At 40.1% G+C, this 121,896-nt stretch overlaps 7 protein-coding genes and 2 long non-coding RNA genes across 16 annotated transcripts; 3 read left to right on the forward strand and 6 right to left on the reverse strand.

Annotated features, from left to right (window-relative positions):
- Positions 1–38,640: 38,640 nt before the first annotated feature.
- Positions 38,641–42,669, reverse strand: LOC121964064 (transmembrane protein 275-like). Its single transcript, XM_088077832.1, has 2 exons — positions 42,532–42,669; positions 38,641–41,635 (listed from the first exon to the last, which is right to left on the reverse strand). Exon 2 carries the CDS (start codon positions 41,618–41,620, stop codon positions 41,021–41,023), a length of 600 nt encoding a protein of 199 aa, XP_087933958.1. The 5' UTR covers positions 41,621–41,635; positions 42,532–42,669; the 3' UTR covers positions 38,641–41,020.
- A 741-nt stretch (positions 42,670–43,410) lies between these two features.
- mknk1 (MAPK interacting serine/threonine kinase 1) lies at positions 43,411–53,405 on the reverse strand. 2 transcript variants are annotated; one of them, XM_042481675.2, is made up of 14 exons: positions 53,267–53,405; positions 52,553–52,615; positions 51,913–52,015; positions 51,695–51,793; positions 51,509–51,606; positions 51,044–51,123; positions 50,874–50,947; positions 50,659–50,763; positions 50,511–50,566; positions 50,316–50,411; positions 50,019–50,213; positions 47,543–47,707; positions 46,441–46,484; positions 43,411–46,277 (listed from the first exon to the last, which is right to left on the reverse strand). In XM_042481675.2, the coding sequence occupies exons 2-14, from the start codon at positions 52,604–52,606 to the stop codon at positions 46,058–46,060; spliced, it is 1,389 nt and encodes a 462-aa protein (XP_042337609.2). In that variant the 5' UTR covers positions 52,607–52,615; positions 53,267–53,405; the 3' UTR covers positions 43,411–46,057. The 2 variants fall into 2 exon arrangements, with proteins under 2 accessions (XP_042337609.2, XP_087933959.1); XM_088077833.1 differs by having other exon boundaries at positions 52,553–52,656; positions 53,267–53,363.
- A 1,626-nt stretch (positions 53,406–55,031) lies between these two features.
- mob3c (MOB kinase activator 3C) lies at positions 55,032–67,232 on the reverse strand. Of its 3 annotated transcripts, none has more exons than XM_088077836.1 (5): positions 67,082–67,232; positions 61,798–61,976; positions 58,014–58,625; positions 56,372–56,574; positions 55,032–55,539 (listed from the first exon to the last, which is right to left on the reverse strand). In XM_088077836.1, exons 3-5 carry the CDS (start codon positions 58,429–58,431, stop codon positions 55,510–55,512), a joined length of 651 nt encoding a protein of 216 aa, XP_087933962.1. In that variant the 5' UTR covers positions 58,432–58,625; positions 61,798–61,976; positions 67,082–67,232; the 3' UTR covers positions 55,032–55,509. The 3 variants fall into 3 exon arrangements, with proteins under 3 accessions (XP_087933962.1, XP_087933963.1, XP_042337631.1); XM_088077837.1 differs by having other exon boundaries at positions 66,994–67,127; XM_042481697.2 differs by lacking the exon at positions 67,082–67,232 and having other exon boundaries at positions 61,798–62,093.
- Positions 66,556–87,243, forward strand: elovl1b (ELOVL fatty acid elongase 1b). 3 transcript variants are annotated; one of them, XM_042481690.2, is made up of 9 exons: positions 66,558–66,713; positions 78,593–78,702; positions 83,103–83,205; positions 83,287–83,477; positions 84,703–84,783; positions 84,870–84,926; positions 85,010–85,115; positions 85,446–85,582; positions 86,397–87,243. In XM_042481690.2, exons 3-9 carry the CDS (start codon positions 83,136–83,138, stop codon positions 86,721–86,723), a joined length of 969 nt encoding a protein of 322 aa, XP_042337624.1. In that variant the 5' UTR covers positions 66,558–66,713; positions 78,593–78,702; positions 83,103–83,135; the 3' UTR covers positions 86,724–87,243. The 3 variants fall into 3 exon arrangements, with proteins under 3 accessions (XP_042337617.1, XP_042337624.1, XP_087933961.1); XM_042481683.2 differs by lacking the exon at positions 78,593–78,702 and having other exon boundaries at positions 66,556–66,713; XM_088077835.1 differs by lacking the exon at positions 66,558–66,713 and having other exon boundaries at positions 78,457–78,702.
- Positions 83,484–84,116, forward strand: LOC148189582 (uncharacterized). Its single transcript, XR_015776647.1, has 2 exons — positions 83,484–84,005; positions 84,072–84,116. It is a non-coding gene; the product is annotated as an uncharacterized LOC148189582 (long non-coding RNA).
- Positions 87,244–88,726: 1,483 nt separating the features above from the next.
- Positions 88,727–102,154, reverse strand: zfyve9b (zinc finger, FYVE domain containing 9b). 2 transcript variants are annotated; one of them, XM_042514017.2, is made up of 16 exons: positions 101,869–102,111; positions 97,793–98,610; positions 97,566–97,665; positions 96,428–96,624; positions 96,189–96,300; positions 95,354–95,476; positions 95,002–95,157; positions 93,648–93,872; positions 93,478–93,560; positions 93,288–93,392; positions 93,043–93,193; positions 91,592–91,672; positions 91,172–91,334; positions 90,792–90,897; positions 90,526–90,705; positions 88,727–89,430 (listed from the first exon to the last, which is right to left on the reverse strand). In XM_042514017.2, exons 1-16 carry the CDS (start codon positions 101,930–101,932, stop codon positions 89,269–89,271), a joined length of 2,826 nt encoding a protein of 941 aa, XP_042369951.2. In that variant the 5' UTR covers positions 101,933–102,111; the 3' UTR covers positions 88,727–89,268. The 2 variants fall into 2 exon arrangements, with proteins under 2 accessions (XP_042369951.2, XP_087933960.1); XM_088077834.1 differs by lacking the exons at positions 88,727–89,430; positions 90,526–90,705; positions 90,792–90,897 and having other exon boundaries at positions 91,192–91,423; positions 101,869–102,154.
- Positions 93,862–98,047, forward strand: LOC148189583 (uncharacterized). 2 transcript variants are annotated; one of them, XR_015776646.1, is made up of 4 exons: positions 93,862–94,283; positions 95,024–95,196; positions 96,484–96,697; positions 97,803–98,047. It is a non-coding gene; the product is annotated as an uncharacterized LOC148189583 (long non-coding RNA). The 2 variants fall into 2 exon arrangements; XR_015776645.1 differs by having other exon boundaries at positions 95,058–95,196; positions 97,803–98,030.
- A 124-nt stretch (positions 102,155–102,278) lies between the features above and the next one.
- Positions 102,279–105,802, reverse strand: btf3l4 (basic transcription factor 3 like 4). The gene is made up of 7 exons (XM_088077838.1): positions 105,696–105,802; positions 105,203–105,251; positions 104,278–104,339; positions 103,631–103,744; positions 103,208–103,409; positions 102,842–102,901; positions 102,279–102,623 (listed from the first exon to the last, which is right to left on the reverse strand). The coding sequence occupies exons 3-7, from the start codon at positions 104,329–104,331 to the stop codon at positions 102,577–102,579; spliced, it is 477 nt and encodes a 158-aa protein (XP_087933964.1). The 5' UTR covers positions 104,332–104,339; positions 105,203–105,251; positions 105,696–105,802; the 3' UTR covers positions 102,279–102,576.
- Positions 105,803–110,281: 4,479 nt separating this feature from the next.
- On the reverse strand, positions 110,282–113,948 carry ptgfr (prostaglandin F receptor (FP)). Its single transcript, XM_042512421.2, has 2 exons — positions 112,888–113,948; positions 110,282–111,460 (listed from the first exon to the last, which is right to left on the reverse strand). The coding sequence occupies exons 1-2, from the start codon at positions 113,680–113,682 to the stop codon at positions 111,146–111,148; spliced, it is 1,110 nt and encodes a 369-aa protein (XP_042368355.1). The 5' UTR covers positions 113,683–113,948; the 3' UTR covers positions 110,282–111,145.
- Positions 113,949–121,896: the final 7,948 nt, after the last annotated feature.

Raw genomic sequence — 121,896 nt, forward strand, 5'->3', positions numbered from 1 at the left:
ATTCAGCTCATATAAATATTATCAGAACAATTTCACTTTATAAAAAATATGATGTGAAGGATTTGTAAAAATGTAATGTATCAGTGGCATCTATCAGATACAAAAAGCTTTCTCCATTTTTCAGATTTGCCGCTGTCCTCCCAAAGATCTGTGAATAGGGTTCGACTTCTTCTTTCAGAATTCATCTTCTTTTGGTAGAAATTGGTGTTTTTATGTAAGAATATAACACTTGGGACAGAGACACAGTAATTCTCGTAATGTGAGACTGACCAAGTTGTTCACTTTCACTATTGTTTCTCCTTGTATGATCCCGTAGACACAGCACACCATGCTGCAGCCAGGGCCGCTCCTCTGAACGGTTTCTCTGGCAGACTTGACATATCGAGGTTGGCAGGTTTGTTTCCTCCCTCTTTCTCAGAGCCGGTCTTTGGTTGTGCCCCTCAGGCTGCGGCCCAGCACAAGGGTTCCTATTGTCAAGGCCTAATCCAGGGGCTACACAGCTTTAGCAACATGGTGGGATAAAAGCCCATCAAACCACTACTTTATGGGGGCAAATCTTTCCTAATCCCTCGCTTTATCTAAACAAAAGGAGAGAAACAAGAGGATAGAAAGAAATTGTGCAGACACAGGGCAAGACCGGGAGCTAAGATGCAAAGAAGTAGTTTCACTGGAGAAGCTAACCATTTTTGACAGGCTTTCACTAAAGGATTGACAAAAAACGGACACCGGGATTCCAAAAAGGGCCGTACAGGGCCTTTTTTCTTTTCTAAAGTTAAGCTTAAATATCCGTAGAGGGATATGTCGAAATTAGTGAGATTAAATTCAAAAACCTTAACTATTAAGAGGACTTGGCAGGGGGCACCTGTCAGTTTTAGATGCTATAAAAAATTCCTCTTAGTTTACTCGGTTGATGTAAACAAGCGACAACTGTGATCTTGAACCTATTCTTTGCGCTTTTCTCAGACAGGCAAAAGGGAGTATGGGAATTTCTCTAGCGACTCACACACTGCTTAGAAAACCTGCTCCACCACGCAGACTGTGTGACCCCAACCTCTGTGCAAACCATACTTCCAAGAAGAGGAATCTGTTTAATTTCAAATGTGGGAATTGTTCAAAAGACACTGAATGGCAGCTACAAATTAGGCTTTTTATTCTAAGACTGTTTCCGAGAATCTGAGAGCTATAGTTCATCTGCGACACAATCGTTTGAACAGACCCCCCTTGTAAATTAGCAGACCCTGTAACTCACACGTTTTGTGTGTGAGTGTGTGTGTGTGTGTGTGTGTTTCAGGGACAAATCCCCTGACCCCATTTCATGTCTGCTGCCAATTCCAATTTCTATCTTTACTCTGTGGCAACTCGCTTTCGAATCCCAAGTGTCGCATCTGAAAATGACTCTGTGAGTTAGAGGCTTCATTTTCTGCCACAGCCCAAATGCTCCACAAGAGGACCATTTGGAGCCCGCCGGTCAGAGAGTCGAGCAGAGATTGAGAACAAGCCAGTTCGTTCTGGCTCTATGTACATAAACCACCACAGCCGGGGGGCTCTCGGTGTCTCGCTTGCCCTCTCAGGTATATGAACAGAAACATGGTGACATACATAATTCACCACCTGACATTAAATACACTGTCCTCATCCACACACAACATCGTTCACTCTTTTTTAAATTGAATATACATCCTGAAGCGCAAACTGATTTGATTGGCTATTTATATTTGTTGACAGCGCGCCCCCTGCTGGCCTGTGTGGATGCCTCCTGAATGGGGTAATTAAGAGATAATAGGCTGGGAATGCTCGTCGGGGACCGAGTGATTAGTGATTCATTACATGAGCTTAGAACGAGGAAGAGGAGAGGAGGGAAGTGGTTGGGTTCCTGTGGGGGGGCATACATGAAGAGCCTGACAAATTGCCATTGGATTTATCCAGGGTAATTAACTATCACCCAGGGAAAGTGCTGGGCCGCCGACTATCAGTAACCTACAGCAGAGTCACACAGTCATCATCACACAGACGGGCTGTGTTTTTTTTAACTTCTGTTAATGGCTGTTAGGCTTTTTAGTGCTGCTTTGTGTGCTAAAAAAACACATTGATTATGAGACTGTGGATGTAAATATTGATTTTATTTAAAAGTTCTAAGTCAGGCATGTCCAAAGTCTGCCCAGCAGCAAAATGTGGCCATCAGACCAATTTTAAACAGCCCTTTGCTTGATTTTCAAAATACGCTATATGTAGCCTGAACATAATATTGGTTAATGAAACAAGTTCACTTTGCATTTTTTCCCCTTCACCTCATGATGGCCGCACTATCACACAGTTTGTAGATATGCGGGACTATGCAGGCGAAACTGTGTTTTCATAAACAGACAGTAAACAAACATTTAACCAACAGCAGACATTTCCTGTTAATAGCAGACATGGCCACTGCAAAAAAAGTCGACAGTGAGGGGCGTTGCTTTCAGGATAATTTTCACATTATCCCATCTGGCCCCCATTCAAAAAATAAAATTGGACACCCCTATTTTAGGTGGTGGCGCTACATGCTAACGAGGAATATAACATCTGTCTAACACTGTGGTGCTAAGTGCACTCTATTATTTAATTTAGACTTAATTTCAAAACTTTTCGAAGACTGTTCAAAGACCCATACTAATGCAAAGAAATGTCTTGTCTACTTGTCCAGCTATTGTCTAACATATCAGAATAAAACTGTGTTCAAACATAATTTCAGTTAGCTGATAAATAGAGAGAGAGACAATATGTGAGGAGAAAACAAAGAAAAATACGTGATGGTATGCAAAACTTCAAATCTCGATGCATATTAGAGCTATGTTATGTCAACCGCTTCAGAAAATAATTTGCTATTATTTTACATTACACTGCACACAACAAAATTCCATGACTTTTCCAGAACTTTCAATGATTTTTAACTAATTCCATGACTTTTCCCAGTTTTTCCAGTTTTTCAACATGTTGAAACAGCTGAAAAATAATGCCAACAAGGGCCAGCAAGAGCCAAAGAGGGTCAACGGTGCAGGACACAACACAGAGACTAAGGCAGCAGATGCTCACTATTCTATTGGCTACACCGACATGTAAACAGTAGTAAAGAAACAACAAAAAACAGTTGCCACCAGTGTAAAATATTTACTAAAACTCTAATGAAAGTCAAAGAAATGAAGTATCAGAAAGTATTAAAAGTATTCAGCTGTATTCCCCTTTAAGAATCTGTGCATGGCACACACGAATGGCGTCCATCCACTACTTGACTGCCATGATCCTATAAAGTAGGAAAGTCTATATTCCCATCTTCATAGTCCTTCCAAAGCCAGCCTCCCATCCAGGAGTAATCCTCTCTGGTCCATATCAGCCTCACAAAGCAGCGCACACTTACATGGAGAAGTTGATTTTCTCTGTCTATTTTATCTGATTTGGAAGCACTTAGAAACAGCTCTAAGTCTTCCCTCGATTAAAAGGATGGGAAAAAACTCAGCCGGTGTGCTAACCGCCCCCTCCTACATGAGCTACCTCTCAACATCCAACATCTGGCTATTGTTGTTAAATCTGCTTTAAAGCATCTGTGGGTCATCTGGATTCAAACATTTAGAGAATGGAGGCTCATCTGTTGAGCTTAAGTCACTGAGGAGTTGCACTCCGCTCCTCTTAAGTCTCTCATCAGGATAAATGCTGCTGAACTGAAGCTCTGTTTCAAACACCTCTGAAAGTGCTGCCTTTTCTGCCTAATATATCATAGACGAGCAGCAATGAAGTCAAACACAACTATGTCTGCAAGTTTGTGCACAAGCTAACTATGATTCTGGTTTCTTACAATAACATATCTATTATCATCGCCTCACTCAGACGATGTGGCCGTGCATCTCAGTAAGAGTAAAGCTCACTGGAGTCAAGCTCTTCTCCCATAAGCTCTATTAAGAAGTATTTTATGAAATGAGCATAAGAAGTTGATTTATTGTTGTTTTGTAATCTGGATTTTTGCCTTGTTCTGCAAAAAGCCTTTTTTAAAAAGGCTTTGGCTGGCAGTCAGGACAGAGGCACATTCAGCAATAACCAACTAACTGGCCCCTGCTTAGAGGGACATCCCTGCATGACCAATTAAAACGGGGCCAAAGACTACTTGGCAAGAAGGGCCACCGGTCAAAATTGTGACTCCTGGATGAGAAATAATTAAATTGATAATAATTTCAAATATTAAAATAACAATAACAGAGAAATAAAATTGCATTTTTGCATTTAAAATAGTCAAAGCCTTAACATTATGAAGTTACTGCACCCGACCATGAAAAAGCACCCCCATAAAATCACAACTTGTCCTTTTTATGTTTATACTTTTGTACAGATTAAATGATTGTCTTCATGCTAAGCTATGCTAACTGCCTCCTCGCTCTAGCATCTTCTGCAGCAGTGATGATGCTTATAGCAGAACGCAGCTCAATAGCCACACAGTATAATTTCATGACTCAGGTAGCCGCGATGCTAAATGCCAGACGCAAGCATAGAGAGGCAACAGCCAGGGAGGCGAGAAGGACAGCACATCGGACCCAGTGTGCATGGTTTTTGTACATAACCATTTCATCAGATAATGGATTACGTAATGCAACAAAAAATACAGAATTGGTATGACAAGGCTTAATATTTGGCAAGAAAACAAGCAATTTCAAAAATGTAGCAGTATTCCTTTAACATTTCTTGCAATCAGCAACATAACAACTTTTTAATTTTTAAAAAAAATTAACTTCAAATGGAAGATTCCCGTCCTAGATTCCTCTTATGCTTAATTTTCCAGTGTGTACTTTTCATGCCTCCATAATAAAAATGGTACATGTGTAGAGTCTCTGCAACATTTTTACTTTAGACAAATTACACTTCCTTTAATTACTGCTTGATAACAATGGAAAGCGAAGTTGATAGTGTATTTTTACGGGTTACACCCGCAGATCAGCAGGTCTTCTCCCAGCAAATTGGCTCTAATTACAGTGAGGTGGGAGCCTCTGCAGAGAATGCATGCCAGTGTGGAAATAAGTGCTTAAGAAATGACTGTGTGAGATGGCCTGAAGGCATCGAGCTCTCTGCAGGGACGCTGCGGTTGGGCACTTAACCTGGATACCTGCTCACATGAATCCCACCAATCAGAGGCAAATGAAGAATGCTTATTTCAATGTTTGATTAAAAGCAGTTTGACTGGTATTTATATCACTCTTGACACTAAAATGAGAGAAAAATAAAACTCTTTACGCCCACAAATGAGCATCTTCTTAACCATCAGAGGCAGCGAACAAGGGAGGGAAAATTGTAAGAGGGAGGCCTTAAGAATGAAAAGGAGTCTTGCTGGGCCCAACTGGCCATGTAAAGTGTTGGGCCGTCCTGCCTGTCAGATGGCGGCTGGCTGGAGAAACCCGGGAGTGAGAGCTGCTGTCTTCTTGTTAGATAATCCCTCCAGCACACAGCAGCGGCAGGGGGGCTAGAAAGAGCCTGTTAAAAAGAGCCAGCGCTGATGGATATCTGTATGTATTTATCTGTTCCTAATGAGCGCTGCTTAGCTGCTCACTGAGCTGGAACATGGGCATGAGAAAAGTAAATACTGGAGAAGAAGACTTAAATGTGAGCCTGATTCTGCAGAAAACGGTTAATTCTGTTGTTTTTTTCTGTATTTATGTGTTTGCAATTTAAATAAAGCTCCTAAAAATCACACATTTATCATGTTTTCCCAATAGGAAATGACTACAGTATGCTTCATGCTGGGATTGACTGTGATGGTTTATTTGTGTGTGTGTGTGTGTGTGTGTTTCGAGTGTGTTTTCTTGCCTCGGGTCCTGCCGCACACCCCCCCACCCTGCAGAGGAGCCCTTTGGCAGAGATCTGACTCTACATGAATATGAATGAGGAGGCAGCACACAGGGGAGAGCCGGGGAATCTGATGACAGTGCAGGAAAAGACCAGAGCATCTACGGGGATGTATGACTTCTCAGCCCTGCCGCTGATATGATAAAGTGGCTGAATTTGAATATGTGCGTGTGTGTGTGCGTGTGTGTGCGTGTGCCTTGCCTCAGAGTGTGTCCCGTCAGATGGATATGAATAATGTATTGATAGCCAGCCCCCTGTGGTAGTCCATACAATCTAGCCTGTGTGTGTTGTGTTTAGCCTGCCCAGCTGGCAGGGTCACAGGGGATGCACACACATTATGTCACAGTCCCAGGAGAGGTGTGGGTGCATGTTCCCTTTTCACCATCAATCAACAGAGCAAACTGTTTAACAACAACAATGAGGCAGTTAAGAGGCCCCTCAGTTCATGCCAGAAGTGGTGATAATTACCTAAACATGAAGTTGTCACTCGTCTCCCTCCTCAGCCTCTCCCTGCATCTGCCCCTTTTGATTGTGTGCCGAGTCGAGTGTGACTCACTCACAAGTGAGATGGACAGTAATTGGTGAGATTGATTTTTAAAAGCGTATTCATTTGACCTGCACCTTGTCCATATGGAGGCTTTTCATTAAGCTTGATAAATGCCTCAATACGTTTCCTGATGCTCTCATTCCTTTTCTGAAGTGTCTTCTTCCTCTTTGTGAAATCGCTCTCAACTCCCCCAGTTTTTCGGGAGCGTTCACCCCATCTGCTAAAAGGGATGGTCAAACACACCTCCTGTCAATTTGTCTGCAGGTCTGGTTAAGAAGCCAAATGCCTCACACTGCCTGTGCTGCATTTACTATGCTTTACATACAGCATGTGAGAATTAAAGGAGTCTCTGAAGCAGATAGCACCGCTCCGTCTTGCGCACCAGTTGGCAAACATGGCAGCATCTCGTCTCTTTCCGTAACAGTCCTCCGATGTCTAAATAACGTCATGATTAACGGACACCTACTGTATGTTTCAACAACATTAATGCCATCTTAAGCATGTTAGCAAATCAAACACCTCCAGCAACCACGAAGACACATACGTATTTATATGGAGTCTTGTTATTGGCCATCTCCTTTTAGCTTTTTGTCTCCACCAGCATCTCCACTATGTTCACCAGCTTGTTGCTCAGTACGTTTACACGCACAGTTCAGTCAAGCTACGGTTGAACTACTGTCTTCATCCCTGTATACAAGCACCAGGGGAGAATCGATTTATTGACAGAAGTATGTCCAACTCCACCAAGGCAGGTGGAGATATGCCCCCGTTCAGAGTTGCAATAAACCTATATTATTTATACAGTCTATGATAAAGACCAAATCACAATCACAACTGTTTATTTACAGCAACTTTGGGGTAGAAAACCGCCGTGTTACATACATATAATCAAATGGCGCTGAGTAAACTCTTTCTTTATTGACTAGTGTTAAAAGCCACCTAAAAAAAGTCAATATTAGTTAAGTTGTCGCCTACACTTTATTTAGAGTATTTTCACCGGTTTACCCTGCTGTAAAACAGCCTTTACCGACAGGGATTTGTCGCTGTTATATCAAAAACATCAGACTCCGCAGACGGCGGAGTTGCTGGTCTACCACTGCCTCAAGTCAAGTTTTAGTTTTGCTTCTGTCTATCTTGAGCTGTATGAGCACTGGAAGCCCATTTTTTTAATAAAGCACTGGGATAAAGTGCTCCCAGCCACCACAAAAGAAAAAGACTATATGGACACAGGACCTAAATGAGAGGAACTTCAGAGTCGGGTGATAATTATCTGTGGATTTGTCACTATGAGTGAGCCGGTTTACATTGTTATTTGTTCATAGAAAAGTATTGCTCACTGCAACTTTAACTTATAGGAGAAGCCAGTTTTGTTACACAATGTATGTTTGGAAAAAGACCTTTATTCTTAAAATGCTGTGAAGTTTGGGGAAACCTAATTCAATATGTGGGAGCACTAAAATCAGAGTGTTCTGTATTTTGTTACTCCTGAAATAAATTCCCAAAAAGCCTCTCTGATCAAAATATGGAGATCACTGCAGGGGCAGGTGAGACGTGAGGCCCGTTGGCACCTTGTTTCTATAGCCCTCATGACCTCTGTGCTAGGAACAGTTATCCCTCTATTGATTTTGGCTTTCTCCTGAGTCTAAGTGCCAGCTACAATAGACAGTCTGATAGTGTACGTGATCCGCTGAGAAGACTGAGGACGATACGGGAAAAGAACAATCACTGCAGCAAAAATGGATATTTCTAGGTACACAACAAAGTTGCAGGATCCAACTGAAACTTCATGAATGAGCTCTGATGTAAATAAAGACAGCAATGCCAAAAGGGCACACCTGATTTTTCCTTTATATCTACACTGTAGAGATGTGTATTTTGTGGTACTACACAGTACAGCTGAGTTGAAAGCAGCCACAAAGTTAAATTGTGGCAGAGTTGAACAGCCTTGCAAAAGCAGACTTGCTCCCACGGAGTCGCATAGCCTTGAAACACAGAAACTAATCCATGATATTGATCAGTGTGTTTCATATCAGCCCCTGTAATCCATCAAGCTAACAGTGTGGGATAGGCCTAATTTATATCATCTGAAAGGTGTAATCAAAGATGAATGAACCCCAGCGTGATAGAAATGTGCACTGGGTCATAATTTCTACCACTGTGAGTAATGGTGGGAGGGGATAAACACAACAGCCGATGCGAAAATAGGTAGAACTAAACTCAAGGTTTGTGCAGCTCAGCAGAGCGTGCATGTGTGGCACCAGCATGGTATGGATATAAACTTTTTTTTATTAGATGCACAATGTGGTTCAAAGTAAAATAAGGGTGAACAACTTAAAAATGGATTAAAAGCATAACATTTAGGGGAAAAAGATCCAGTAATACATGTTATGAGAAACTATCTTTAAATAATCACTTATGATATGTATCTCAAAACAATGACCTTATATATTTAAATAGAGAGAAACCTTTCAAATTTTGAAAAAACTCTCTCACAAATAATAACCTGTTAATACTTTGCTTAACTTTACTCTAGATTTTCAAAATAATAGGTTATTGTTTCTCATTACATTGAGATATTAAGTCAGTACTGTGGTTATCATTATTTTTTAAAAACTCTGTCATTATTATCATTATTATTATTATTATTATTATTATTATTATTATAAGAAGGTCATCATGTAAGATACTAATTCGTTATTTTAAGACACTGGCTTATTATTTTTAAATATTAACTAAAAAATTGGGGATTGGGATAAATTATTATTTTGAGACACTAATTTATGAATTAAGAAAGGTTTTTTTTATCATTTTAATGTGCTATGTCATTTTGAGAATAAAAGGTTTCTTATTATTTTGAGATCAAGTCATGTATAAAAAGTTTATTGTTTTGAGATACTAAGTCATTATTTCAAGATACTAGGTTATATTTTGATGCACTAAGTCATCATTTTAAGATAGTAAGTAATTATTTCGAGATATTTAGTCATTATTTTGTGGTATTAAGTCTTTTCTCAAGATACTACGTCATTATTTTGAGATGCAAAGCCAGTCTTTCGGGAAAGTTTCTCATTCTAATGCCTTGAAGGATCTATTTTTTATCATCACACTGGCAGAAATTGAATTCCACATAAAACAATCTGACTTCACATTAAACTTGAGTCAACAGCAGCAGTTTCATATACCTGAGTGATCCTATAAAACGCAGTCACCTCTGCCAAACCTATTAAATCACAAGATACAATAACATCACAAGGCAAAAAGGTATGTAATAGCTGTATATCTACAGTCATTCATAGTGTTGATGAATTAGTAATGAGTGTTGCTATGAGCTAAAACTTTAACAACAGCTTTATCCATTGTGCAGCAGCGAAGCTCATGTACATGCGACAACCGAAGGCTGACCCAGAGGGTGAAAGATGGCGGTGAGGAGCTTCAAGAGAAGCTGTGAAGAGGGAGAGAGAGTAGCTGTAAATATATGTGTAAATATATATAAATGTTTCCTCTTAAAAAGCCACTTAAGAACTCCAACCCTTTAAATAAGGCCAGGAATAATCTGTTTCCTTCGTTGCGGTAGATCCAGCAGGGATTTGCAGAAACATTCGGCAGTGACACAGATCTACATAATCATTTTAAGTTTCTACCCGCTCCTTCCAATGATTCTCCTGCTGTCACTTTAGATACCGCTAAAACTGATTTGGGCTCCCTAATCTCCCAGTATTTCTTAGACTTTAAAAATCTCTAATATTATAAGGAGATTATTTCATTTATAATTGATTGAGTGCATTTGCCGGAGTGCCACTTCAAAGTTGCTGAATTAAAGATGCATTTAAGAAGCCTGGTGCCGGGCGCTGTGAGTCGCAGGGTGGGGTGGGAGGTTGCGTTGGGGGAAGAGGATGGTGGAGGGGGTTTGGGAATGGTGGTGGGGGGAGGCTTGTGTCTTCTCGGTGGAGCGAGCGGGGCTGATCCATGGAGATTTCTTAAAATGGGCTCTCGCAAAGTGCCTCGCTCGGAGGAGGCATCGGAGGACACTAGCCAATGGCAGCGGACCAGCAGTGGTGGGAATCTGTGTCTGTGTTGGTAAGACTCCTCAGTAAAGAGGTGGCTCTCGTTAGAGATACAGCGTCAAGTCCTGTCCATCCTCAGAGTTCCTCTAAGAACACATCAAGAGGATGATTCCCAGGTGAAGTCCGATCTACCTGGAAGAGACTTTACCCAAATATCTTCCTTTCCACTAAAGTGAAACCGCGCTGGCCTGCCAAAAAGTGTAAGTTTTTCAAAAGCCTTTTTTCCTTAAGCTCTATCTTTGGATTCCCAGCACTGCAGGACCCTAAAATCTCCACAGACCAGGGCTCAAATATGAAGCTTCCCTTTTCCAAACTGAAGCCCATCCAAGAGCTTCACCTCCTCGTTGGCTTACCAATACCTGCAACTCCCATTGGATCACTCTGAGGGTCTTCATTAACGCAGAGAGAGAGATAGAGTCTTTAAATAAAATCCCCCCCAGCCCGAAAGAACAGGAAGAAGATATGGCCTATTGGAGAGCTCAGACCTATTGGAGTGCTTAGTTCTGACTAAATGAATCTTGACAGTGAGGAGGATGCTCTCCTCCTGCCCAGTATTGTACCAGTTGACGATACCCCCCACACACACACACAACTCGCTGCCTTAGATGCTCTGACTCCCCCTCCCCCCCATCCACCAACACCACCACCAACAGCCCGACCAGATCATAATCCTCTTAACGCTCTGCCTTATTAACCACTCATCTAAATGACATGAAAGCAACCGGCTGGAGAGAGGGGAGAAAAAAAAAGTAAATTATTTCCCCTGGAATAAAGTCCTGGCCCTTTCACCATACAGTACTTTGTATTTCACATTTGATTATGTGACAAGTGTATCTAAGTCTGCTCGAGGCTCAAGAGAAATGTATTTCAGAGCCCATCAGGCACAGCAAATTTAAAAAACGGTCCAATTCGCCCTGTGATGCACATACACACTGTGTTACATCAGCGCGCGCACACACACACACACATACACACAGCTAAATTGAATTCCAATTAAGACGATTCCACAGATGATGAATAAATGGATGATCCATTTGGCTCATTTTTTCAATTGAAGAAACTGTGATCCCTCTTACCCCCGGAGGAATCCACTCATTAGGGTCCAATTTTTGAATTAAGGATTCAGTTTCCATTTGCCCTCACGCCCTTCATCCCCGCCCTGCCTGTACAACCTGGTGAACTTTTGTAATACTCGATACCACCACCTGTAAATTAATTCTAAGTTCAACCATTTGACCCAGTTTTTTGCTCCAGAGGTAATAGAGGTTTGTCCCTCTGTGCATTCCCAGGCCGAGGCTTATACAGGACTAACAGAGGGAAAATTACTTGTACTCAGGGAGTTGGTTTTGCACACACACACACACACACACACACATACACACTGTAAGGTCTCTGGCCAAGTGTTAAACAAGTGTGAAGGAGTTATGTTTAAGATTGACATGGCTGCATGAGGCAGGAGCCAGAGTTTCATTACACCACCTCTACTTTGAGGAATATCACAATCAGTATCCAAAAAGTGCAGATTCAGTGTTAACGAAAACCTACTCCCTGCATCAGCACATGTTGCCATACGTGTATTTATCCAGATAAAAAACAGTCCAAGACATTTAAGCTCCTATTATTTTTATGTTAAAAATCGATAAAATGTAATGTGAAAAGGGTTGCTCAAAGTGATGAACCTGCAAAGAATTACCACCCAACTCTTCAAATGCCTTCAGAGTTGTGCCAATCAAATTAGTTTTGGCAGTTCAGTACGAATCTTTGACAATTAATTTTCTCCTCTCTCCTCCTTTGTGCCGCTGCCTGCATGTCCGGAGCTCCAAGTAACAAAAGAGTATTGCAAAAGTCAAGAGCACTCACTCCGAAGCAAAATCTAGGGAACAAAACGTCCCCAGAAATACACTTCCCAGAGAAAAGATGACTTTTTGACTTGAAGCATTCTCAGTCAACTGAGGGTCTCTAACTGATGATTCGATTCTCCAACTTTCAAGGTGCAACCCTACATGGATAATACGTAAGTACACTTTGATTTCTAATCACCTGAAAATAAAAATCGTGTTTTTGTTACCTCAGAGTGAGACATTTATACTCCTCCAAGAAGACACCATGTTGCCTCTAAAGTAGCCCTGAACAGACAAAACCAAAAACTGTTTCTAGATAGGGCCAGCGTTTTGATGTTGGTAACCATAGTTCTCCTACACGCTTGGCAAATGTTACACCCCAGCCTTGGGTGGCCCTATGAGGCAAAAAACACCAAATCCATGAGATTTATTAACATGAGATGTTGAAACAAGACAATAAAATCCCAGGCTAAGAGGCAGCAAGACCAGCACCCCCAAACCAGAGGCCTCTTTCCTGTGCTGCTGTCACAGTTACTTTTAAGCAGCTCTTTCCCAAAGCCAGGTGCAATGGCCCCGTTAGGCAATGCAGCACACCTGGGCAGACAAACAACAGCACAGAAGATATGCAGCTGTTACAGCACACAGGAGACGTTTCAGTTCAGCAACCTCATGGTTAAGCCACTAAATCCTTCACATTAAGACCTTTAACACAACACCCTGTTATATTTCAGTAAACTTTGTTTATTTCGACTGTTGTAAGATCAGGTATGAATTCTTAGTTTTTGACGCACAAGAATCTAAACAATTTTCTCAATTTGTGTGTTATTATTAACCCACAAACTACACAAAATAAAATTGCAAATAAAATTCATAAAATTCCCATGTATTGCGAAATGTTTCACCCTCGCATGAGGTGGTATTTCAGGTGATTCAAAAAAGCCATATTTCACAAAACTGCAATAAAAAAACGTTTCACTTTTATAGGTCACGTGATGATATGGCTATGCACTTGTCTGTAGGAACTGGCTCCCTGCTGCATGATGCAGCACGTGCTACAAGAGGTTTTATTGCAAGTTGAATGGATCATCTGGAAGTTTTAAATCCACAATTCCTCTGTGAAACCGTGGACTATCACCTCCAAGAAATCACTTATACGTGGCTGCTCCCATGTATAAGGGGCTTGCCTTTCCATTATCGCTCACATACCATGGCTAAATCGCCTTTGATTGGAAATAATGACGGCTATTGTGGTGTCTGCAATAGAAATTAACCTGCTAATGTTTTGAACATCCATTGCCATGCTTTTTGGAATGTTATAGCAAGGGAAGAAATATCTCATAACATCACTCAATGGAAACAGACATTTTGCAGTTGTGTTTTATCGACATTTCATAAATACCACTTCATTTTTGCACAAATCTGTTATGGAAATCCACCTAGTGATGCCAAGGAGCCACAGAACAGGTTTAGCTGACTTCACAGCTTGGACAAAAACAGTTTAGTTCCAGTGCAGCTGTTGAATGCATCTGTTGCTTTAGTGGGAGAGGCTTGCTGTCCTAAGACAACTTACACGGGTCAGAGGAGGCAGTTGAAATTTCACTCATGATTAATAAAAAAAAGAAATACATCTCTAAAATCTGAAAAAATTACTGCTTGTGTTAACAGAAACACACACCCTCTTTATGCTCCAACAGTTGTCAAGGTTTTAAATTCCTCATATACTTCCTGTCTCTCTTAAGCCAGTGTGTGGACTGTATTATCATGGCTGTGACAGAATCTCACACCATGACCATAAATGACTCTTCTGGGTCCGAGTCTTGATCGCAGAGTTGCTCTCAAGTCATGAGCAGCACATCACCAACAATCAATACGCGATAGCTTTGACTCTCATAAAGTGCAACAAACTCCATCCTTGTATTAAAGGATTAAAGTTTTGCAGAGTACGCAGAATCAGAGGGAATAAACACATTTTTAAATAAATATTGTAGATCGGACAGAAAACTGGTTTAACAGGCTGTTCTTGGTTTTGGTTTTTGGTATCACTTGGACACTTTTCAGCATGAAATACAGCACTGGTCTGTGTTTGGACCTGCTGAGATAAAACAGAGCTGAAATTTGCCTTTCCTTTCACTCCCCTAAGTGAACACCATACTCCTGTTAGGTTGACTAAAGACACCATGTCCAGGGCTTTGTAAGGTCTGTTTGGTTTCCCCACATCTTGTTTTCTTGTGGCTCCTCAGCACTCTAAGTCCTTTTCAGGGAGTTTATGAGGGCCCGCCTTGTGGAGAGAAAGCCTTGGCTGTGTTTGCTTTGGGAATAGTCTCCTGACAGGGTGCTAAAGGAGCATGTCAGAGCACGGGTCCCAAAGTGTTTGGGTAAAGAGAGCCGCTACCTCTTGCCACTGAGGAATCCGCCCTTCTTCGGTAATCTGTCACACCTCCTTCCAAATAAAATGGCTCAGAGATTTTCACACAAGTCTGTCAGGGTTAATATTTGCCCCTGCCCTCTGGTCAAGATGGAGAGAGAGAGAGAAAGAGAGAGAGGCAGACAGAGGGAGGGAGAAAGTGGGCGAGTTTTTGAAGCAGGGAGTCATCTGCGTGTCTTTACAGACGGGCCTGACAAGGTGATAAAATACTGACAGACTACACATATTATCACATTTTCTCTAGTTGATTATGGGCAATATATCATTTATTAACATGATCCAATTTTGTTTACAGAATGAATATTATTACAACCCTTTAAAATCGAACCTCACATGGACAGCTTGTTGTTTGCATAATTGTTTTTAAATCAATCTGAAATAAGGACATTTACTGCACTTAAGTACCAATTTAGATCCTTGTATTTAACTTGAGTCTATTCTTTTCATGCCACTTTATGCTTCTACCCCACTACATATCAGAGGGAAATATTGTACTTTTTTACCTTACTGCATTTATCTGACAGCTTTAGTTACCATTAACTTTACAAGTTAAGATTTAGCATAAAAAACATACAAAGAGTTTATAAAATATATTAAACTACCCAAAAAATTATAGTACATTAAAAAAGAATTAGTCAATTAATCAATTTGCTGTTTGACTGATAATAACTTGAAAACTATTTTTTATCAAACTGAAGTCATTTTCTAATTAATTTGATATTTAAAATATATATATTTCTCTACAATACAGTGCAATACAATACTTTTAATACTTTAAGTGCATGTTACAGATACTAATAACTTTTATTTAAGTAATACTTTCAATGCAGGAGTTTTAATTGTACCAGAGTATTTTTACAGTTTGTATTAGTACTTTTATTTAAGTAAAGGATGTGAATACTTCCATCAGCACTGCATAATAGCTAGAGCCTTTATTCTTTTTTCTGCAGAAAACCAAGCTTCTGTCTTCCCCCTCATCACGTCATGATCTTACCTCACCTTAACTTACATGCCATGCAAATGTGGTTTTCAGCTTAAATTACACCAAGGAAATTAAACTACACCAAATTTTACCCAAAAATGCCCTTTAATGGCTGCAGGAGAACGTAGTTTGCATGATCCTGTATTTATGGATCTAAAATAAAAACTATAACAGCTAGAACATCATTCTGTTTGCAGCAGAAAGCTAAGGCTTCTATCTTCTGCGTTGTTACATTTTGCACTCATAATTATGTCATTGCACTGTTACATTAGGTGCAAAACCACACAGGGACGTGCAGTGGCAAAAGAAGAATAGTTGATGAACACCTTTGCACGATACTCATAAAAATGAGCAAAACTCAAATTCTAAATAACATATATAGTGCAAATATCTTAAGGAGTGTTACAAAATATTCTGTTGATGTTTTTGTATTTTTGAAATCTATTGAATAAATGTTTTATTTTGTTTTGGTAAAATCTGATGAAAAAAAAAACCCTCTGTGTTTTTGACAGAATTTCAATAATTTTATCAATTGTTATGATTGATTTCCTTTTAAATTAGGTCTAAAGGATCTAATGCATTTGAACCACTTGAAGAAATGACATCCCATGAGCAAAAATGCCAACACAGACACTATAGCAGGGTTCAAAGGGTTAATGTAACAGTTTGTAATTTGGAGAAAAATGCTTGCCAAGATATCAATGAGAAGATTAATGTGACTTACATGTCTGAAACTAGAGACGACCAATCATTTGCTTAGCTGATCACAGAGCTTTAAAGGAGGGCTAAACAGCTAGCCTTGCTCTCCCCACAGGTAACAAAATAGCACCTTTAAAACTCAATGATTAACACATTGCGAAAAATCTGTTCAATAGTAAACACGACATGTTGTGTCTTGGCTGAGAGCTGTGACTCTCCACTGGTTGCATGCCAATTAGTGATCTTTAGAGATGCAGGTACGCAGATTTTGTTACCTTTGGGCAGACCCAGGCTTGCTGTTTGTCCCTGATTTCAGCCTCTTTGCTTAGCTAAGTTAACAACTTCCTGGGTTCATATTTAACAGACATATATGGTATCAGTTTTCTCATCATCTGTCTGCAAGAGAGCCACTCAACCATTTCCCAGAATTTAAAACTATTAATTTAAAGGTTCCAGCTAAATCATTGGCAGCCTATTATTCTTTTCAAGTGAATATCTTTTTCATAAAGATGAGCATAAAATTCTCGTCTATCAGTTCCTGTGTCTGTCACAGCCTGTCAAACACGTGTGGTGGTGGGTGAATTGGGGGAGTCGCTGCAGGAGAGTACGGGAGGAAGGAGCAAGTGGGGCGGAGGGGAGGAGGCAAGGGGATTTAGCGTGGCCTGTCGGAGGGCTAATTCCTGTGCTGGCGTTGGAGCTCCTCAGCTCCGCCGTGGCTCAGATATTCAGATTTGGGCTGGGCTGCCATGTGGGCTCGAAGATACTCCGCAGCCGGCTCCTCCCCCGCTCTATTCAGGGCCCGCGAGGAGCCTTGGGATGGCGTTAAAAAAGGAGATTAAGTTTCCTCCAGAGAGCAAAGCTCCTTAAGGGGGTATCTGTGTGCCTCTCAGCCGCCTGGTCAGTGAGGGATGCGTGAGGGGGGCCTCGCCATGAACTCCGCTGAGACAGTGGGAGGGGATGGGTGACACATAGGAGGTGGGGGCGCGAAACGCAGGGAGGCTGACCCGACTCCCACCCCATGACTGGCTCCACCCTGACCCTGGTTACCGGCTCAAATGTTGATATCAAATCAGATTCACTGCTTTGAGTACGAGCAGAAAGAATCCCCTGATAAATGACGGAAACGGATGGTACCACCTTAGACAGTTTTGCTTTTGTTTGTCTGTGTTATACAATCATATGATGTCATTTTAGAGTATATCTCCAGGAGTTTTGTGAGCATGACCATGCATATGTGCCTCTGAGTGTGTGAGGGAGGTCCAGTGTGTCTGTATACGAGGACAAGTCTCATTCACAAAGCTTAAAAGTGGTCTGTAAATGTAGCAGATGGCTGTTTAACATGTGCGAAGAAGTGGGAAGAAGTAATGCTCAAACACACGTCTCTGTGTGTGGTAATATAAACACATAAACGCAGACTAAAAAAAATGAACACATATATATCAGAAACTGTCTTTTGTGGTGAATTTGATTTCTGAAGAAATGGTCTGCATAGCGCCAATCAGTGGTTTGGATTAGATCACCCAGGTGTCTATTACACTTTTGATATTAGATGATTAAGTGGCCATTCAAAAGACAGACTTATATGTATTGTACATTCGGCCCTATGAAGTGTAGTTAAAATCTACCCTTCAAAAGGCTTTGATTCATTCCTTTGAGTCCAAAAAGCGCCAAAGCAGGAAGGAAAAACCCTTACACATTCCTTTATTTGATTAGCAATACTGATGACGGGGTTGAATGAGAGGGGGGAGAAAAAAATCTAATGACTTCTTTAGCTTTGTAGCGGGGCTGAAAAAGCCTTATCTGCTCTATTCAGCAGTGGTCTCTCCTGGGAAGCGAGGATCACTGTGCTGAGGGACTGTCAGGTCCTGCCAATAGCCGTAATGGGCCCTAATTCCACATTAATGCAGTCTAAATGAAGTGTCACAGGAAGATTGATCTGTTGAGGGCGTTGCCTTGATGAAGGTTGTTCTAGTGAGTGGGCGCCTCAATGGACACCTGGTCACCCTCTGCAATGCCCCGGGGGCCTCATTTGAAGCCTGCAGAGCAACCTGTCACACTGCACATGCACATGTCTAAGTGCACATCCAAAAAAGTCTTAAATATATTTCAAAAAGTCAAAATGAGTGTAATTTTCTCTGATTCCTGTGAATAAATGCGAGCTGCATGGAGCCGTCTCGTCTCTAATGTTTTGAAGATTGTCTAATATTTGCTAGGCTCCTTTTGATGAAGGTACATTTTTCGTCATGTTCTGTTGTCTGACAGGTGCATAGGCCGGATAATGCTGCCAGTGGGAGACTTTGCAGGGAGCTTAAATACAACCAGTCCTCCTACTGTACATATCTAAAACCCCATTTTACTCCTTTCCATTAGTAATTCTTGTCCACAGAAATGGATTTTTACTCACTGTCAAGTTAAAACTGCTACTTTCCCTGTATGTAGAGTATTAGGCTAATCGCACAGTAATTCTAGTTTCTGTATGCTTGTCAAAAATATATATATAGCCGGGCAGCCATTTTTGACAAGATCGTTCAAGTTAAGATCCAAGTCAGGCCAAATGATGGAGCAAGTTTTAGTCTCATCTTATTTGCAGATTTTGTCATTTTGCCAATGTGAAAATATGGCATATTAATTTCTAACATAATTTATATTGGAGAATTGAGCAAGGGTGTAGTGCTACCGGAGCACACAGAAATTATGTTCTGAGTGAGAAAATAAAATATTTGCAGTTTACATAAGCACTTTAACATCCAATCATTGCATAAGTCATACAAGAGATAAAAAAAAAAAAATGAAATGGTCAGAGTTTTCATATTGACATTTAAGGTGTTGACTTACACATTGTATAACATACAAGAACATGTTCTACCTTAAAAGCTGCCGATGGCTTTTTAGTGGCACAGGGAATGGAATTATTTTTCTCAGCTAGTTAGCTCTTAGTGAAGATTAAAAGGCAACAAAACATCATTTAATTTAGTTGACTAAGGTGTGCTAACTTGTCATCGTATAACAGTGGTTACATAACTGTCATAATGGGCCACAACATGACCACAGGTACACTGTGTTTACTTACACAAAAAGCACTACACCCCTGCTATTGAGTAAAAACGAGTGAAGTTATGGCGATATATTAAGTAGGTTTGGAAGGTGTATTCTACAAAAGTGTTATCACGGTGTGTAAAATATCACAAGCTTATAACTTAAAACAAAGTAACATTTTCTATTATTTTACTTGAGTGCATTTATTTTTACATTAACTTAAATTTGCATAATGTTGTATAAAGATTTTGTCTTTTTCTGTTAAGGTTTTACAGCTCTGTTTCCTAGAAAGTCTGTTTATATACAACTGATTTAAAAAAAATGTGTGGGAAATGTAACGCCGAGCAATTTACATTTTCTATTAACATAACCTAATGAAGAAGGTATTGTGAATTCACATATCTGGCAAGTTGCAACAGCTTAATATATCAGCAAAATGTTCACTGACAATGTAATTCAACTGTTTTCAAACAAAATAGGCAATCTTGCAATACAGTATTCAGCCGTAGTGACTACCGCACTCATTTTTTATTATCTTTTTTAATAATAATATAACATTTAACAACAATAATAACTGCATTACTGACCTTAACTTAACCAAACCTAAGACAAGAGTCTTTGTTATTACATGTTGTATGAAAATGTAACCAAAATTACGATCTTTCCCTGACCGTAACCAAAGTTTTCTTTTTTCTTCTTAAACCCAAGACATGAGTCTGGACCCAAATCTGGGATTCTGGTGTCAGGGTACTGCACTTTGTACGCCTGTCATTCCCCTTACAAAGCCCACATGGAAACGTTGTGTTTATAACCTGAAAGAAACATCTTCAGATTATCTCTGAACATAATCTTGGCGGCAATTACATTGCCACAAAAACTGAATAATGAAGCAGTTTAGTAACATATAACTGGAAGTTCTAGGATACAGGGTCAGGTTTTAGGGTGTGTTATTTTGGGGAGGGGATCAAAGGTTGTTTGAGCTGAATTAGTGATTTGGGGATGTATAAATTGAACAAACTTGATAAAAATCACTTTTTGTTTAAAAACAAACAAAAAGTGCATTGGTGCGCAAAACACTCTGGTGGTGTGAGAGTGCAAATTACATTTCACAAAATTTATTTCACTTAATTTATTTTTTGTCACGTGTGGGAGATTCAATTTTTCTCTTGACTCTAATGATTTAAAGTGTGACTCTAAATAAGGCCTGTGGTCCCTTCAAGGTTTCATTTGATGTTTAAATCACATTCATGCAATCGTGACATTTAGCCATGAGGCTCACAGCGCCGGACACACTTCCTTCACATCAAACGGCCTTCCACACTTAATTGGAACTCCATAAATGATATTTCATTTAGTTATGGTCGCGGAGGGGCGTCGCAATGACTGTGGCAGCTGCCAACTGCACATGAGCAAACATATGCATACTTTATGTGTGCGCCCTCGACATTAGAAGCAGCGGGGCCCTGGATGAGCCTCCCAGGTGACCCAGAAGACTGCAGCAAGTGTGTCAATGTCAGTTTGATTAACTCTAATACCGGGGCTTTTGGCACATGTGGTCAGGTTAATGAAACTCAGTGAGAAGGCACTTTTTCCTGGTTCCCTCCCCGCCAGGAAGCTGCGGGTGATGGGATGAGGTTCAGCGACTCGCTCCCTCTCTCCCTCAGCGGCCCCCCTCTCCACCAACGGGACAGTCTGATACCCTCTTTAGGCTCCGAAGCTGTTGAGATGTATTACTCGTCTACCTCCACATCCCTCCTTTTCTATCACAACCCAGTCAATTTATATTCTAGTGATGAGATAATCAGTTTGTTTTTGTTTACGAATGAAAAGTACAAATTTAAAGTTTAGGATAAGCTCTTCCTATAAGGATTTAATGACATTTCCTGCAATCTTCTCATTACGTGACTGTACCTCCGAATGGGGTTTGAATCCTGGAAACTTCCATCAATAGAAATCCAACCAATAAAAAGCTTTCTTTCAACAGAATTTATTTAAGGTTTTTCCAAGGATTGCCAAGGTTATCATGACACCAGCTCTTCAAAACCCCAAAGTGTTTCTCCTTGCTCTCTCTTTCTTCGCTGACACAGAAGTAGGGCACACCGGAGAATGAGCAGCACAATTGGGCGGCATCCTGTCGCTTTAAGAGGGGGACCCATCTAATCTCTCCCTATCCACTCAGGCCCTGGATTTATAAATTTCCTGCAATCTCGATTTTCAAAGCCGTCTTGATTTTGAGTGTGTGTGTGTGTGTGTGTGTGTGTGTGTGTGTGTGTGTCTGCTTGTGAGAGAGGAAGTGTAGGACTGGCAAGAGGTACTATTGGGGGGTTGTGGTTTGTTTGTGCTGTCCTTTAGAAAAAGAGCTTACGAGTTCAGCAGAAGAAACGCGGGGAGCTAATGTGAAGATTTAGGACTTTCTCCGAGGCTTGGCCTCGTCTAAGCTCTGTTTGCTTGAGCCGTTTGTGGGGTCCTGCTCACACTAAACCCAGATTAATATTCCCCCCATATCCAACCAGCCCAGACACCGGCTCCCGGCCTCGCTGTCCTCCACCCCCCCCTCTCTCTTCCCTGCCTTTTCTGGCCGTGATCGTCTCCCTTCCCTAATCCAAGTCCGCTGCCTCTCATCTCGCTCTTTATCTCGTCTAAGTAAGCACCTTTCTCATGGCTTCTTTCCATGAGGGGGAAGCAGCAGGAGGAGCGTAAATATGTTTTCCCCAAGCCCTCCTCATTGCTCACTGACCTCTGTGAGGTGTTATTATCAGAGTGACTGCTAAGCTCCGAGATTGCTTTTAGCCAGGTTCACCAGGGGAGAGTAAGGCTGGCTTTAAATGGTTCTGTATTGGTTTACATGCCACCCAATGAACACATAAAGGATGGGCACTTATTGTATTAGGCAAACACTTCAACCATTAACAAACTAATACGCTCCAATAAACAGAGACAGACTTTCTGTTTACCACCTGAAAAGATGTAAATGCTTAAGAAATGTATTTGTCTTGTCATTAATTTGGACTTTTGTTTGGAGCAAGAAGCAACCTCTGGGGATGAAACAGGAAGCCAATGCAGAATTGCCAAAAACTGCAGTTCTGTGAACGGCCACTTGACTTCTGTTCCCCACAAAAAACAAGATGACAAACTCAAGGCTTTAAAACAGCAATCCACAAACCAAACGTTCCTACATCTATAATCTTATACAGTCTGCAGTTTGGATCCAATTAATATCTTTGCATAGGCCTAAGTCACATGTACCAACCAGGAAGAGACTAAAGTGACTACAAAGGGATAGAAAGCGACCAAAAAAAGACACAAAATTACTTCAAAGAGACACAAAATGACTACAAAGAGACACAAAATTACCCCAAAGAGGCACAAAATGACTACAAAGAGACACAAAACTACAACAGAAAAAGAGGCAAAATCACCACAAACTCTGTGTCTCACTCCTGTGTAGGAGAGGTTGTGCCCAGGGATCTATTGTCTCATAATCTGCCAATGTACTGTTTTGACATTCCTGTTATTTCGTCTGCACAGTACATCTGTCACCCATCCACCTCTTTAATGACCAAACAAAAAGGCATTTAAAAATGGGTAAGGATTGGTTTTTAACAACATATTTTTTTACTTAAAAACACTATATTATTTCATATTGATTAACTGTGACGACCGCAGAATTAGTACTACTCAGAAATGCATCACAAAACAGCAGGCCAATAGCAAAAGTAAGACCATTACTGCTTCCTTCTGCACTTCCCTGCTGCTGGTTTCCCAGACTCGCTCACAAGATTGTCACCAAAAGCCTCTTCTTCACTCTTTTTTTGTTGTTTTTCCTCCCTTTCTTGTTCCCTTTCTCCCATCTGGATCAAGGCTGAGAGAAGAATAACAAATGCATTTTGAGCCGAGAGAAAAGGGGGATGAATTTGGCGTGCTAAACAGGCAGGCTAAACCCATTACCTAAGTGTTCTTTATCTTCCCATATGCTTTTGTTGTTTAATCAGCTTTGTATCTCTCCAAATCCTGGATTGAGATAACAAACAAATGGATGAGCTCAACGTGCAGAGTAAGAAAGCCTTTTTGCTGGCACCTTAAATGCCAAAAGACTATCCCGGTGCTGCACAGGCAGTGGTCAGAGCAGGAAACACAAGTGGGTCAGATTCTCTGATGTTTGGACCCGGCCAGCATCCAGCTCTCCCTAAAATTACCTCCTCTGCCTCCTCCCTGTTGTAAGGGAATGGACCCAAAGAGAGAGGGAGCGAGAGGGGAAGGGGGAGTAAAGCTGGAGCTCACAGATTTGCAATCTTCAGCCACGATTTCTCTCTGCTTCTTCTACATAAGAAAAGGAGGATTCTAGATTATCTCTGGCACTCAAAGCCAGAGAGTTGAAGACTCACTGAATACAGACTTTACTGCCAATGTGGTTGTACAATAGCCACAATCGTTATCAGATTTGCTTTTTGGGTTTCTAAAAATATAGTTTGTGTCTGCTATAAACTGACCACAAAAACCTAAAGATGACAGTAAACTAAAGGGAAAATCAAATTGCCAAAATGTTTAACTCTTAAGTGGTTTCTGTATCCTGGGAGATACAGTCATGTGACAGGCTGTGGTCACTCACAGATATGTTTGTGTTTTCAAGCCTGTTCTCTATAGATAATCAATAATATAAATGTGTGAAACATTGAATGCTTTTTTTGTCATTATTGTTTTTTTCTACCTGATGGTTAATCAGATTTAAAGGTTGTTACTCAAATTTGTTCCAGGATCTTTATCCATCACGTCTCTTTGTCCTTTTGCTGGAATAATATTTAATTCTACTGTTTTCGAATCAGAGACACACTTGATTTCAGAATTTGACTTTGTTTCATTATTATTAGGGAATGAGTAATATGTTGCACTGTATCCACTTTTCATAATGTCTGTTGTGACTTTTAGCATTTGTTGTTTGATGTTCTTGTTTGGTTAAATGTTTGTATTTAATTTTAATTCATTTAGAAAGGAGGGAATTTTGTAACATTGACATTGATTTGGGATGAATATATCTTGCTATTACATGTTTTTCTGTTAAATGTTTTTTGTTAGTGTTTTGGGATATTATTATTCATTAGTTTCATGATAATTGGGAGAGTTGGGTGACATGGATGTGGGCGGTGACATTCAGAATCTATATGAGTATCTGCCACTCACCTGTGTCAGGTTAATAGGTGAGAGGGGAAAGGGTCGCTGAATTTTTTGATTTTGTTTTTTTGTTTTTTTCCGCACCTTTCCTTTGATCGCTCATTATTTTGACTCTAAGTATGTGCACGTTATAATAAGTCGATTCCTTTTTATTAATACATTTTTTAAATGTATTTTTCAGATTTCAGCGAATCCTTTGTTGGCGTGTCACACAATACACCAAGTCCAGCCTCTCAGTGACTCTTTAGTTTGTTCCTGTAGTCGCTACATATGTATTCATGTATTTATGTAAATCCACTGGCGTCTTGGGCTACAAGATAAATTTCAGAGTTATTTCTGACAAAAGTGAAGTGAAATCTTTTATTTCTGTTTTAACATTTACCTTTTCAATCTTTTTGAACTATACACACAAAAAGTTTGCAAAACTGTTTCTATCTGGGACAAGTTCAACTTCATCGTAAGAATCGAGTCATCTTCCGGATTCAACATGCTGTTGAAAACAATTCAGCAACTTTCAAAGGCAGCATCAAACATACTGCGTAACTTGTCAATGTGTTAAGAGCTCAGAAGTTCCTCTGAGTGACACCTAAACTCATCTCTGGCAGAAAAAAAAGCAAATGCGCACAAACACAATTCTGTTCAGACCAGAGAAAGTGATGATAAGAGCGGGTGCAGGCGACCTCAATGTGCATCTCACAGTTGAATTCCCCCAGGGTAGAGGGGCTCATCGCCCCTTCGTGTTTCCCCCATCAACTACACACCCCCGAAATACGCACGCTGACACACACATACATACAGTCTGAGGATGCTGGGGGAAAATAGCCCTCATTTATTATTGCCACACTCCCTCGTCTCGTCCCTTCGGTTCAGCGGGTGCGCCGCCAAAGCACGTCTTCCACCGCCAATGTCACACAATTACCTCTTAACTGCTCAAACAAATAGAGCGACCCAGAGAGTGACATCAAATCAAAACTGTCACAGGTGATTGAGTCTAGTCATCAAGGCAGCCCGCCCGCTACCTGTCAGGAGAGTGAGGGAATGAAAGGAAGAGGGAGAGAAGAGGGAGAATGTGATAGCAGCTTTATAATAGACTCCTAATAATGTATAAACACCCCCTCTCTCTTTGCTCCACTCATATTAAAGTTGGGCACAGAGTGCACGGTGCCCTCCTTTTCAGTCGCTCCGCTCCCTCTCGGGACTCAAGATGGAGAGAAATGGCTGTGAATGGAGTAATGATAGGGAAAATGATAGAGGGGAGATTGAAATTTCCATCCTCTCTGAACCATGCCGGCTCTGCTCCTGAAAAGACATTGGCTGCTAATGGGGTTAGATCACACGCATGAGAGTTTGAGGCCTGAGTGATGTTAGCTGTTGATTCTCCAGACACAAAAAAAACAACACTTTGAGGAGGAAAACTCCCGCAAGGTTTGGGGATAGAGTGATAGTCCCAAGATGCCAGATTCAGGTTTCACTCTGCACAGGAAGTCACAGATGTATCCAGACAACCACTGATGGTTCGTGCGCAGCTCAGGATGCAGATAGGCAAGAGGTGCATCAGCACACACACACACACACAAAAACAAATAAAGAGCGTGAGCAAAGGGTTGAGCAAGAGCAAGCCAAGGGGACATTAGGGACATGATGATGTTGTCAGTGTCTGATGTAAATTGGAGAATGACACAGTCAACAGACACGGCTGGCTGCTCGCCGCAGTAACACGCCGGGCCGTGACACTGACAAATGGAATATTTCAAAGGACTTAATCAGAGGAAATGGGGTTTGGTCTGCAGGTGACACGAGTCCCGCTCCAGCGCTCACAAAAAGAAAACTGATTGCCTGCCTTGAAACCCCCACCATCTCTCTATTTCTCTGTGTGTCTGTCTGTCTCTCGCTGCCTATCTGACTCTCACTGTTTCCCGTCCTCACTCGCCTCAGTCACTACAACGCAAGTGGGGGGTTTAGCACAAGCATGTCGTTCAATTAGATTCAATCAGAGATAGTCTGTGAAAGCCATGCCAATAATGCCAATGCAGAGCTACAATATACAGTCGACTGTAAAGTTCTGCAGAGCTACAGCTCTGTATATTTACTCCTACAGACTGTATGAGCGGCTGTGTTAAAGCAAAAGTCAAAGACACAGAGGTGCTTTAAGCTAGATGCCTATGGCACCAGCCTCCCAATGGCAACAATATCGACGTTTAGCAGGTATATTGTTTGCCATGTTTAAAATCTTGGTTTCTGTAATTAGCAATAGATGCAAAGAACAGCTGAGAATAACAGTAATATTGTTAGTAACACAGTTTTTTTGTTAAAAAGTAAGTAAGTGAAGTATTCTATCCAACAACTGAAGCAATAGTTTGACTCAGTGATGTGCTGTGACAAAGTAATAATACTATGTTCAGTATTTTTGGAGGGTATCTGAGTTTTTATATTTTTGTCAACTTTTACTCCACTACGTTTCCTAAATCAAATGTTTATTTTACTCCACTGTATTTCCCCAAAGTATCCTAGTTGCTTACTACAGAAAAAGGGAAGGAAGGGAGAAGTGGGGAGAGATGGACGCACTCCTTTCCTTGTCGGGATTTAAATAATTTGGTCCAAAAACATTTGGAAACATCTAGAAGAGCCGAATGATTTAATCATGTTTATCCCTATTCAGATTAGCAGTGCTAAACCAGAGGTAAACCCTGGTGCGCTTGCTCTATGGGCCCCACAGTGCAGAAGATTTGGAGCATTACATACAGCAGAAATAAAGCTTTTCTGGCTTCATGCACCTCTGAGAAACTTTCACAGGTTCCATAAACGGGTGCTCACCTCCAACAATATATCCGGTTCTCTTTATACATCCAAGGGATTATTTCCCTGAGGAACTTTAAAATCTGTCCCAAGTTTCATGACAACCCCTCCATTGGCTGTCAATGAATTTCACTTCAAAAATTTCACTCCAAAAATGTCATCCTAATGGTGACCCTTGAAGAAAAGACAGGGATAATCAAAGACAATGTGCTTCATCCTCTTAGAACCATGAATGTTTGTACACAATTCAATGATTCATCCAAGGTTGTTAAGATATTTCAGTTTGTCCGGGGTGCCCAGTAGCTCACCTGGCAGAGCGGGTACCCCATGTACAAGGGCTGTGTCCTTATCACAGCGGCCATGGATCAGACTCCAGTCTCTGACCCTTTGCTGCATGTCATTCCCTCTCTTTCCCTCTTTCATGATTACCTGTCCTATCTAATAAAGGCAAATGCCAAAACAAATCATCTTCAAAGATAAAGATTAAAAGATATTTCAGTCTGGAGTAAAGACATCTATCCCTTGATTCTCCATCATAGAAAAATGACTATAGAAGTATAAAAAGTCAACACAAAGCCACATATATTGCTGTATGCGGACATACACCATACAGCAACGTACCAACATGGTCATAAAGCATGCACAATAACATTGTGTCCGTACACACTTTGCTCGGCTCAGTGCGCTGCAGGTCACCACACAGAGGTAGATCAACAATGATAGATCTCCCTGCTTTTAACCCCAGGAGATGTGGGGGCATCCTGCGCAGTGTAGGGAAAGGACAGCAGGGAGGGGAAACAACATTTGCAACAATGGATGAGGAGGTGAAAAGAACACCTCTAAGAAGCAAGTTAAGTTTATATAACTTTCTGCAGGCTACTTCATTTTCTAAATAAAACAAGAACAGAGTTAGTCCTAAAGATTTCAGAGTTCTGGGACACATATGAAACAAAACTCTCCTGCTGGTAATTAGCCTTGTTAAAAACTACCACCCAGAAAGTAGCAGCAAAACCCCCAAAAACGGAAATCCATCTCCTAACTCCTTTGTTTCCAGGAGCGGGCATAGCAGTGCCACCAGAAGCTGCATGCGTCTATGAGATTGGTGATTTGGTGCCTCAAGTCCAGTAGCCCCACACCGGGTATGAATCATGGCAAAGGGCCGTTGCCCTGTCACAGCGGCTACAGATCAATGATAATTACCACCTTGACATGAGTACGCTTATTACTGAACAGGATCAGGGACAGGGGCCCGAGCTGTGGTGGCCGTAGGGCCCAATCGATACTCCAGGAATAATGGCTCTCTGGGGCCCTAGATTGGACTTTGCCACTAAACAAGCCATTACAGCTGCACGCATGACAGCTTAGGTCTAGATATGCGTCCTAACTCTCCTTCTCCTGGAGGCCTCTCTCTTAGAGCCCGCCTCACTATGGCTCCCACATGCCTCAGTACTCAATCTTGTCATGGACTGTTATGGGCAGGCGAGACACATGCCTCTGGCTTTGAGACGTGTTAACCAGAAGTGAGTGATTGGGGGAAGCATGCTGCTACAACACAATGTGCTCCTGTGCAACACGCCGGTGAAAGGGGCCTTGCAATGTGACCTGATGATTGCCACTGAGTATAGAGATCAAACACAGCTGTAGCGGTGTGTGTACACACGGACGTACACACAAACAAAACACACACAAAAGCGAGCACATCAATGCGTCTAAGCGATGCTGATCCGTCTATGGCAGCCCTCATCTTCTTTTCTCTTTGATTTTTTACCATTTCCCTCCTCCAGATCCCTTGTTTTTTTCCCTCTCCTTTTTTAATCCGGTCATACCTGTAATCGGGCTCTGCGACAGGAAACTTCAGAGAATCAATTAGTCCTCGCCTCATCCGGGAGCCAAGACGATTCCTCTCGACTTGAGCCGCAAACTCCTTCTATCAGGAGTCATTCTGCCTGCCTAACACCCAGACTCCTCTCTCCTGAGCCCGGATAGGTTTGACTCTAAGCCTCTAAAACGTTGACAACCCAAAGCGCCTTTCTCTCGGCAAGCCCTAACCGCCTGCCTCACCCCGGCCCCTTCTCCTCTTTCTAGCAGTCGTTGCTGCTAAATAAAGAAGGATTTGTTTTTCCTCCACGACAGAACTGTGATAATGATGCCGCGTTACGGTGGTTTCATCCACAATTTAATAAACAGTCCCTTTTAAAAGAACTCAAACTACATCTTACGCTAAAGCTCGATAAAAGTGGATACGAGAGAAGCTGGTGACTCTGGGCCTCTCTTTGTGCCGCTGCTGAAGAGGCAGCATTGTGGACTGTGGTGTTTTTAAAATGCCGCCACATGGCACAAAAGGAAACCTGGGACTCTTCTGCTGGCTACAGCAGGCCCTCGAGTGGAGTCTGGAACAAACAGAACATTGAGGGGTCAGATTTAATCCCCCCGCCCCTGCCTTTTGTATTCAGATTAAAGACTAAGGAGGATTTGCAGGAGCCTGGAGTCTCTTGTTAAAAGACTGTGTTCTCCACTTAACCTGCAATTTACCTGTCACTTAAGCCCGCTGCAGCGATCATCCACACCTCTGGCAGTGAAAGGGGCTGTTATTTTTTCACAACTCCGAAGAAAAGCTTTATGTTCACTTGAGCATAATGAATTCCCCGACAGATGCTGATTAAAGCGGCAGCGGTTTGTGAAAGATACTTAACACTTTGGAAATAAACAGATTGCCGCCACCACACACACACACACACACACACACTTCTAATAAACTAGAAATCACTGCTTGACAAGTTGGCTGTTCTGATGACTTCGGCGTGTATTCTCCAGAGTGCTGTGAAAGAGATGCCTTCAGGTCACAGAGCTGAAACATATTGTGAAGCTTCTTGACTTGATTTGTATTGCAAACCCTCCTCATCTGCTATACTGCAAAATCCTGACCTTCTTTTTCCCTCCATAACCCTCTCACAGAGGCCCAGCCTGATTCATCTTCCCCCAAACCAAGTCAGGGGGAATAAATGAAACTGCCGCCATCATTCTACCCCACCTCATACATTTCATCCTCTCCTGTGAGTTGTCTTGCCCTGCGCTGGATGGTCATAACGCCCCTCTAAATCTTCCTCCTGAACAGAATTCGCCAGGTCCACAGCGGCTGTAAAGTGCACCATTCGTTTTCACAGCACAGCCAAAAGGAGTTATGGGAGTGATGTTGAGACATTATCAGTCACTCATGGGCTGCCAAAGCTCTGTGAGCTGCCCCTTTAAAAAAAAAAAAAAAAAAAAAAGCATGTGCAGATGCCCACCAAACAACCGCACGGCTCTTGATGGAGCTTTACACAAGTCTTTGATACGTCCCTTAATCTCCACTAAACTATCCCACTGGTTTTAACACCCTTACGCATTAGCCTATGTCTTATAACTTAAGAGTTTATCATTGCGCGCTAAATTTAGACGCCCTTTCTTAAGACTCAGCTTGGGAGCTGTGTGCATACAGTGTGCAAAATTATAAACCTTCCCGAAACGCTCATTGTTTTAGGAATCAGTACCTTCTGCAATTGAGCCATAACAGATTAAAACAGTTTGGAGGAACTATCATGTGGATGGAGGAGATAGTTTTTCACTTTGTTTGTTTGGAGGTTGAAATCTAAAGAGAGCAAACTCTTTCAGAAAGCCTGAAGTGAAAGCGCCAAAAACAGAAGTCTGCTGAAACCCTCCATTTGATTCCTTTGTGTTAAAGAAGATCACTGTCTGGTGTGTTTTATTTTTAGAACATTCCCCGTCCTCTTCCTACTTTTCTCTCCTTCTCCTCGTCCCTTTCTCAAACAAGTCTGCTCTCTCTGGTGCCCGTGAGAGTTGCCGTCTTTATTCTGGAGGAACCCACCTGTCTGCCTGCACATCAAACCCATCCCTGGTGGGCTTCTGTGTTAAATTCCAAAGTTAAAACCCATTACTGAGCTATCAGCCCACTCATAATGCTGTCTAACGACCTCATTTCCCTAAGTGTTAGCCCTGTCAGTCACCAGAGGGCCTGTCAGCTCGGCCGCCCATGTCCGAGGGTCCCGGCTGCTCTGAGGCATCACCGCCACCGCCGCCGCCGCCGCACACCTCGTCTCAGCCCGTCCTCATCAAAAACAGGATAGAACGCTCAATCTCTGAAAACATGTCAAGGCAAAGTGACTGGGGACACAGGGGGTAAGAGACTTTGGAATGAAAGTGCCGGGTATTTCATTTACCATATCCACTCTATTAGTCAGAGCGGCACAGTCAATCAGGGGCCCATTTTGATTCAAGGGGGAGTCGGGGGAGGGAGAATTGGGACACGGCAAAATGGCTGACGGTCACGGCGTGGCTATTCCAGCTCAGCCCAAATCAGTTTGAGGAAGTTTGTGTGTATAAAATGGATTATTACCATTTGGATGCAAAACGTCACCGCCTGTCCTTGTTAACCAAGGAGGCCTGCACTGAGCATGTGCAGGGGAGGAAAAGTGACGAGAGGGGACGAGAAGGGTCGTAGCTGTGTGTCTCCCAGCGTACCTTTCTGTGAAATCATTTGGTAAATATGGAAAGGGGCCCCTAGGCCACACAGGCCTGGCCCCTCTTTAGGAGTGGATAATTGACTCCTTTTCCTCCTTGATAATTCATTGCTTGCATATGCCAGCTAATACATCAGCTGAAAACTGCCACGGCCCTCATCTCCCCTGACACACACGCGTGCGCACACACGCACACACACACACACACACACACACACCCCACCACCACCACCCAGAGGAATGAGCGACTGCGGAGAGCATAAAAAATGGGGATGACAAATGGGAGCACTTCTAGATCTATGAATGAATTATGTCTTCTAAATACCTTGAGCAGAGGCAACTGTCAGCTGGCGTCTATACTAATCTGGGACAAAATATGACCAGCTCCGCATTAAAAAGGAGGGAGCAGGGCTGCTAGAGAATGAGGCGAGAAATGAACGAGCAATCAGGCCATTAAAATGTGGTGTCTGATTCAGCTTTGGTGGACATTTGCACATTTATCACGAGATGGAAATATCCTCCCCCTTTTGTCATTTTAATACGGCCCCTTGCATTGAAATAGATTAGGATTATTCCAACAGGACAGAGATATCATTTGTTTTACAATAGCCGAGTCAGCACTCACAACAGTCATTAGGAATTAGATCAAGCCGGCTGCTGTTTGGAGGGACACTTTGCAAACTGAAAAGGAGGATAAAATTAATGTCACTTCACTTCAAGAGGTGGGGTGTTAAACGCCTGTGCTACCCGACAACAGAGGTGGGACGGAAAGACAAATGGCTTATACAAAACGCCGGGGCGAACCGTATACGAGCCGGGGCCTGTGTATAGGAAGTTCAGCGTGCATGAAACACATGAGGTCACTCACCTGGTGATGATTATGTTCACAGAGGAGGTCAAAGACACTGTAACCTTGCTATTGTTCTATCTTCTGAATATCTGCGAGTGGAGTGTATTACCTGTGGGAAATGTATTTTTTCAGGCGGTTCAGAGACGACCTGGCTGTGGTTCGGGGCCGCAGGAGGATCACTGCATCCCTCGGAAACGCGGTAAGCTGCAGGCAGGAGGAGGCGCCAAGGACAGTGCAGCCACACCGGGCACTTTGAACAAGCGCAGTTAGAGGCCGTGGTGCGTTCAAGGTCCAAACACTTTGGATGTGGGAAAGTTAAAATTTAGAAAACTAACAAACCGAACATAAGGAAATAAGTTACACCTTTAAAGAGTCACTTTGGAACACAACATGCTTGACAGGTGCTAATTTTAAATCAGTATAATTACACACAAAAGTAAAAGAAATAACATATAAAGACAACACTGTGGTAGTTTATGTAAGCTCTCTACTCTAAACAACTATTTGTTTCTTGAGAAACTGCTCTGCTCCAATCAGTTTCAGATCAATAGCAGCAGCATATAAAAAGGTAGTTTTGGCCCTCTTGAACTCTTAATTCTAAAAGGAATAAAATATGTTGAGCTGCATCTTGTTGAGTAGTTGTCTTCAAAACAATTAAAGTACATGGACACATATTTGGGAACCTCATCATGAACAATTTTCTGTCTAAATCCCAGCTTGATTCATAGGAATCTATTAACAACTTTCATCAATTAAGCATACAATTTTTTGACGTAATAGTCCCATAAAAGATTTGTTCAACACATGTTTTAAGACACATAAAAAACACTGTGGTTTGGGTTTTTTTTTTAATAAAAAACAATAATTTTTTTTTTTTAAATTTCAATCTTAAATGTCCGGTATGTAAGATTTAGGGGGATGTCCTGGCAGATATGGATTATAATATCTTAAGTATGTTTTCATTGGTGTATTATCACCTGGAAATAAGACTCATTGTGTTTTCTTTACCTCAGAATGAGCTGTTTATATCTACATAGGGAGCGGGTCCTCATCCATGGAGATCACCATGTTGCACAGCCATGTTTCTACAGTAGAACAGAAAGAACAAACCAAACACTGTCTCTCAATAGAGACATACACATTCATCTGGCTGGCCACCGTTAGCAGCCCCTCCATGGCAGGAGCGTCAGAAAAACACACATTTTTTAACACCTTTTTCAGTGGTTTTACCAGTTTTAATCACCAAGCCTGTTTGTTTTTGAGAGGAAGAGACCTCCACAGATAATTCAGCTCCAAGTTAAAAACTTCTTAACATTGAACACTGAGGAAGACTTCTAAACAGAAGTCTGAGCTGGTTGCAATCTGCAACAAAACCTGCCACAAAATCCCCCTTAAATCTTGCACACTGAACCTTTAAAACTACATCCACTCATTATCTCCTTATTAGAATTATGCAAATATTTTCACTTAAAAAGTACAGCAGCTACTGTATGTCTTCAGCTTTACTGAGAATGGACTGATGAAAGGTCCACTCGAGGTTTTAAAATCACAGGTGTATAAACTGCATGTTGACAACTAAACTAATTGTGATGTCACAAACTCATATTGCAAAAAAATGTCTTAATCTTGAATTTCAGTTGAGCAGAGATACACTTTCCTCCTTTGGCAGATAAAGTGAGAACATCCCTCTAGTGCACATAGGTCATTCTAATATTCATATTATTTCATATTTGGTTTATTTGGTCATTTCAATGTGTAATTGCCAAAACAATAAGAAAAACTTAAGACTAATACATTTTCTCATGAACAAAAAGGAGCAGGAGGAAGTAAAACTTAAAATACCTGCCCCTTTCTTACAGAGGATACTGCAGATACAGATCCAAATGGCCAAACTTGCTATATTTACCCTTTTTTTCCGCAAATCATTACACATAGCATTACTGTTACTCAGAAAGTTGACCCTATATACACACATCAGACTTTTGAAATTAAACTTTCTTCTGTGATCCTCGTTGTTGGATCTTAATATGAACAACCTCTGTAGATTTAATAATAATCAAATAATCAGTTTCTGGCTTTAAACATGACTAATAGTGTTTTAAATTAACTAACAGTGAAGCTAAAACAACAATGTTAAATGACGCATTTTGAGTGGAGGGGGCCCTTTAAACCTGCACTTTCTGTAGGGGTTTTTACACTTAGCTTCTAGTTTATTAGTACATTTAACTGTCCAATACACTAACCCGACCATAATACCAAGAGGTGTCTCTGTTTGGTCTTTTTTCTCAGAGGGCATTTTGACATGTCACAGTGGTAACAGCACAGGTGCACTTGATTAGAGTTAGTGTCATCAGTAACACCTGTGACTTTCCTACTATGACAAGTCAAAATGTGCGGTAAGAAAGGCCTATTAAAGTATTTTGTTAGTCATTTACATCACATGCTCATATCATAACACACACACAAAAAAAATCGCACAAACTGCAGAAAAATGAGTAAAGTTGATTTGTTTCCTATTAACAGTTAACGATAAAAACTGAACTTTCATGTCGGACACAGTCGGGCCGCATTAGTTTTAGCCAGGTGTACTTACCGTAATGTGGTGGTCGGGTAAAAATGCGAGACTATTGTTGAGTTTTCTAAGCGTTAGACTGGTTTCCGTCGTAATTTCTAAACAAATGTGATTTAATATAGAGCCAAAGACTGTCCAAACAAGCCCTGTTAATGTCCTTACCTCGAGGTGAGCACGAGCACCTTCACCTGGTGTGGAAACCATGGAAACACCGTGTGAAGGGCGATACTGCCCTCTAGTGGCAGAACTGGATACAGTTAATTACATGATTTTTTTTTCCCCACTGCTATTTAAATTTAGAAATGATCTTTATTGATATATTTTTATTTGTGGAATGCGTGGATAAAAACATGAGATGATGATGTTATTTTAATCTTAATAAAACTATCATTATTTCTGATGAATGCAGACTCAAAATGAGAGAAAACAAAGGATACCCTAGGTGAAAACATTACTTTTTCATGCACTGGTCAATTTTGGGCTTCAATACGATGTCTTCTCTCTGACTAATTGGAAAAAAAAAACATCAAAAGACTGATTTAACTGTTTCATTCATGTTCTAGAAATGTATGATAAAGCAGCATAATTACTTTTTGTATGTTTAAACATACATTTTCAGAAAACATTGTAACACAAAAAGATGTCTTTATGTAAGCAGGCCTAAACTGGAGAAGTTTTATGCTGATATCTATTAGTTAGAAATTCTTAGATTTTTGCCCTTTTCATGTGTGGTGTCTTATTTTGGCCTAAAACTGTATAATTTCAGTTTCTCAGAATCTGTTTTTTCTCATACAAACACTAAACTTTCCTCTTTTTTTTCCTATCTACATTTTATTCTCGAAAACATGGCAGAAACGTATTCATTTATTTATTTTGTGGCTGTTGACTAAGTAAAGAATTTTGAACTTGGCTTCATTCAGTGTTCAATCTTTTGTTCCAATATTGCAGATATTTAGATAATGCCTCATTTGCATGTCCAAACATACAATTTTAAAAAGCTTGTAATATTGTAGGTAGTAATCAACTGGGGTTAGTTTCATGGTGATATCCATTAGTCAGAATTCTCGTCCTTTTCACCTGTAGTGTTAAATATCATGTAGTCTAAAAAATGTTTGGCATTTTACAATAAAGGTCCTTTTGTCATATTTACATAGGCCTACATCAAACTTTCCATTTTTATTACTATCTGTATTCTGGGGGATTTACCAGTTGGCTTGTTTGTCATTCATAGCCTGAAATAGTTAACATTTTGTTCTTGAAAACATGGCAAAAATATTTATGTATGCATGTATGTTAGGGCTGTCCATAGTACTTTGAGATATATGAAGTGATAAAAACAAAACAAACATACACATATACATACATACATACATATATATATACACATACACACACACATATATATATATATATATATATATATATATATATATACATATATATATAATATATATATATATATATATATATATATATATAAAAACACCCTCTCTAAAAACCTTTAAGTTTAATATGTTAACAAAATTATACAAGAATTTTGAACCTGGCTTCGTACAATGTTTAGATTTTTGTTTTGGAAATGTATGCAAATTAGCACACATTTTATTAGAAAATTTTTAAAAAATTGTCATCTACTACTAAAATTTCATGGTGATATCTATATTGTTAAACATTTTATCCTATTCACATGTAGTGTCTCCCCTTAACATAACATTTCTTAGCAGATGTACAGTCTTAATGAAAATGTTTCTGAAGCACCAAGCTACAGGGATGATATCTGTTTTACTACAGTGTAAGAGTCCTTCATAAGTACTCCATGAGTGTTATAGGGCCTACTGTCTTCTCTCCACAAGGTGGAGTTATAAGACTTCATCTCTGTCAGTGGATATGAATTCTTTTTTTTTCCTTATCTTATGAAGCTCCTCAAATAATCACTTATTGAGCAGTTGCATTTGATTCCAGTTCATTGTACGCTCACTGAACACGCTCCTCGCTCTAATGATAGCCATTTGCATGAAAGTAATAGCCTCAGCCTTTTGTGAATCATTCAGCTCTCACAGACACACGTGTTATTATGAGCCTTTAGCCTCGCTATCATTATTAAATACACAAATTACTTTAATGAGCAGAGTGGAATGAAATTGAGATTGCGGCACAAATTACGGCTATTTTATACGTTTTACATTCATCAAAGACAGTGTTCTTTGACAGTAATATTGGAGGAATCATGTAATCGATATGAGGAATAACTATCTTGTTTTGGTCAAATTATGTCACCTTTATATTGAAATAACCCACAAAACATCAATAAAAGGTTCTGTTTGTTGGTGTCAATGACTGTTACTCAAACAGATTTTGGGTGTCGGGAACTATGTCTGTATATTCTCTAACAACATGAGGATTTTGTCACTTTCAACTCTCTGAAGCCTCTGTGTGTATGCAGTAAACCAGGGGAAGATGCTCAGCTTATTCTCTCTAAAAGGTCACCTGTAATTCTTCACCTGGGTGCGAAATAACTTCACAGAGGTCTGTGTCCTCCAGAGGCCGTCCACAGCACTGCTGGAGAATCTGTAGGAGTCTTGACTTCTTGATGAACCCAGTGACCCCACTGCTCTGAGAAATCCTAAAAAAAGGTTCCTGGTCCTCGCTCAGCCCAGGAGGCTACCACATGTCCCAGAAAGAGAGCAAGCAGGGTGGAGGGCATGCACACCGAAAACACTTTTACAGGTGCTGGATAAAACAAACTAAGAATCAGACAGGAGATCTGTACACTGATGAGATCCCCCAGTAATTTGACAGCAACATTTTGATCTTCATCAGGCATCATCAAATCACCATCTCAAAGCAGACAAGCAACATGAAGACAAACACATCCATCTCTCAGATGATGGTGACCTGCTTGATTGAGAGTCAATCCACTCCTCCCAGACCTGTTAACTCTTTGAAGCCTGGATCAACATTACTTTTCTGGTGCTGCATTCAGAAACCTCACAGTATTTGAACCCTGAGAAAATTGGTTTGATTTCTTTTTTGGAAACTTGGGAGGACGACAACACAATTGCAGCACAACAGAGCAGGTGAGTAGTTGGTAATGATATTATATAATAATTCTAATAATTAATAATTAGATATTAAATAATGGTATTATTTAATCGTTTTAATCTTTTGGCAAATTGAATGAAGCAAAGGTGAGTATAATCAGGTTGCAGGTAAGTAGGGACAGTTATCAGTTCTGAGGTGGAGCAGAGTTCAAGGGTCGAGCAGAGTTCGTAGAGCCCTCACGTTCAAAGGTGATAGTTCAGAGTTCGTGTGGGAAAATTATGAGGGTGGAGTGGACAGGCAGGTGAATGTATCAGGTGAGTTGCAGACACTTACAGCTGGGAGCTTGTATTCAAGGAGGAAGCAGAGTTGGCGTCAGGCAGGCAGCAGAGCAGACAAATCCAGTAGGAGCAGGTAACGGGATCAACGAGGACATTTGGGGAATCCATGTACCAGAAGAACAATAAAAAACCAGCAGCACTCACACAGAGGAGATGTTTCGCTCGGCAGGAGGCTCTGACGACGGTCGGTAGAGTGGCGATCTCTCTCGACGGAGCCGAAGCAGAAGAACACCTCACAGCCACAGGCCGACAAGAACCACGAAGTGCACAGGCAAAACTCGTGGTTAGAGACAGAAGGCTGTTAGGTTTACAAGGGCAGAGACGAGGAGAGGTGGTCAGAGGCGAGCCGAGTCGAAAACAGAAAAACAGTCTGAGAGTGAGTGCTGGAAGGTCCGGCATGGAAGCAAAGACAATCTGGCCAACAGTGAGGCTGCTTAAATACTGGCTTGCTTGGAGATGAAGAGCAGCTGGGAGCACCAGGTGGGGGTGATCAGGCTCATGAGGTGGAGTGGCCGGGTGGAGAGAGAGGTGGGGGCACAGTAAGTGAAAAAAATCCCATAGCAGCAGGAGAGAGACAGAGCAGACGGTGACAAAAAATGACTCAGTTACAGCAACTCTGCGCTAAATTAATTTCACCGTGCCACCTGTCAGAGCAACATGACCTTATTAATAGTCCACTGAAATGGGTTCAGGTGGCAAAGACATGTCATCCACTTTATCCATTTTCGTCCATATTTCTGAGTCACTCGATAACTACAGACAGCTACACTGCCTGCCTGCAGCCATTCGTGAGGCGAGAACAGCAGGCTGTGGCTGCTCTGTTATCTTTTCCAGTGGTTGAGTTGTGTGCAGGGATCACACTGTGTGTCTTGCTGTGTTTGTGGACGGCAGATGTATAATGATGAGTAAACAGGGCTCTCGCCTTTTCCAGCAGCTGTTGGGTCAGATGCCAAGTGATGGGCAACATGTCAGGAAGGACGTGTTTGCACTGCCGCAGCTGGCTTTTCTCAGATAACGGATGAATTATCTTTGCAAGCCATATACCTTCCTGACATGTATGCGCAGGGCTGTGTTTTATGGTTTTGTCCAAGTGCATGCTACACAAAGAGTCTCACTAAATTCTTGTTAATTTCTAAATATTCAACAAGGTTTTAAAACAGAAACACACCATAAAACTGACAATCAAGTAACATTTCAGCTTAAAACATACAGATGTCACTAACATACTGACAGTAACATAATGGCGCTACGACATGACATTCGCTAATTTGTTCTTCTTGACAGAGGTCACTCAATCATTGCAGCTGACGCAAGCATTTCAAAATAAAAATGATAACAGTTTTGTCAAAGTGTGTAGGGGGAAACTGGCTGAGGTTTGCCAGACTTACACAGGAACAGCTTTCATGACTCAGAGAAGCTTGGCTGGACATCTGCTTTCCAAACGTAGGCTGACAAGCGCTAACCACAGTCGATCTACATGGATGCAGGATTATCTGCCTTGACTGGATGTTTTATACAAGAGAAAGTATACAAACAGGCACTTGGATTAAGGTATCAGCTCCTGTTTCTTTTCTGGCAAAATCCTGGGGTAAGCATAAACATTTAACCACAACAGTGAATAAGATACAGTCAGAGAATTTTATAGTCTAGAGCAGCGATACTCAACTTACTTTGTTCGGGGGCCACTTTTGTTTCTATGTTTCTAGGAATTTAGGCTATTTTAGGACATTTCTTAGATTTTAGGACATTTCTCAGATTTTAGGGCATTTCTGGGATTTTAGAGCATTTGTTGGATTTTAGGACGTTTCTAGTATTTGGGGGCGTTTCTATGAATTTCTGACGTTTTGGACATTCTGAGTTCATTTCTGAGATTCAGGATTGTAGGACACTCTTGGATTTTACCACATTAGTGGCTTCGCTAAGCCATTTATTTGGGGTGTAGGGGATCCTCCACTGGCAACTTTTTTGATAAACAAACCCTATTTGTATGCTGTTTTATACACTCTGGCACCATATGTATACTAAAAGTACAAAAACAATATCCAGTGTGAATCAATTTATTGTGAATTAGAAAATGGTTGTAGGGCTACTTGGCACCCTACTGTGGGCCAGATTTGGCCCATGACCCATAAGTTGAGTATCAATGGTCTAGAGTCTTACAGTCTGCTGCCCTACTCTATCCGTAGTTTCCTTTTTAAAAATGCCAATCAGTCTTATCAGTCACACTAGAAATTTCCATCCTTTAAACAGCAAAACAACTAAGTAAACAGAATTCAGTCCACACTACGTAGAGGAAGTGTTCTGAGCAGGCAGCATCTGTGTGGGAGAACTCGCCTTGCTGTCAGAGGTCAAGGTGTTGCTATCTATAGTGACACCCACCTCTGACATGTGCAGCTCACCGGCTCCATCCTGGCAGCCAGCGGGCGGAGCGGCGTCGCCCCCGTGGCTGGAGCTGGACTTGTGAGAGGAGGTGGGAGAGTTGGTGGGGCTGAGCTGAACGGCTGTGGTGTCCTGCAGCGTGTGCTCGCTCGTCTCCATCTCAAACGCCACCGTCCCCATCCGGATCAGCCCCCACTTCTCAGCACCTTTAGCTGTGTGGGCCATGTGGGCGGGGGGCCTCCTGCTGACCACACAGCACGCCGTGAAGAAGGCCAGGGCTATCAGTAGAAGAAGAGGCCCGATGATGATGGGCGGGTTGCCAGTGGGGATGAAGGTGCCGAAGGCGAAAGCTCCCACCAGTGTGATGTTGATGCCAGCCAGCATGATGCACAGGCCGCAGGCGCAGCACAGGGCCGGGGAGGGCAGGCTCTGGTGCCGCAGGGCGCGCTGCTTGGAGGCCTTCTTGGGAGCAGATGGCCTGGAGACTTTCTCAGGTAGCACCATGTCTCATGAGAAGATCTGTGAGACAGAGAAGCTGAAGATCAGATGACTGACTGATCGCTGAGCTCATCACGTAATATCCTGATGAGGAGGAGGAGGAGGCTGAAGAAAAAGGGGAAATGCTTTGCTGTACAGCTTTAATTCACTTTAAATACTCCTCTGATATTTGATTATTTTAACCCTTTAAAACCTGAACAAACTGGCTTAATTCCTTTCAAAAACACAGGAGGAAATTTCATGTTATGATTTACAAGAAAATTACCTGACATTTACCAAAATAAGAAAAGAATGAAGGTGAAAATAGGTTAAAAAGAGTTGTTTAAAAAAAAGATAAATATATCAATAAAATAGTGACAAATAATCACAGTAATCATTACTATAAATATATTTTTTAATTGTAATTAACTTAATATCTCTATTTAAAACTAATTTCAAGTCGTTTTTTGTCTCCTTTTCCTAATTTCTTACAATGTGAGGGAGATCTATTGCCAAGTTGCACATTGCCTTTTTAGAAAAGTTTTCAAAGAAAATCAGTTTTTCTCAAGTTTCCATGTGAAGTTAAATATATGTGAAAGGGATCTGAATAAAAACTGATGTCCTTGCAGATTTCATAGGTTTAAACATTTAATTTAGAGGTAATTTCCAAAATGTAACAAACGATTCTCCAGAAACGTGATTGATTATTTATTCTCGCTGAAACAGATGTTCATCCTTAAAGAGCAATAAATTGCCAACATGGAAAGCATGCTGAGCAATTACACCAAAAGTAAAATCATTTCTAATAAAATTCTCATTGTAGCGTCACTGCTGGTCACGCTGCCAGGCGTGCACAGGCAATTTGCACTAAAAAATAAAAATAAAAACGGAAACAACAGCAAAGACATATTTTATGTTCTCTTCTCAGTGTTACTTACCTGAGATCAGACCCATAAACCTCTCTTATGTTTTTCAGTCCTCGGTCCGTCCATCCTGCTGTGCAGGAGTCGTGGAGTTGGAGATGTCTCCCTCCTGCAGGTGAACAGCAGAGTGAAGAGCCTCCGCGCGACTGCTCTCGCACCACAGGTTACAATGAAAATGAGCCACAGGGGGCGCTGCTGAGCTCCCATACAAACCTCCCCAATTAACCCTTTGAAACCTAAGCAAATTGGTTTGGTTTCTTTCAAAACATGGGGAAAAGGCAACGAGCAACTTGGCTCAAAAAAAGAACATGAATTAGAAAATAAAAATTACAATACAATTACCTTAAAAAAAACAAAAAAGAAAGGTTAAAAAAATAATGAAAATTATATATATATATATATATATATCTTTTTTTCATGTAACATAGTTTTGAATAAGGATTATGTTGATTATAAATATGGTTTTGTGGATTGATTTTTTGAATAATTTTCTAATATATCTATAATATATATGTATGTATGTGTAATTATTTATTTCTTTACTTTGTCCCATTTTTGGCCCATTTATTAATGAATTTCTTTATTTATGTATGGATTTATTTGAAAAACTTTTTTTTTCCTGCTTTTTTTTTTTACCATTTCTAAGATTTTTTTAAGTAAGGACATTAAAGAGTTAAATCCATTATTCATAATACATTATAAATGGCACATTTTGTTGTTTTGGCTTTTAAGGATCTTAAAAAATGTTATTATTATTTCTCCCCTGCTTTAAAATGAGCTTTAAACTCTTACTTTTACTCTTATGAAAGAGAAACTTATTTTCTCAATTTGCCTGAATGCGTTAAATGGATAAAGACTAAACTTATCAATTAACTTAATCCAGATCAGACAAGAGATGTTAAGGATCTTTTTATTGAGAACACAGCATACCAGTGAAAATACGCTCCGCACTGAGAGCTTTATGCATAGGACCCCTTAAGAGTTTTGACAAATTTCAATGGGACTCCAAAACTGCACACCAATTACTGTATCTCATTTGATGCCGTTACATGTTGATGGGAAAGAAAACAAACAAGTCCTGTTATGATTCATAATGAAAGCGAGCTTTAACATAGCAAGTGGTTGTTTCCCTAATGTGTGTATTCACTCCGAGCAAATCTCAGCCTTTGAAGGCCCTTTGTTGCTATAGGGATGGGGTGTCCATGGCAACAGTGTGAAATCGGGGGACGTGTCGTTTAGCAGGCGAAACATAAAGTTAATAGGGTTAGGGGAAATAGAGGTGATAAACTGCCATCAGTGACCCCATTCAAACATAGACAGCATCCTTAATGAGTGAAACAAAGAAAAAATAAAAATATTTCTTAAAAAAAAAAAGTAAATATCAGCAACTTGATGGACTCCAGAAAATCTAAGACCAAAGTCTCGGCATAGTTAATCCATTATTCTTTCCTCTGGCACATTTAGAGCCAGTTACAGAGCCAAAACTACAAAACTAAACAATATACAAATACCTGTATAAAAATAAATCCCTTCAACCCCAGTATGGAATCCTCTATCTTATTACAAAATGTAACATCAACTATTCATAAACCCACTTAAAGGAGCAGTGTGTAGGATTTAAGGGAATCTAATAGCAGAAATGGTATAATATTTCTGTTTTCATTAGCTTCTTATCACCTGAAAATGAGAAACCTTGTGTTTTCGTAACCTTGGACTGAGCCATATTATATTCGCATACATGTTATGCAGTAGACCACAACGGACAAACCAAACCTAAACATTTAGGTTTTTTGTATCAGCCATCGGTTTCCTTCTTGGCACATGGGAGAAGTTTCAGGTGGTTGCAATCTGCAATCCTCACCACTGGTTTCCGCTAAATCCTACACAGTGGACCTGTAAAAGAGCAGTGTGCAGGCTTTAGTGGCACACAGTGGTGAGGATTTCATATTCAGACCAGATGAAACTTCTCCTATGAGCCGAGCGTGAACTTGAAGTTAGAACTCCTTTAGCGTTTTTATGCCAAACCGAATTATCCTCAGGAGCTCTCATCTTCTCAAAAACAAACTGACCTGGCGATATACACTTGTAAAAATACTGAACTAAGCATTTTAATGTTAAAAATCAGTGTTTTTACCAATGCTGTTAGGCTCGTTGAGGTGGGGCTTCTAACTACATGAAAATTCGTATTTTCAGGTGATTATAAGCTAAAGAAAGCCTACTTATTGCATTATTTTCCATTTTTGCCAAAATGTATCCCTAAATCCTACACCATGGGCCTTTAAGTCTCATTAGCTTCACATACAACCACAACGAATGCAATTTTCACATTTCAAGTCATTCAAACTAAAAACACTCTGAGAAATCAAATCAATAAGACAATAAGAAACTAAGAAAATCTTTTTGGGTTGGTGTAACATTGGTACAATAAAAATGTGCAAAAAATCAAATCAAATCAAATAAGAGCCTGAGGTAATGTTTGACTCTGATGAGTTTAAAAAAGTTAACCTCTTAAAAAATAAATATTACTGAAGGTGTTGATTTCACATTGTTAGACCAAACCGATTATTTTCGATACAACATTCTCCCTTTCAGATAAATTAAAGAGGTGACTTGTTTTAAAGTACATCAGTGCTACAGGTAGCTTGTGTTTAAGTGAAAGCTAGAAATACAAATTTAAAAAAACAACTTTTTGATCAAAGGGTCTTCTCTAACCTCATCCATTCACGTTCCTGCACTTCCTGTAAGTTCTACACAGCCTCAACAAGAATGACTTAAAAAGGTAAAATGGAGAAATGTCCGTTTTCAGAGATGGACAGTGTCCTTTAAGTGTATCTTGCTTTATAACTGAAACAACATACATCTACACACATCTAATCACATACACTGACTGGCTCGATAAAAGTAAAAATAAGAGAGAACTCAACCTTTTCCTCCAGTGACCAAGAAGCAGTAAGTACATAAAATATAAACCAATTCCCAGTTGGACAACAAGTAAAACTAAAATCTATCAAAACTAATATTGCATTGGGACAGCAACAGTTGCAAAACCGTGCTAAACCCGTGTAATGCTGTGTTGATAATGATATGTGCTGATTAGATATTTAATATAAACTGCTGGCATTAAGAGCTGTATTGGGATCACTGTAAATTTTATCATAATGGAACAGAAAATAAATATGGACTTATTTATTATCATCATTATTATTAAGACTAACTGTAAAAATAAGCCCAAAGCTTTTCTCAAATTAAGCAGTCCTTGTTTAAAACTAGCTTAAATTGTTTCCTGGAGAAATCTCAGGAGCTTCAGATCTGTTTAAAATTAGGAGGCGGGAGCTGATTAACTGCCCTCTTTGGTGCTCAAACTTTGTTTTGCTGATAAATTTACTGGCCATGTAAAAAAAACTTTGACACCAAGAACAGTTAGTCGCTACTGTGTGGTCGCCTCTACAACACTCCTTGTGAAAACAAAAGCACACACACAAGGAGCACGCAGAGGCTGAAATCAGTCAGAAAACACGATGAGCGGACTTATACTGGTCCTTCAGGCTGTGAGGTCGTCCGATGCAGGTGCGAAGTCCCTGGTCCGCAGGGCGTTAGACTGAGCCCGTCTGCGGGCCAGTCTGGAGTTGGAAGGAGGAGAAAGCCTCATTGAGCAGACGATGGCACCGACGTCCTCCTGCTGCTCGTCGTGCTGGGATAGCTGCCGATTAAAGGCGATGGCTTCTGCTGCAAACTGGGTCAGGTCTTTGGTGCTGCTGTTCCTGGGAGAGGACAGGGAGCAGAAGGAAATTTAAGAGACGGTTGAATGTTTTAAGCTGAACTGACTTCCTTCTTCGAGCTTTTTAAAATACTAGAATTTTGTTGAAAGCTCCTTATTAACCTCAGAAATATATTTGACTTGACTTTCTAAGCCATCAAACATACCTCTGCAGAACACGAGGAGTTGGAAGACCTCTCTCTGGAGCGTTCTGTAAGAAAAAGAAAATGAATATTTGACTTGAAATCAATTAAAATTGAAATTAAAACAGAAATAGAACTGATACCATGGTTCATACAGCTGAAGGAAGTTAGGTTTAAGATATTTTAAGACTTTTTTAAACTCCATTTGGACTGAAACTGAAGATTTTACAATAAAAATTTGAAGAAAAAATAATAAAAAAGAAAATATGAACAACGTTTTCAATACTACAAATTTTTAAAAAAAAACAAGATCCAAGATGTCTCAAAATAATGCAGACAACCATGGAAAACCATGGCTTTTTTATTATTTAGGTGCTCGAAGAGTAAACATATGAAATTATTTCACCGAAGCTGGAGCGCCTTGTTTTGTTTTTTCTATGTCTGCATTCATTTGACACTTCTAGGATAGTTTTTTATAAATTATTTGGGTTAGTGACAATTTCCTGCAATATTTCCAAATATTGACTGTAACATAAGACATGATTTTAATGTTAATGTGAGAGGAATTTGGTAAGTTATAAGAATAACGCAATATCAGAGAAAAATGACTGATAAACTGTCTTAGAATTTTAAGACTTTTAAAAGATTAATTTAAGACCTTTTAATACCAACTGAAAACATATTTTCAGATCAATTAATTCAACGTCTTTTAAGACTTTATAAGGATCTGCAGGAACCCTGGGTACAGTGGTGGTCTTGTATTTATTTATTCATTTATTTAAAAGGATCCCCCATTAGCTGATGACACCCGTTAATCATCATATTCATATCATCATATCATGAACAAAGGCGAGTGTGTGATGTCGATCAGATCAATCACAAAAGACCCTGTATACAACAGCACATCTGTTCTACTTTAATTCTATGTGCGTCAGTTTATGTCACATTTAAGTGGCCACAGACGTTAACTGAAGCGCTCATATTGATACACGTTCAATAACAAGTTGTGACCAATACTGGACCATCGACCAGCTGCTGAACTAATGCAATCCTAAAAAACGTCTATCAGCTTTACAGAACCAACCACAAAGCGGCTATTTCAGTGCACACGTGTAATGATACCCACCCCCTGCACCCAGGGGTGCTTGAGGACCTGAGCAGCGCTGAGGCGCAGAGTCGCGTCCCGAACCAACAGCTTGGATATAAGATCCTTGGCCCCCCCTGTGATGTGATCCCAGTCCTTGTCGGGAAACTCATACTTGCCCTGCTGGATGCTTTCGAACAGGTTACTCTGAAGAGAGAGGAAGACACAACATCCTGTAAAACGCTTCAGCTGTTTGATTAGCTGTGTGTGAGTCTGTGTGACTGAATTCTGCTCCGCCAGCGCCTCTCAACACACCGGAGGTGAGATTAAACATTAAACCAGAACTCTGATAATAATCAGGTGATAACAGAGAATAAAATGAATGTCCAGAACCACAGATGCAGCCATGCCGAAATCAATCCATACGGTCACACACACGCTTTGTTCCTAATGGTTTAAAGAATACCCATAGATTAGATATGACTGAACTAAGAGGAACATGTACTATAATAACTGTTGAGCAACACAGCCTGACTGTAGCAGGCAAACGCTATTTATAACAGATACACTATCTTTGTAAAGTCCCCCTCCTCACGTGTTTTAACCCTCTGAAACCTGAGTATATTGGCTTGATTCATTTCAAAAACATGGGAAGAAAGCAGTGAGCAAATCAAGAAATGGCCCAAAAATTAGCAAGACGTTACTCAAAAGTTACAAGAAGTAACTTTGGTAACAGTGAAATTATCCCAAAAATAAGCCCCCAAATTTAAATAAACAAAACTAAAAAAGGAATATCAATTTTAAAAAGCAAACAAGGAAATTACCTTTGAAAATGTATTTAAAAAAAAGAAATGAATGTACTTATTTATTTTCTGTAACATAATTTTACATATATAAGTCAAACTCGACATTTCCCTTGTTTTTGGCTACCTTTAGCATCAGAGGAAACATCAGCGAGATTCAGCGTCTGGGATTAGCAGACAGAATGGTAATTGTGATTAACATCTATCTGTTTATATTGTACGTTAGCTTTCTGACTGTCTGGCAGTGGCTGCCGCAGCATTAGTAGCTGTGAAACATACATTAATTATTGCTACAATATCACAGTGTGTTCACAGTGGCTCCCATTTACTATTATGTGCGTATAAACGTTTTCACTGCGCATTAATAAGTGTGCTCGCAAAACTACCGTCTGATTCATGACACATGCGCCCCAGCTGATTTTGTTCTCTGTGCGTACGTCGGTGAATCAGCATCATTCTAAACTTGCAGGCTCGTGCCCGCTGTCTGCAACCAGCCCCCATTTCTCTGTATAAGGTTTCTGTTTGCCCTGAGGTGTGTCATGGAGAAAGCCGTTAAGTTGTCTCTATGGAAAAATTAAGACTCTGACACACCAGTGTGAAACCCTCAGTGAGCATCTGTGAACTTAATGGCAGTCAGAAACAGCTGGCAAGCCGTTCCTCGCTCTCTTCAAACATGTTCAAACAAGTCGGTCTACGATGAGCTCTTCGCTGATGGCACAGACTGAAATATCTACCTCAAAGGTTAGACATGACATCTAAACACCTGCTTGGTGGTAGATCAGAATTTTATATATACCCTGTTAATAATAATAATCATTGTCATCTTAGGTCTACTTTTTGTTAAGATCATTTTTTGGTGTTCTTGCCTTTACTGAAAAAGACAGACGGCGCCATCACTTTCAGGGCAATTCTGTTTATATACTTTACACAAAGAGCTGGACTTGGACACTTGTTTTTTTGAGGAATATTTTAATTATGACAATAGTTGATGAGGATGAAAGGCCGGAGATGAAATATGTGCATGATTTAGTAAATTAATTGTTTTAAATATTGTCTATTAAAGCCTTTTTTAATAAACGCAGTTTTGGTATGTTGTGTATTTAGTTAAAATGTGCGTGTTTTCATTTTCTCAGACAGCCTGGCCTTCGTCATTTGTGCATATACATGTTCTGAGGCAGTTCTAAATTTATTCGCAGAGTAAGATAAAATTCAGGTGAGAAAATATTGATGAATTGCGGGTTTTTCCTGAAACGTTTGTATGCACAATTTAAGCACAGATTTGTGCGTACGCACCATTTGTGAATGAGGCCCATTGTCATTATGCAATTATACACCAGAGGTCCCATCAGAGTTTGCATAAAGATGTAGTTCAACTGGCCGAGATTTTGATATTACATGTAATAGGTCTGCTGGAGATGTCAGGTTTCTCAAATTAATCACGCACCAAATCTAGCTTGCCCAGGGTACACTGGAACCTAAGATTTTAGGGCAATTCACAGACGTCACCCTCTGCAGTAAAGGAACACCTCGCTGGTGACAAACTTTGCATAGATACAAGTCACTGTAGTCAAGACATTTTAGGGGACATAAACATAAGAAACCATTCTGTGCTAGCCACCTGTTTCTGTAATTTTCATTCATACCGACTCTAAACACTGAACAGAGACGTAAAGATGGACACTGAGCAAGTGCAGAGGCTGAATGGGTGAACATACCTGGCAGGTTCTGCAGGTTTCTCCCCGGTCCCAGCCGCAGTCGGTGCCACAGTGACCAGTGAAAGGGGGGCTGCCACTCAGCAGGATGTAGAGGATGACTCCAAGACTCCAAAGGTCACAGCGTTTGTCGTAGAAGGAGGCTTCATCAGTGAACACTTCAACTACTTCCGGAGCCATGTACTCTGCTGAGCCACACTAAGAAAGTTAAAAAAAAAACAAAAAAAACATCAAGAGTCGCATAACTGTTATCCATCACACTGATATTGTGTGTGTATGGATTCAAAACTAAACTGTTACCGGTGTGGTGAGCTCTGGAGTTGTTATGGGCGTACAGGCACTGCTGAGCTTCACTCCACTTCCCAAGTCAAAATCACAGATCTTTACTGGGGACACCTGAATAGAACAATGAGGGTAAACATTATGTCATACTCTAAACCTCTTTGAATAACTGATGTGCTTCTGAAAGCTTTCTGTCCTTTAAAAGTCACGTACCCAATCTGTGTATTCACAAAGGATGTTCTCCAGCTTAAGGTCTCTATGGGCAATGCCTGTAAAAAAGCACATTATCACCATGAAGAAATGAGGAAACGCGGCTATTATGTTTGACTTTCAAATGATAGCTGTTTGGATGTTGACCTACCTTTAGTGTGTAAGAAGTCAAGAGCCTGGGCAATGTCCCTAACCACCTTACTGGCCTCCAGTTCATCGAAGTGCTTCCGGTTCTGGATGTGTGTAAGAATGGAGCCTGGAGGAAGAGAAGACAATCACTTATAGCAATCAGTGTGTTAATAATGAGTCATCTCAAAAAGCTAACCGTATGCAGTGAGTGTAATTGAACTTCTGAGTTGTACTTACCACCACGCAGCTTTTCAAACACCAAATAAAAGCAGGAGCTGTCCTCAAAGAACTGGATCAATTCCAAAATGTTGCTGGATTAAGAGATTTCCCAATGATTAGAATCTGTTTCATTCTGTGTGGGTTTAAAATTCAGTTTAGAACAACTTTTTTATATAAAATGCGCTCACTTGTTTCCTTGACACTGGTAGAGAGTCTCCACTTCACGAAAGACCCTGCTGCGGCTGTGTCCTGCACTCTTTTCTATGATCTTTAAGACAAAACACAACACATTATACATAAAACTTCAGACCATTGCATGCTTTATTTAAAATTAGCCAACGATTTTGTGCAAAACTATTTCTAGAACTGTGCTAAATTGTGCACAAGCAACTGGTTGAAATTTTCATAGTAGCTGGTGATTTTAATCAACCCATCCTTCAACTCCAAAGATGCAACAGAATCAAGGACAATTTTGATTTTCATTGTTTAAACTATGTTTATTTAAACTATGTTTAACAATCCCCAACACAATACAGCATGGGACAACTTAAAAAAAGAAAACAATAACTAGCTTTCAACAAGCTGTCTCAGCATTTTCTAACTATTATGAAAAAAATGTCTTACGCTGTTACCTACAAAATATCCTTACTCACCTTCACAGCAAACTCTTGTCCATTCTGCAGACTTATGCATCCTTGAACTTTAGCATAGGCCCCCTGACCGAGCACCTCATCTGTCAATTTGTAGAGATCTGAAGAAAAGGTGATACATGAAACTGCAGTACGTGTTTGTGTTATCTTTTGATTTTCAATGTCTGACAGTAATATCAGCTTTATTACCATCAAAGGTGCCTGTGGAGCTGTCTGTCGCTCTTGTTCTTTTCTTCTTTTTTCTTTTAGCTGCATCTGGGATGTTCACTGGCTGGCTTTTCTCAATTTCTGTTGCAACACAAAAAAACCCATATGTCAGCAATTTAGTTAAAACAGTACAGACTGTGCCGGTGTGATACTGTTTGCACCATAAGTTTCAGGGCTGTCCTAAATCAGGGCCGTTGTACCTGCTGGGCCCTGGGAAAGGTGCTGTCTCTCCACTGAAGCAACCCCGTTCTCCTGAGTTCCCCCACAACTCTGCCCCACCTGGCCCACAGCCAGGGAGTTACCCTGTAACAGAGAGAAGGAGGCCGCATGGAAGGGGGAGAGAGGGAGGGGAAAGTGCGAGAGTAGCAAGAGAGATCAGGTGGTGATACAGTAGAGAAAGTACAAGAAGGAATACAGAGTGCTCCCACTTTGTTCTCAGTGTAAAATTGTGAGACTGAAATTTTCACACAACTTCTAAAACACTTATTGAAGAGCCTACAGTACAGAAACACGTGTAGCTGATAAAAAGTTTTATTCTACAGAACTACATGTCCCAGCCTCCCTGACCTTATTTTCCGCAGTGGCAACCTGCCTAAAGAGTGGCCTGATGAGAACACAGGAAACAACATGACAGGCCTTATCTCACACTGGGTATTACCAGAAGCATTTACACAACATGTCATAGTGCATGACTCATTTGAGAATGTTGAAACTTTGACAATCCTGCACAGATAACCTTGACAGCCTGTGGACAACTTCCTGGCAGCTTGATCTTATCTAAGACATGTCTCAGGAAGTCAACACTTTTGAAATCACCAGTATTTGCATATCAGATCTCACCTGGAGAGAGTGCTGGAAGGTTTGCAGCTCTGTCATCATGCTGTGCCTCACCATGTCTGCCAACTGAGGGTACCATCACAAACACTGAGTTAGTCTGGAACAAACTGCATCAGCGGAGACATCAACATACACAAAAACAAGTGGACGGTCAAAGAATGTGAGCAATGAAAAAGCAAAAAGCTCTTTTAACTTCCTACAATAACTTGACGTGTAACTTCCTCCTTCTGACACTTTCTAATTTCAAATTTTGGTTTCGGTGTGGTTGGTTATTATTATTATTAGCTGTAGCCTTCTGCCAAGTAAAAGGCACGCTTCGGACTTTTTAAAGTTGGCATTTATTCATTATATACAGCGTTATAACAGCTCAGAGTGATGGTTTTATTTCGCTAACTGCTGATGTCCTGAAACTCGGTAAGTTAGCTAGCAAATGTGTACCGACAGCTAACAATAGCCACGTCATTAGCATCGCTGCCACAAAAATACAGGCACCCAAAACAAGCACAAACAATGTATATAATAGATTAACCAGAGCAGTAGACAGAGTTAGCGTCCACTTTTAACTGGTCAATCCGATGTTTTGTCATTAGCCTCAACTAGCTAGCAAGTACCATTAGCTAGCTCATCCTACCGATTAACGTCCATTCGCCAGCTCGTATTTAGAGACCGGCCGGGTGTCGCTAAAATTAACACATACATTTAATAAACCCCTCTTACCTGGACCCTGTGTCCAAACCATCCAAATCCCCTCTGTCAAAGCCCTCCACAGCTGATGTAAGCATCCATTGCTAGCTGACATCCATCACTGAGACACAGTGACGTACACGGCGGGAAAGTACATAAACACCAGTTTTCCCCGCCCCTTTCTGCATACCTCGTCCTCCCATTGGTCAAGAACATGACTGCCACTCTCACGTCACTGTGCTTCATTCTCAGCCACGCCCTACTCCACGTAGCAGGGATTTTTTGTGAATTATGATGACATTTATTTACAGATGCAGAGGTTTGGCTGGCCAGCAGTGACCGGCTCACGCCACATACCTTCATTATTTCATCACATAGTTTTTTAGGTCATACGTTATCCGTGTCTTCGTTTATGTAGTGAGATATATTTTTGTGTCCTCATTTTGATTTGGGACCCCATATACATATACATATTGATATATGTAGGTGAACTTAAAGCTCTGCCTGATACCACCTAGCAGTCATTTCTAAAGTAGGCATCTCTCATGCAAAGTGTGCACATCAATGCAGTGTGTTGTCTAATTAATAGGCTTACAGTGTTTAGAATATTATTTATTCGTTTATTTTATTTTTACTTTTTATTTCTATGTATGTATATATGTGCATATACATCTGTAATGTATATAAAAATATAAATAAATACATGTGATTTTTTATATATTTCATGTAAATATTTTCTTTCTGCTCTTACAGGCAAGTGTCCTCCATGTTCTAGGCAGGTTTATATATATATATATATATAAATTAAAAAATGAAAGTTTTTTTAAGAGCTGGTTTGATGATGAAACTAACAGCCTGTATTGCAGACCAAACTTTAAACCTTGTAAATATGCCAAATTACTTATGTGGCAGTGAAGACTTTGATGATGAAAACAAAATCATAATCACGGCAGGGTTATGAGACAATTTGCCCCTAAGCGCAGCTATGCAAAAGGGCCTCCTCTCATAGAAGCAAAACCCACAGACTGTGTGTTTTATGTTTCTTTGTCATTTGTATTCATCTATATGTGGGTTTTTTTTGGGGGGTTGTCTCTTTCTGGACAATTAGTGACCATTCAAACTTATTTTTTGTCTCTTAGGGGTATTCTGTGTATTGTTTGGTCATTTTGTGTCTCCTGGTAGTTGTAGTCATTTTGTGTGTCTGTGGTTATCTTGTGTCTTTTTGTGTTTTATTCTTTCTTTAAGGTCATTTTGTGTCCCAATGAGGAAGCCTTTGGTCTCTATGAAGTAATTGGTGCATTGTTTTTGTTGTTTTATGTCTATTTGTAGACATTTTGTTTCTCCTTGTGGTTGTTTTGTGGCTCATTTTGTGCGCCTTTAAGGTTATTTTATGTCTCCTAAAAGAAGGCTGTATTCTGTCTCACTAGGGAAACTTTGTGTCTCTATGAAGTCATTTGTGTTGGGTTTGTTTGTTTGGGTTTTTCTGGGTCATTTTGTGCCACTTTGTCGTAATTTTGTGTCTCCTTTGTGGTCATTTTGTTTACCTTTTTGGTTATTTTGTTACTTATAGAGGTAACTTTGTTGCATTATGAAGTTTTTTTAAAATTATTTTTTGGTTATTTTGTGTCTGTAGTCATTTTTTATCCTCTTGCAGTACCTTTGCACCTCTTTGTGGTCATTTCCTGGTCAACATGCTTTGAGTGACATTTTGCAGGTGAAAGTCAGGAAGGTGGTTGACATTTTGCGGCCCTCAGCCTGTGCCTGGTAGGCTCATTCAGTAATCCATCCATAGTCATAATGTTTTTGTACATATTTATGTGGTACTGTGCAAAAAATACATTTGCAAAAGCACTGATCATTTACAGGCTGGATTTTTAAGTTCACACCATAAAAAACATCATAAAAAATACAAACTTTCATTCAATAAAATAAGACTCCAACGCCGTATATAAAAAGATCAAACAAACATACATGCACAGGAGGAAAGAAAAAGCACAGTACAGGAGTACAGGAGATGTATTATAAACAAACACAAAGTCCTACATAATGATGGCATCAAGCACCACACTTACTGTAAATAAAAACCTCTGTGAAGGCGGAGTGTCACCACATGAAGAAGTGTGGTAAGCTAGTGGACCTTCCCAGTAATGCTTAGAAAATCACTCATACAACTTTATGTAGAAACGTCCTTTGTTTTGAGTGTTTTGAAGCCGAAGATTTCTCACAGGGCTCAGATAACGTGAAAATGTAAACTCCTTTTGTCCATGTGGTTTTGTTTAATTGCATATCTTCTCGGTCATCTCCTTCTGTAGGGAGAGCAAACACAGGACAAGTTCAACACATCAAATTCATATTGTACAAGGAGATGAATGAATGCTAGTGCAATCTTATCTTTCAACATGAGAAACATCATTTCTTGTGAGAAAGAAAGCCGTTGCAACAAGAAGAATCACCTCGGGCACTAAAGGTGGTACAATAAAACAGGGTCTGTTTAGAAGATTCATCTTTTCCGTGGCGTGTTGACATAAATTTCTCATTTTCGTTTCACTTTATGAGGGGAATTACACAGCCTGGGCTTCATAATGATGATAACTGAAGCCTTTTATTGACGCTGGAAGCACCATTCTCCATCTGCTCATATGTGATGAAGGTCTCTTTGTTGGAAAAAATAAAAAAAACAACAACTACACAAACTGACTCATTACATGACTGCAAAAAGTCAACAACTTTTCTTCTGAGAGTTTCTGCTTCAAACCAAACAGTTTTCTATAAAGCAGTTAACAAGTTCCTTTCATGGTGGAAAATTGGGAAAAAGTGAGAGCTAATTCTATTTCTAGTGTCAAATGGAAAATTATTTTTATCTAAGGGATAAATTGTCGTCTGTGCTGCCTCAGAAGACAAAGATTGCTGTTACTTTCCACTGGGAAAACACACTGACATAGGGATAACGCTCAGCCTCACAAAGCATGCTGCACAACAAGATTATAGATGGCATGATTGCTGATATTTTCTGCAAGACTGACAGTTATGAGACTGATACTGACAACCCTCCAAACACAAAACATCCATCTCAACCTCTTTATCCCGCTCCCTGTTGTCAACCTCCTTCACAGATCTGAGCTCGCGCTATAGTCTCACCAGCGGCTCCAGTTCAGAGTGATCAATGAGGTTGAACTCCGAGATGAAGTAGTAGTAGTGCTTGTAGCAGGTATTGATGTGGGCCTCTGCACCCATGCTGCAGATGCTGTCAAAGTGATGGATGTAAACGTGCACAAACACCCGGAAGAGACGGCTCAGGATCTTCTTGCACACCTGCTGGAAGTTCTTGGGGAAAGGTACACCTAGTGTGGAAAAAGGAGACACGTGTTAGAACATTAGTAGACTTCCACCTGAGAAATTGTTTCATTAAACCTGAGACAAAAATGTAATCATTTTCTATAATTGCAACCCATCATTTTGCAGATGTAATATCATGTAAGTAATTATGATTTCTCCTAAACAGCATTAATATTGAGTACTAGTCAGTGTCAGACAGAGCATGACCTCTTGTCAGGTAAAAGAGACACAACAGAGAAAAGATAGGTCCCAAACTTAATACTCTATAGAACTTTTATTTAAAAATATATAACAACATGATTTTCAGTTGCATGCACCTTCAGTCAGTCTAAAAATTGCCTTTATGCTTTCTGTCATGAGAAACGATAAACACCTCTTGCAGTTGATGCGGATATGCAAAGGGCCACACCACCTCTCCGACATAGGCACAAGACACACAGACTTTTCGTTGGCGTTGTGTCTCTTTGTTGCCATGCACCGTTATGAGTTTTTGTGTCTCGTTGTTTTGTGTCTTTTTGTAGTCGTTACGTCTCTTTAGGGTAATTTTGTGTCTTACTGAGGTAATTCTGTGTCCTTTTTAGTAATTTTGTGTCACCTTTTACTCATTTTGTGTCCCGTTGTAGTTGTTTTGTTTCACTTTGTAGTCATTTTGTGTGTCTTTATAGTTGTTTTTCCAGGATTTGCAGTGTCTTTTTGCAATTCATTTGCATCTCTTTGTGTCTCTTTGTGGTCTTTCCCTGGTCCCTGCATGTTAATTTAAACTTTGACATTTTGCAGGTGAATGCCAGGGCCCCCCCTGACACTTTGGGCCCCTGGGCCTGTGCACAGTAGGCCTTTTTAGTAATCCATCCATGCTTGTACCTGAAATATTCTCTATTACTTGATCCTTGAAGGGCTGTAAAAAGGTTGGGAACCTCTGCACTAGAGCACATCGTTCTACATATTATGCTTACAGTATGCATCAGTTTTCTCACCCTATTTAGGCTTTGGAGGATTGTGCACTCACTGGGTAAAAGGAGGACAGACTCTTGCAAATCCATCACTTGCTAACAAATAGACACAACCCATTAGCACCTATGGGAAATTTGGAGTTTTCATTTTACCTGACCTGTATGAACTCCCAGAGGAAAATTATGCAAAATCCACACGGTGAGGCTCTTGATTCTCTCCTCTCATAAAAGCAGATTGTCAGAACTGTTACTGAGATAAAATACCACCACAATCACTTGTTCAATCTCCTAAATGCCAAGCTCATTGTTTCATTAACCTCTGCTCGAACTTTATCATCCCATTTGGGATTTTAATGAAGGGGAACAGCATTGCACTCCAGGCTGACACTTCAGCATTGATGCAGCGCAGCGTCTGTGCAGGCAGCAATCAATCACGTATTAGGTTACACACTCAATAAAAGTCTCACGCCTTTATTTATAGACTCCTCACACACCTACTCTGGTGGGGAAGATGTCCTCATTATTGATCAGCGACTCTATCCAGTCCATCAGCAGGTTCATGTACTTGAGAGCTGGCAGCTTGGTGGGTTTCTTGTAGTCGTCGCCATCCTGCCACCTGTACTCGTACCTCAGCCCGCCAGACATGATGGGACATGTGCGCTCGGAGCAGTACTCGCTCACCGTGCCATAAATCAAGTTGATCCTGTTAAAGAAATCCACCACGTGAACCGCAATCCAGTCGCTGATGTTTTCTCCCTCTGGCAGCTGAACTACTTTCCTCAAGTCTAAGCCAGACTTGAGCGAGGCCTGGGCTTTTTTGTAGAGTTCAAATCGCTGGGTGCCCGGTTCAAACCGTTTCCTCGGCCTGAATGTTTTGTCTTTGCTGAACACTTGTCCAAGACACAACGCCATTGACTCCGTGGCTTCCCCTGAGATAAGGGGGGAGTGAGCTCTCTGGAATAGTAATGTGTTTTGAGTTTGATAAAGCGTGACCTTCCTGAGAGATGCAACCAGGCTGGATTCAGCTCGGAAATCTGGTCACAGGGGGTCAGCTTCTGTCGTGCACAGATTGCAGGGAGCTCTTGTTTTCAGAAGGTGGGACGTTTCTGTGAAGAACAAACAACAAGAGAAGTCAGAGGCCTCTTCTTTTCTTGCCAATCCACTGCTTTAGACCAAAAATTGCATATGACCAAAACATCAAAGGTATAACTACAAACCATATCATGGTCAGATTGTTTACAAAGGGGCCATATAAAACCGAGAAGTAAGCATGACATCAAAATTCCCAAGTCAAACATTTTCAAGAACTAGATCATTAAAATGACTCATGCAAGCCAAAGTACACACTGCACAGAAAACTGTATTCCCCCCAACTGAGGATCCTAAATGTGCTTTTATTTCCTCCTCTGCTCTGTGTGATCAAGATGACCATATGACAAGATCTTCAGTGGCACCCATTGATAAAAATAGCAAGTTTTACTCAGTTGTGGAAGAATTTAGGCCACTTGAGTGAAGCATAATTGGGAAAATGAATAGCGTGCAGCGGCTTACAAAAGGTTAACCACTTCTAGAGAGAATTGTGAAAGAAAAAGTCCACTGCACAATGCTCACTTTGCTCTGAAACAGCACAACTTTTAAAGAACATTCAGGTGACGACAAAGCTCCCATACTGCAAAACGTCAGATCTCAAATTCCTTTTTAAATATCAAGCAGGTGTAGGTGCTGCAGAAACTACTCTATCCACAGAGAAATGCACATAGTCTGTATTCAGATACTTCGCCTTTAACCCTTTGAAACCATGTTTTTTCTTGTGCTGCATTCAGACACCTTTCACATGCATTAAAACTTTTGAAACTCAAACCAACTGGCTTGATTTCTGAGCAAGTTGGTGAGAAATGTTCCCCCAAATTGCAAGGAAATAGGAAAAGGTGACAAGAAAGTGACTGAAAATTACTTTTAAGAGAGAGAGCAACAGAGAGAGTGAGAAAGGGAGATAAATTATTATGTTAATATAATTACAAAATAGGGGAAAAAGTTCTGAAAACTATTCAATTCATTATTATTTTTTATACTATACTATAAAACTATAATTCATCTTGCTATAATTCCCTCTTTAAAAACCATCCTACTTATCCTTTTTAGCGATTTCAGATCATTTTCTTGTAACTTGTAACTTCTTCCTGTGTTTTTGAAAGACATCCAGCAATTTTCTCAGGTTTTAAAGAGCTAAACAAGCTGTCAGGACCTCTGAGAAGCTGCGATGTCACAACAGCGAATTACAGTGTAGTCACACCCACACTGTCAGTGACAGAGATATGTGAAATCAGCAAATTTGTTAATTTTTGTTATCATTTTCAAAAATGATAAATATATAGTTATGGTCAGGTCTGTCTGAAGTTTGTGCTTATTTTGTGTGGTTACTTTGCTGTTTTGTTATCTTTGAAAAACCAAATCTACCAGCAAAAAAGCCAAGCAATGTGCTACTGTGGACACTGGCCGCAGCAAAATGTATTTTAACCACCTAAAAAATCAATATCAGTGAAAGTGTAGGCTATATTTGGAATATTTTCTTCACTTTACCTTACACACTAACCAGTCAAGGCAGCAACAGACCAGCAATTCACTTGTTTTGCGAAGTAAAATTACTCTTTTTGTCTATGGTGTCTGGTCGTTTTGGGACAACAGTTTCAGTTTCCTGTTGGAAAGGACTGTCAGATGGCAAGGCGACGCAGCAGAAATATTCTAACTAGAGTGTACACACACTGATATTGATCTTTCGGGGTTTGCATTTTTTTAGGTGGTGGCTAAAAATCAACGGAGACAGTGTCGTTTCATTTTATGTACGTGATGCAGGGTTTTTCTTACCAAGTTAATGTAAACAAATTTGATTCAGTCTACCTAGAGAGAAACGGTTACTACAGTGCCATTACAGTCATTCCCCAGCTGCAATGGTGGTGCAGAGATGGAAACCTGGATACACTGACCAACCAGGGCAGACTGGGCTTTTCAGGAAGGGGGCTTAAAGAGACAGGCGCTAAAACAGAGCGTTTCAGACGGACATTGAGAACAGGTTTATTCAGGCAGACAGTGTGGGAAAAATCATGTGTTATTTGAACATTACAGCATATAAAGATGTTTCAGTGAAAACCCAAAATAAAAGTATGAAACAGAAAATGTGCATAATATCTGACCTTTAAGTTTAGTGTAAAAACACAAAGCATGGCAACCCGCTCAGTTCAGCCTCCACACGCCCTAGATGACTGGTGATGAGATTCACAGCCTTTAAATTTATGATAATAAAAAAATGATATAAGAATTTGAATATTAAGTAAGTGGATTATTATTGGAAAATAAAGTGGGTAGTAAGATATAAAGTTTAGGTACATATCATTGTGTTATACTCCACTGAGTTATGATGTAACTGTATCAGATGCCTCCACAGACTTGACACTGCAGTCACATTCAAGTGACTGTGGTTGCAACATGATACTATATCCGCATTTGTGTCCCATTTTGAACTGCCGGCCTCAACATTTCCTGTGGTTGTTTCTCTGCGACTCAAATTAGCAGAAGTTTCTGTCTCTGCATTATCATCTGTGCTCACATTACAGACCAAGCACTGATCTGGAGGTTTGTTGTGAACTTGTGTTGACCTAGTGCCTCATTCGAGAAAACTCTCAGTCCACAGACTCCTCACTTCAAGTAGTCTGTTCACTCTTACTGAAAAAAATGGAAAAAAAAGTGTTTGATATATGAGAAGGGTACTTTTTCTTTCCACTAGCTTTCACAGTCTGCCTGATTTCAGTTCATAACTCACCACTGGGGGAGCATGAATACGTGGTCATGAGATAGCTCTTAGTGTGTCCATAACAAAAGGGCTTCTGAGGAAGGCTCATGGTCATATGTGACACTCAGTGCTTCATTCAGGGAAACATTAAACTTGGACCCTCTGAGACACTAAAGACAGTATTGGTTTGTACCAAAAGTGACAGCATGTGGGACAGAGTGTCTTAAATTCTGATCAGTTTACGTCTCCCTACGTGCCTAAACAGCCTGCAGACTGGAGCATGTCTGATCACGCACTGTTGGCATACTTTCATGGTTTCTCTGGAATTTGCCTCAGACTCTGGAGACCAACCAAACTCCCCTCAAGACCCGACACATAAATGAGACAGAAAAAAAGAAGGCACAGCAAGTCTCGGATCAGAAATAAAGGAAGTGGGAGAACAAAAACAACAAACTAATGTTACAGAATGGAAAAAGCTGTCTGCACTGTACCTGGCTGAAATCCTACAGCGGAGAAATGTGGTGGAAAGTTCAGGGAGGATTCAGGCGCCGGAGCCCTTGACTTCAAACTCTCCGTGGAGGACAGATCCAGCTGCTCTGCCCTCTCGAACTCCTCTGGATCCTCTCCCTCTCTGCCGGGCACCAGCAGACCAAGAGTCTCCAACGTCACTCTGCAGCAAAGACAACACAGTAAAGAGAGAAAAAGTTGTTTGGCTTCTCTTCCTGTGGGTGATGTCACATCCTGACTTTGCCTTCTCGGATCTGTGTGTGTGTCTGTGGGTGTGTGTGCAGGACCTATAAATTGAGGGAGTAGAAGGGGTGGAAAGGGCCTTTCAAAACCCCCACTCGGCCCTCCCTGTTTTCCATTTCTTTCTTTTCTTCTCATCCTGCAGACAGAGCAGCCAGCCCACTTGTCCCACCAAAGTCCAGCCCTCTGGTAAAGGTCCTGAGAAAACAACCCCTCCTCTTAAGCCACATATAGGACAGAAAGAGCAAAATGATCCCACAAACATTTCTGGATGTTTGGCAATCCGTGCCACTCTTTTTTCTTTTCCTTTTTTTTTTGTGAAGTCTCAATAACATATCATTTAAATTCTTGGCCTTTTTAAGATATTGTCGTTGAACTTAACCCTAAATAGAGAAAGTGCTAGTCTCCAAAAAAATGCTTCTCCAAACATTGACCAAAAATGCATTTAAATCATGAACAAACAAGGCATGTTTGGCTGAAACTGTCTACTGGTGCCCTTGGGGGCTGAGTGCTCTTATGATAGCTGCCCTGACTGATGTCTTTGTGTTGAAGGTGAATGGGTGCCACTAAAATGAAGAGGGTGTCTGTTTCTGTGTAATGACACCTAACCTGCAAAAAGAAGACTCTTTGTGATAATTCCCTCCAGTATGGAATAATAAAACTGCAGGATTAGATTGAGTGTCATTTACAGAATGAAAGGTTCGCACATGTTTTTGATGAAGTTTTATGATATGATTTATGTCTTCTTAGTCGAGGAGCAACATCATCAGACAACTACAGCTAGATTTGTGATGACAGTTGCCTTTCTTTCCAGGATTAAAATATTGTAACAGTGTGTATACTTATCTGAACACTCTTAGTGTTTCAGCGAGTGGCAGCAATCAAGCCAGTAGCTAAATCAAAGTGGTGAGATTACCAAATTTGGAGTTCTCTGTGCATGGTACAACAGGCATACAAATGAGATTTTATTGCTTTCCTGAAGCTTTATCTCAAGACTCTTGATGTTGCCTATAATGGGAAGAATTCTGACCCTGATCTCACACCCATTAGGTTCAAGACGTACTGTATTTTTGGAGGTGAATAACATAAATGTTATCTGTGAGAAATAGCTGCTACATTTGATTGTGTTTACCCTCCTTTTTGGAACATCTGAAAGTAATTGTGCATTGTACTAAATAAGACTGATAATCTGTGGCCTTGTAGCACCTCTAATAGCCTTAGTGCTTGTGAAAAAAACGCAACCAATCAGGGGTGAGGAGTCCCAATTGCAACTGTCAGTCATGTCGATGAGAAGTAGAGTTATTCATATTCCACATATACATTCAAGTTTCTTTCAGAGTAAAACAGGTAGCATATTCAGGTTTCTCATAAACAGAGTATGGTGTTTGGTGTTAGACACATAAACGGGATGCTCAAAAAATCCAATCATAAACAGGTTTATTCATGTCAATGGAAACACACTCGTTTTCTGCTTGTGAACCGCGGTCAAATTGTCAAACTAAGCAGCACTGATGAATCAAGATTCTGTACCTGCATTGCCTTTTTGTTGCCCCAGATGTTTTCAGAAACATATTTTAGTGTGCTGTTTAGCTTTATTTTGGATAAACTGTAAATCAGAAAGTTGGCCTGGCTGGTGGGCAGTGTTTGGTACTGTATCTCAGCATGGCAGGTGGGTCTCAAACATTCTCATTTTACAGCTAAACAGTGCACTAAAATATGTTTTTGAAAACATTTGAGGTGAGAAACAGGCAATGCAAGAAGAGAGTCTTGATTCATATTTGATCAGTGCTGCTTAGTTTGACAGTTTGACATCACTTCAGCAGTAACTGACATGATTAACTCTATGATCAACTCTAGCTTTAACCAAAGACCTAAACGTATGATTATGAAATACTATTTATTATTTGTGTCATAAGGCTATATATGTAATACGCATATAATATGGTGTAGTGGTAGCTGATAAGTTGGGTGTACTACAAGGTAGATGGGAAATTTACTTAGAGGAGAGAGGGCATACTCTCCTGAATATTCCAGTGGCTTTTGGCTGATATGTGTGCTTACTGGAAACACCCAGAAAAAGAGCACGGCATAAACCTGCATACAGCCTCCACTACAGCACTCACTGTGCATATTTTGTTGATTTTCTTCCATCTCTGTACTGCTCAAAGTTTATTTGAGACTTGTATATACAATAATGGACTAAACAAAGTTGTTACAGGCTGCAGTAACCCAATATTTTCAGTAGGGGTCACCATGACTATAATTCTGAGTTCTGTTTGATGACACTTTCTATATTTGGGGTTATTAGTGAGTTATCATCAGGGGAATACCTTTTTATTAAGACCAGCAGGTAGTTTGGGTTTAAGTGCTGATTAAATATTGATTAGTGCTTAAAAATTTGGCATAAAATGCTTGTATACTGCTCAGTGTATATAAAGGAAGTAGCCTAGAGGTAAGTGGATGATCACAGTTTTCAAAATTCAGTTCAAAAGGTATAAGCCACTGTTTGAAAAAAAAAACAGGTTTTCTTACATTCTTTTACATACAAAAAAATGCATTGGCTAACCATTATCTGACTTACACAACACATTTGTCAAAAACTCCCAATAGTGACGACACACACAGGAAACTTGACATGACACAATGGCCTCCTGCTGCCCTCTGCTCTACTTCTGCTCTGCTTGTCACTGTCATCACCCAAAAATGTGACACAGGAGGAAGTGCAACCAGTCCAGCCATTTTTCCACCTTTGATTGTCACTCAGCAGTCACTGCTATAAGTCACTACAACCATACAGCCAGTAACAACAAACACAAAGGTTAATGAAACCATTGTAGCTGTTGGTATAGGGAAAGCTGTTCTGCCTGTATGTTCAACTGTAAACATGTTTTGTTAGTGTCTGTTCTCCGTTAAAGTAAAAGTCGAATTAGAAAAAAAGACATATTTTAGGCATTTTCTATATTTTATACATATTTCAGATGCATATTTCAAAAATATAAAAGAATCAAACACCTTCTTCTTCTTCCAGGTTTAAAAGCTCTCCTGAGGCCTCAGGCTTACTGTAATAAAGGGCCCCGCAATAAAATCTGACGGTAAACCATTCTCTCTGTAATCCCTCTGTAATCATTACAGGTGCTCGCCATCAGGACAGCGTCGCCTACAACATTCCAGTATCTATATCACCTCACTTAAACAGGCTACTCACGTGGGATTACTTAAAGTCACATCAGATCCTTTTCTTTAATGTTAAATGTTAAATAAACTCGCACATACCTGAGCAGAGGTATGGTTTACATAGCATGAAATGTTAAACATGTTGCCGCTGCTGTTTGACAGACATGAACAAGCAGAGTTTTATCTTTACTGGGTATCAGACTGTGTCATTCATTGATCTGAGGCTTGGATAACAGTGTTGTGTGATGTGTTTTGGGGTTTTTTTTGTACAGTGGTGGCAGATAAACATTGAAGAGATAAAATGTGGAGGCAGGTAGGTCATGTGTGCTTTTAGCAGATTATTTTGTTGTAACTATCATTGTAACAGTACAACAGGTTGTACTATGTTAATTTGTATAGTCCCTATCAAATAAACTATATAAATGAATATAAAATGACACGCTGACAGGCAGCATCAATTGATAATGTGACCGGATGGACCCCGTGGCAGCTGTATGACACGCAGCTGGATGGCATCAGGTTGAAACACTGCCGGTGACAATGTAATAAAAAGAGCGTGAGGGTCCTGATAGGGCGGGTGGGTCCAACAAACCCCCAGTGTTCACTTCCTGCATGAATGTAGAGCCAAACCATTATGTTTTGGGGGGTTTTCTGAACCTAACCATATGCTTTTGTTGACATCTGTAATGTAGACAGTAGAGTCCACTCACAAAGCGATGATGTGCAACAACTTGGGATGAGAGCATGTTGTAATGGTGTGGATCCATAGCTTGTTTGAGATTGGAGGAATGTTACAACTGTCCCTGGTCTCCCCTACTTAGTGATAATCAGTTGCAAGCCAATAGGCGGGGGAAAAGTAGGTCTAAAGCGAAGAGGAAAAACTAATTCCAGCAAGAAACACAAAATTCAGTACTCATCTGATGAAGAGTGATTACTTAATTATATTTATATTAGACAATTTACAACCGACCCTGCGCACTGGCACACACTTCTAATGTAGGAAACTGTTTTTTCCCATGTGTGTGTTTTTTGATTTATTGGGTAAATAGCAACTCTCCATGGAGAGGTTATAATATGCTAACTAGCCTATATGCCCCTAATATCTTTCACTTTCTTCAGTTCAAAGACAAAAATGGCGTGCTTCTAATCTACCGTATACTAGAGTTTAGACAGGGTCACTCCCAGCAAAAGCAGCCTAAGCAACGTTTTTTGTTTTTTTGGGGTTTTTTTTTGGTCTGAATAAATCTGCGCTGATTGATTTTGTATTGGTGATGACTGATATTTGATACATACGGTTGGTTACGTCCTTATTAGGCGACCAGCTCACAGCAGCGCAGAGGTGACTCCACCTTTTTCCAGCTCCATCAACGGTCTGAGTCAAGAGGAAGATTTAAGCGGAGAGGAAGAGGAAGCAGCGCTGAACTCCTCACACGAGCTGGGCGACGTTATCAGCCAGCTTTTTACAGTCTCCACAGGTTTATTTAAGGTGAGTCCTTTCTTACAATGTTTTTATGCGATTAAACACCTCGCAACGTGCGCACTTGACGAGATTTTCGTTCATTTCAGGTGCATTTATTTTAAGGAGGGTGTGGGGGGCGCGCGCTGCCAATTTCCGTAACGTCATGTTTAAGTGAAATTCACTCAAGTGGCTTAATTTGCTTCTTTCTAAGTTTAATATTGTGGACCAAAATACATTTTGCTGCAAATTAAGAGCAGGCTGAGTTTTTTGGGTTTTCTTTTTTAAAGCAAAGTTAGGTGCGACTTACCTCTGACCTCGTATCCGGTGTTGTGCCCAAATGTGTGTTTCTTGAAAACATTTGGTTGCAGATTACAGTAAATTTGCAAAGCAATTACCTGAGTTATGTTGGCTATTGATGTATCGCCCTGTATGTGCCCGCTCCTCATCATTTGCACCTGCGCTGCGGACAAAGAGCTCATTGACAGCCGGGTCTCCTTCCGCTCTGCACAGTGGGTGCACTGCACTTTGAAGGCAATTGTGTCGATTGTAGCTGTCACACATCGTCATGTAAGAGATACATAGAGCCCACTGATGTGTGCATGCACGTGTAACAGGTGGGTAAGCATTTCTCCTAGTTTGAACAGAGTAAATCAAAAGTGAAACTTAGCTTTTGGCCACATGTTACAGCTGTTTCTAACGGTTTAACTTGAATCAGAGTGGACTCTGGCGCACCCATTTTTCGTCCATCCAGTTCCTGGGACGGTGTATTGTCCTGGTGGAGAACATTGAAAAGAAGTGGCAAGTTTCAGACAGAAGCAGGCCAGTCTTCTCAGTGCAAATATTGACCCCCGCTTCAAGCGTTAAATTGTAAAACTAACAAGGAAAAAGAACAAGTAAGACAAATTGCAGTTGGACATCCACAGCCACCAGCTATAGAAAAATCACCCACTTTGCATCAAGTGATGAGGCCAGACCAGCGTCCCTATTTAAACATAGCTTGCAATAACCCACCCTCCACCTTCTTGACTTACTCTGTTACTCTTTTTTCACACATGCAGCGACGCTAGGTCCTACTAAAGTAGGCTCGTGTGCAGGCTGATTAGAGTGTCTGAGTATGACTTATTACTATTATCCCACCAACCTCCCAGGTTGCGTCACATCATGTCGAAGCTTCAAATTTTATTGGCAGGTACTTATCACTAACTCTTAAAGGCCCCTAAAATGATATTGGGGACAGACTTATTTTTTTGGGGGCAAATTTGCATCAGTAACTACCCACAGAGAGCAAATAACAAAATATGCATTCTTTGTCCAAATAGAAAAAAGCCAAAATATTGAATATGTTGCAGCAGCAGACCCTGAGCTCTTCTCTTCATGGAGTTCATGTTTCTCAAATGTCTCGTACTCGATGACCCTCGTTGATGTTTCTCTTCTCAGATAATTGCCTACTCAGGTAGATTATGGATCACTAACTCTGTGTAGACATGTAAACATTAGCCGTAGCTAACAACTGTGGGATGGAGACAAAGAGCTCCAAGGTCAACCAGCCCAGGTGTACTTCTGATAGTAATGTAAACACTGCAGCATTGTGACTGTTAACGCTCCAGCGTTGCATATTGTTATCGCTTCATCAGCTTCAAATGTCGACACCTTGTCTGAAAGACTCCTTTAAGACAAGTTTCAGTCAGTGGAAAATGACATGTACTTTGACGTGTATTTTTCAAACAAGAAAACTCTTGCAGGCTGAGCTGGGTGTGTTTATGCAGCAGTCAGACTTCACACAGACCACAGTCTTCTCCTGTTGCTCACTGAGCAGTTGTAGTAAAGTGATTTGCTAGGTAGTGGAAAAATGTTAGTCATGCACGTTTCCCTCACCACATATTCCCTACTAGTCGGGTGTTAAAGGGATCCTTGTCACTTCTCAGTTACTTGGTTCACAGAAGCACGAAGCAAATGACAGTTTGTGACCGAGGGGTATTTGAAAACACTCGAGAGGGACTGCTGTTTCATAAAAAACGCCTCAGGCAAACTGTGAAAATGTCACTCTTTACTTTGGATCTGTGTGTTGTCAGTTAACCCAGCCCATGTTAGCTTTGTATGCTGAATAGTTATGTAAATAAATAAGTCAGTATATGAGGATGAATTGAGGTTCACAGAGCATCTCTGAATTCATTATTTATCCAAGTAAATGCATAAATATTGACCCCACATTAAAGGATAGAAACTGTGTTAAGTGACACTATGTGTACACTCCTTTGTTGATATTTTAGGAGACTGTTTTGTAATTCATGCTTCAAAGTTTGATGTGCTTCTTCCTTTGAGTAAGCTGCCTTATCCGACAGTTAGTATTTCATTGAGGTAAATGTTATGAATGCTAGTTAAGGGTTTAGTCACAGTTATCTTTTACAGCTTCATTTTGTGGTGTTTGAGTCAGTGTGGTTTTCAGGCCCTAAAAAGCTTGTCGAATGTACCATTGAAATCTAACCATCCACCCCCACCCATAGCCTTTGGTTTCATTGGATTAAATTGACTTTTTCTGCTTAAAAAAAGTTTGTTTCCTTTATTGTAGCTGTGGCTGTAAGTGGCTATTTCAGTCCCATTAAATATGTCATGATGGCCTCACAGATGTTTATGGCTGTGTTTTGACTAGCATGCAAGGAAAGCTGTGTTTCACATTTAATCAGTGATGACTTTTTTGTCCTGTGTTTGTTACTGTGCTTGTTGGGTCATGGTTTTGATACCAATATCTGCAGCCATGAATAGATAAGTCAAAGTGTTTAATAGCTGCATCGTCAGGTTTTGGAAAATTAGACCAAAGGTCAGGCTTTTAAAAACACACTTGTTACAAATTGTAAGAAAAGATATAAATGTTGAAAAGCTGTTGTCACAACTGGCTATTGTTTTCTCTGCGTGTGTCATTATCAGTTGTATCAGAAAATTCCAACTAAAATTTTTACAAGCATTGACACATGTATATGTTCGAAACGATCAAGTGGAAGTTCTTGTCATAGATGCATTTTAGGTATTCTTGAAAGACATGGATAGTGTCATTCCAGTCGTGGTTGAGTCTTACATAATCTCAACCTGTCTGTCGGGCGTGTTTTACACTTGCCCCACATATCAAGTCTGGAGTTGTTTAGTTAACGAGTTTGAGCGTGCTCGCTCGCATGAGACACCTACCAGGGCACACCCTTGAGTAGACGAGAAAAGGCTTTCAGTGAGGCAGAAAACTAAGTTTTTAAACAGATGAGGGATTCCCCTTCTGTAATTATTAGGTGCTGGTGGACCAATGTGGCCTGTCCTCTTTTCAGGTTACATGGTGGAGCCGAGGTTGTGTGAACTCAGCTTGTAGCTGTTTGGCAAAGCTGGAAGTTTCTGAAGTTTCTTGACATTTTGCCAGTCTTCCTTTTACATAGTCGTATTTTCTGCATCATTTTTGTCATTTAAATTGTCTGGATTGTAATTTTATTTTGTTGGTCTATTCTGCACATGCAACAGTTATTGCACGTCTGTCCATCTTTGGAGAGCAGCTTCCTCAGTTGCTCTTGAGGTTTCTTCCTTTTTTTCCGTTTTTTCTTATCTGAAGCAAGATTAAAAAGGACTTAGGGGGTTGTATTTTGTATAGTTAGTAAAGCCTCTTGAGACAAATTGTGATTTGTGATAATGGGATAAATATCTAACAATGACTTGAAGTGAAACACTAGGTGTGGTTCCATGTAACTCTTTTTATGTGCATTTTCAATTTGCACATTAAAAAAACAGAGTGGAAATGCCCAAAATTCCCAAAAAATATTATTTAAAAAGTTTTTAGGCTTGGGGGCAATGGTGTACCGATAAAAGATTAATGCAACTTTGTTGAATAAAACCGTTTTAGTAAATTAAGTCATGACTTAGAGCTACAAGCTCTCTGTTGTCACTGCTGCCTTAACATACTTATGCATAAAGGCTGTCACCAGAACTCCTCCAAGAGCACATAGTTATGATATCAGTTGTTCAAAACTCTATTTCCATAGTCTAGTGTGCTCTCCATTATACAGCTGTTTTCCTTCATTTAAGGTTTGATGCTTTCTTAACATTTTCACATTTTTTGCATTTTCTTTTGCTGATGATCTGTAAGTTCTGTTAAAATGTGTGCTGCTGGATGGAAACCCAAGTAATATTCCGTACAATTGAACTTGGTATTGTAGCAAAGATATAAAAAACCAGTAAACTACACGTTGTTTCCAGATGTGCATCTTTCAAACTTGTGAGTAGTATGGTTAAACAATTTTCTGATGCCAAAAACTTGAAAAATAATTAAATTGCAAAGTTAATTTAAGCAAAGTCCTACAGGCGTTTGCATTTAATTTCAACATTCAGATATCAGGAGGATGTTTCAGCACTTACAGGGTTGTTGGAACATTTAAAGTGATGGCTTGTTTTTGAGCAGGACTACTGTGGGCTCCCGTCAGAACGTGCACATTTTCATACGGTCTTGAGGATTGCCTCCCAATCTTTACCTGATATCAGACAGATTTGTGAACTCGGTGGTGGGTGGAATAAGGTCTGGATCCAGGCAGCATCGGTGTACCCTTGGTTCCTTTTTGTCATAGATTTGGCCATCATTTCAATCAGTTAGTTATACATTATACTATCCAAGTCCATCACTGAGAGCGGAGAACTGAAACATCTTTTAAAAATAAATCAGATCAGGGAGCACAAGCAGTCAGATGATCATTCAGGTATTTAAAGGTGTGTTGTAAACACCCATCACAGTTTATAGAACACTTTTGTGATTCAACTTTGACCTACAGTACTTGCATGATTGTTTGCACGCTGTTTTCCTGTGCGGTGAGAGATTCTTTTAGACGATACAGTGAATTTACATTTGGTTTCACCCCTAAAAATACCCTCCTTCCCCTGACGTTACTGTGATGTCTGTATGTTTCTAGTTCTCTGCAGTTAGTTTGAGTGCAATTTTATCAGAACCGATGGAAAGCTATAAACAAACCTCGTTATAATCATTTGAAATTAAGTTTTAACATTGTGTAATTATTGGCTCTATTAGGTGTAAACTAGCTTAATTCTATGCTGTAACAGTTCCTAAGCATAATTTTTTGCATCTTCATACCTAACCAGATGCAACAACGTTTGCTCCATAACTCAGGAGGGATTAATGATTCTGTAGGTCCCCCTGTTAGTACCGCAGTATGTGGACTTAGACCGAGTGATGCCACCATGCAAATGCACCTCCCGTTGTGCTCACTGCACCTGTTGAACTGCAGTTGTTTCCCCACAGCCTCCATCACCTTGAGCTCATTCATAAGGACGCGATGCTCTATTGTTGTGTTGTGGAAAGTTCCAGAAATCGGAGTCGTTGAGACCGGCGGAGGGGACAGAGAGGAAGGGAGGGGCATGAAGAGAATGAGACCAGTGTTGGCCTTGTCTGAATAGTTGCAGGTAGGGGTGATACTGCGCCCCCGCCACCACCTGCACTCACACCCACCCACACACAAACACACACACACACTCGCACACAAACACACACACACACGCACACAAACACACACACACACGCCCACAGGCAAACACAGTGAAAGAGAGATGGTGGAAACATGTCAGCTTCCAGACAAGTTCAGCAAGATTCCTGTGCTGGGGGGGGGTTACTACAGTTACTACGGTTACTACAACTTAACCCTTTGGTTGTATGAATCTAGTTATCTTGTCTTAAATTAGTTTTTAAAATGGATACGTCTTGTTAAATTTGAATATCAATAAGTCTGCGGTATTCATTTTTATCATATCACAAATTTTCCATGCATGGCTGGAAACTAATGGGCCCATTCAAATGTAGAGGGTTATTAGCAGTTATTCTAGACAGATGACATTAGTGAGAGTAAAATTATTATTATGATTATGCAGATGACAATGTCGCATGCCCATGCATTCTTATATTCAGGCGTTGCAGAAAAGAGATGCAGAGGTTATCCTGTGATATTTCTTCTAAAGGAGTGCCAGCCAGAAAAGTTTTCTGTAGACAGAAGTCACTAAAGGGATGATTTTTTTTTTTTTACTGGAGGGATTGTTTTTCTTTTAAATACTGTGTTGCGTAATCTTTAGAAAAATTAATGCAATAAGCCCGAATTTACCCTGAGCCTTTATTGTAAGTGTATCCAATATTAGATTTTTTAGGCTACATTTTACATTGACCTGTTTTTTTCAGTTTTTGCAAATATGTCACAGTCCATCCCAACACATGAGCTGTGCTTGTTTTGAATGATTCGGTAGTGTTTTTTTTTTTTTTAACATCTTTGGGTAACAAAGCAGCAGAACGAGTTTGGATGAGATTGAGTTGTAACCTGTGTGGAATGAGACCGGCTTTTTTTGAATGCACATCTTCTTCAACTCGATTGTTATCTTGAGACACAGTTATGACAGACATATTTAGACTCAGAGGACCTGGGCCCCGTGACATCGCTGTTACTGAAGCCCAGGAAGTGCACACTGACTAATGCTTTTTGTTTTCTCCTGGATGGGTTTGTCATCCTGCTGGCTTGACTGGAATGTATGTTATCGTTTTTGCCAGGTGACATTAGTAACATTCACTTAGCTGGTATCTTTTTCCACTTGGCACTCACTCAGTGTTGTTGCTGCCATTCGTGATTTTCTGCTGACTTGATTAAAACTTTGAGCACAGGAAGAGACCAAGATGTAGCAGGATTAAGGACAAATGTAATTTTTGTTTTTTTAAAAACTTTGTTTAAAAAATATCTAATAAATCTACCTTGTACCTTGTAATAAATCCTAATCAGAAATACTTTATTGATCCCCCCTAGCAAGGCATGGAGAATTATAAGTAGAGATGAGTACCAGCACAAAATTTGTAAAAAAAAAATTATAAAAAGGAAATACAGTAAAACTAAAAACACTTAGCACTTGTATGTGAAAATTTAAAAAACAATAAATACATAAAATTTGCTGAGTGGAAAGTGTGTAAAAGATATTAAATATAAATATAGTAAAATAAAATAAAAACAATTAGCACTAGTATGTGAAAATTTAAAAAAGATAAATATGTATTATGTGTTGAGTGTGTATAAAATATAAATATAGTAACAAAAAAAAGAAATACAGTAGAAATAAAAACAATTAGCACTAGTGTGTAAATCTTTAAGATTATAAATAGGTATAATGTACTGATTGTATGAAGTGTGCAAAATGTAAAACTATATGCCTTATGCTACAACACAATGTATAAAACCAGTATGTAAAGTAAGAAATACAAAATATAATATCCTGACAAAAAGATGGCACCAGTAACTTGAAATACACCACTAGTCTTAACTTTCCAAGGCAATGCCCTGACTATGATCCGGCACTTCAGAGCAGCATCATATCTTGATAGAGGACAATTTTCACATTGAGTAGTTTGACCTGAGATTTGTACTTTGGCAGCAAAGTCGGACTCCTCACACCAGTGTGTGACATGCTGGTGGAAAATTCTGAGTCTTGTGCTCACTGCTGTAATGCGTCAGCTGCACAAACTTTCCTGTTTTTACACTTTCCAAGTCAACAAGTTATCAATACTTCAAAATTAAGCTTCAACAGTATCAAATACACTTGAAATCCACACCCAGTCGAGTTCAATTGAAGTAGCGCTCATTGCATTTCAAGGTGAAGCTATAGATGTGAGGTGACCAAGTGCTTTATGTACTGAATTTTTTTCTCCTCCAAGACACGCTCGTGCATTTTGTTTGGCAATGTGTCCCAGAAACAGGGTGTATCTACAATTCATGTCTAGGCTCTGGAATCTGAAGCATTAAGAAGTTTACAACCTGCTAATACTTTACTGCTGAAGCCTGATCAAAATTGAATTACATGAGTATTATTGTAGTTTGTGCTTTTATCCCACTTATCACATTGCAACATTTAGTTTTTTACTGATTAATTAAAGTAACTAAATGTTGCAAAGTGGATGAGAAAAGTGGGGCTAATCTGAAGCCAAAATGATTTTTGATAGCAAATTGAAATATTTGATTTTATAGACATGCCCCAACTTTTATTTCTAACTCCTAGCTGTTATTACAAGTTTTGACAAAAAAAAAAAACTGAGATGCAGCAACAGTCACAAGGGGCACTAGTAGGTTACTGACTGTTATTCATCCTCCACTTGAATGAATGACTTATGTTTTCTGTCACTACAACAATGTATCTAGTTCTTTTTTGTCTTTTAAATTTTTACATCTGAAATGTATTTTGTGCCTCTAGGGAAACAATACTTTTGGTTTTAACTTTGGTAAATACACCAAATAGTTGACACTTTCACTTCACAAGCATTAACATGGGTATTTTTAACTTTTCTCACATGACTTCTTGTGGTGTCTCTTGTTTTGATGAAGCCTCTTTCTGTCACACACTGGCATAGTGTGAATGAAGTCAGATGATATTTTAGTTTCTGAAGTTAATCATATCAGCAGTCATAGGGGTTAATAACTACAATCCCGATTCCAAAAAAAAAATGTAAATAAAAACAGAATGCAGTGATTTCTAAATTCTTTTTAAGCTATATTCAGTTAAATACAGCTTACAAGATATTTAATGTTCAAACTGATCAACTGCATTGTTTTATGTAAATATGTTTTTATGTGATGCCTGCAACACGTTTCAGAAAAGTTGGGACAGGAGCAACAAAACAATGCAAAAGTTGGAATGCTCAAAAGACATCTACAAATTTAGGGATTTCACCATTTACAATCCATAATATCAAAATATTTACAGAATCTGAAGAAATCTGCATGTAAGGGACAAGGCTGCAAACCAGTATAAGATGCCTGTGACCTTTGACCCCTTCAGTGTCACTGCATTAAAAACCAACATGACTGTGTAAAGGATATTGCTACATGGGCTCTGGACCACTTCAGAAAAACCACTGTCAGTAAACAGTCTGTCGCTGCATCTACAAATGCGAGTTAACCTATCTATGATACTTTTTATTGATCTATTATGTTTTTATTACTCGATTATTATAACAAATTTACCAAAAATAAAATTTTTAAAACTTGTCATACAACGTAGGGTGTTATTCCCCAACAAAAAATTAAGTAATCTGTGTTTTACAGTCTGATATAAAGTCTCTCCAAAATAAAATTAATGCAGCTTGTTCCACTCAAGTTAAAGGAATGTAGTGCAATCTACATTTAGCAAGAAAACCAGCAAAATAAATAAAACTAATGTAAAATTCAAGTCACTTAACAAAACAGTTACTCTTTGTTACAGTAACAAACCTCATGTCTAGCAGTCCAACAAAGCATCTTACAGTAAAATTAGTGCAATTTGAATAACACTATAACTTTTATCTAACAGAAATTATTATAACTAGTCCATTCTTTCTGCATCAAAATGGTCCAACCTTAATTGGGCCATAAGGCATATCGCTGCCTGCTGATACAAGTGCTGTATTTTCATATTTACAAGCACATATTCCACAAATTTATGAAGTTATACAAGCTCCTGCACAGTTGACAACCTCGTCCTGTAAACATTTCAAAATAAAATGCATTGTATTTGCAGCTGATGGCATTCTGTCCACAAAGTCAAATAGCTTTTGTTTTGAAAGGGAAGCAAGGAAGTGGTGAGACAAACATCTTTGTATTTCCTCATCTCTGTGACAGAAAGAGACTTTAAACTGCCGTGTAAAGTGGTATAGAGTCAATGTTATCATTCAGTTTGTCAGCAGTCTAGTCCTGCTGACAAACACAAGCCTCACACGTAAAAAAATGGTGAGCCACCGTTTCTCTAGATCTGCTGCGGCTGACATGCAGCTCAAATGTGCAGTGTGCACGCTCTAACTTGATCTAACATGAGCGCCAAAAAAAAAACAACACGCTCGGTGCTGCTCACGCTCACAGGACGCGCGCTGTGTGAAACGGTGCGACCACTAGGTGCGACGCCTTAACGCACGTTACGTGAATTGACGTATTTATATGTATTTACACGTCGCCCCAGCCCTAATCCAGATTGATTTTATGAAATCTGAACAGCAAATAATCACATGAAGTCCGATTTTTGCAAATCCAAAACCACATGTGGAGGTGCTTTCAAATGCGAATGAATCAGAATGAGTGTATATTCACAAAAACTAGTTCACTGGTGTTAACATTAAATATTTTTGTACTATATTTAATTAAACATAGGTCGAAAAGGTTTTGCAAATTATCGCATTCTGTTTTTATTTATGTTTTACACGGCGCTTCAACTTATTTGTAGTCATTCGTTTCTAAACCACCATAACGTACGTTTCCTGGCGTTGCTTATTAAGCAAGGTGAAGAGGGGTGTTGGGCTTGCAGGACAAGATTGCTACCATGTTTGAAATGGCTCTGTCAGCGACTATGGCAAGGAGTCACTCATCAAGGAGTGATGATTTGTTGTCAGGTGTGTTTTGGTATTTGGAGGAGGGGTTAAAATGCACTGTCCATCACCCCCAAGTGACAGAGTGACAGGTAAAACCAGCCCAGTGGATCAGATACACAGCAACAGAACTGAAGAGGGCTTTTACAGAGACAAAATGTGTGTGATTTGAACAGGCAAGTTCAAATAGTATTTACAACAACGGCATCAGACTATATGCTTGTAAATGTAGTTAGACTTCTAGAGCTTGTATTGCTGTTTGCATTTTACTTAAGCCTTTCAAAGCTAAATTTTGAACATGAGCTGGCTTTGCGATGCTTTTTTGTTTTTGTTTTCAGTCAAGTGTGAACGCTTCCTTATTCATTGATTTACAAATATGTCACTTGATCTTAGAAACTCTTGAGTATTTAAACCATTGTGCACGGACAACATAAACATCTAGTTATGTTGCAAATCTGAAGGTATTATGAATGAATCCGTAGGGTTTTCCCCATGCATGTGGCCATTTACATGATGTCAAAGAACTAAAATTATCCATAAACAGAAACATGTGACAACTGATTTTATGTTTTGTTCTTCTTTGGAACAGCTGGGTGTGGCAGTGAGATCAGAGTAAGTGATTTCTTATCAAGGAAAGCAAAATCTCCTCACACGGGACACTCTGAAGAATTTAAAGCATTATTGCATGAGTCATGTCTTCCCTCTGCAGCAATCGTTTCAGTCTGTCATTAGTGTAACTCTCCAACCCTGAGCAAACATCAAGCTTGTACGACTGTTTATGTCACTGCCTAGGTCGAATGTATAAGATTTTTCTCTGTGCCAAATATCACACAACAAAAAAACACAAATTTAAAGAAATGCAGCTACTCAAGACTTGTTTCAGGTATTTTAGCCATGACCCTGATTGTCTCCCAACACAGAGAGAAACATGGAAGCTAGTTTTGCCTTATGGGTGTTGGCCTTGTTGAGAGGCGTAACAATGGCCCCCTTCATGATAACAGAGTCTCCACTGATTTCTCGCCTGCTGCCTGTGAATAATATTATCAGCCCACCCCTTGGTGAAAACTTACAGGGCGACTCCAGTGTCGTGTGTGTTTCTGTATGTGTGTTTCAGTGGGTGGAGGGTGTGATATTGAGAGTAAAAGGTGGGGACTTACTGAATTTGGGGCGTCGGTCACAAAGTTGCAGGTTGCATTTTATTTTTTGGCGTGAGAATTTAAATAGGGGCTATCTCTCTCTCACCCCAGTTACACTCTGTCTTGGCGCTCGCTCGCACACAGTGCTCGCTCTCTCTGGCTCAGCCTCCTCTCCTCCCTCTCTCTCTCTCTCTGTGAGGTAGTTATTCATCCACTGTGTGAGTCAGGGAGGGTGGGGATTTGGAAGACTGCTGTACCAGTCACACTTTGTCAGTTTACTTTCTCATTCCCTTATCCCATCTCTCTCTCCCTCTGTCTCTCTCCCCCCGTCTCTGTTTCTCTCCCTGCTCTGCTGTTCTGTCTTTCTGCTGCTGCCGCCCCAGCCTGCCTGCCCTCCCGCCCTTATAGTTTACAGCAGCGCTTTGCCGTCCTGTGAAAGAGGAGTCCACTTTGGCTTTTGATGATTTAAGGGGAAAATTCTTGTCTCGACAAGGTAAGTTGCATAACGTTACATAGAAGGTGAACTAACTCATGTGGAGTCTGCCCACTTGTTGAGCAGCTCAGGGTTTGGGTTTTTTTTTTAACCCAGGAATGTTTCTGATCTTTCGGTGTTTGATGATATAAGGCTGTCCTGGTTAAAATGTCTGTTTTTATAGCGGATACTTCACTGTGTGTTTGGCTAATGGGATCCTGTTTGCTCCTGATTTTTTTTTTTGGTTCATCATTAACTCCTACTTCATGAGTGTGAGCTCCCTTTTTCCATCCCTATGATTCATTTACTCTCATAGGAAATGTTCCCCCTCCCTTTCCGCTGTTTAATATCTCCTTTGTAGAGCAAACCAGCCACCTCGTTGTCAAGGTTATATTGAATGAATGATTGTGGTGGCTCATACAGAAGAAGCAACGTTGTGGTTTTATAGAACTATTAAAACAAACTTTCCATGGACTGATATAGCTGCAAGGGCTGTAAATCACGAGCATTTCTGCTAAGAGGGGACAGAAGTCAGTGCTCAAAGGTAGGGTGGCGTTTAAGAGGTCATGTGACTAAATTGCTTCACTCTGTCATGGGCAGACACTTTATGGACCCCTCTCACAGTTATGAGGAAGTTCCTGTCCTCATGGGGAATTGCTACTAGTTTTGCTGATACAGCTGAACAGCACTGACAGCTGAACAATGAAGTTCAGTTCAGTTTATACTACTGGTCCAAATTCTGAGGTTGAAACACAGGCCTTTATCCCCTTGACCCTGGAGCAACATCAGTTTTCTTGTGTTGCATTCAGACGCCTGAATTGGTGTGGTTTCTTTTGAAACATGGCTGAAAAGGAAAAAAACCCAACTTGGCAAGAGATGTCCCACAAGTTGCAAGAAACTGGGAAAAGAAAATGACCTGATCATTAGATTAAAAGGAGAGAAAAAATAAATGATAATAATAAAATAGGGGGAAATGTCCAAAAAAAGAAATATTATTTTTTACATTTGTATTTATTTTTTTGATAAATTTCAGGTAATTGCCTTATAAATTGTAACTTGTTGCCACGTTTTTGAAATAAATCAAGCCAATTTGCACAGATTTCAAAGGGTTTAATAGTGGAGTGTAGGAATGATTAGTTAAGTTTGTGTTTAAGTTCACTGATAACTACATGCAGGAAGTGGCACAGAAATATCAGAGCAGTGATGTTCACTGAAAGGTTGTTAGGGGTGTACGATGCATTGATCTCTAAAGATGTGTCGATTCAGTGACCAGCGATCCAATACTATTGATGCGAAGAAAACACCAATACATCATCATCAGTCATCTTTAAGATATGCATTGATTTTGAAAATCCCCCGTCACATCTGTGTCACCATTTTTATTCAAGCACACCTCCTTCCCGAAAATTGTATGGTTGTCCAAAGAATCAATATATCGTATCATGATAAAACCTGTGATTTACATCGCTAAGACTTAGTTGTTTTTGAAAAAAGGTCTTTGCAAGCTGATGAAAAGTTTTGTGGTTTCACTAAACTGGAACGAGAGGGGCCTCATTTTCAATTTTCTCAAAACTTCTATCTTAATCTGGGATATTAGGACAACAATATTGTTTCCTTTTTCTTCTTAGTGTTCATGATCATAAGACTATCCCCCGACTCACACAATCCATTTTATTATTGGTCAATATTCTCTAAAAAAAAAAAAACAATCACTTCCAAGTGAGTCACATATTACATTTTCATACAGTAGTGTGAACATGAAAACTGAGATTTAATAACTTGTATTCAATGAAAAGCTAAACCTATCGATTGTCTGATTTCCGAATAAACTGTTTCAGTGTTTACAGTGTGTTTGAACAAACTAAATTTGTTTTCTCATGTACCTCCATTAAACTATTAAAATGTAATTAACTACCAACCTAATTAATGGAGAATTCTGGTTTTAAGAACTCCTTTTTTAAAAAAATTTCTCCTGGAAACTAATTATGAACTTAAATTCAAACCATGTGATGTGGTCAAACTGCCAGCACACAATTCAAGTTACAGTAACCAGAACATTACCACTTACCCGACCAGACGGTCACCTGCTCAATTTAACTGTTTAAGCATTTTTCCTCAGAACAAGACAGAGTCTACACAACAGACATGATGGTACTCTTGTTGAAATGTGAGGCGCCTGGCCAAATGCCTCACCATCGGTTCAAAAACAACCACAGCGTTTGGTGTAAGAGTTTGCTGAAATGTCATGTATCTGATCTGTTATACAACACACCTTCATGGGCACTTCTGATGATAATGGCCGTGCAGATGTTATATGTTGTTCTGGAATGCTGAACGTAATCACCTGGAAGCTGAACAAGAAGATTTGCCAAAAAGATACAGTGCTGTTGACATTGTTTTGTGGTTAACAATTGAAAAACCCTGAGGGGAACAAACTGCAGGGGGTGTCTACAAAAGAGAGGAATGTCCAGTTCGTGAGATGTAATCTGAGCTCACTGTAGATGTGTGCTGTTCAGAATCGTTTGAACTTTGACACAATGAATGCACAAAATAAGCAGATCAAGGACTATTATGTTTCTATTTTAATTGAACAATAAGGGCGACATCTAGAGATGTTCAGATACCATTTTTGCTCTCTCGATACCGATACCCAAACTTGAGTATCGACCAATACCGAGTACCGATCATCTGATACCATCGCTTTAAAAATCTTATCAGCTGTGTACTGCTAATCCTGAAGGCCTTGCGCACTGTACATGGTGGTACCATCTTGTGTAAAATAGTGCCTATAATGTTGACATTAAGTACTGACCGAAAATCAATTCCTTTTTGGCCTCCATATAACAGTAGTTGCCATTGACTGCACAGTTTACCTTGCTGTGTAGACTACTGTTTTAAAGAGGAGAGGAATAATTAATTTACGGGATAACTGCTGTTTATCTGGGTGTAAACATTTTTTGAGGTTATAAGTGTATAATGTGGCATCGGATTGGTGCTTAGACGACTCGCAGATACCCGATCCAGCATTTTAGGCAGTATCGGAAGCATTTCTAACACTGGCATCGGTATCTGAACAACTCTAGCTACAGCTCACCTCGCAGTTTAGGCAATATCAGAGGTATTTTTTTACACTGGTATCAGAACTTCTTTAGCTACTGCTTGGTATCTGTGTATATTTTTTGCACTGTGTAAGGTAGTTTTTAAAATTGTAAGAATGTATTTTATATTAGTTGCCTTGAAAAACAAGTATGCACAATTTCATTTCCTGTGTGACATCCTGTGATACCAGACAGCATTTTAAAAGTTGATACTGAAAGCAATCTAACATCCTTAAATTTAAATCCAGCTCATTGCACAATGCACTTTAAATGGCACCATAATGTATGTCTTCTTGCTGTTTGCTTGAGCAGCACCTCTGTGAGCTCCCTGCCCTTCATTCCACAGCATGAAATTATTAGCTCTTAATTATATTGGCTTAGGGCGGGCTGCTCTTTAGGCCTTGGGCAGTGAAAAAAGTCAGAGCTTTGTAGATAGTACAACAATGGCGTTGTGAGAGGAGACCGCACCCTGCATGTCCTCTACTTTGGTGAATATGCTCTACAGTTTACACTTGATAAACTAAGCCTCTGTCAACAGAGAAGTGCGCAGGTCTAAGCAACATTCGTATGTGCACATATTTGTAGTTGAGCTGATGCATTCAGTTTACAGTGGCAAATCTCCAAGAAATGGTTACCACATAAGGAGAAGTAATACTTGTTAGTTTAAGGAACTTGAATAACAATGTCAGGGTTCTGCAGATTGAGGTATTAGTTCAGTGATCAAGAACTCTTCCTTGTTCGCTCTGAGTTGGGTTCATTTGAGGAAAGCGGTTTGGGTGTTGTGTCTTAACTGGCATAACTCCTGCACACAAACAGCCAGTGGAGTGCCGCCTCACTGTGGGATGAGGGATGCCCTCCCAGTTGCCTGTGGCACCTCCTATCTGATATCAGGCCATGTCTCATGAGTGGTTAGAGCAAAGCATGCTGGGATTTTTTCTTGGGAAGGCTTGTTTGGTGAGAGATGAGCTGCTCTGTCCCGGTAATTGCATTTCAATCCCACTGAATCAGGGAATGTCTCGAAATGCTTCTCCTAGAAAGGCATTCATTGGTTCTGCGTGAACACAAGGAAGACCCAAGCAATGAATAAGACATGTGGTTTTTATTTTTGTCAGTTTTTATGAAATCCAATCCAAATCTTATTTTTTTTATGTATCACATCCATAAAAAAACATCATGTTTAAATAGACATGTCTGAGATTTGCATCTTAAAAAAGTGTAAAAAAAAAAAAGTTTTAATTGAGTGATGTTTCACTCTTTTATTTATTGTCATGGCAGTGGTGGAAGGATGTTGATTAAAGTAACATTTTTTTATTTTTTTTGCAGATAATTGGGTTTCAACAATACAAGACGGCAAAAATGCTTCGGGAGATTCAGGAAATCGGCTCACATGCCATGGATATCTACGACTACCTCTTGGCAGGACTTGGTTAGTAACACACCTGATTAAATAAAAAATATTACTTACTGTGTGTTTGTTATTTAATGTTTTGGGATTTTTTTTCTCTAGATCCGCGGCTGAAGGGATATCCACTGATGCAGAGTCCCATTCCCATGTCCGCCATATTGCTGTGTTACCTTTTCTTTGTACTGTACCTTGGACCTCGCTTAATGGCCAATCGCAAGCCCTTCCAGCTGAAGGAAGCCATGATAGTCTACAACTTCTTGCTAGTGGCACTGTCGATATACATCGTCTATGAAGTAAGTCACCGTTGATTAAAGTCTAACATTTGTGTAGGTGTAATTACAAGGCAGCTCCATCTGTGGTATTTTGCATTTTTGCTGCGGCAAATGTTGATAATAGTCATAACTGAAAGGGTTAATTTGGTCTTTTTTAAGTGCCTTTATCTTGCCGTCAGAAAATCCTTTCTGACAAGAAAGCTGAAGGAGTTACATGACTCTTTTTAAAGCCACCAGACTCCTTTGTCAAAAATACAAATTTTAGTCTACTAATGTGTTGCCGAGCTGCTATGCTAGTTAGCGGGTTAGACGAATATTTCTCATATGGAAGATCAGTTAACACACAATTCACAAAAGGCTCGGCTCCGTCACAAAGGCTACAATCACATTACAAGCAAATGTACCACAAATCCAATTCAATTTCTTGGCTCTCGTGTGATCCACATTTGACTTATTAATTTCTTTCAGAGTAGTTTGCACACAGAAATCCAATCTTTTATTTTTTTATTTTTACCTTCTCCAGTCAGATCTGGGCCACTTTAATATGTGGTCCTAAATCTGATACACATCCCAATCACTGGCCATGGGATTGCTGTGAGAACAGTCCTAAGAGAGTTCATGTTTTTTCCAATGCATCTTTTTTTTCCACGTCATATGTGGGGAAAAAAAGACAGTACACAAAAAGACAGTACACAAAGATCACTCAGCATACAGTGTTGGGAGCGGTCCGCTGAAACTATTAAAGGTTGACGTGGACGAATCGCTTCCCCTGTCAACAACCAAGAGAGCCTGAATTCCAGATGTTTCTGACACAGCTTGCCTACATATTGAGTCCTGCTGTGACCGAGTTGTAGTTAAGTGATGACAGAGAAATTGCAACGTAACCCTGGATATACTGAAGTTTTGGAGAAACTGTTCTCCGTGAAACCCTCAACATCGCGGCCACAACTCGACTGACTCTTCTCCTGCATCCACATCTCTCTCCACAGTACTACAAGCCATAGCTGCGAATAGAGAGATAACTTGTGTTCCTTCGTCTTCTCAACATATGACATATTGTTGCTATGTCATTCTTTTTTTTCCACCAAATGCCTTTGTCATGCAAATGTGACGTTTTTTTGTTGCTGTTTCGAAGGGCATGTGTAGTGTTTCAGGGCAAAAATCTGCTCATAATGTTGTCAGATATGTAACACTTCAAAATGACTACAAACTTAAGTCCCCATATAAATAAACTTTTCTTATGTAGTTCCTGATGTCTGGTTGGGTTACAACGTATACCTGGAGATGTGACGCAGTTGATACGTCCGACAGTCCTCAAGCACTTCGAGTAAGTCCTCTCTGTAAGTCAAATGCAATTCATGATTAATATGAAGTGAAAAGATTATTTGACCAGCTCTTTATTCTCCTCACCAGATGGTCCGAGTGGCCTGGCTGTTCTGGTTCTCCAAGATCATTGAGCTCATCGACACAGTAAGTTCAGTCTTTTAATCAACCGCCTTGGTGTGTAGTTGTGTTCACTGTGGCTTCAACTGATCGATATCTTCTTTGTTCAGCTGTTCTTTGTGTTGAGGAAAAAGCACGGCCAGGTCACCTTCCTGCACATCTTCCACCACTCCTTCATGCCCTGGACCTGGTGGTGGGGAGTCGGCTATGCACCTGGTGAGTACATATTAACTACATTTTGATTTAGCAGAGTTTGAAAATGATTAATGGAGGACCAATAGATCGTTTTTCACTCTGCATACCAATCTTGTACATGTTGACCTGTACAATCAGCAGCACTGTCCTTCATTTGGTTTCTGCTCTTGTCTCCTTAAACGACCCTTAAAGAAAGCTTGTGCAGGCTATCTGCAAAGCATTACGTCATAGGAAAACCATTAACCAAGAGCCTGACCTTGCAAGAAAAAAACGAAGAATGTAGAGGTCGTAGAGGTTTTACTGGGAGGTTCTGGTCTGAGTTAGCCTAATGCTGTTTGATCATTACCCCAGGTGGAATGGGATCTTTCCACGCCATGGTGAATTCCACCGTCCACGTCATCATGTATTTCTACTACGGCCTTGCTGCTGCTGGACCTCGCTTCCAAAAGTTTTTGTGGTGGAAGAAATACATGACTGCCATTCAGCTGGTACGGTCACCCTACACTCTGCCGTTTTCTGTGTAATTTGTTTGATCATTAATTTTTAATTTTAATTTTGCTACTGCAGGGATCAGTTCCAGGACAGCATGACATAGCTTGAAGGCAGTTATTTAGAACCTTTATTTGGTGTCTTAACCCTTTGAAACATGGATTGATATTACTTTTCTGGTGCTGTACACAAGTATTTAACCCTATGAGGTAATTGGTATGATTGCCTTTAAAAAAAAAAAAAGGTGATGAGCAACTTGGCACCAAATGTCCTGCAAATTGGAAGAAATTAGTAGAATTTGAAAATGATTTTTAAATATTATTTTAAAAACTATATGTTTAATTACATAAGTATATATTTGAAGTTATTTTTACAGAATTAGCTTTTTTTTTTTTTTAAGATATTTTTTTGGGGCAAAGGGCCGAGGCTGGAATCAAACCCACAGCTGCTGCAGCGAGGACACAGCCTCTATACATGGGGCCGCTCTATCCACTGAGCTTTTTAATCACTTTTTTTCCAGTCTTGTCTTTTGATTTTGTTTTGTTTTGAGGTTCTTTTACTTTCCTTTTTTTTTAATTTTTGCTAATTTTCAGGTAATTTTCTTGTACTTTTGACTGATTTCATTTTTTCTTAAGTTGCTCATTGCCTTTTTTCAAAGAATTCAAGTCAATTTGCTGAGGTTTCAAAGGGTTAAACTACTCTGGTTCTTTCAGTATGTCTTTAAATGTCATGCTAATGTTTTTGCTCTCAGACAAATGCCTCTAAATTTATTTTTAGTAAGTGCTCAGCTGACTCCTGATTTCTTCCCAACAGACCCAGTTCGTCCTGGTATCTCTCCACGCTACCCAGTATTACTTCATGGAAAGCTGCGACTACCAGTTCCCCATGATCCTCCACCTCATCTGGATGTACGGAACCTTCTTCTTCGTGCTCTTCTCCAACTTCTGGGTCCAGGCTTACGTGAAGGGCAAGAGGTTGCCCAAACAAGACTTTAAGCCGTGTCAGAACGGCACGGCCGTCTACACCAACGGCAAACACCACGAGAACGGCATCAACCACGGAGCCACCAATGGCACCAGCAACGGCTCTACTCGCCACGAGAACGGCAGCGCTCACATGAGCAAGATGAAGAAGGCCTAGGATCTCCAGAAGGAAACACCCAAGAAGTATGACCCAGCGAACCTGTTACTACGGTTTCCAAAGATAGTTTTGGCTGTGTTTCTTTTCCTGGTTTTCAGTTGTATATGCAACACATGGGGAAATGATGTGGTCAGTGATTTCCACAGTTGGAGTCCCATTTTCGGTTGGTTTATTTGTTGGTTTTGTTGAGTTGGGAAACCATTTATGGCACAAAATGTATGAAGAGAAGATGTTTTCACCTAAGTGTTATCTTCACTGATGTTGCAGCAACCTCCCAGTTCAGTATCACACTGATGGCCTTTCACCTCACTTGCCTTCACTACTTTTTGACCCCCACATTGTCCCGACCTCCCTGTGGACAGATAACTGTACAGTTTCTATCGAACTTGAAAATACTTTTTGTAAATAGTTTAACAGCAAAACAAAAAAATAACTAATTGTATTGGTATGCTTTAGACTTTCTAAATTTTGTTATATTGTGTATTTTAAATTAAATGCCAATAAATTCCATTTTAAATTATCTTATACGTTCTGTGTGTCAGTACTTTAACTTGCAGAAAGGCAGCTCACTATGTTTTAGTTGTCGGGGCTTTACAGGAAGACTTTGACATTGTGTCGTGTTGCAACAAAGAAGAAAAGTATTTGCATTGCTTGCTTGAGCCTCTTGTCTTTGCCATCCCAAGTATGCGGAGCAAGTAGGTGGTAGACAAGAGCCCCATTCTGCTTTGTTGAAAGAGATTCATCGTGAGAGGCAGAGAGAGAAAGCATCCTGCACGCCGGATCTACACCCACACGATTCAGCCATCAGTTGGGTTCGTCTGGGTCAGAAATGCACTCATATTTCCATTAGCAGCTCGAGTGTAGGGTTGTTTTTTACACTCATTCAGTCTGCAAATGGATGCAAGCTAAATTAATAAGCGGTTTGTTAACAGAAACAGGCAGGTTTTCCTTTTATTGCAACGTATGTGGTAGCTGTAAATTTCAGAAAATGTATGGAATTTATGATTTGTAGGGTTAAGGCTAGGGTTAGTTCATTTCCATAAGAATCCATGCACCTGAAAGTACTATACTATGACTTTTTTTTTATAATTTTTGGACAACTAGTGTTGCATACAAGATGCTGATTGAACTTATTACTGTGAAGGTGTGCCTTGGGATTGTCATAATAACAGGTCACTTTGAAAAAAAAGAAGTTTCATGGACCTCTTTCCACAGGAGGAAAAGCAAAGATGAATCTGATGACATCAACGATGGCTCAGACAGAAAAATGCCACAGATGTTGCAAGTTTTGAGGGTGTGTCATTTGCATGCTGACTGCAGGAATATCCACCTGAATGTTAATTTCACTGCTACAGAGTTTCCCAAACTTCTCCTCAAGCACCACTAATGCTGCATGTGGTTCACGTCTCCCTGCTGCAACCCAGCTGGATTAAATGATCAGCTCGTTAACAAGCAGCTTCAGGAGCTCATAAGGAGTTGACCATTTGAATCAGCTGTGTTGGAGCAGAAAGAGATCTGAAACATGCAGCACTAGTTGTACCTGAAGAGAGGAACTGCACTACTGTAAACTGTCTCAAATGTTGTTTCTGGGAATTTGGCAGGACATCAAACCTGCCTCACAATTGCAGGCAATGCAATGATAGATGCATTTGTGCACCAACTGTCAGAAACTGTCACAGGGTTGACAGTTGATCAGTATGTTCATGTCCTCACAAGTGTCTTGACCTGACCAAATGTAAACAAATTTGCAACAAAAAAAGGAGAAATAAGTCTTTTGTGTGCATAAAAAGTCCTAGATCTTTAACTTAAACCTGTGGAAAAAAAGGAGCAAAAAAGTGTTGCATTTAAATGTGTGTTTGGTGTAGTAACTATGGTTATTGAACCAATGTGGAGGAAAAAATATAATAGCAGCGTAAAATGGCAAAATTCTCAAAAAAAAAAGTACTCAGAATTGCACTTGGGTAAATGTGTTGTGTAGAGGGTCATAGATAAACAGGCAGTAACTCAGTCATTGTTGCAAGTTTAATTCCAGGCCAACATTACATTTCATGAGCAATCAATTAAAATACATCCAGTATGAAAACATTCTTTTGGCATTCATTCAGTGTGCATCAAATCTCTACAGATCTACTTAGATTCTCTTCTTCGAGTCATTCCCTTATTCTCTTTGCTTTAAGGTTGTGGAGCTGAATCCGGCTCCCACTTTTAAAGGTTTTCTCCATATGGGAAACTTGTATTGAACATTGTGACGTGAATGATTTCAAGCTATGAAGTTGCTACTGCTGTACAGTGTACAGTGATCTGATGCTCCATCCTGGGTTTCATGCGTACCCAGACTGTCTGCTGCAGGGCAGGGTGAGATCAGCAAACCACTAAGAGTCAGACCATTTCTCTCTACTCGTGAGTGGATGAGATGGATGCAGACCTCTGATGTGGTCCGGTTCGCCCTTTGATGCTTTTGTTGCCCTGAAACCGATGGCAGCACTGATGAGAAGTGCCAGAGACAGAGTTGTGGTCAGGGTGAAAGATGAAATAGTTGAGTGCACTAAGTGATGTTCTCCAGGATGTAGAAGATAAGCTCCATCACGATGGGTTCATCGCCTCTCTTACGCCCCCTGCTGTGGATGACAGGGATCAGCACACTGTCAAGGGCATTCAGGTACTGAGCTGGGAGGGGCTGTCCATTGCTCCCAGCCACAAATCCCACCTGAAATTACAAAACAAACCACTAGTTAGTTTTAATATAGTCACACCCAGGAGCATGTATGCATGAGTCATGTGTTACATGTTCACCCAACCAAAATTAGACCAGTGAGTTTTCATGCAAAAATATGGCAAGAAGGCACGAGCATCTTAACAAGACACAACCCAAAAATTGGCAAGAAATTCATAAGAAGTTACAAGAAAATAACCTAAAAATAAGCCAAAAAGACCTCCAAAAAGTCCTGAAAATTAAATAAATAAATAAATCTGTACATTTTTTTCTTTATCATAACGTTAAACACATAATCATAATTATTGATAAAGTTTTCCGGACACTTTTTTCTTCTCTTTTAAAAACAAATTTTAATATCATTTTCCTGTTTTTTTAAAAAATAATTTTTATTCAATTTGTGGGGTTTTTTTTAGCTAAGTTGCTTGCTATCTTTTCCCCAATGTTTTCAAAAGAAATAAAACAAATTTGCTCTGGTTTTAAAGCAGGTTCTAAAACAGCTTGTAAAAGGCATCTCAACACAGCACAAGAAAACAGACATAGATCCAGACTAGACACTTATTAGACACAACAGTGACTATCACCTCTCAAGGTTAAAGTGGTGATATAAGTCAGGATGGCCCACCACGGCTAGCTGGTTGGCATGCAAATTTAGGTAAATATCCCCACAACACAATACATAAATGTCTGTGACATAAGGTCAGCAGTGTTACTTCTTCACATTCTGCTGATGTTTGTCCATTTTTTGAATGTTTTAAACATTCTTGCCATGTTTTACACACTGCACTTTTAACCTCACTAAATCACAGAGAGGTCGCTGCACTTTGTTTATACTTTTAAGCTCTTTTTTGTACTTTCTGCAAATGTTTCTGTTTTTACATAAATTCCACTTTTTTGTATCTCAATCATTCTTCTGTGGCAGAGCAGATGTCAAAAAGTCACATTTCTGTCTGAACTCTGAACAAGGATGTGGTGTTGTCATTTTGGCTTTATAGGGCCGTATTCATGATGCAACCTTGTCATGGGAGATTAGTAACAATATGTTGTTACTCAGCTGACTGATACTTAATGCATCACATCCTCTCTGACCTCTTGAGAGTCAAAAGCGACTCGCAGCCCCAGTTTGGCCATCCCATCCTCTTTCAGGAGTTTGAGGTGTGGACACAGTGCCAAGCAAAACGCCCGGGCAATCCGCTCTGTCAACCGGTCATGTTCAGCAGAGTCACTGGCTCCTCCTTTGGGATGATCCCCCCTCTGCAGGAAGAACACCTGCACACATCACACATAGAAACGTAAGAAAGGAGACAGTTTCAGATGGACTTGTGTTGATGTTTTAACCAGACAGTGACATATACTTCTGTCCAGCGGATGATCTTCCCGTTTTCTTTGTATTCTGACTTCTGGAACATCTTAGTGCTGCTAATGGACTCCATGGATTTTCCATCGATGGGGCTAATAACTCTGAGGGACACAAAGATCAGATAATAAAATGCAGTTGGCAATTTTGTTTGCGTAACTGCTTTGCAAAATATTACTGTAAATGGAACACTGTTTCATTGTTTTTCTATTTACAGTTTCATGATGTCATGATTTTACAGCACTGTGCTATTATTGTTATGGTCATTTTTTGCATTTTTTAGTTGGTTGATGTTTGAGTCTGCACACTATTATTGTTCTGTTTTAGCACAAAAGCTTCAATTTGCCATTTGAACTTCAAACAGGTGGACACCCTCACCCCTTATTCACAGTGCACTTCTCCTCCACCCACTGGATACACACAAGCTCCTGGCTGTCTGATTGGTCCAGCCGTCCACAGGTGACTGTGTAGTCTTTCATCTCCCGTAGCGACCGCCTGAGCTCTGCCATGGTTTCCACAGTGATCTGCACCATCAGCCCATCTGAGAAGAGGGGACAGCGATACAGGAGAAACACACGAACACACACACACTCACATGCATCAACGTGTACACACACCTAGACAAACAGTCTGTTAAAATGTACACAGACACACACATACAAAGATCAACATATTCTGAATAAACCAGTTTTTAAGCAGGGGTGTTTACTACTTTAATGTAACAAAGCAAATACTGATTTTCCTGCAGGGCAAAAAAAGTCTAGGTGAACCTGACTCCCCTCTGAGCCGATGTCCTACCTTCTACGATGCTGGACTTGGCCAGATATCCAGCAGACGCTTTCAGGGCACTGCTGAATATAAAAAAGCATGATCCAGTGACTGCAATACAAGAAAAAAAAAACAACACATAATTACAGGCATACTCTGTGGTTCCAAACCTTCTATTTTCTGTCTTTATAGTGACAAAAAAAAACATCATGTAGTGCCATCTAGTGTTACATGGGAACATTTCTTAGGTCTAATGGGACAAACGCTTGAGGCCTTTGTTTCTCTTTAATTTCCCTTTGGGCAGTTTCAAAGTTAATCACCGTTATTCTGTCTTATTCTATATCTGCTTCTTCCAATACAATTAAAGAAATGTCAAATTCAAATTTAGTGAATTGTATCACAGTATATATATATATATATATATATATATATATATATATATATATATATATATATATATATATATATATATATATATATATATATATATATATATATATATATATATATATATATATATATATATATATATATATATATATATATATATAAGAATAAAATGTCAAAGGTTTGCACAATGTTTGACTGCACATTTTTTTGTCATAGTGGATTTGTGCATCAAATGCACATTCTACTAACTTAAAGGTCCAATGTGCAGGATTTAGGTGGAAATATTGGCAGAAATGGTTATGTAACAAGTATGTTTTCTTTAGTTGTGTAATCACCTGAAAATAAGAATTGTGTTGTGTTTTCATTACCTTAAAATGAGCTATTTTTATCTACATATGTGGTGCATTCTCCTAAACTGAGTCCACCACTTTTCTACAGTTGACAAACTCTGTCTCTAGAAAAGGCCACCCCCCTTTTTAGTGTAGTTAGTGGACCCTCTGCGATGAGTCAAACAGTGTTGCACACTTATTTGTAATGTGAAACTGCCTTATTTGGTGTTTCTACTGGTTTTAATCACCTGATCAATTTGTTTTGGAGAGGAAGAGACCTCTGTGGATAATTTGGCGCTAAAATCCTCCTGAACAATGAACACTGAAGGAATTCTAACCACACAGGAGATGTTTCAGCTGGTTGCAATCTGTAATTTGCAAATATTACTGCTAGATGCCACTAAATTCTACACACTACTCCTTTAAAAGGCCAGAAATTTTGATTATATATTGTTAAAATGAAATAACAAAATCAAAATAAACAGGCTGAAAGAGTGTTTCAAATTAAAAATCAGTCTGAATCACTCTTCCACCGATTTGAGTGTGCTGGTGTCTTTCTTTCACCAAGTGCACCAATTTAACCAATAATCAACGTTTCCTTAAACAACAGATAACAGATCTTATCAGTCAATCAGGGCTTCCTCCTTTTTGCCAGCCACATCCCTGATTGCACTGAATGACATCCACTACCAACTGATTATGTAACATTAAGTCCGGATGCTGTTATCTCCCTGTCCCTCAGAGTATCCTGTCATGGCCCACCTTTGCGCGGCTGATTGTGGATGCTGATGGCTTGAGTCTGGTACTGGCCATCGTCTCCTTGCACACAGATAAGGTGGGAGTCTGCAGTCTCGTTGAAGCCCGCCCCGATGGCCAGCACATGCTCATTGGATTTATTCAAAGCCTTCATTAGCTGTTGACAGACAAGTAAGCAGAGAGGCATGATTGATTGAAAATACATAAACATTATTATTAACTCTGTAAAGCATTTAAAGGCGTAGTCTTACCTCATTATACCCAGTGGTCGGTATCTTTATGCAGGTCCTCTGAGCCTCGAGATCCACAGTGAGCCCCGGCACCATTGGTAGGCTGTAACGGTAATTCCTGAAGTCCTGGAACAGGATGAGAGGGAGCATCAATGATGGGAAGTTTGGTAAAAGTTGCGACACAGAAGTTTTTATAAAATGTCATAATCACCACTAATAGTCTCATGATGGTGTGGCCAATTTCCCCAAATAAGGGCTTCCTAAAACGCACGCTGTAGAGAGGACACGGGTAAACTGGAACAAGAAATAAAGCTTGTAAGTAAAGAGAAAAGCTGTAGCTTTACAGATGCAATGTTTCACGCAAAGACCTGCCTGACTCACATCTGTACTCAGCCCCCAATCGCAGCATGAGACGCAGAGGAAAGGCTTTGGCCCAGGTCACCTCTGCTCTGTGGACCAGCAGGCCGAAGAGGTAGGGCTGGTTTGGCAGAGGTAGACCTTGAAGGGACTGGAGAGTGGAGCGAATGTACAGGAAGCCTACGTGCTCCTCGCTGCCCAGGAAACTAGTGCCAAACAGGGATAGCGATAGGTGTTTCACAACCTTTCCTGCAGGAATATAGAGGAAGAGGATGTGTAACTGTAGCAGAGGAAACACTTTGAGGGAGATGACAGGCAGTGCGCGGTAGGCAGTTTTTCAAAATGGGTGGATCAGAACACATCACTACTACAATACACCAATCAGCCACAACATCAAAACCACTGACAGGTGACGTAAATAACTCTGATCATCTCGTTACAATGCAATCCTCTGCTGGGAAAACTTGTGTCCTGACATTTAAATGGATGCCACCTGACATGCACCATTCACTCAAACACCATTGCAGACCATTGCACCATCCCATTCTGATCAAGCATCTGTGACACGTACCTCACAACCCACAGGACTCAAAGGATCTATTGCCAATGTCCTAGACACCACAGGACAGCCCCAGAGGTCCAGTGTCTACTCCTCTACAGGTAAAAGGCCCTACAATAGGTCCATCTTAATGAAGCATGAGAACAGAACCTCGAGTGCAGTGGTTCCCAACTGATGGGTCATGGTCCAAAAGTGGGTCGCAGGTACTGGCACAAAGATACTCTAAAGCAGTGGTTCCCAACTGGTCCAGTAAAGGGGTCCAGGTTTCTCTATAGTTATTATTTCAAGGGCAACACTTTATAAATTAGCACATATCCAACATATTGACTTAGAGCATAAAAAAATTAAACATATTGCAAGAATAAACAGAAGCAGAACTTAGAAATAAAAGCTCTGTGTCAAAAAATTCCCTGTGCTTCAAAATAAAGTGTTTTTTCCAAACTACACACGTTCACAAGTCACTTGTGGTCCATTCAGAAAAGACCCACGGCCCACCCTTTGGGAACTACTGCTCTGTTGGACTGGAATCTGGGTAACTGGGAGGTCAGGTTGATGCCTTGAGCTCTTTGTCTCCTTCACAAGGCCATTTTTTGTACAGTTTTTGTGGTGTGACATGATGCATTCCTGCTTGGGGGACACTGTCATTGGAGTGCCATTGCCATAATGGGTGGCATCCACATGCACGCCAGGCCCCTGTGTTTTCCAGCTGAACATTGCATTGTAACGAGACAATCAATATTATGGTTTCAATGTTGTAGCTGATCTGTGAATATACTAAATTAGAAAAATACTGTGTGTAAGCATCTGTGTGTGTCTGACCTGTGAGGGTGTCCCTGTACAGTTGGATAAAGTGGCTGAAAATGTCTTTGGGGAAGCTTTTCTCCTCTGGCAGGCACTGCAGCAGCACCACCACCTCCACCTGGCCCACAGCATGCATCCCCTTTGTCGTCACGCACCAGCACTTCCTGTTAACATCTGTCGCACAATAAAGGCACAACCTCAGGCGTTTACAAGGTAAATGCAACTGAAATCACACTCAGTAATCCTGTTTTTGTAGTCAAGAATTAATTTGTAGGATCACAGCAGCCACATACCTGATTATATAGAATATGTTATCAGTGTGTTCACTATGTAATTTATCATGCATGACGGAAAAACAAATGAAACATACAGTTGACCAGCTTCACCATAGCAAGCAGATTGGCATTGAGGACAAACACCAGAGGTTTGGGCCTGCCACTCTCCAACTCCTGAATAAGCAGCATCTCAGAGGGCTGCTCCTCCACAGTGTAATCTGAGGACACAAAAACATAGTAACACTGCTGCTAGTCTGTTGTAGCTTCTATGACTGCTCATGCTTCAAGTATTTTTCTGACAGGGCACTTTTAAACCATTGTAAGCAAATAAAATAGCCAACTTGATTAATGTTTGGAAATGAACTCATAAACTGCGTAAGGGTAAATAGTGTTGTCTACGCCTGGCCCTCATTAAGATGCGAGGCTAGTAGTGGCAGTTATTAATGCCATCATTTTTAAATGCCCCTGTTTAACCAGGCAGAACAGGCTCTGCATTATTATTTAAAGCAACAGCACGAGAGGGAGTCGTCTGGATTTGTAAGTGGGAATAATGAAAACATAAATACACCAATCACTACTTAATCTTTTATTCAGAACAGAGCGCCTTAAAAGTGTTCATTTGGATTATCCAGCAATATTATGTATTTGCTGCTCTGACTTCACTTCGACGCTTCAGTTTGCCCTTCCCTTTGTCAGCACTACATTGTCAAGTCCTCAACATCAGAAAGCAAAGTTTCACCTCGCCTTGTGCTGCCTGACTTGCTTCTGTTTGTGTGTCTCCTCTTATCTTTGCACCATGCACGATAATTCAAGGCATGCCAATAGTAAGAAATGGGCAAGCACATTTCAAGGTCAGGAAAATACCAGCATCTGCACTCATTTTGCCAAATCTTTAACTTTTACCCTCAAATTGGATGAAAGCTGTTTTACCTCCTTTGACTCCTGTGGACGTGAGGATGGGTGGCAGGCCGTCCAGGGGGATGAGGTTGGCAGAGCTGCTCACTAAAGCTGTGGTGCCCCAGCCGTAAGGGCCGCAAGCCTCCTGGAGGAAGAGGGAGGCAGCAGAGGAGTGACACCACATTTTCATCATGTTTATGTTGTACAAGCTGTCTGGCTAATTATAGAAAAGCAAATATGTTCTGTGTGAGGTTTTGGGGGACCATACTCACATTAATATTTGTCCCGTGTGGCCGCAAAGCTCTCCTGATTTGTGGTGAACCCACAGGACTTCTGACGGGCCCGCCCAGCGCTCGTCTCATCAGAGGCGAGAACCCTCTGACTGGCGTGGTCGGTGCAGACTCTGACTGCTTATTGGGGAGGATGTCATCTGCAAACCACACCCTCCTCTTCCCCCTCGGAGGTGTCCCTAAGGAGAAGATGTAAGAATCAGTTGGCACACAACTGTTTTCTGGTTCTTTGAAGGTCACAGGAACAAAAAGGTAACATCAAGTAGTTCTTAACTTTCACTCATCTACTGTGGTAAAACATCTGAGAGTCACTTACTTTTTTGTTGAGGGTAACATTTCAGTTTTGTAGTTCTTAATGTTAAAAAAAATGGTCTGTGGACTAAAGGTATTATAAAACTGTGTTAGACAAAGATATTGGAAAAGTGTTTTTTTTATAGATGAAGAAATCAGCTACATTTTGATATAAGATTTGAAGTTTATGATGTGCGATGGTAGCTGGTTAACATAAGTTGGGTAAAATATGAATGTGGTCGGTTGGCACATGTGACAACCAGTTGTAAAATTAACACTTGTAACTGTAACTGCATTTTGATAGATTTTAGTATTGAAAGATTAAAAACAGCTTGTTAATTTTGTCATTATTTTTAATGGTCAATGGCAAAAGTGGTTAGAAATTCCTCCTGATTAACTGCTTAAAAAATTGCTTGGTTTTAAAATATACTGTATATACATATAAACATAATACATATATTCTTTTAAATGTTAATGTTTTCTGGTTTTTGATTGGATTACATTTTCAAAATGTTTCCACTGGTTACTTCATATTTTTGTAAGCATTTTAACATTGTGCCAACCTTCCCCCCTGATTAGACTGAAAAGCACAAAATAGTTTAAGCACAAATTTTTGAATTCTAAAAAGCATCTGCACACATTAAAATATGTTTATTTATAGCTGAGACCTTAAACCTTGATTTGGTGCTGGTTAGACTATTCTTACATAAATTATGCCAGAGAAATATGACAGACTGAAAAGTGTGCCAGCTGGTGCTATTCTTCTCCTACTTCTGCAAATTTTCATTTTCAACAATGAGCTTGAACAAACATTAAAAAAAATGCTCACTTTTGAGGAGGGTTGAATGACAGGAAACACAAACTCGGCCCTCCTTGCCATCCAGATGTGTAAGTCTGAACTTCAAATTGGAGCAGAGTGCACAAAAAACCTGACGATGCACACCACATAACATACAGACACACACACAGTCCACACATCAACTACAAGTCACCAAGTCACTTGAAACATTACATTCAATTTTGTTTAAAATGTTGCAGAACATCAACTTTCCTCACCTTCCCACAGGCGCGGCAGTGGTGCCTCCTCTTCGTAAACGTAAACTTGACTCCACACTTCATACAGACCTGTGCCTGAGCATCAGGGACCCACACCGGAGCCACCTCCCCGAGAACAGTGCCTCGGTCCTTGGACAGAATACCAACCGGACTTAGCTGAGACTCATTGTCAGGATCGAGAGGAGATGCTGCACAGTCCCCCACCGCTCCTTCCCCACTGTCTGCCTGGGACTTGCTGCTGTTTGTCTCATCTCCTCCATTAGCTCTGACCGTCTGAAACTGGCTCTGGAGCTCCTTGGACCCCCTGCCACTTGCATCATCATGTAAGAGAGTAGAGGGTGCAGCAGTCGCCTCTGAGGACTGCTCTTGCTGCTCCAGCCTGCTCTCCTCCAGCTCCTTCTCCTCAACCACAGAGTCCTCCTTTGATGGGAGAGCCTGAGGCTTCTTCTTCTTCTCCTCTGCCACCTCTTCCTCTTCCTCTTCTGGCCATGCAGCCTCAGCAGGACTCAGCACCAAAGGACTGGAAGACTCCCCAAAACAACTCTCACCCCATGTGGAGATGGTGGTCACAGTGCAGCTGCCCTCCTCCAGCAGGGAGGGCGAAGCAGTTTTGGCAGGATGTTCAGATGGTTTCTGCTCACATTGCCCCAAGCTGCCTCTGACTGATGCATCTGAGGAGGTCTTAGATGGAGATTCTGGTCTTATTTGGCCGCAGCCCAATCCTGATTTGGAAACGTCCCCATCTTTGAGCACCAGCAGGCAGGGTCTGTTCAGCCAGTGGTGCTTGGTGTCCTGAAGAGACGGATTGTCTCCTTCATCTGTTTCAAGGGGGAGCATGATGATATCATGAACACTCAATGTCTCAATTGCTCTTTCTGTCAGACACACATTTACACACACAGATTCACTTGTGTGACCATAGTCATTAAAAATGACTCATTTGGTGGAAAATGTTCACATGTGCTAAGTGGCCATTTAACAGCGTTAGATAATCTATTTCATCACACCGAACACACCTCGCAACTTCAATCATCACTAAAGGTCACATTAGCACTCGTCCTTTAGAGGTGCGTTTGAGCTGATCACAGAGCAGCTAAAATGATTAAAAAGAGGAAGAGGCTTGTTGTTAACTTAATATTGATCTAAAACCAATCGTAGTTGTACAAGTTATGGCACATAGCTGTTGGCTCTCCAGAGAACAAAAATTCAATAGTGGTTCTGTGTTTAATTGGCTCTGCATCTCATATCGAATGCCAACATATTACCATGAGAATTTACTGATTTCTTTTCTTGTTGGCTTGCAGGAATTCACAGTAAAACCTTGCCTCATTCTGTGTATTGGCCTATTTTGTTGTGTACATTTGCTCAAAGACAAAATGTTCGTGGTAATAAAACAATTTGCACATTTGAGTTTGGATCCAAGTTTTCCATTGATAACTTGCATACCATGTTCAGCTGAGCCTACTGTTAAAAAAATGTCTTTCACTGTTAATAAAGTCAAATGAGCGCAGCTGTGTGTTCATTTCAACAGCCATATAGGTGTATGATAACTAGATACTGGACACCGAGAAGGTGCCTATTCAGTCGAATGGAGCTGCTTGCCTGGCTCATATGCAAAACAAAGTTTCTCTTTCTATTTCTCACTGAATATGCGCAATAGCGCTTTTCCCACTTCCCTCGTCCACAAGTTCCCTCTCAAGATGTCCTGTCAAGAGCATAGGCCCCCAACCAGGTACAACTTGCTGTTTTGTCTCCCCACAGAGTTGATTTCCTGCAGATAGACTGAGGGGATTAACACTCACTTAAAATATATCATTATCATGGTTTCTTTCTTCAAAGTGACTGTTTATGCCATAAACCTTCCGTGTTTCTTTCTATGTAACCGGACTATCAGGGCTCTGTTATCAACATAAAAGACAAAGCCTTTACACGTGAAATGCAAAGTTAATATAATCAACTGTACACTTGGTAACACAGCCATGGTCAATAGTTTTACAGATGTCTCTTTTACAGCAGGCCTTCTCCAGAGCAGATTAGTAGAAAAAGCACAGGTGTAACTAATAACACTAACGATGGCTCTGTTAGTGTCAGGGAGCAAGCATCAAAACCACTGAGAGGAATTCAGACATTTGTTTATTTGATTTACTCGTGTGCTTTTTGTTGCATTCCATTGTACTCCAAAAAACAACCTCCAACTCGGAAAAGTGCATTCAGGTCAGGATTCCAAATCGGAAACTTCAGCGAGATCCATGTAGACCATAGACTCTATACAGTCTATGATGTATACTGAGTCGGGCGAATTGACGTCACAGCACAGTTACTGGTAAGCAGAATTACCTGTTCTTCAATTTTTACTTTTATGTAGTGTTTGTGTTGTGAAAAGTGCTTTAACAACTTAGTAGTGACATTTCCATTCAGTGCATTTCCTGCAGTGTTATGTTTAAATGTCTTCCGTGAAAAGGGTGTATGGTGTTCAATGGGGAAAATGCTTTTTGGGCTGCAGTGGATATTTTTCATTGCAATACCATAAGTGGCCACGGGGAAAAATTATACTGAGTTACGTTCTTAGGGGCCAAAAAAATGCTGTGTGCGAACACTTAATTTCCTGTTTTCTGGTTAGTTTTTATGCACCATTTCATGCCTTTTTCTTCAACAATTTTTTTCAAAATAAAACTTCTCTACCCCAACTGTCAGGGAATGTTCACAACTCTGAGGACTTTAACTACAAGTTGCAATAATGTTTTAAAGAAAACATTTTAATCTCATGTTCAAAGAACGTTTTAGGGGTGTTTATCATTACAAATAATGTTCCTTTAAGGTTGAATGCTGACTAAGACATAACCTTATAACTGCAACATTCTGAGGATGTTTTGGTGATGTTGAGAGGTGACAGATCATAGAATCGTCTTTTTTAAAATGTTCCCACAAGCAACATTCAGAGCATGTTATTAAGTGTTTTAAATAAAAATGTAATGTAATGTGATAAAAATATATATATATATATATATATATATATATATATATATATATATATATATATATATATATATATATATATATATATATATATATTATGTTTAAAGAAAATTTTAACCCTAACTTAGGTTTGTTCTGGGTACTAAAAGAAAACTAGGTAGCTGAAACTACTTTGTTTTTTTTACTGGTGGTAAAATGCACATTTAAATAGCCTACTGAGGGGGACAAGTCCCCTTCCCCCCTCCTGAATCTACGGCCATGCAAATGAGCCATTTGATTCTGAATGACTCCATTCATAATCCCAACATGTGACTGCACATATATGCAATTCATTCTGGTTACAGCCAATTTGTGTCTCGGTACCCTTCCCACATGAGGTAGTTACGTAATAACCATTACTGAAAATGACCAGCACGTAAGTAAGCTAATGTGTCCATGGCCGATGTTTCATTAAGCTGCAACACCTATTGATTCACGAAGAGTTATGACTCAGGAGGACTTTAACATCCAATAGAAATCACACTGCTGCAACCTGCAGGCTGTTCGGTTTATGCTGCACTGATCATGGAAATGATCTGTTCTAATTATCCAGATTAAACTGCATTGCAGCGCTCTCATTTAAACCATAACAAATAAAGGCGGGTGGTGTCGTTGCTGCTGTTGGCTGCACAGTGAAGATCCCCCGACACGGCGGCGGGGCTGCACCGATCCGGCTGACTGCCGCTGATCGCTTCCCGGGACAGTGACGCATTCAACACACGTGCAAATGTTTGCACCGCTCGCAAGCACCGAGGCCGGCGGCAATGCGACACTCACCCCGTTACATCAGCCCGAGCAGGACACTTCACTGAGGGGGGGATGTTCACTGAGGAGTCTGCATGTACGCAACCTGTCTTCAAACGGGAATGTGCGCAAGACACACACACACACACACACACACACACACACACACACACAGACAGATGCTGCGGTCTATGCGCGCGGCCAAATGCTGTATCAGCGATTTTCAGTGACAAACAGACGCGCAGTATCATCATCCTGCAACGCACAGGCAATGAATGGGGAGTAAAGCATCCACACCCAGTCAACGTTTTTCTTACCCTCAGTTATTGCTCCCAGAAGGCTTTCATTCTCGTCATCCCGCGCAGAGAAGAACTTGAGCATTTTATCCTGTTACATGTGAGAGCCGAGGATCCGAGCAGCAGTGCCTTGCTCACAAGCGGAGGATGGGATGATTTCGCCTCTCTACCCCCCTCTCTGTGATCTCCCTCCTCCCCTGTGTCTCTCTGCAGCTCTTTGAAGAAACTCAAGAGGTGTGCAGAAATGTCCCTCCCCAGTTTGCCGTCTACACAGCCCGCAGGACAGCACACAGGCCAAGACAACAGATGCCAGATATGAAAAGCCTGGCTGCATGCACAAGCTGTCATACTGCATCAAATATCAATCAGCAGCCCGCAACATTTCCATGCAAAGCTGAAAATCAATATATGTCAATGACCACAGCACCATCTAAAAAATGTTAATCACCTTTATTTCATTTCATAAACAAAAAGTCTTAAGACTAGCTTCAATGACCACTTAATCCTGACCATGACTGACAATGTGGTGAAGGGATTTAACCGTTTACCAGAAGGGGGTATTTCTCTTTTTTTTTTTTAATAAGTGCACAAGCCAGTCTGACTCGGACATCCGTTGGCCATCGTAAAATAGAAAAGTCTCTGGTTTTGGGGGATAGTGTCTGATATGTCTGAATGACTAGACTTAAATTCATTGCAGTCCAGCCCGAGTGCACATAAACTTCATGTGCGTCAGTTCGCCTCGTTCTTTGACGCTTCATCGAAGTTCTCCACCAGATCTACAAAACAACACATGAATTATTACACTGTTAGAAAGTGTTTTGCACAATGTTTTTACTCTACTGCTCTCCAAATGCACTCAGTTGAATCATTTTTCTCAAGAATCCCAGCAGACAATACACCACTTCTACAAAGATGATTGTCTTTATTTGATAATATAATAGACTTAGCATTATGAGGATATGTTTAAATATGGGTGTAGACACAAAAACCCTACCTGGAACATCATCATCCTCTTCCTCAATGTCCTCTGCCTTTGGAGCCTTGCTGTCAAGAGCTGAGATGAAATGTAAAAAAAGAAAATTCTTTCAGTGTGGTGTCAGAGATGTATTTCCTCAACAGGAAGTGACTAATCTTGACTAAAAGGCAAAATACAAACTACTAATCAACATGCCTTGCCTTTTATCCTTTTGTTACAATCAAGCTTAGCTGGTGTATAGGATCATGCTGAATGCAAAATTGATATCTAAGTAGTGAAATTTGTAGTCTTCCATCAGTTAATTTTGACATGTTTGTAAGAACTCCTGTCATTCCTCTTTTCAGTGTAAGAGGTCGGAGATCTTAGAGGTCTATGAACACCCACCTTGCCGAGGGAACTGTTCTGCCAGTTTGCGCAGGCTGCTGAGGCTGTCTGCTCCCAGCTGACTGAGGATGCCGGGAAGCATCTCTGTCAGCTGCTTGGTCTCAGCGTGGCCCGTGATGGCGAAGGTGTTGGCGGACAGAGAGGCCTGAACTTTGGGGTTGTTGAAGTGGATCACAGTCCCGTCATCTTTGATCATGTTCACCTGAGGAGAGAAAAACCGCCCAGTTTTTACAGGTATGGCTGATGCTCTGCTGTTGTAGTGATCTGAGAAGTTACTCTGTGCTGGGCAAATGTATGCAGAATCAGGCAAGTGTGGAAAAATCTGAAAGCAGCCTGGTTTACAAAGCCACACAAGAATGCACCACATTGATATAAAGGTAAGATAGCATTCAGGGTTCATACAGTAGATCCATACCAATTTACCTCCTCAATTCCGGCAATATTGTTGACAGCCAACTTTTTAAGTGAACTCTGAAGCTTTTTGTCATCAGCTGTTGCAGTTCTGTGTACAACCTTCTTCTTCCTGCGTGCAGATCCCTAAAGCAAAAGTAGACGTACTGCGTCAGACTTTTAAATGACAGCAACTTGAAGCTTGCTATGACTTACATGAGTGACAGCAGAGAGAAAAATCAAGGGGCCACAAAGCCTTTGTTGTTTTATTACAATATTTCATGCAAGGCTCTCAATTCAACGCAAATATAAACCAAACAATTCACAAAGTGATTCTGTTTGAAATCTGTTGGAATTCAGAGGTGCATAACTGGACAAATTTTTTAAGGCGGAGGTAGACATGTAGACACAGACATCTACATTTATAGCAAATTCAACACGTTCATATCAAATTCAAAAAATAAATTTAGGTAAATGCTATAAACAAACTGTAAAATGTGTAAATAAAAACAAGTTCAACATACAATGGCACGATGTATTGTAGGGTTTTGGTTTAGCACAGTTTATTTGACAAACTGAATAATGAGAGCATAAAACCACACAGACACACACCTACCATCTCACCTAAAATGACACCTTCCCAATCAAAACAATAAACCAACTACTGGCTGTCAACATACCTTTCCTCCTATCCGGACCTGGGCTTGAAGTTTTGCCAGTTTTTCTTGATTCATGTTTTCACCTACGACATGAGAAAATTAAAGATGATGTTGAAAACAAACACATGTTGTGTGTAACGGCCATCACTCTGATGAATATTTAAATCAGTCTGTCAATGACCGTGTAACCCCTGTAACTTATTATTTTACAGTTTTTAATGCACCAAATTTATATTGGGACAATATTATCTCACACTGACAATATAAATCCGACACGCTGCATATGTACAGAATATAGACATGAAAACACGCACATCCTATGTGTCACAATACTTAAGTCCAGCTACAATGTTTGAGGGATTTTAAATGTTTTGCAGTATTCAGAGTATTACAATAACATATATTTATACATATTTCAAATGCATATTATGTCCCCTAAAATATACTTTGTCAACATTAGTTTTATCTAATAACATAAACATAAAGTTACAGTCAGTTCATATTATCGTAATCATGTTTTGAGCAGCATTATGCATTTAGTGGATGGAAAAGAAACTGAGTTTATTATTCTAGTAGGCTTCCAAAAAAAAAAATGTTTATTAGCAATATTAATAATTTGTATAATATTTAAAAAATTCTATTCTTGGTGTTTGTGTATTGATAAAATATTGCTATGCAAGACATTGCAGTACTATGCTATGTATCTATATTTACCCTCACCCCTAATTATCATCAAGTCCATGTATATCCATTCAGTATTTATTTATTTGTACTGTTTTTCAGTTGTTTACAAGTTACAGAACACCTGACTTGTACAGGTACATTTAATTTTTATTTTTTTAATTTTTGGTCAATGCTGCTTTTTATACAAATTTATATTATTTATATACACACACTTATTTTTCTCCGCATTCTTGTTGACTTAGTAATCCTGTCTATTCTTTACCTTTACTTGTCCAGCTTTGTTGTCCTTGTTTTAGCCGTTATGTCTTTTTCTGTGTGAAGACATGAGAGCAATAAAAAGTGCACGAGAGTTAAAATACTTGTTGGTGTAAGTTACACATGATTCTGATTTTAATAAGCTGATCACTTAGCATGCAGCAATATGAGCTGCAATGAGCTAATCAGTCTTTAAAACATACTGTAAAACACATTAGATATGTTTTATCACCGAGACAAACCAAATAAAAAGGAAATTAAGCGACATTAAAATTACACCACGCTGATGCAATAATAACTGGCTTCAACTTGTCAGCCTGCTGTGTGTGTTCCTGGTTAGCAGCTGCAGAGATGAAAACACAACACCGGGCCTTCACACTCAACACGCCGCCTGTCACGGCTCGGCTCGGCCCCACAGCTCCGCTCCGACCACACACCGACACCCGCACCCCAAACACACACCGCACCGCACACACAGGTCAACATGTATCTGCCCAAACCTGATCAGATATCCGCACAGGCATGCGGTGGCGAAAGATGGAGGTTATGAGGAAGAGATTACGTCACGCACCATACGGGGTTTTCTTCTTCTACGTTTCCGATCAGCTGGAGGGGTTTGAGCTTCGTGCTGCCGCTTACAGGACAGTTTGTAGACTACAACAACACATACTTAATATGATAAGATAAGATAAGATAAGATAATCCTTTATTAGTCCCACAGTGGGGAAATTTCCAACATTGCAGCAGCAAAGGGATAGCAAAATAGCAAGATAACTGTGCAAAATAAACTATATTAATAAATAAATAAGTACAAAAACGTGCAGGATGAAGATGAAGGAAATAAGCACAGAGGACGACATAAACAAACAATATATACAGTATTTACAACGCCGAGAAACTCAACAGTTAAACAAAGAATGTTCACAGTTGCATGGGTGAAAGTGAAACTGCACTTGTGGTATTAAATGATAAATAAATATGAGCTCCACTGAAGACTTAAAACGTGTCTGTAGTATATTTCTACAATTCTACAATTTCATTTAGCAGACGCTTTTATCCAAAGCGACGTACAACACAAGCAAGAATTTAGACTTAAGGAAAAAAACTCTTAGTAAGTGCAAAAAGTGCTTCAGGTGTGATTGGTCACAGGTATTGCCCTCTAGTGGCAGAAGAAGTGCCGCACAGCCCCCCCCCCCTTTTTTTATTTATTTATTTATTTTTTTAAACCAAATAACCAGTAGCGATCTCAGCATCTGAGATTCAACAATCTCAGTATCACTACTTACGATGACAGTCAACATACAACATTTGTATCTTCTATTTTATCTGTTGTTGTTTTTTTCCAGCCAACCCACCAGAACAAATTCCTCGTATTGTGTTAACTATACCTGGCAATAAATCTTTTTTCTGATTCTGATTCTGATTCTGATTCTGATACAACTTTGTCAGTGCTAGATAATCATTAGGTGCTGGGTTTTGGACCATCTGACTTACTCTACCCCAAAGGGCAAAGAGGAGAAGAGTCAGGTTAAGTGCCTAGGTGTTCTCGGAACAATTGAGTTTTCATTTGTCTCTTAAAAGTAGAAAGGGACTCAGCAGATCGCACAGGTTTATTTTATAAAACGGTTTGATCTTGAGGTCTACATTACTGTAGATTGTAGTGTAACGGGCTGCTCTGGAAACCTGTTTTCTGTCCCTTTGGAGTTGCCGTACAGCAGGAAAAAAGTAGCGGGGGAACCGTCACTCCTGTTGGGGCAGTTATACCATCCCTTTTTTTTATTGTTTTATTAGTTAGTTATTCAGCTAGGCGAACCCAGGACGCTCGGCTACATTGGTGGTAGCTATGCTCTTCAATAAGCCGCCGTGAGAGCTTTTCTGTGGACTTGTGTATAAGTTACCGCATTGTTGTTTTTAGCTTAGCTGCCTCAGTATAGCTAGCTGGCTAACCCACGCATGGTGCTTCAGAGACTGTGCTCAGCTACGTTAGGAAGATGTGGCGCGGAAACGAGGAGCCTTTTAAAACCGGCATGGGGATATTTGAGAGTCGCTCGCCCGGCAGGGACTCTGAGGCTGACCTGTCCTCTCCCGTCCCTGGCAGCAGGAGCCAGAGTTTCCTCAGCCGTGTGAGGCAGCTGGAGGCGGCGGACACTGCAGCTCAGAGCCGGTAAGATTTCTTCCTACTCGCCTCCTCAACTCAAGAGAAACTTACAGTGTACAACAGGCTGTTACAGTTGGTCAGCAGTAACATGTAGATCAAGCTAATACAAACCAGCAAGCCAGGAAAAAGTTTGTTTTGCTAGGCAACAGCTGTCACTTTCAGGTTGCACTATTTTTGCCTGCGGAGCAAAGAAAAAAAATCATTATATAAACAAAAACATCATAATCTGTTGTCGCTTATTGCTGTTGAGTAGTGCACTAGAATAAACAATAAACATAAAGGGCTCTGATGTTAACTAATGAATGACAATTGTGGAATTGTTTTATGAAAGTAGCATCACACTCGAGATCGCGCTTTTGTTCTGTAAAGTTACTTTTGTACTGTATATATCATCATGGCTGTAATTCAGGCGCAAGGCACACAGTACAACAGCACTCCCTCTCGTATGCATATATATATACGCTATAAAAAGTAGTAATAGTATGCCGCTTCACAAAATAAATCAAATAGTAAAGCCTCAAAGAATCTTCTTAAACCACTCTTGCAGCAGTTAATTCCTCAATAAGTAAAACAGCAGTCTTATGTGGAGCCAGAATTGTGTCTCTGAAAAAAATATTTTTCAGTGTTTGATTATATTCAATAACCTGCTGGAAAAATAATTTTATAAGCTATAAGGTAGTAGAAGTAGGGTTTCTATGATAAAACTCATCGTAAATGATAAAATAATAATTTCTAAGAATAATTTATTACAGTAATATAATAATGATGGATTTTTATGAGGGAGACTACAATTATTGCTTTATAATTTGTCTATCATAGGTGTAGATTTATACACATTAATAGAAGCTGAGCTCAAGACATTTCCACCATTATCTCATGCAGATAAACTTACCAGATTGCATTTAATTAAATGTTTGACTCTCTTGGGGAAAATCCTATTGAGTTTAAAATTTTGTAATCACTGTACTGTAACTGAGGGATGCTTCTCAAGTATGTGGAAGCAGTCTTTCATCTACAACTGAAATTAAATTATATTCCCAAAGCAGCAATTGGAGCTGTAATCTCTCAGATCAGTTGGCAAATTAATAACCTTATAATAATTGATTGAGGTTAAGGCCAGACACCCATATTTTTGACCGTTTTGCTTATATAACGTGTTTTCTTTCAGACTAGTGGAAAGTGTTCTGGAAAAGTATGCAAAAATGCATATTTTATTAGATAGTTGCTCATTTGCATATTTAAACATAAAATTTCAGAAAACTTGTAATACTTTAATAATTGTCTCTATGTAAGTAATCAACTGGGGAAGTTTCATGGTGATATCTACATATTAAAAAATTACCCTCCTGACCTGATGTGCCTCCTCTTAGTTATAATTACTATAATTGATTGACATTAAATAACTATAATTAATTATAATTGAACAATGACATATTTTAATTAACCCAGAGCTACAGTTCAGACTCCACAGAGGCAGAGACGGACTTTTTCTTTTAAAATGTTTTTGGTGGAGAATAACTTCCTCCTCACACACATTACCCCGACCATCATAAAACATTTTTATAAGCATTCAGTTTCCTCTGTAATAATTTTTTATTTGTTTTTTCATTTTGCCTTTATTACACAGTTCAGCCTGAAGAAACTGAAACGATTTCATGAGAGAGAGAGAGAGATGATATGCTACTAAAGCACTTGTGCAGGACATCATATTTACAGTAATGTACATATTACCTTTAATACAAGCAGACTAATGCCCAATTGACGGGCCCTGCTCTGTCTGATTTCATCTGTCGCAGTTGTATGACAATGCGTGGAAACAATATTGCATGACCATCTGTAAAGAAATGCAGTAGTCATGATGAATCAACAATGAAACAGCAGTTGACAGTAATAAACACATAACTTTCATACTAATAAGAAGATGACCAGACTGTGGTGATTCTACATTATCTTTATGCTACAAATATCTAAACAGCATCATTATATTAAATATATCCATAGATTGAACTCAGTTTCATTACGTTACTTTGTAAATTTGCTGCAGATATATATATTTTTTTGCAATAACTATATATTCACATTATATTCCAGAGATTTCATATGATTTGGCCATTCATGGTGAGGCCAAAACCCAGAGCTTTGCTGTGGTTTAACCAGGGTTACAGCCAGTAACAGCAATATTGAAGTAAGACAAAGAGTATCAAATGCACATGCTGGACCTGCCAAATGGAGTCAGTATTAAGAATCAAGATGGTCACTTTTCCTTTTTAAAGATTATTTTATTTGGCAGTTTTGCCTTTATTGGATAGGACAGAACAATAGTGTGAAAGGGACAGAGAAAGAGGGGATGACATGCAGCAAAGGGCCACAAGCGGGACTCAAACTCGCGGCCGCTGCGGCAGGGACACGTCCCAATGGTCACTTTTCCAATAGAACAACTGAACCAGACAGTGACTATAATATTTTCTCATCACTGTCAGCATTTTAGATTTTTTTCCGAGTAACTGACGCGTAATACAGAGCTGAAAGTTGAGACCTCATACTCAAAGGTCCAGTGTGTAGGATTTTATGGGAATATATTGGCAGAAATTGAATATAAGATAATAAGTATGTTTTCTTTAGTGTTGAATCAGCTTGAAATAAGAATTGTTGCATTTGTGTTACCTTAGAATGAGCCCTTTATGTCTACGTAGGGATCCAGTCCTCGTACATGGGGTCTGCCATGTTGCACCGCCATGTTTCTACAGTAGCCTAGAAAGGACAAACCAAACTCTGGATCATGATAGAGCCATTCACTTTTGTATGTCGGCCTCCACAGTCAACAGCCTATTTGTGAAGAGCCAAACACCTTCAGACAAACAGTGATTTTTAACGTGGAATTGCTCTAGCTAGTGTTTTTACTGTTTTAATCATCTGGTCCATTTTTGTTTTGTTTTGTTTTGTTTTTGTAGCAGAGGAGGCTTTTCTGCATAATTCAGCTCTCGGTAAAACCTCCAGATCAATGAACACTGAAGCAGTTCTAACTAGGAGATCACGCTTGGCAACGTGAGAAGTTTCAGCTGGTTTCAGTTGGTAATCCTCACTGCTAGATACCACCGCAGACTGTATATAAAGATTGACAATGCACTTCCGCTTATCCCCACTATGCATAAATGAAGTTATAATATCAGGGATACAGGTGCTGCCATCTTGCGTTAGTGAAGTCACTTGGAGCCGCGCAGTAGCGATATCTGCTGGGAGTTCCCGCCAAAACACCCGTCCGACCAAACACGAGTAGCTCCATTGAATGCAAGTGCATGGATTGGCACACACAGTTGTCAATCATGGCAGAAAATCCCCTTTTTGTAGAATTAAATTAAACTCATTAAAACCAAACTTATCATAAAAACGATCACTTGATTAAACAACAAGGTGATGAGATCTACCTTCAGTGACAGAAAACCATCTTTGGGAAAATGTATTTGGCGTGTACTTTTTAATTTTTATTTTGGCATATGTCCTATTCCTTAACACGGACTTTATGACCTATACTGCAGACACACACCAGGGAGCTATCAAGTATGAAAAGTTACATTTTGGGAGAACTGTCATGTCAGCCATCTTTATATACAGTCTATGGATGACACTAAATCCAACACACCTTAAATCCCACGTTTAACAAAAAAGGACAATACTGTCAGTTCACAGTGACCATTTTATAATCCCAAAAAGAACCTGAAAACTAACTTTATAATGTATTTATAATAACTTTAATTGTCTGTATTCCAACTAAGATCTGCACAGTTTCAGGGTTCAGGTGATGGATTTGACCGCAGTGTCAGGAGGAGGTAATTTACTGAGGTAGCGACAGTTTGTCGGGCCGGCGCCTGAGTTGCTGGTCTCCATCGAGCTGCGGAGAACGCTACGCCGCCAGCGGTGTAAGCTATGAAACTTGGGACCCCAGCAGCTTTGGAACAAAGTGAAGATTTTCCTCAGAACAGCTTTCCTCAGCAGGATGTAGACCCAGGGGTCCAGGATCTGGTTCCATGTGGCCATACGGACCACCATCAGGAGACTGAAGGAGGCAGGCTCTCTGCTGGCTCTAATGCTCAGCATGAGGACACGGATCTGGTGCAATGGTCAAAGAATAGACAGTTAATGAAAAGCTTCAACAACTGTTAAATAAATAATACATCAATACACAAATAAGGGATGAACTGCATTATTTAATTTAATTAATGTCCTCTAATTTACTTTGAAACTTTTTGACTGATTGAAACATCAGAGTTCATGGCTCTCAGTGTTTTCCTAAGATAAGCAAATGCTTTACTGGAGTAATAAGTTAGATTAATTATTACAGAAAAGAGTGTGAGAGCTGGTAATTATATTTCTAACTCATCTTTTGAAGACAGATGGTGAAGAATGAAAGGGATGGAAAGATTGAAAATGAAAAACAGCAGTGTAAAACCTTAAAAACCAGCTTTTTTGCACAATCTTTTCATCACACATCACAGATAATAAAACCTTCCAGGTTTGTCTCATTTCAAACCCCATTTCACTGTCTCTGTCACTTTGTACTTACCAGTGTTCAAAATCTATCAGACACAGAGGCAAACAGGAGATGTGGTTTGAAGATCAGAAAAATGATTGTATGTGGGAATGTGAACAAAATGAAACTGAGATCAATTAAAAGAACAGTGCTTAGGATTTAGTGGCAACTAACTGTGAGTGTTGCAGATTGCAACCAACTGAAACTTCCTCACTGTGCCAAGTGTTAACTCGAAATGGTTAGAAATCCTTCTGTGTACATTATTTCTGAGGTTTTTTACAAGGAGCAGAAATTTCAACGGAGGTTTCTACCTCTCCAAAACAAAGCAACACAGACAGTTTCATATCACAAATCCACATTTATCCAAAGTTGCTGCAGATGGATCGCTAGCCCAGCACCTGTCTGTTTGTTTTAGTGTAGTCCCTGTGGAGGAAGCCTGTGGGGGGAGGGAGGAAGGTTCTGGGTTAGGAAACCACAATACTCAATAAAACAATAAAAAAATGCATTTTTAATAACTGTCAGTTCAAGTACATCACCATCCCATTTTCTTCAATAAAAAAAGATCCAGTTATTCAGGAGGTTTTTACCAGGAATCGAATTATCAGCAGAGGTCTCTTCCTCCAAAACAAACAATGATTTAAACCGGTAAAAACACTGAATGAAGCAGTTTCACGGTAATAAACCTGTGTTTTCCAGTGCTGCTTGCAGGAGAATCTGCTTATTTGTTGGTCGAGGCAAAAACGCAAAAATGTGAATGTCCCTATCTAGAGTCAGTGTTTGGTTTTTCCATTCTGCGCTGCTGTAGAAACATAGTAGTGCAACATGGTGGACGCCTTCGATAAGGACCTGCTCCCTATGTAGATATAAGTGGCTCATTGTATGGACCACTGGACCTTAAATACATAAACTTAAAATAAAAAGAAGTTACAACATATTGTCATGGTTTTAGTTCGGAGGGAATCTGCAACTCGAAAGAGTTAAAGGTCTACTGAGGAGAAATCCTTACCAGCAGTGGGCCCCAGCACACGCAGGACACCAACATGATGGCCAGCAGCTGGCAGATCATCTCTATGTGGTAGGACGTTCCTCTGCAGTGATGTTTACTGCGCAGTCTGGCCTGCAGCAGAGCACAACTTGTCAGTGCATTGCACACAATGGAGAGCAGCAAGGCCAGCAGCCCCAGCATGGAGAAAAGCAGAGGCAGGAGCACATCCAACCAGTCTTTGGGTTCCTCCATGTGGAAGAAGCACCAGCTCCTGGAGCTCTGAACCTTATAGGGCCTCCACAGCAGCACCGGCAGCACAGCCACCAGGGCAGCGAGCAGCCACGTGAGTCCCAGCAGCCTTTTCATGTGACGAGAGTCTAAAGCTGTGGAGTGAAAGATAGGTCTGGTGACTCCAATGCAGCGCTCTACCGCCATGGCGCTTCCCAGGAACAAGGGGCTAAGGCCAAAAAACACCATGCACGCTCCGAAGATACTGCACACGATGCGGTGAGGGTCAAATGTCTCCCATTGCTTTTGGAAGCTGTAGACAAAAAGCACCAGGGAGCCGTTGACGAGATGTCCTAGCAGGTCTGTGACCACCAGGCTGCTGGCAAACAGCAGGAAGGACGCCTTGTACTTGATCCGGATGCGGTTGTAGGATTTTACAAGGATGAAGAGGGCGAGGCTGTTGGAGAAGATGCCCATGGTCATGGAGATAACGGAGGCGGTGACGGACAGTTCCTTCTGGCTGCACGTGTTATTGCTGGGTCTCAACTCTGACCTGCAGCCTGTCTCTGAGCTCCCATTGGTTGACATGGTGGAAGAGAAATCTAAAGCAGAGGATATAAGGCAACATATTTGGAATCAAACAAGGCTAAAAAATGTCTTTTTATTAATTTAGTCTGCTGAGAAATCATTTCAGCAATAACAACTCAGATTCATTGGATTGGAACAGATGTTTAGATTTATAAATAAGGGTTAACAACATTTTGCTATACAGCTCATATGCAGCTTTAGGTGTGATAATGCATGGGTGCGGTGACGTTACGTTCGTGTGTTCTGTGATAAAATAAAACTAAAAATCTCAATATGAAAAAATATCCTGTGTTCTCATAAAGCAGGGACTTTTGTTAAACCTGTAAAACTTGAGCAAAATGCTTTGACCTTATTCAAAAACATGGGTAGAAAAAAACCAATGAGCAACTCAACAAGACATGGCCCAAAAATAAGCAAGAAATTAGTCCAAAAAAAGTATTGCCTCAAAAATGACCCAATAATAAGACAAATAAATAAATAAATAATTTAAAAAACAATGAGAAAATCACACGCAAAATCCTAAAAAATATTGAAAAAACATGTAATACTTTTTTTTACGGTAACATGATTTTAAATGTATGTGTAAAATAATTATACATGTAGTTTTCTGATCATTTGTCCCTATAATTTCCTAGCATTAAAAAAAACAAAAACAAATATAGACTAATTTTTAGGTAATTTTCTGGGCACCTCTTAATGATTTCCAGCAGTTTGCAGGACATTTCTTGCCAAGGTAGTATTTGCCTTTTTCCTCATGTTTTTGAGGAAAATCAAACCAATGGACTTAGGTTTCCAGGGTTAAAAAGCTTTGGAAAAAGGTGTAAACACAAGAAAACTGATGTCGATCCAGGTTTCAGGGGGTTAATGATTAAACTCCTTCACAGTTCCTTACCTCAGCTGGTTCGTTCTTCTCTCCCGCAGCTCTCCATAAGTCAGCAGCCTCCCCACTCTGTGTCTTTTATGAGAGCTAATAAAACAAAGCGACGTAAAATAAGTCCAGCAGTGAACGCTATTGAACGTCCAGAAACTGCTCTCCTCAACCGTCCTTTCGAGGCTGCGGTGATTTGTGCAACTTGTTCCCACTGCGCTCCGCTGGTGCCAAAGTCAGTGAAGGCGGACACGCTTCAGTCTGTGAGGAGTCACTTCAAACTCAAACCTGCAGTGGAGGCTGCACACATCTGTCGCATCCTGAAAAAAAAAACACCCCAAGTGTCCTCTTGTTTTGTGCCAAAACGAAACCAACAAATAAACTCTTGCCAAAATACGCACGCCATTAATGCCTGTAATTACGCACGATTGATTAAAGTAGTCTGTGTGTTTGTATGAAGTGGAATGCACGACAGAAACAGATCAATAATAATTCACATGATGTCCTAAAAGTACAGGCTGTGTCTGTGACAGAATGAAATCGCCTGCTGGTTATATTACCCTGTGCTTTATAAACTAAAAAAAAAAGTCTGAAAACATAAACCAAAATCAAATTTCAGAAGAAAAAGTCAAACAAAAGATCCAACACGTACCGAGTATTTTTACTTTTAAAAAATCTTTATTTTTAATGTCCTACTAATCATGTAATCAAGTAGAATATTCCTGGAATAAATTGTAATTACAGATGAAAATCAGTTAAAACATTTAGTTAATGTAGCACATTTGATTTGTTAAATAATAGTCATGTTTTCATACTAATCTAGCATTTCATTTAAATCTGCCATTTATTTATTTCTGTAGTTAGTTAGTTGTTTTCACCGAGGGTTCCTTTTGCAATGACTCAACCACATCTGCTCAGTTTTATGTGTCATGGCATAAAATGCAGCTATTTCGATACTTCGTTTTTCCCCACAGCTTTAGAATCTACTCTATTTTTAGGCGTAAAAATGTTTAACTGAAATCAAACTCGAGTAAAAGTAACTTTTTTAGAGTGTGTGTTGGTTCTATTGCATGGATGGTCCTGGATGTCTCATTTGGGGGAGAATTTTATCCCCTGCCAATTTTAAGCAACTTCAACATTAATATATTTAATGCTAAAATGTTGACATCAAAATATAACCAGGGCAAATAAATAAGTTTCCCAGTTTGGGGGGATCTAACAATGCAGGACTGAAATGAGATATGAAGAAAACATGTGAGTCAGACTTAACCAGAGAGAGAACAAAATGTCTTGGCTTGTGCTGGATAAACTGCTGGGCTGCAGTTCCAAGTAATATCCTTTTATTCAACCTATTAGTCACACCTTTTGCTTTTTCTGCCAGCACACAATACAGCAGCCATTAGGTCCAACTATTGTGCTTAACTAAAAGTGTAGTGGGCACAGGCATGCTGTTGTTTCTGTTCCTTTCCATTTATTGTTGATGTTTTTTCCCCCCTAAATTTGTTTTCGTCCAGTGGATTTATTTAGTCCCTCTCTTCACCTCTGTCTAGGTTTCTTTTGTCTGATTTCTAAATGCTGAAGAAAGAGCTTTGAAACAGAATAACCTCATGTTTTGGCTTATAATACCCCCTTTTGTTGCTACATATATGTCCAAAAGTGGACCAAAAAAAAAAAACGGTGTCGCTTCCACCACACTCTGGATATGTTCCGAGCTGTCATTAAAAAATATTCAGTTTTGTCGTCACACACATTGCTGGTTACATTCCAAACTGCTTTTGTCACTACATCCATCGTTTGATAGAATCCAAACTGTTTATTTAAGAAAAAAGCAAACACGGCTTTGGTCATTACAAACGCCCCTGGATACGTCCAAAACTGTTGTTAAAAAACATTTGCTTTTGTCCCTACAACATACTACTGGATACATTCCAAACTGCTGTTAAAAAACACCTGCTTTTGTCTCTAGAGACACCACTGAATATGTCCCTAACTTTCATTAAAAAAAACATCTGCTTTTGTTGTTACAAACATTGCTTGATGCGTCCAGATTTGTCGTAAAGAAACACCCTCCTCCGTGGTGGTCTGCAGCTTGGCAGCTGTCTCACCTCGGTGTCACACCATCAAATGTAAAACCTAGCTCATAAACATGTAATTAGAACTCCATCATACCTATGAGATGTACAAATGTCACATATTTGTGGTTTTCAGAAACGCACAATGCCAACACTTTATTGGTAACTGGGCTGTTTGGAAAACACAATTTTCACAGAACAGCAACAATTATGCAGATTGCTGAAAAGTCACAAATCCTCCAAACTTGCACATGCTGCGATATTCCTTCTCCCTTCACACCATTGGACCTGTGACACTTCCAGAAAAAACGAAAAGTCATCATCTCCATATTGAATTCTGCTACGTTACTCCTGCAGGCTTCCCTCCATGCTGCATCTTTCCCTGCCTCAGTGTGGAGCTCATCATCTCCATTGGAAACGTATTTAGTTCTTTTATTGGTTGCTTTCTTTGCCCACTCTATACGCATTTTCATTTGCCTACAAAATCAGTTTAATTCTGGAGATTCTCTCGTCTGACGAAACCTGACCATCTGTTTGCAGTCATTATTTACACTCACTTCAGCTCTTGGTTACAGCACTTTACCGGCTGTAAAGAGAACTTGCTATGCAGACAGAGTACGTCTGAGTGATATTTTGACTGAGTGGAGAGGAAGTTTGAGCTTTCAGATGATGATTACTTGATTACTTTGATGAGGGAGCCAAGTCGCCTTTGTACACCCAAGCATTTCAGTTTTTTTCCTTTAGTTCCCAAGATAGTGTAGTCGCAGACAGCTTATCGTGCCCACAGACTTGGGGGTCACCATATCGATTGATATCATCTCCAGCACAGCGTTTGGAGCAGCTTAACAAAACAGTTTAACCATGGTACCAGGCAACTGAGTCACACAACCTTTGGGTCTAAGCTAAAAGCAGATTTCACTTCATCTAAAACTCTATGCAAGTAAATCGATTTTGGACGTATTCCAGCAATAATTATCACTATTATACAGATTTGAACTCATGCTGATCCATGAAACGACATCCCTGTGGTTATTTTGTTGACAAAAAAATGTATTAATTATTTTGCTGTCATAGTGTTTCTTTTCATCTTATCTGTTTCAAACTCAGTGCAGCCGTATGTTTGTGTAGTTTTACTGTATTTCTAACTATTATGGTCCCGAGGTATTGATTTCAAACTTTAAAATTGAGTGGTAATTCCCTTAAGTAAAAGATAAATTGAAGTTAAGCTTGAAAACACATTGAAGTCTTTTTCTTAACATCCCAATTATTGCAACACCCCAAAGAACTTTAATGCTTTATTATATCTGTATTATATCTCAATTTTTGAGGGAACTTACTAACTTATTTCCATCCTCCACAACTCTTTGTAGAGCAGTTGTCTCAAATGTCCTCTGCACTCTCCATTGCTCTTTCTTTCAGTAATCACAGCTAAGTGGAAAGAAGAGTGCGGAGAGTCAGGATGAAGGTCGATCTGCAGTCACACTGCAGACATGATTATGCAACAAGAAGTGGAAAATTGAATATCCTTCATGCATTTCATAAATTGCATACAATAGTACAAAGAAATAATGCTGTTTTTTCACTGAAGAGTTTGATGTGTAATGTTGCTAATCTTTTCTGCTTCTGTCATATTTGTTCCTAAATACTTTTATCATTGTGAGTATTTAGGAACAAATATGACATCATTGTGAGCGTTTTCTCTATGAAATACTGCTAATGTTGCATTGAGACATTTAAATTCAATCCTTTTGCTTGAAAAAAAACATGCTGTCTCATTGAGGAAACAGGCATGGATAAGAATCATCATCAAATAAAGTGGCGTTTCTTTCTCTAAATGATCGCCCACTATTTTGAGCAATCCTGCATCAATAGAAAATCAAGACAAAGTAAAGAGTGAAAATTTCAACAAAACCACTAATTTTCAAAATTTCTAAAGATTCAATTTATTTTGTTTGTCCCACAAGGGGAAATTTGTTGCAGGTGGTTTTGCAAACAGACATAAAATGTTTAATCACATAAACAGAAGACAAAAAATAATTGTATAAAAGTGAAGGGCTAATTGCAGTGGCCAGAGGTCAAAATGATCCAATTACACAAGTTAAGTTTTTTAGAATATGTGTCGATAATCTAAAAAGCATTCGCATATGCCATAATAATCATAAATGGCTTGTGTGGAGGATCTTAGATATTGTTGTACTGTTCATCTTATTAAGGATTTGTTTAGTATTAACTAGTGTTGTAGTGCACGGGTTATTCCCACTTCTCTTTGTTTATAGTACACCCATCAACAAGCCAAAAAGCCACTGTAATATATATATAGGATATAGGATATATATATAGGAGAATAAACCCACTTCCTCCTTGGTAACCTACCCACCCATACAGTACAACAGCAACTACCACCACACCTCTGGCACCGCACGACAACATGACAACCGAAAGCCGTATGTTGGACAGACGTTAAAATTTGTTCAGAATGGAAACAGGGTTGACAGTATTTTAAATGTCTAACATTGTTAGAATTTCATGTTTATAGACGTTAACATTATGTTTTGCAGATTTTGGGTTTTGCTCTCCATACATTGGGATTAAATGTAATTATTGTACATAAAGATGATGTGAGACGTTTGAAAACATGTTGGATTTTGGTTAGTTAATAACACAATATAAAATCAACAAAATATCAATGCCATCTGTTGGCAAATTGACGTTGGTATTAGATGATTAAATTTAAAACATGCAATGATACTCAACCTAATGGATTAAGGTTAAAAGAATTAGGGACGCTGCACAATATCCTCTGTATTTTTACTGAAGTAGTTATCGGACACAAGTAGGTCATGATGACCTCAACACCCATGCCATGAATGCTTGGTAGTAATTTATGAATATATTTTATTTTTTTAAATTCTTGATTAACCTAACCTAATCACCTCTACAGTTTAGATTTTTATTTAATTGTATTACTAATTTCTTAATTTGTGGCAGTCAACTGGAAATTGACTGTACAAAATTTTTCCCCTGGCAGGAGATGGTCCAGCGGTCACTTTGCTTACATATAAAAACGTACCTTTTAATAAATTTTAGACAGCTCCAGAGTCATGGGGACATGGGGTGAAAAAATCTTGTCTTTTCAATTCGCAACGACTTAATTTATTTTTTAGTCTGTATTTGAGTGGCTTCTGTGTCTGTTCTCATTGTAAAAACAGAATATCTTGTCCTCTCGGGTAATGAAACCCTCTGAGCTGTCATGTGTCCAAATGGTCACTAATTATCTGACAAGGTGACTCCTGATGAAATCTTTCCCCAGGTGACATTACACCCTCAAGTGTGGTGTCATACAGTATCTGCTGTAATGACAGGCAGCGGAGTGGTTGGTCACAATGCAAGACAAGCACAGGCACGGGCGCGCAATCACATTCTTTTGTCGGCTGCATCAAATGGGGCTGCTGTAATAGACTGCCTGCCTCAGTGGGGTTCAGATGGAGCCGGGAGAAGATTGAGCAAGATGGGAAAATAACCCATAATGCAGTCTCTCTTTTTTCGCCGGCAGCTTCCTCCTTCACTTCTCTGTCTCATCACAAAAACTCCCTTGTGCCAAGATTCACATGTAACAAACGTACTGTTCCTCTGCTCTCGCTCTTCTTGTCTCTCCCGTCATTTCTTTTCTCTGTCTGTCACCCTGACCAGTTTCCCTCATTTTGGAAATTGTTAATAAAGCAGACTTGGTGGCGTATGTGAGAGAGTTGGAAAATGTGTCAAAGCTGTTTATCGGGCCAAGAAGGGACAAACGGTCATTTCAGAGCGGAAAAAAAAGATCCTCAGCTGCACACAGGTTGTCTTAACTTGTTTGTACCCTTTGCTAAAATCCCTTGTTTTTTAACACAACACAGAAGTGATCCTAAAAGGTCACGGCAGCGGAGAGCAACTAAATTATCCGACAGTAACACCTGAGAATAAAAAGAACAGCTGTCAGCTCCTGACCATCTTTTATTTGTTTTTTTAGGGGATGTTGAATAAAGACTTTTTAAACTACCAGTGGGAGTCACTCAAGTTAAAATCCTTACACAAAATTAAAGTCTGTTTAATCTTGTAAAGTTTGTATCACAGGAGGGAGCTGTTTTCACGATCAGTCAAGCTCCCTTTGCCATCCCTGTGTTATCCAACAGAAGCACCTGAGAATAAGAGAACAGCTGTCAGCTCCTTGCCTCCCAGATGACAAACTCATACAGCATCAAAACAGACATCAGTGAAATTAGAGAGAACAGTGTTTTTAATCATTTATAGTCCCACAGAGATGTAGGCTCAGATCTGACCTTTATGAAGGTATGACACTCGGATAGAGACTGCGTCAGGGCTGATAAAACAAATTAGTGGTGACATTAATTATTTTGTGATTGAGATGAGGGATTAAAGGTTCAATAAACACCACAGCATACGTCACATAACAGCTGTTATTGTACTGTTTTATAACATCTTTTTTGATGCTTTTTGCGTTTATTTGACAGGACAGTTATACCGTGACGGGGAGAGAGAGTGGGTGACATGCAGCAAAAAGCTGAGGCTGGAATCAAACCTGCAGCTGCTGTGGGAAGGACATAGCCTTTGTACATGGTGCAACTGCTCTGTGAGGTGAGCTACTGTGCACCTCATGTTTTATGTCTTCTTAGTAATGAAGGAGTTTTCTCTCGATTGCTGCAAATAGAAAAAAACTCTCACCCTCACAGGGTGAGCGCTATGTTCAGAATTCTTAAAGGCAACTCAATAAACAGCAAATGAGTGAATGTCCACACAGAATTTAGAATTATAAGTTCGAACCTTTAGTGAATCTTTTCAAACAACAAGCAGTAAGCAGTTACAGAGCTCTGGATCAGAAATGCCTCTCCCTAGCCGACAACATCAGCGAGTCAGCCTGCATTCTGACGACCTGTCTTTCCCTGATCCAGTCTTTTATACTATTTACAATGAGGAAATGTGAATGAAGGTAGAATCATCTTCTGGTTGGCTCCCCTCGTTATCTGGCCCCCCCTTTCGGCATGGCATCTTTTTGGATTGGTTGACCTCAAGGACAATCCCTTATTAGGAATTGTTTTCCTTGCTGGGTGTCCTGTTGAACAACCTCACAGATACCACACACTCACGCCCTTTTGACCCACATCCATTCTACACATCTCCTCCTCATATCTCCAAGTATCAAGCTCTCTTCACGTCATGCTTTCACTCACACCACTGGCATCAAAGATTTAGATTGTCACCCAAAGCGTTAAACTGTCA

The sequence above is a fragment of the Plectropomus leopardus genome, chromosome 5 (assembly GCF_026936395.1).
Source record: "Plectropomus leopardus strain MGB_pleo_1.0 chromosome 5, ASM2693639v1, whole genome shotgun sequence".
NCBI classification, from domain to species: Eukaryota; Metazoa; Chordata; class Actinopteri; order Perciformes; family Serranidae; genus Plectropomus; species Plectropomus leopardus.

Excerpts from the sequence above, each read along its gene's own strand:
- LOC121964064 (XM_088077832.1), bottom strand. The coding sequence starts at position 41,620 with ATGGTGCTACCTGAGAAAGTCTCCAGGCCATCTGCTCCCAAGAAGGCC.
- ptgfr (XM_042512421.2), bottom strand. The coding sequence starts at position 113,682 with ATGTCAACCAATGGGAGCTCAGAGACAGGCTGCAGGTCAGAGTTGAGA. Across the intron at positions 111,461-112,887 it reads TGTGCTGGGGCCCACTGCTG|ATCCGTGTCCTCATGCTGAG; the intron begins GTAAGGATTTCT and ends CCATTGCACCAG.
- zfyve9b (XM_042514017.2), bottom strand. The coding sequence starts at position 101,932 with ATGCTCAAGTTCTTCTCTGCGCGGGATGACGAGAATGAAAGCCTTCTG. Across the intron at positions 93,561-93,647 it reads ATTGGGGGCTGAGTACAGAT|TTTACCCGTGTCCTCTCTAC; the intron begins GTGAGTCAGGCA and ends TTCTTGTTCCAG. Across the intron at positions 93,194-93,287 it reads CGACCACTGGGTATAATGAG|CTAATGAAGGCTTTGAATAA; the intron begins GTAAGACTACGC and ends GTCTGTCAACAG.
- elovl1b (XM_042481683.2), top strand. The coding sequence starts at position 83,136 with ATGCTTCGGGAGATTCAGGAAATCGGCTCACATGCCATGGATATCTAC. Across the intron at positions 83,206-83,286 it reads CTACCTCTTGGCAGGACTTG|ATCCGCGGCTGAAGGGATAT; the intron begins GTTAGTAACACA and ends TTTTTTCTCTAG. Across the intron at positions 84,784-84,869 it reads ACAGTCCTCAAGCACTTCGA|ATGGTCCGAGTGGCCTGGCT; the intron begins GTAAGTCCTCTC and ends TCTCCTCACCAG.
- btf3l4 (XM_088077838.1), bottom strand. The coding sequence starts at position 104,331 with ATGAATCAAGAAAAACTGGCAAAACTTCAAGCCCAGGTCCGGATAGGA. Across the intron at positions 103,410-103,630 it reads ATATTGCCGGAATTGAGGAG|GTGAACATGATCAAAGATGA; the intron begins GTAAATTGGTAT and ends TTCTCTCCTCAG. Across the intron at positions 102,902-103,207 it reads AGAACAGTTCCCTCGGCAAG|CTCTTGACAGCAAGGCTCCA; the intron begins GTGGGTGTTCAT and ends ATTTCATCTCAG.
- mob3c (XM_088077836.1), bottom strand. The coding sequence starts at position 58,431 with ATGGCGTTGTGTCTTGGACAAGTGTTCAGCAAAGACAAAACATTCAGG. Across the intron at positions 56,575-58,013 it reads CATCTTCCCCACCAGAGTAG|GTGTACCTTTCCCCAAGAAC; the intron begins GTGTGTGAGGAG and ends TTTCCACACTAG. Across the intron at positions 55,540-56,371 it reads ACTCTGAACTGGAGCCGCTG|AAGGAGATGACCGAGAAGAT; the intron begins GTGAGACTATAG and ends CTCTCCCTACAG.
- mknk1 (XM_042481675.2), bottom strand. The coding sequence starts at position 52,606 with ATGGTGAGGCACAGCATGATGACAGAGCTGCAAACCTTCCAGCACTCT. Across the intron at positions 52,016-52,552 it reads CCTTCCAGCACTCTCTCCAG|GGTAACTCCCTGGCTGTGGG; the intron begins GTGAGATCTGAT and ends TCTCTGTTACAG. Across the intron at positions 50,412-50,510 it reads TTTGTGAATACACAGATTGG|GTGTCCCCAGTAAAGATCTG; the intron begins GTACGTGACTTT and ends TGTTCTATTCAG.